General features: G+C 36.7%; 3 protein-coding genes across 5 annotated transcripts; 1 reads left to right on the forward strand and 2 right to left on the reverse strand.

Annotated features, from left to right (window-relative positions):
• Positions 1-2818: 2818 nt before the first annotated feature.
• LOC117335935 (alpha-(1,3)-fucosyltransferase 10-like) lies at positions 2819-19928 on the reverse strand. Its single transcript, XM_033896222.1, has 8 exons — positions 19727-19928; positions 8926-8976; positions 8601-8692; positions 7468-7733; positions 6965-7129; positions 6171-6418; positions 5561-5732; positions 2819-5178 (listed from the first exon to the last, which is right to left on the reverse strand). The coding sequence occupies exons 2-8, from the start codon at positions 8946-8948 to the stop codon at positions 4648-4650; spliced, it is 1497 nt and encodes a 498-aa protein (XP_033752113.1). The 5' UTR covers positions 8949-8976; positions 19727-19928; the 3' UTR covers positions 2819-4647.
• Positions 19929-22446: 2518 nt separating this feature from the next.
• LOC117335961 (alpha-(1,3)-fucosyltransferase 10-like) lies at positions 22447-37526 on the forward strand. The gene is made up of 6 exons (XM_033896258.1): positions 22447-22593; positions 23854-23896; positions 24762-24943; positions 31977-32383; positions 33029-33203; positions 33384-37526. The coding sequence occupies exons 1-6, from the start codon at positions 22501-22503 to the stop codon at positions 33903-33905; spliced, it is 1422 nt and encodes a 473-aa protein (XP_033752149.1). The 5' UTR covers positions 22447-22500; the 3' UTR covers positions 33906-37526.
• A 638-nt stretch (positions 37527-38164) lies between these two features.
• On the reverse strand, positions 38165-96731 carry LOC117335944 (NACHT domain- and WD repeat-containing protein 1-like). Of its 3 annotated transcripts, XM_033896240.1 has the most exons (25): positions 96337-96731; positions 82223-82301; positions 76722-76879; positions 75748-75950; positions 64323-64422; positions 63356-63446; positions 62194-62354; positions 60762-60836; positions 58569-59903; positions 57779-58084; positions 56984-57217; positions 56212-56469; positions 55839-55962; positions 53598-53782; positions 53109-53237; positions 47865-47944; positions 44408-44590; positions 43359-43476; positions 42783-42973; positions 41733-41923; positions 41244-41406; positions 40701-40887; positions 39624-39839; positions 39200-39330; positions 38165-39098 (listed from the first exon to the last, which is right to left on the reverse strand). In XM_033896240.1, the coding sequence occupies exons 3-25, from the start codon at positions 76846-76848 to the stop codon at positions 38970-38972; spliced, it is 4917 nt and encodes a 1638-aa protein (XP_033752131.1). In that variant the 5' UTR covers positions 76849-76879; positions 82223-82301; positions 96337-96731; the 3' UTR covers positions 38165-38969. The 3 variants fall into 3 exon arrangements, with proteins under 3 accessions (XP_033752131.1, XP_033752140.1, XP_033752123.1); XM_033896249.1 differs by lacking the exon at positions 96337-96731 and having other exon boundaries at positions 62194-62351; positions 82223-82805; XM_033896232.1 differs by lacking the exon at positions 96337-96731 and having other exon boundaries at positions 82223-82805.
• Positions 96732-135509: the final 38778 nt, after the last annotated feature.

A 135509-nucleotide genomic window follows, 5' to 3' on the forward strand; every position in this document is an offset into this window, starting at 1 on the left:
GGGAGCGTACGGTTAGTCTTTGTATGATTAAGTTAATACATGGACCAGCACTTTTTCGGGGTAAAAAGTGTCAATATTACATTTTCCTATATCTGTATTCACCATCCATATCATATTTATGGCATTGACGATACATTTAGAAATAATATTTGAAATATATACTTTGAAAGTAGGTGTAATATTATAGAATTTAGCATTATGTGTGGTTGTGTATTAGTGTGTTTATGTTTCCACAGCAATAATGTGGACTGGATAGTTGTGAAGCCGGATGGTCAGAACCACCCGAGTCGTGTTACAGGACCAGATGCTGCCATACTGGACTTCAGTAAAAGTTAACACATGTTGAAGAGAAGGCCAGTTTGCCGAGTTTGTGGGGACCCAGATGGAGGGTTTTCTGACGACGGGAAACATACGTCATTGATTGAAGATATATCCTTCATACGATGAAGTCAGCCGTCCGTGCAAGGGGCTGTGCAGACATACAAGGGTTATTTTGTCTGTGATTTCCTGGTATGGTTTTGTCATGCGTTACACTGAGTGTACATCAGACAGACAGACTGTTTCTGTGGCCTGTGATCAGAATATGCAGCTGATCGCCACCTTGTGTGTTTTTCTGGAGCATAGGAGACGTGTACAGAGACTTTCTTCATTGTGTGCAAGATTTGAGAGTCTGATATGAACATTTGTAGTTATCTTGCTTTATTTTATATTGTGTTGTATTTATATTATATATTTATATTCATGTTCACATTTTGCCTTGGTTTTATCGATTTTGAGATAGAATCAGGGTTAAGTTGTGATGTAGGTGTTCTCATGAAGTTGTTTAATTACTCGTACATAAACAAATAAAACATTGTACCCCATTCCAGTAACTGTTCGTTTATTATAGAAAAATAAAATGTGTCTTCTTACTCATCTCTTGGAATGTCACATGCAATTAAAGCGATGCAATAAACTTATATATATTAAAGCTACTTATTAACATAATCATTTTCAAAATTTGCTAGGGTGAATTCATGAATACAGGCCAACTATATGGTCTACCTTGAAAATATCAAAATGATCCATATTTGTATTATTAAAAGGAATCCCCTTATAATCGAAGAAACCATTTTGCTCATTAGCACAAGGAAAGAAATTGATCAATAACCAAAACAGGCCTGCCCATTTTACTCTCGGTCACAGTTATCGCTATATAAAACGAAGGGAAGTAACTCTGATAGATAAGAATGTCCATAAGGTTAAGACCATGAAAAAATGTCACAAAGACAGGCGACTCAAATTAAGTAGGCCTTTCATTTGTTCTTTTTTCTCTCTCTCTCAGATAGCTTCGTGTTTGCAACGCTTTTCAATTTCAAGCGTCTATACACACATCTATTCAATAAAATCCGTCTCATTATTAAACAACTTGTTAAATATTTTTAATTTGGAGTGTAAAACAAAAAAGCTCATGAAAACAAAAGTAATACATTCACGCTCCGATACTCGCTCTATTTCAGGACGCAACCTTCGTATAATATATATATATATCTCTTATGGTACGAACATAATAAACCAGTAACTGCGTTATCCATTCTCTCACACGCATTCTCACACATTCTTAAATCTCTTCACAAATTCTCACACATATTCTCACGCACATTCTCTAGCTCTCACATACCCATTATCACATTTTTTTCTCTCACACACTATCACACATTTTCTCACGCACATTATCACGCACAAATTATATTCTCACACATTATCAAACACATTCTCAAAAACATTTTCAAACACATTCTCAAACATATCATCACACGTATTTTCACACATATTCTCATATATTCTCACTTAAATAAATTAACTGAAGTTTCATATCATAAATAAGCATATCTATAAAAACAAACTCGAAGCATGACAAAATGAACAATATTGCACTTGCAGTGGCGTAGGAAGTCGTCAAAAAGTGGGGGGGCAAAAAATTTTTTTTAAACTTAAATTTAAATTTTACGAACTAAACAAATCGTATGTCATCTAACACCCCCCCCCCCCCCCCCCCCCCCCCCCCCCCCCGGAAAAGAATATAGCACATTTCCAATAATTCGGGATCAGGCGCGGGTCCAGGAGTTTTCGAAAGGGGGGTCCAGTAATTAAGTGATAATGCGAGCGCCATAGGCGCGAGCCGATTTTTTTTCCCCTATTTGCGAGAGGTCTGGGGGCCGCCCAGGGTGGCAAAGCCCCCCTGCGGAAAATGAATATAGCAAATTTGCAATCTGCAATCGAAAGGGGGGGCAGTAATTTAGTGATAATGCGAGCGCCGTAGGCGCGAGACGAAATTTTTTTTTGCTGTTTCCTCGTACCTGTCGGTAATTAGTATCACTCTATTCACGTTAAAACTGCGCATCTTATTGATGTTGCGTTTCTGTCTTGTTCTCATTATGAACTCAATTAACTTCACAAATTATCATCAACTTATCGAATCTATGTGATGAAGATAAGCAAAATTTCGTATTAAGATATAAATATAAACTTACCAGACTATTGCAGACGACCGACACACAGGTCTGAGGATTGATATACTAGTATAAAAGTCGGAATGTTCCGGATGTACATGTACAGGATAAAGTCTTTATCGCTGCTTTCAAGAAAACATTATCGGTTCGAAAATTTACAGATATTTATCGAAATGAATATATAAATTCGTGTTTTTTCCCCTTTTTTTTAGATTTTGGATGTCAAAAAGTGGGGGGGGCAAAAAGATATGTTTGCCCCCCCACTGTAAAAAGTGGGGGGGCAATTGCCCCCCCTGCCCCCCCCGCTTCCTACGCCACTGACTTGTACGCAAAAAAAAACGAGCACAATTAATAATCGGTAAGGTAGGGAGAAATATCCAATGGATAAATATTTCACCAGTGAAAGGAACATGGAAGCTATGTAAAATTCTTTCGTTTGTTTACGTTTGTTGTCATTGTCGATAACAGACATAAAATATCGTCATATGAATATGAAATATTAACCAAACGATATGACGGACATCTTACTGTAGCACACTATAAACTATATACTAACTGGCACATTGTTTCAAGTAGTATGATGATTTATGGAGCGAAACTAACCAATATCAATTAAGGCCGGAGTGACAGGACTTTTTATCACATTTAGGTATCAAAACCAGAGCACAGAATGCTAAATGTATGATCACATGCCATTTAAACAGCATCTTATTCTATAATATTCACCACAATGTCAAAAATACCCTGTCTTTGATGAAAAATCGTATTGCACTCTCACACATCTGGACGGAATGTGTCTGACAAATCTAATATTGATGAGAGGCCGCGTTGGCCGAGTGGCTACAATGTAAGGGGTACCGACACTTTATCACTAGCCCTCCACCTCTTGATTGCGAGTTCGAAATCCGCGTGGGGCAGTTGCCTGTTACTGGACCGTATGCCGGTGGTTTTTCTCCGGGTACTCCGACAAGGGTATGACAAAATAAGATGGCCGCCGTTAGTGTCTGACGTGTCATCACATAGGAGGAGAAAATACACTATAACAGCAGAATTATGATCATTTAACCTGGTGCGTGAAGACGTTTGTTTTCAATGTAAGTTTCGCCAACCGTATAATTGAACTTTACTAATGGAACTGTTTAGTTTGAGTGCTATCTCACTTCAAAGATATTATACATGTATAATGTAAATACTTTACGCAACGTATACAGTGTCTATAAATAGCTACAGCGCACTCCAGTTTTTACCTGCACAGGTGTGTGCATAGAAACCACTGACACGTTGCGTTGTATACACTGACTGTCTTGTATAGTAGCCCAATCCAAATATGGCAATGAACACCAGTTACCCTTCCTCTTTACACTAACCAAAGTTATATTGGCAGGTTAACATATTTTAAGTTAATTATCTAAGTAATCAACTCCACAAATTACACATATGCTTGCATCAGCAAAATACCTTTCTGTTTTTTTTACCCACATCGTCTATTTTATCCATATTTTTTTTCATGACAATCGGTAGTTAACCTGATGTGATCGTCGGATACCCACGGTTTATTGCACTACGCTTGGCTGTGTTCAGTGTAATGTGGAATATAGTGCAATCAATCGTGGGTATCCGACGATGACCTGATGTCAGATACAAGACAAACACGTTTCCTTCACACAGTCCCCGCATCCCAAAATTTTGAGATATTTGAAAACATTTCAATTTAAAAAAGAGGACATTTACATTATTGGTCGAGAAGTTTCAGAAGATTGTCTGAAATGTCCCCGAGACGTTTTGATTGCCTATTTTGGATATCCAAAATAGCCAATCAAAGCATCTTTCGGAATTTCCGGAAATCTTCGAATATCATCTCAATTTCTCCGAGATGTACGTTTGTCAAAATAACCGACAATAGTTATTCTCCTTTGTCGCATTAGAAAACACCAGCGAACATGCTTATCTTACATGGTCAAAGTTCATTTGACATGATTATATACGTCAGCATGATAGAGCATAATGTTCTATGGCCATATTATTATATTTTCATCTAATATTACTTAGTTACACGATGTATCAAATAGAAATTGAGGAGTGCTTCAGTTATCCAGTTTTAAGATGACCGACATTTTTGTTGTGGGCATACTTGAAGCTGAGCAGAAGACTGAAATCATGGACGTCTCCTCTGATCTTTTTTCTGATACAGGCGAGCCAGCTCTACGACATCTTTGTTTGTGTACGTGATATTACTCGTGTCATAGAAATGTCTAAATGCCATCGCCATATGACGCGAGTATGTATAGACACTATCGTAGTTCTCATTGTCTGCCACATATTTCCCTTGTTCGTTGAAACTTTTTGGTCTGGGACAGCCATAATGGTCCTTTCTTGCTACGGAGATCACAGGTGATTTCATTTTACTTTCACGGAGCATGTTTTCATGGATTTTTCTACATATAAAACACTCAAATCCAGAAAAGTGGTTATAGAATTTCTTCGAACGATCCATTCCACTAACAGACCATTCTCGATCATTTAAAACCTGCAGGAGATTTTTATTGGAAATTCCATCCGTTTTGAAGCTTACAAATTCGTCATACATAAAATCGTTTTCATCCAAAAGTTTGATTTCCTGTGCAAGATTCTGCACACTTGGGTAATCTTCAATGACCAAAGCGGATTTATCACTTGGAAGGAATTCCTTAAAAACGAAGAGAGAGAAAGATATGAACTTAACAAACGTTCTAGTATCAATTGTATCTGCAATGTGTAAGTATCATCTAAAAGAATCAAATAAAGAAACCAGAAAACTGATTTAAGGAAATGAGGTATTCTCTGATGAGAGCATATTCCCAGAACACAAAAGGGGGGAAATGCTACTTTTTCTAATCACAGTGATATATAGATATAGATATACCCAGTTTTTTGCATATACAAATGTAATTTACTTCCATTTCGCCAATTTTAATATTTTCTATATGACAATTTATCCTCAGAATCTATAGGCATGTTTCAATTTCAAGCTCATTTTACAGCCAAAAACGCATCACGTTTATGCTTCTAACACAGACATTCGACCTTACCTTGACCTTTGGTGAGCCGAATACAATAGGGATAACCCCTAAATGAAATGGTCGCCATAGCTTTTCGGTCATGTAGTCATCACAGACGGCGTTCTCAAAGGCGAAGGCAAACTTGTACTGGGCGATGAAACTGAAGAAAGCCTTGTCCTGATATTTCTCCATGCCCTTTAAACTGAAGCACAATACGACCATCATTTTGGATTGTTTCTATTATTAGGGGCTTTATCGTGATTATCAGTCGTACTATATGATTGGAAAATGCCTGACATCATCATCCACACGTGTAATCTGATTAACATTATTGTATGGGGTTACACCAGTGGGTGTTGCAAAGCACTGAACCAGACAAGTGATGGTCATTACAACACAAGGGGATGACACGAGACTGGTCTTTGTTATACAAATGTACATGTTACTGGGAATATTAGTACTGCTGGTTAAAATATAGTTACTGGTACGTTAGATAAGTCACCGTGTTATTTCTTCTGACAAGAAGTTATGGCAGTGGTGTTCACTTAATGGACCACTTCTGATTGTCAGGAGGTCTGATGTGGTTTATTACTTACTTTGCATCCTTGAAGTATTGTCAAACATGTAGTGCGGTACTTACTGTGCGGGTAATTCTTTGTTTGCGTCACAACTGCCGTACACGTCGACCTTGACGTACTTCTGAAGTAGTTTCAAGTATTTATCACGTCCGGATGGTACATTGCAGTCACTGTGAACAAATATCACGGGAGCCAAGCCTTTTGTGTTCTGTAGGCTGTTTTTCTGTTCAGACGACAGTAAGTACTCCTTACTCAAAAGCCAGTCTAAACTGGGCAGTGCCATTGTCGACACGGGGTATGATGACTCCCTCTACAATCAAAGAAAAGTCAAAATAAGCACTCCCTTGACCCGTTATACTTTCGGCGTTTGCCTCATTCATTCACAATAAGCAGTTCTTGGACCAAAACTGATTCATCGGTGTCCGACCTCATGAAGAAACCCGGCTCGGAGTTAATTTCAGTTGGCCAGAATCAGGAGTTTGTCTCTGAAGATGGCGGCATAAAAGCCACCCTCTATTGGCGACTAAATAAGAATCTTCAGCAAAATACTGGTTTGTGATTTAATTCGTAGCAAACTAACAGAAAAACAAGTTTTATCGCTCTAGAAAGATGCTGAACAGGATAAATAAATTTGGGTTCTTGAAACTGCAAGATAACAAGACGAAACTTGGCAATTACACCTCTGGTCCGGTTTTATAAATTCCTTAACTCATTTTTTTCCTCATTGGAAGGCAATATTTGATTGACGAGAATACTTAGTTGGGTAGATATGTTACGTTTGTTATGTTTTCCACTTAAGTTGGGGTAGGTTGGAACTTGGGCCTGGAAGATTAACCACAGTATATATATCACTTGCCTTAAATGTTGAAGTGAAGTTAAAGAGGGTCATGACTTCCTCGTGGGAGAAAATGAACTCGTTATTTTTTGGCGATTCGTCGTGTTCGAGTGCCCATAAGTGATGCGGAAGTCGTGGTAAAGGCAGAGGACTAAATTCAAATTGTGTTCCGTAAAACAGGAACGCCTGAAATAAATCAATTATTATCAGCATGTGTCTAGAGATTATTTTGAAATATTTTAAGCGCTCTTTACTTTAATGTGAAATTAATATTTTCCGTGAGCAATGACAACTCCAAATTAAATGAAAAATGTACGTAATGTTGTTTATGTAAAGATTTTTGCATGTTCACGGGATCAAGCCTCTGATTACAAGAATACTGGGCATACTTTGTACTTCAGATCGACCATATGGACAACTGAATATCTGATTATTTAACGTTTAGCCCTTTACAATCATACCTGTACATGACAATACAACGTAAATACTTATTTAGAGGTCAAGTTGACATTAAAGGTACTAACTCGTACGCTCGGATCGTTTTTCAACCCTCTCTTAACCGACACATCACACTTGACGTCGCCACAGGTAATTCCATGATTCGTCATACCGGAAACAGGGGCCCACCATACTAGTACGGGATGTTGTGGCGCGCTTTTATCAATTTTATCGCCTCTTAGTTTTGTTTTCTTCCAATTCGATATCGGAGCCTTGGCTGAGAAATTATGAATCTTGAGTATATATTGATTAAGTACATATATGTCTCGTGAACTTGTTCTCTTGGATGAAACTGGAATTAAAAAAACAGTGGTAGTGAATTAGTAACATATATATATATATATAAATAACAAAAACCAGGAGAGGTTGAAATTTATATATGCACCTCACTCTTAACAACACAAAAGATTTCGAGTTACCAGCGGTACGCCATTGAAATCAATTTAAAATAGCCAGTTATATTGATCATAACATATTGCTGATATGGCATGTATTTTACTAGAGTAACATGCATATGCGTATGAATCTTCCTCTAATTATACATTATGCAATGATTATTAGCTGTACGAGTACTTTGAAACGAAGGAAATCCCAACCCAACTTGGCTAAAATGCAACAGAAAAGAGCAGTAAAATACATTTGTATACTATAACTGGATCGAACCTCTCATTCTCCTAGCGGACGTCACTTTCTCTAAACTAAAGGGATTTTCCCACAAGGCGGAGTCAGTAAGTAAACTATGTACTCTCCAATTTTACTTACTGTCCTGGTCACGGCACCAAATCAGTAATATGAAGGAATTATGAAAAATATCCAACCCACGCTCGGTCGCGGACTAGGGACCTTTCACTCTTCAATTGGTCCCCCCTTCATTGAGCTGAATGGAAGTTTCCGGCTAGTGGCACCAAATCAGTAATTTAAATGAGAAAGGAGTTGAAGTTGCAGGATATTCCCACTAACCGGAGGGCAAATTCTACGGTCTATATTATGATCCCGTTCTGGGTGTCTAGATTCATAACGTCTCGAGGACCTCCGCTAATGTGAAGCACACCCAAAGAGTTCCGATTGTGAATTGATAAACTCGTTTTAATAACATCACCAGGCTTCAGTACATCGAATGACGTAATTCTGACCCCTCTCTACCATGGAGAATACGAACCATCGGCTTGGCCTGTCTGCTGAATGGCTATCCACAGAACAAACGACACGACTGCCGAGAAGGCCACGAATATGTAAAGAAGGCCTCGGTTCCTGAAAACGGATAAAACCATATTGTGATGAATAGAATTACTCTGTTTGATAAGGCGTTTATTTTGCACCATTCAAATATTAATTGGAATAATAGCATTTGAAATGGAAAATAAAAACCACTAACAAACGCAAGCGACGTGTTATCACCTTCAGAAAGGCACTAGACAAAATTATACTTTCCATAGAGGATGTACATATAAAATATATTTCACACATATTTATAATAAAAATACCTTCTGCAAAGCCTTGGTATCATCTTCAATTTCTCATAGAAGTACTTCCGTCTGAAACATTTCATGAAATATAGATGATAAGAATTTTTTAACATACAGTGATGCACGATGCTACTCTCAGTTACATATTTAAGTACAGTTTGATATGTAAATAATAGTGAATAAAAACTTTTAAAAACATACAAAAAATGATGAAATAAAATGAAAGTATATATGTATAAGATAAAAAATGCCGTTTTTAGAAAGACGTAACCGAATCATCTGGAGCAGTATGTGCAATGAAAGTGTACAAAAGATTGCTGTTTAGCCGAAAAGACCTGTCGAATTGATATCGTGTATTCTGTGGAAGATGAGAGTGTGGTCGCTGATGATTAATTAATCGTCACATAAAATTACCAATGATAGCATTCTCGCCCGACTCTCTTTTCAGTATGTTAATTTTAAGCATCCTAAGATATTCAATACAATAACAAAAAAATAAAACAAAAAAAAACTCCACTTGATAGTATGGAAGCAACCTGTACATACATTATAGATAATTTGTAAAAAAAAAAATCAAATTTCACAAAATCACTAATTCTCAAAATTCACATAATTTTTTTTTACCCCAAACACCATCTTTCTAAAACGTGAGATGAAGATACATCTGATAAGATAACAATATAGATTTCTCAAAACCCAAAACAGCAAAACATCAAATCCATATAATCAGTGGGGTGTGTTGAGATGTCCATACTACGATGCAACTATATTCAAGGTTTGATTGGAACAACATTGACACTTTTTGCGAGACTGAGAAAAAAAAAGCAAAAAAAAAAGCAAACAAACAAAAACCAAGAGAAAAAAGCCAAGATTCCTAGCATCCCCAATTCACAGCCACCGGACCATGAATCCTTAATGATCTTCTCTTCAGTAAATGAGGCTGTATTGAGGTGTCCACTATGTGATCTAGCTGTATACCAAGTTTGGTTAATGTTAGACTTTCACTTATTAAGCAAAGGATCTAAATGCAAACTAAATGGAAAATGTTGATGACACCGCTGTCACTAATGCCACCGGAAAGTTTCCTCGCTTGCGATAGGCGATACATGAGTGAGTGAATTCATAATTAAATGGAATAAGTTGACATAAGTGTGCTATGTAGTGATAATTAATGAAATAAGTTGAAATAAGTGTGCTACGTATTGATAATTAATGACAAACTAAAGTAATGTTCGCTAAATTCAATTTCATGATTGCAGTGCGTAAAACCCTGGTAACCATCCGTAAAATTACTACACACATGTGTACATAATTGATTACAGTTCCGGGTTCGAGACTCGATGAGTTTACCATGCCTGGTCGCCCACCATTTATATGTTATACCGAATTGTACCGTGAATGTCTGGGCATCATGACCATGGCTTAGAACACAGGTGCACGAATTCCCAATTCATGGTTCAAATATGTATTGTATGCTACATAATAAAGGACTGTGGTCCTATTTTCCTTAGTTTGAATACGGTTAATATATTAAAACTATTGAAATAGCAAAAATATTGCGGAATGAAATATAAAATTCTATTGTCTGTTATAAAACACATAACATGGAAGAAACGTATAAAACAACAAGAAACCAAGCGACATCTTCTATAAGGGCATCCATTTGGAGAAAAATCTTGCCAATCAGATAAAAGAAAACCCGAAGCAGTTCTGGAAATACGTAGTGTCTAAAAACCTAAACGAAACAAACTGTAGGTGACTGTGTGGTGATTTAAAAACTATCCTGTGTAGTTGGAAAACTTACAAAAACGTTTTCAGTACCTGGGAAAAGAACTTATTTCGTGTTTTGATTCGTTTGGACAATGGAGTCGAGTGACGAACACGTACACGTACAGGTGCACGCTCCACCTACGCCTCAACAGGTAAGCGAGCCACTTATTATAACACAAGAACAAGCTCGACAATTTTCTACACCTGTGTCTTCGGGTTTAAAGAGACAAACTTTTGATTCTTCTCCGGATGATACAATCGAATCCGCACCAAAAAAAACTGCTAATGAATCCCTACAGCCGGTCAGTACTTGTAAATTTTCACCCACCACATTAACAATGAACACATCAGATGATGATTTTTTCAACAATCTGATTCAAGCATTGGTAGAACCTGTAAGCCGGCTTGTAGCCTCAATTATTACTCAGACTTTTACTGCTGAGATCCAACCTAAATTGGACCAAGTTTTATCCGATATGGTCAACAATGAGAAAACAGAAAATCTTATTCAAAGTTGTGTGGATACTAAAATAGGCTCTATGATTGACAACAAAGTATCTTCCATGGAAAAGCAGATTATTCTCCAAGACAATCAGATAAAGGCTCTACACAGTAGAATTGATCAGTTGGAAAAAAGTCATAGAGAACACGAAGATATCCTCGACGAACATGAACAGTATTCACGTCGGACTTGTCTAAAGTTTCTTAATGTACCCGTTCCGAGAGGTGAAGACGTCCATACTTTCGACCCCCAGAAGGCGGTATTAGATATATGCGAAAAATATCTAAAATTGAAAGTCCAGCCGCGGTCCATTTCTCGCTGTCATATCCTTGGATCTATCTCTGAAGGTAAAACCAACATCATTATACGCTTCCTGAGGTACATTGACCGTGAACAAATTTTTTCCGCGAAACAAAAACTTAAGGGCAATGAACATAAAACGTTGATTGTTGAATCCCTCACAAAAAAAAGACAAACTGTTGTGAACGAATTGAATAAGCTGAGACATGCAGGTAAAATCAATTCATTTTGGACTCGAGACGGCCGAATATTTGCAAAAAAATCACAAGAAGACAGGAAATTCATGATTGTGTCATTGAAAGACATAGGTGAACTTCTACCCGGCTATGAATACGTCCCACACCGTCCAAATTAGTGGATGATGTCTTGTCACCAACTAACAATTGCTACTTTATTCAATTGAAATATGCATGGTGTTTATAAAACTAAATAATTATGCTATTTTAGCTGTTACACGTACAATGTATAACTATATTCCCATGTTTGAAGTGTGAGCGAATGTACACGTGAACACTTTTGAAGTCATGTTATTTTACAAAACCATACCTGAGTGACCCCTCGATGACCCTGTAATTTCGCATGATAGAAATGTCGAGGGGTGTCTTGCTCTCTCTCACTCTCTCTCGTGGACCTACACACTATTCATATATGGAGCCGTCTAATAGTTTGCTCCCCTACGTATAACTTGTAGTAGACTCTCCTATTCTATTTGCATGAGTTGAACGATTCGACACACGCTCGCTGATCACCAGTCTCTTCAACACTAATAATTCTAAATGATAAGTTACAATCATATTCTTTGATTCAATAGTACACTATATGATGCTATATCGACTACGTTCATGAAAAGAACATTATCATTTGTAATTTCAAAAAAAACATTCCTCATAAACAATGTTTGACGTTCTTATACAGATGTACTTTTATAAACTTTATTGTGCTAAATCTATCACTGCTCAAGTCACTGGAATTTCACGAGGAAGGAGAGATACATTGTACAGTTTATCTAAGTGTACAATTATTATATGTTTTTTTTTGTTTTGTTTTTTTGTTGTTTTTTTTTTGTTTTTATTTAATTTTACGAACAAAGAATATTCCTCGTAATTTTAAGTCCTTCAATAATCAACTGTAATGAATTCAATCTACAACACGGACAGTGTAAGTGTACATTACCTACATTAGCTAGATGCTAGGTGTGTAGATACCTTTTATAAATTTATAAATTATGTTGTAATAAATTTATCCCTGTTCAAGTCACTCGAACTTCACGAGGAAGGAGAGATACACTGTACAGTTTATTCAAGTGTACAATTATTATATGCATTTTTGTTTGATATTTTTTCTACATCTTGCCTTATATGTTATCTTCTGGATATACATGTACGTGTTTCTGCATATCTCTTATGCAAATATTTACTGCGAGGTATGTTGGTATTATTATAATTATAAGCAGTGAGTCGTGTTAGCTTTGAATATATGTGTATAATATGTGTGTGTGGCAAAGACTGTTTTCTTTTCTATAGTAAGCATGAAAAATTTGTAGAGCGCGTGCATGTGAAATTTGTAGGGCGCGTGCGCAATGACGGAGCTGATTTAGTGGTGTGTGCGCAGTGAGGTGTGTTTGCAACTTGCCTGTGTGTATGTGTGTGGCAAATACGATGTATTCATATAGTATGCATGTGGGTTCCAGCGTACTTGTGTACTAAGTGTGTAGATATGTACTGATGAGTGTATGTACCATTTAACATTATTCTTGTTCTCTTTATCTCTTGAAAATATCAGTGTTCATTTATTTTTATTATCGTAAGCATCTCCGATCTTCACTTTCTCTCGATCAATTAGTTATGTCATTACATACTTCTGTTCCATTTTCTATATTTCTTCTCGCTTTATCCTTACTTGTATCATCTTTCTTTCTCTTTTATCTATCTGTCTACTGTTTACTAAACTTTGACCTTGACCGAAACCAATATGTATATTCAAGAGCCGTTTTCTTTCTCGGAATAGTTTATAATGCTATTATTGTGAATGTTTCCGATGGGATCACTGTGCGGTTGACTAATTTTGATAATGGTTAGAAGGTGATATATCCGCAATTTGGCACAGAGTTTCTATCGGAAGTTTTTACAATGTAGCTTATGGGGGACTAATTTTTAAGAAGATTCATTTTAAAGGTCACATCAGTGCTAAATTTTTTTTAGATATTTTATCTAGTTTGATAGCAAGTTTGATATCCTTCGTCTTTATGTGCATACAGTCACAATTGGACAACATATTTTATTACAATATTTTATTATTACTGTTGATATTGGACATGGATATAGAATCAAACCCTGGTCCCGCGGAAAATGAATTGTCTATATTTCATTTAAATACTAGGAGTATAAGAAACAAATTGGAATATATTGAAAATATAGCAGATGAATTTGATATCTTGTGCTTTACCGAAACCCATTTAGATCACCATGTACCATTTTCTGAATTAACTATACCGGGTTTTATGGAGCCGTTTCGAAAAGATAGAAATTTCTCAGGTGGAGGTTTATTAGTATATTATTCTGATTCGTTGAAATGTATTCTAAGATACGATCTTGAATTTGTACATGGAGAAAATATTTGGATACAAATCGAAATGGACAGGCAAATTTCATTACTGTGTACTTTATATCGACCGGAAGGTTCATGTCATCCTTTTTGGGAAAATTTTAAATATTCTATTGAGAAGGCCTTAGAAATTACAACGAATGTGGTAATTGTTGGAGATATAAATGTTGATTTTTTAACCATATCGCATAACCATATTTTAAATCAAATTATGTTGGAAATGGACTTAACCAATGTTATTAATGAACCCACTAGACACGGATTGACGAGACATAGTTTATTGGACCCTATTTTATTGAGTGATAATTCTAGATGTACAGATTCTCATGTTATTAAGATAAATCGTAATATAAGTGATCATGACGGATGTGTAGTATTTCTGTCTATACCCATTAGTCTATCCCGTAACTATACCCGTCAAGTTTGGTCATATAAAAATGCAGATTTTAATAAGTTAAATAATTTGATTAATACTTTTGATTGGGAAACATTTTTCCAAAATTTTGATTCTGTTGATATCGCCAGTGTTAGATTCACTGAACAGTTTTTATCATATGCTTCGGAATGTATACCAAAAAAATCAGTTGTTATTAGACCACAAGATAAACTATGGATGAATTCAGAACTCAGGAAAGCTATGCGGCTACGAGATAGACTCCGGAAAGTATTCAAGCGTGTTAAGTCCATTTCCAATCTAACAAAATATAAACAACAAAGAAATAAGGTCAATAATATGAAAAAGCATGCAAGGGAGTTGTTTTATGATAAAGTTGGGGACATTATTGATAAGCTTGACACTAGTAACCCTAAATCTTATTGGAGACTTGTTCGTAAATTATATAAACAATCTGAGTCGCTGGAAGTTATTCCACCACTTACGAACCCAGATAGTGGAAATATTGAACTTGGTGATATCGAAAAAGCCAATATTTTGAATAACTATTTTTGTTCTATTTCAACAATTAATGATAGGGAGGTTCCATTACCAAATTTTAATCTTAGAACTAATTCTTTCCTTGACTCCGTTGTAGTCAGATCCGACGAAGTTTGCGATATTCTGAAAATTCTTAAACTAGGGAAAGCATCTGGTCATGATACCATAAGTCACCATATGTTAAAATTTACTGCAAATTCCATATGTAAACCTTTGTCAATTTTGTTTAATATGTCTTTTAATCAAAAAAGTTTTCCTGAAATCTGGAAGAAAGGCGTTGTACTTCCCCTTTTCAAAAAGGGTGATAGACATTTAGTGTCCAATTATCGACCAATTACTCTTCTGTCTTGTATCGGTAAAGTTTTTGAAAGAGTTGTTTTTAAACACATTTACAATTATTTTCATGAAAACTCCCTTTTCTATGAAAAACAGTCTGGTTTCATGTCATGTCACTCTACAGTGCACCAACTTATCGAAATTTACCACAATATTTGTTGTTCACTAGAGGAAAAAAAACACGCATGTCTTATCTTTTGCGACATCTCGAAAGCGTTTGACCGTGTATGGCACAAGGGTTTGTTAATTAAATTAGAAGCATATGGTATTAGGGGTGATCTTCTAGAGTGGTTAAAAAATTATATTTCTGATCGTCAGCAACAAGTTATAGTTAAAAATGTGTACTCCAATACAGGTTACACGACTGCTGGCGTACCACAGGGAAGCGTTTTGGGACCCCTTTTGTTTTTAATATATATAAATGATATTGTTGATAATATGAATAGTATATCTCGTTTATTTGCTGATGACACTTCGTTAATGTATTCTTCATCATCTCTTTTAGACATTCAAAGATCTCTTAATAATGACTTGCAAAAACTCAATAAATGGTCTCAAGACTGGCTCACTAAATTTAACCCACAAAAAACTGATGTATTGCTAATAACAAATTCAAAAAATATTCCACCCTTGAACCTTACTTTTGGAGAAGAAACTTTGAAACTAGTTAGTAACCATAGACATTTAGGTGTGACTTTCAGTTCGGATGCAAAGTGGTCCCTGCACATAGCAGAAATAATAAAAACATGTATGAAAAAAGTATCGGTGTTAAGGAAATTCAAATTTTTGTTGAGTAGAAAAACTTTATTACGAATTTATAGAGTATTTGTGTTGCCTGTATTGGAATATGCTTGTGAGGTATGGGATGGTTGTTCTCTGGCAGATGTAAATAAACTAGAACAAGTTCAACTTGAGGCAGCAAGAATCATTACCGGCATGCCATCTTTCTCTAGCAAACAATCTCTATATAAAGAATCCCAGCTCCAACCTTTATCTGAAAGAAGAAAGTTCCGTAAACTTTCAATGATGTATAAACTCCACAATGATTTAACTCCTTCCTATTTCAGCAATCTTCTTCCTCCAAGAGTAGGTGAACGTAATTCGTATAATGTTAGAAATAAAGAAAACTATACCGTTCCAAATTTTCGATTGTCTACTTCTTATGAATCCTTTATCCCATCTTCTGTTAGGTTATGGAATAATTTACCTATTGATATCAGAGAACAGCCATCCATTAGTAGATTTAAATCCAAAATAGAAAACAATCGTGATATATTACCTATTTATTATCTAACTGGAAATAGAAAATTAAATGTTTTACACACAAGGTTAAGACATGTTTGTAGTAGCTTAAACTATGATTTGTATAGAGTAAATATAATTAATGATACAACCTGTGCATGTGGTAATGAGTGTGAAAACGTGTATCATTATTTTTTTGATTGTATATTATACAGAAGAGAGCGTGAAACTTTATTTGATAATCTCTCCCGCTATTGTAATGTGACTCTTAATGTTATTCTCTGGGGTTCTCCTAAACTATCTGATGAACAAAATGGCTATATTTTTCAATATGTTCAAAATTTTATTAAATCCAGTAATCGATTTTAGGTCATCTCTCTCTCTCTCTCTCTCTCTCTCTCTCTCTCTCTTTAAATTAACTGGCATTAACATATTTACTTTTCATGCTGTCCCTCATCTCTGTCTTTTCTTACATCATATACAAATTTTATATACTGTATTATATTGTAAATTCATATTATGTACATAATGATTATTGGAAGAAGGCGTTTTAAGTTGCGATAACTTGTGTCCTATTCCTGTTGTTATATTTAACAATAAAACTATGTTTAAATCAAATCAGGTGACTGTGAGGGCTCTCAAGGTAAAATATACACCAACAACACAGAGAAGGCAGAAACACATTTTCATTGAGGTCTTGTCAAAACGGATTCATGCAAGGGAAACCATGTGTTACACAACTTATTACGCAGATAGTATCGCAAAGGGATGGACGAGAAAAACAACATAGACGTCATTCATCTTGATTTTAGCACAGCCTTTGACAGAGTGCCACACAAGGTTTTCTACACAAAATAGAAAAACACGGAATCAAAGTCTTGGTCTGAATTAAAAGCTTTCTTCCCGATATGAACCAACAAGTTTCCATCAACGGAAAGGTGTCTGGCCCCGTGACAGTGAAGAATTCCAAAGCGATGTCGAAAACTTATGTAAACAGAGAAAGATGAAATGAAATGGGGGAAAATGGCAATACATGCGCATAGGAAATTCGTCAGGAAACTACTATGCTGATTATGAGATACATACTCATGGGCAAAAAGGATCAATCACAAGATGTTATTCAGAAAAGGACCTGAGAATGACATATTTATCAAATTCAACTAACATGTGTTTCAAAAGCAGACAGTCGGCCTTATATTCAAAACGTTCAACTTTATTGACAAAAATATGTTTGAAAAGTTTATACAAAACCTTGATCAGACTTAACTTGGAATATGCTTCGAGTATTTGGAGATCAGTGCTGAATAAAGATCAAGTTATAAATGAACCGTCTATTTGAGAAACACATAGAGAGTGTACGGTTTAACCGACCTGTCATATGAACAACTGCTCAGGTTACGTGGCTTACCAAGTCTACAAAATCATGATTAGTATCGATTTTGGGAAGAAGGAGAAACCTCCACTAGAGGACACTCGAAAAAATAATGAAACCAAAGTTTAGGCTAAGTACCACAAAGAATGTATCTTACAGCAGAGTTGATACTTGGAACAGTCTGCCGAATATCTTCAAAAACCCTCTCACCTACATCACCCTTTTCACTTACATGTTACAGCCACCCTATCACACAGCTAAACTTTACAAGGATACGCCCCCAGAAGTCTTAAATGCTTATATTGGTATTTAAATGACATAATGAACAAAATTAATAGAATTTGCATTGTGCCTGTGAAGTGTTTCCGCGCAAAGAAACATGTTTGGTATTAAAATTCCCATGACAGAATATCGACACGGTTAAGTGAAATTCATGCACTGAAAAGTTCCTCGACTGTAACACGCCAAAATACCTCACATTAAAACACTTTTAAGCTCTAATAAATTTGAATTTAAACGTATATTTCTAATTTACAAAACTTCAAGACACTGGCGGTTGAGAGATTAGATACTTGATTTTAATTTAGTTCTGATTTTGCTTTGTCGCCACGTAGGGCTACTATAGTGCGTCCATACGCGTAGCAGAACGTTGCCAAGTCTCTCTCCTTAAGTATTCCTGGAATGGTTGAATCGAACCGCGATTGTCTCAAAACACATATAGCTATGTAACAGTCGACTCATGGGAAATAAATCATCACCCGTACAAGTGTCTGAATTCATACTGTTACGGGTACATATAACGAGACTTTTCAGGAAAAGGAGCAGGATGCCAACTAAATACCTTAAATACCCAATCAGACGTACTCTTCCCCACAGGCGCTTGCATAGAAAATGTTATTTTCATTTTTTTTTGACAGTGGTATGTGTAATCTGTTATACAGATTACACATACCACTGTCATATCAAAAAAAAAATGAAAGTCATATTTTCTATGCAAGCGCCTGTGCTCTTCCCCCCCCCCCCAAATAAACTGTCTGGTAAAAACTTCAATTAGTGTCGACAGACTGTAAAGCATTACACACATCAAGCTTGTGTTTACATTTATAGAGAGTTGCATATGTTGTTTTTTTATTAGATATGGTTCGATTTTCCTCAATTCTCTTTAACTATAACATGGTTGAGTTAATATTTTGAGATATTAACCAATGTATATATTTTAGAAGCACTGAGTTAATATTGCGTTTACGGATGACGTCATAATCATCGTGACGTAGAAATGCCCCAACATCTTGTTATCACGATAAATATAATGTAATTTAACTATTTTACAAACAGGTTCCATATGTAATATACAAATTAAGGACCTCTGATTCGGTTAAAACAGTGTTATATCAACCTGGTAGAATATAAAATATTGACCTCATGACATTAACCTCACCAAAGATAATGGTTAGATATCAAATATTATTAATTTCAACATTTAAATTTTCATAATACACATCTACTGCGTTATTATAATGTTTCCCTATATTGCTATGGTAACCCGGAACTGTACAGCAGAAATAAGAAAATATATAAATATATGCCAGTGTTTACGTTTGATGTTGTTAATCGGGTGGCGAACTTGTCAAATCTAATATAAGCACATGATGTGGAATATTTTGTCCAGGGACACATATGTATACACACCGTTAAAGTGTAATCCTTATCAAGATATCCTTCTTAGTATGACATTTGTGAAATCTTAAACGACACTTACCTTACTTTGCAATGGCTGCATGGGCTGTTTCTTCAGTAAAACGATTGTTGGGTTGTTACAGACACAAATATATTCAGGAGTAGCGCAGTTGTATGTTATAGACACGTGGAGTTTATGTCGCTGGCCAGTGACTTTTAGAAGCTTCCGATCAAGTTGGTAGACGACTGAGGAACTTGTTTTACCTGAGCTCACATATACAATACCGATATATACACGCGTGTCAATGTAAAAGTATGCGTGCTTACCGAACATTAAAACGCATTGAACCCGAAAACGTTTATATGTTTTATTTAGGGAACCTCGCCGTTAAGGTATCGGTGCATATTGGACAATGTTTCCCGGTTTTCGGCTTCAGCTGTAACTGGTCGATAGCGACATCAAATCTAAATTAATTATTGATATCCATTCAGTCTGCGGAACTTGTATAATATATATATGTACCCGGTTACTTAGCCGCTATAAAATATGTGCTTTATATTAAAAGGGTGAAAACGATCTTAGTGAAATGTTGGTGGGTTTCCCCTACTCGACTATCCCTCTAACAAATAAATGATAGTATTTTCTCAAAGTAGATGTATATCGATCATTGTATATTGATTACGTAATAAGAATTCAGGGGGCTCGGATTATAACACACTGAGAGGAAAGATCAATGAAATACACTGACGATTATAATCACCCATGGTATCAACTAGAATAATACATTACAACCAAGCTCTACTGCTGATATACACATTCATTAATTATACATGAAGCAAATATTTAACAAAAGATCCAAACATCGATAAAGAATTAAAGATAACCAAGAGCATAGCAACAGGTGCTAAATATATTGTAACATGAAAGTATAAATAGTATAGTGTGGTGATGGGAAATAGTATAGTGTGGTGACGGGAAATAGTGTGGTGACGGGAAATAGTATAGTGTGGTGACGGGAAATAGTATAGTGTGGTGATGGGAAATAGTGTGGTGAGGGGAAATAGTATAGTGTGGTGAGGGGAAATAGTATAGTGTGGTGACAGATAATAGTATAGTGTGGTGACGGGAAATAGTATAGTGTGGTGACGGGAAATAGTATAGTGTGGTGACGGGAAATAGTGTGGTGACGGGAAATATTATAGTGTGGTGACGGGAAATAGTATAGTGTGGTGACGGGAAATAGTATAGTGTGGTGACGGGAAATAGTATAGTGTGGTGACGGGAAATATTATAGTGTGGTGACGGGAAATAGTATAGTGTGGTGACGGGAAATATTAAAGTGTGGTGACGGGAAATAGTATAGTGTGGTGACGGGAAATATTATAGTGTGGTGACGGGAAATAGTATAGTGTGGTGACGGGATATATTATAGTGTGGTGACGGGAAATAGTATAGTGTGGTGACGGGAAATATTATAGTGTGGTGACGGGAAATAGTATAGTGTGGTGATGGGGAAATAGTATAGTGTGGTGAGGGGAAACAGTATAGTGTGGTGACGGAAAATAATATAGTGTGGTGACGGGAAATAGTATAGTATGGTGACGGAAAATAGTATAGTGTGGTGACGGGAAATAGTATAGTGTGGTGACGGATAATAGTATAATGTGGTGACGGGAAATATTATAGTGTGGTGACGGGAAATAGTATAGTGTGGTGATGGGGAAATAGTATAGTGTGGTGACGGGAACTAGTGTGGTGACGGGAAATAGTATAGTGTGGTGACGGGAAATAGTATAGTGTGGTGACGGGAAATATTATAGTGTGGTGACGGGAAATATTATAGTGTGGTGACGGGAAATAGTATAGTGTGGTGACGGGAAATAGTATAGTGTGGTGACGGGAAATAGTATAGTGTGATGACGGGAACTAGTGTGGTGACGGGAAATAGTATAGTGTTGTGACGGGAAATAGTATAGTGTTACAACTTGTGGTGACGGGAAATAGTAGAAAATGGTAGCAATAGTATGTGATGGAAGGAGAAATAGCGTCGTGTTCCAAAAGTAAAGTGTTTGGTCACACAAATATATCATAATATGAAATAGGAGATTTGCAAATATATGACAAAATCACAAAAAGAAACAAAAACATATTTTTTCATTTTTTAATGGAAATGGCTAATGAACAAGCTGTAGAAATGATAGTTGAATTTGGATATAAATTTTGTAACCAAATTTTGCTTGGTTATTACTTATAGATGTTCATTTAACTTTAATCTGAGGAGGCTTTTCGCTTTTTTCCATTGATTTATAACCAATATCTGTTAGATCCAAGTTCTATCTCCAGATTTCGAAACTCGTTAACCCAATTTATGTGATAACACAAATTTTTACAAACATCACGTCGTCATCCAATTTACCATTAGTTTATTAATTGATCGAGATAGACAGGCCTGCATCCAGTTTGATTTAGTATTATGTATACATTAGGTTTTTTATTTCAATGTTGTTCATCAAATTACACTTGTAATTTTAATACAGCTAATAAAGTTTGAATTATCTATTTTTAATGTTACCTTCCCGTTAAGTATTATAATGCATTATTTTACGCTTTGGCATGCCATTACCTCTCAGTGCCTGCAGGTTCTTCTGATAAGGCATGTTACGGTTGAATATCTTTCACTATTACACTAAGGACACTGTGTAGATGACATCTGGATTTTACTGATAATGTCTGTTTCTTGTCAGTCGTTCCGCTCGAGTTTCCGCTTCGTTATTTGTACCAACTCGCAGCCGGAAGCGGCGAGGTATACACGTGTGTATGTTGACACTGGAGTCGGAGCAGACGGCTTAGATAAAATGCCGTCACAACGACTCCTGTTTAGGACATTCCTGTATATCGTCTGCTTTTTTGTTCTAGTGCCTTTCATCGTCTTCGTGTATGTGGAATACGTAAGTATTGATTAAACAGTTTTAAACATGTCAGAAAAGAAGGAAGCAACTGATCTTGGGTTAGGTGTACGTACGTGTGCGAACTCACACAAGCGAGTCAGAGTGTCTATAGATAAGCCAGATCGCTCTTCGTTTGTGCCAAGTTCGAATTCGTTTTGCTTTATCTAATCTGTCTAATTTGTAAGTCACGATTTTATTTATAATCATACATGTACGATGCCTAGGACTTCCGGTGAGGGCCAGAGGAAGCTCGGACTAGACTTATGTGGATTTCATATATGCACTGTTACAGCCCGTCAGACGATGAAACCATTATATATTATATGTTTTGTTACAGCCCCGTCAGACGATGAAACCATTAAATATTATATGTATTGTTACAGCCCGTCAGACGATGAAACCATTACATATTATATGTATTGTTACAGCTACATCAGTCTGTGAAACCAGAACATACACACACCAATATAATATTACACCTGCTACATGTTAAATACACAAGTAGAGCTAGCCCTGTCAAATACTTTAACAAATACTCTGGAGCTGGTGTGAACAAAGGGTTTCAGGTGAAACGGTCACATGATCAAATATACTGTATGCTAACAGTTCAACTTAGTAAGTTTAAGTAAATTTACATCTCTGGTCAAGTTCGTTTCTGTAAATATGCCATGCCTGTCAAAGCAGGCGATCAATGTAAATAGTAATTTATGTCCGAATGCCAGGATGTGATATAATTATATGATATATAGTTACGTGACTGATCATAAACTGTCGGAGAAATAAATTTTCAAAAAAATACTGAAAACCTCTCAATAAAGTGAAATAAAAGTCTTTAAGTAAAAATGTCACTAGCTAAGTATTTAATGTTATCGGTTGATGTAGTATTTTCCCAATTTGTTACTCTATAGCTGATCCTTCTCCGTTGCTGTTACCATCACGAATATTATTTGACAAAATGTACATCACAATACTCGTTTGACAACAGGGCTTAGCCAGAATGCGAACTGTCTTGAGCATCAGTTGCAAAGACTCGAGTTTGGCTAATTTGTATATGTACCTTAAAGAAGCTTTTAGCATTTATATATCTTTATTTACGAAAATTAATGGAAAGTAACATTTTAAGGGGCTTTTTTTGTGTTTTATTTATTTATTTATTTTTTTTTTTGCGTTTTTTATTTTTTTTTTACTGTTATAGATTTTACTAGAAATATTAGCAAACATTAATTTCTGTTTCAAATGTTTTTATTTTTTTGTATCTAGATTGACGGGTATTCCAGTAGTAAAGATGACTTTCAAATGCCAGGTATTTATTAATTCAATTCTTTTATTACCTAATTTACCTTTGGCCTAACGGTCAATCAGTTAAACAACATTGCTGACAGGCAGCCATCTTGGATTTTGACTATTGAAGTTTATTATCGCTCTTAAAAATTGAAGGGATCTTTCTCAAATTTGATATATAGGTTCCTCTTGGTCCCTAGTTATGCATATTGCATTTTGGGACCAGTCTGATAAAAACATTGCCGAAAGACAGCCATCTTGGATTTTGACAATTGAAGTTTGTTATCGCTTTTTCTCAGAAAGAACCGAAGGGATCTTTCTGAAATTGCACATGTAGGTTGCCCTTGGTCCCTAGTTATACATATATCATCTTGGGACCGATAGGAAAACAACATGACCGACAGGCAGCCATCTTGGATTTTGACAGTTGAATTTTCTTAGCTCTATTTCTCAGAAAGAACTGAAGGAATCTTTCTCAAATTTCATATGTAGGCTCCTCTTGGTCCCTAGTTATGCATATTGCATTTTGGGACCAATCGGGAAACAACATGGCCGACAGGCAGCCATCTTGGATTTTGACAATTGAAATTTGTTATCGCTATTTCTCAGAAAGAACTATTAAAATTTGCGTATTAGTTCAGATTGATCAGGAAAACAAAGTGAGTTATGTAAATGTAGCAGAAAATCAATTGGGAATATTACATAAGAAGAGAAAAGTTCAAACTACCTACAGCAATAACTGGTGGCAGACCTTAAAATAGCGGCGCAGAATCCCTTTGGGATATCTTGTTCTTCATTTTAGCTTTAATAATGACAAGTGCATGTACATATAAAACCATCATGTAACGGTTATCTAGTCTATTAATGGAATCTGTTCAATCTTACAGAGGACACCAAAGATCGCCATGACCCGGCTGGCGAGATGAAGGCACTTAAGGAGGTGATCACAACCCCAATTATTCTATGGTGGACTCCATTTACTGGGGACCCTGGAACCTATAAACGATGTGGCAACCACAGGTGTTTTTTCACGGTTGACCGGCACTACAGGCGACATAACCAGACTAAGGTATGTCCAGGTAACAACTGCCGTACCATTCCTGGTCATATTAGTAAATTACCACTAAATCTCGGTCAATTAGTGGTGGCCGTACAATTCCTGTTCATATTAGTAAATTACCACTAAATCTGGGTCAATTAGTGGTGGCCGTACAATTCCTGTTCATATTAGTAAATTACCACTAAATCTGGGTCAACTAGTGGTGGCCGTACCATTCCTGTTCGTATTAGTAAATTACCACTAAATCTGGGTCAATTAGTGGTGGCCGTACCATTCCTGTTCGTATTAGTAAATTACCACTAAATCTCGGTCAATTAGTGGTGGCCGTACCATTCCTGGTCATATTAGTAAATTACCACTAAATCTGGGTCAATTAGTGATGGTCGTACCATTCCTGTTCATATTAGTAAATTACCACTAAATCTGGGTCAATTAGTGGTGGTCGTACCATTCCTGGTCATATTAGTAAATTACCACTAAATCTGGGTCAATTAGTGGTGGCTGTACAATTCCTGTTCATATTAGTAAATTACCACTAAATCTGGGTCAATTAGTGGTGGCCGTACCATTCCTGTTCATATTAGTAAATTACCGCTAAATCTGGGTCAATTAGTAGTGGCCGTACCATTCCTGTTCGTATTAGTAAATTACCACTAAATCTGGGTCAATTAGTGGTGGCCGTACCATTCCTGGTCATATTAGTAAATTACCCCTAAATCTCGGTCAATTAGTGGTGGCCGTACCATTCCTGTTCATATTAGTAAATTACCACTAAATCTCGGTCAATTAGTGGTGGCCGTACAATTCCTGTTCATATTAGTAAATTACCACTAAATCTGGGTCAATTAGTGGTGGCCGTACAATTCCTGTTCATATTAGTAAATTACCACTAAATCTGGGTCAACTAGTGGTGGCCGTACCATTCCTGTTCATATTAGTAAATTACCACTAAATCTGGGTCAATATTAGTGGTGGCCGTACCATTCCTGTTCGTATTAGTAAATTACCACTAAATCTGGGTCAATTAGTGGTGGCCGTACAATTCCTGTTCATATTGGTAAATTACCACTAAATCTTGGTCAATTAGTAGTGGCCGTACCATTCCTGTTCGTATTAGTAAATTACCACTAAATCTGGGTCAATTAGTGATGGTCGTACCATTCCTGTTCATATTAGTAAATTACCACTAAATCTGGGTCAATTAGTGGTGGTCGTACCATTCCTGTTCATATTAGTAAATTACCACTAAATCTGGGTCAATTAGTGGTGGCCGTACCATTCCTCTTCGTATTAGTAAATTACCACTAAATCTGGGTCAATTAGTAGTGGCCGTACAATTCCTGTTCATATTGGTAAATTACCACTAAATCTGTGTCATTTAGTGGTGGCCGTACAATTCCTGTTCATATTGGTAAATTACCACTCAATCTGGGTCAATTAGTGGTGGCCGTACCATTCCTGTTCGTATTAGTAAATTACCCCTAAATCTGGGTCAATTAGTAGTGGCCGTACCATTCCTGTTCGTATTAGTAGATTACCACTAAATCTGGGTCAATTAGTGGTGGTCGTACCATTCCTGTTCATATTAGTAAATTACCACTAAATCTGGGTCAATTAGTGGTGGTCGTACCATTCCTGTTCATATTAGTAAATTACCACTAAATCTGGGTCAATTAGTGGTGGTCGTACCATTCCTGTTAATGTTAGTAAATTACCGATGGGGCCGCGGTGGTGTCCCGACACTTTATCACTAGCCCTCCACCTCTGGGTTGCGAGTTCCCCTACGTGGGGCAGTTGTCTCCGGCTTTCCCCCACCTCCAAAACCTGGCACGTCCTTAAATGACCCGGGCTGTTAATGGGACGACAAAAACAAACCAAACCAAGTAAATTACCGCTAAATCTGGGCTAATTAATGGTTGGCCGTACCATTCCTGTTCATATTAGTAAATTACCACTATATCTGGGGTAATTAGTGGTTGGCTGTACATTACTGTTTATATTAGTAAATTACCACTTAATCTGGGCCAGTTAGTGGTGACCGGACTATTCCTGTTCATATTAGTAAATTACCACTAAATCTTGGGAAATAAGTACTTGGCCATACCATTCCTGTTGATATTAGTAAATAAATGATAAACCAGGGCCAATAAGAAGGATAGCTACCTCATCATACAGCCAGACTAGTATGTTAAGGTTAATACTACCAATAACAAATGTATTGGTGTGAATATGATTTTACTCAATCTTCATGAAAATATATCGTCACAAAAACATCGTCTGTTTTAATTGATATAACTATCTACACTTGTATATGTGTACTGGGAAAAAACACATTGAAGATTCTTATACCTTGAACAAAGGTCAATATATCTCTAATTACGATTTTAATGATTGTATTCAAGCTCCATATTAACCCCCGTGTCTACTGTTGGCTATCAACAAATCATGCGCTGTTCACTTCGTGAAATCAACCGAAAATACCGACATGTAAATGATACCGTATTTCTAAATCAATAAAATGAGAGGAAACACCAAAAAATATTAAAGGTTTGCATGTAAATCCTTGAAAATTTACAAGAAATATAATACCAGATGTCCCTGAAAGGTAAACGTCTTCTCCTTCACTCGATACCCGTCCGGAAAGGTAAACGTCTTCTCCTTACCCGATACCCGCCTCGCCAATCTAGGTGAAATCCGGGTTGATTTACACATATCGACAATGTCAGAAACCCTCTGTAAACCGCGGACTTCATTTGTAAGGAATGGTGTTTGTGTTACGATCACTGCTTACGTTATATGCAGTGCGTTTTATATTATTCATGATTCCATTGAAAGTCCATGTCAGTTACCCATCGATTTGCAATAGACATAGATCCAGAGGTCTTTGTGAGGTGGGAATAATTATGTGGACAGTTGTTACGATTTCGATCGAGCCTCATGTATTTTTTTTTATCCCAACCATGTTTTTTTTTACGTCTATGTACGTCTGTGCCCGTCATAGGAAAACTCGATTGGTTCATGTATACTGTATGTTATGAATAAATACAATAAAACTAATTGGTTCCTGCGACCGGGTTTATCATGCTGATGGCATAGCATACTATGAGCCCATCAGTTATCTTTTGTTAATCATATTGATTGTCTGTTAAACACATGATGGCTCGCCCTTAAAAACCAGAATGTGTCGATAGGAAATTTAATAAAACCAACCAACAAACATTGTTTGAGTGGATGTTGTTAAGCAACCCCAATGAAGCAAAAACAGCCATGTGAACTTGACTGTCCAGTCACTGTCCTTACTGTAGTTAGGAATCGACAGTGTCCTGTCACTGTCCGTACAGTAGTTATGAAGTGACAGTGTCCAGTCACTGTCCTTACTGTAGTTAGGAAGTGACAGTGTCCAGTCACTGTCCTTACTGTAGTTGTGAAGTGACAGTGTCCGGTCACTGTCCTTACTGTAGTTAGGAAGTGACAGTGTCCAGTCACTGTCCTTGCTGTAGTTAGGAAGTGACAGTGTCCAGTCACTGTCCTTACTGTAGTTAGGAAGTGACAGTGTCCAGTCACTGTCCGTACAGTAGTTAGGAAGTGACAGTGTCCAGTCACTGTCCTTACTGTAGTTAGGAAGTGACAGTGTCCAGTCACTGTCCTTACTGTAGTTAGGAAGTGACAGTGTCCAGTCACTGTCCGTACAGTAGTAACGAAGTGACAATGTCCTGTCACTGTTCGTACAGTAGTTAGGAAGTAACAGTGTCCGGTCACTGTCCGTACAGTAGTAATGAAGTGACAGTGTCCGGTCACTGTCCGTACAGTAGTTAGGAAGTAACAGTGTCCTGTCACTGTCCGTACAGTAGTTAGGAAGTGACAGTGTCCGGTCACTGTCCGTACAGTAGTAATGAAGTGACAGTGTCCTGTCACTGTCCATACAGTAGTAATGAAGTGACAGTGTCCGGTCACTGTCCGTACAGTAGTTAGGAAGTTGCAGTGTCCTGTCACTGTCCGTACAGTAGTTAGGAAGTGACAGTGTCCTGTCACTGTCCGTACAGTAGTTAGGAAGTTGCAGTGTCCTGTCACTGTCCGTACAGTAGTTAGGAAGTTGCAGTGTCCTGTCACTGTCCGTACAGTAGTTAGGAAGTTGCAGTGTCCTGTCACTGTCCGTACAGTAGTTAGGAAGTTGCAGTGTCCTGTCACTGTCCGTACAGTAGTTAGGAAGTGACAGTGTCCTGTCACTGTCCGTACAGTAGTTAGGAAGTGACAGTGTCCGGTCACTGTCCGTACAGTAGTAATGAAGTGACAGTGTCCTGTCACTGTCCATACAGTAGTTAGAAAGTGGCAGTGTCCTGCCTCTGTCCGTACAGTAGTTAGGAAGTGACAGTGTCCGGTCACTGTCCGTACATTAGTTAGGAAGTGACAGTGTCCGGTCACTGTCCGTACAGTAGTTAGGAAGTTGCAGTGTCCTGTCACTGTCCGTACAGTAGTTAGGAAGTTGCAGTGTCCTGTCACTGTCCGTACAGTACTTAGGAAGTGACAGTGTCCTGTCACTGTCCGTACAGTAGTTAGGAAGTGACAGTGTCCGGTCACTGTCCGTACAGTAGTAATGAAGTGACAGTGTCCTGTCACTGTCCATACAGTAGTTAGAAAGTGGCAGTGTCCTGCCTCTGTCCGTACAGTAGTTAGGAAGTGACAGTGTCCGGTCACTGTCCGTACATTAGTTAGGAAGTGACAGTGTCCGGTCACTGTCCGTACAGTAGTTAGGAAGTTGCAGTGTACTGTCACTGTTCGTACAGTAGTTAGGAAGTTGCAGTGTCCTGTCACTGTTCGTACAGTAGTTAGGAAGTGACAGTGTCCGGTCACTGTCCGTACAGTAGTTAGGAAGTGACAATGTCCTGTCACTGTCCGTACAGTAGTTAGGAAATGACAGTGTCCGGTCACTGTCCGTACAGTAGTTAGGAAGTGACAATGTCCTGTCACTGTCCGTACAGTAGTTAGGAAGTTGCAGTGTCCTGCCTCTGTCCGTACAGTAGTTAGGAAGTGACAGTGTACTGTCACTGTCCGTACAGTAGTTAGGAAGTGACAGTGTACTGTCACTGTCCGTACAGTAGTTAGGAAGTGACAGTGTCCTGTCACTGTCCGTACAGTAGTTATGAAGTGACAGTGTCCTGTCACTGTCCGTACAGTAGTAATGAAGTGACAGTGTACTGTCACTGTCCGTACAGTAGTTAGGAAGTGACAGTGTCCGGTCACTGTCCGTACAGTAGTTAGGAAGTGTGAGTGTCCTGTCACTGTCCGTACAGTAGTTAGGAAGTGACAGTGTCCGGTCACTGTCCGTACAGTAGTTAGGAAATGACAGTGTCCGGTCACTGTCCGTACAGTAGTTAGAAAGTGGCAGTGTCCTGCCTCTGTCCGTACAGTAGTTAGGAAGTTGCAGTGTGCTGTCACTGTCCGTACAGTAGTTAGGAAGTGACAGTGTCCGGTCACTGTCCGTACAGTAGTTAGGGAGTGACAGTGTCCAGTCACTGTCCTTACTGTAGTTAGGAAGTGGCAGTGTCCTGTTGCTGTCCGTACAGTAGTTAGGAAAGGACAGTGTCCTGTCACTGTCCGTACAGTAGTTAGGAAGTGACAGTGTCCAGTCACTGTCCTTACTGTAGTTAGGAAGTGGCAGTGTCCTGTTGCTGTCCTTACTGTAGTTAGGAAGTGAGAGTGTCCTGTCACTGTCCGTACAGTAGTTAGGAAGTGGCAGTGTCCTGTTGCTGTCCGTACAGTAGTTAGGAAGTGGCAATGTCCTGTCACTGTCCGTACAGTAGTTAGGAAGTGGCAGTGTCCTGTTGCTGTCCGTACAGTAGTTAGGAAGTGGCAGTGTCCTGTCACTGTCCGTACAGTAGTTAGGAAGTGGCAGTGTCCTGTCACTGTCCGTACAGTAGTTAGGAAGTGGCAGTGTCCTGTTGCTGTCCGTACAGTAGTTAGGAAGTGACAGTGTCCTGTTGCTGTCCGTACAGTAGTTAGGAAGTGACAGTGCAAACGTCAAGAAATACTAGCAGTTTTGTTGAAAAGTCCCAAGGATTCCATCTGGCATTGAAAGAAGATACTGCAAACCCCCAATGTCATTTGTTTATAGAAAATCATTTAAAGTTCCCAATCTACAATCTTGATGCCTAAGATGTGTGGTCTTTGCGCAGAAATTCGACTTTGCCGGATGCTGCAAGGACATGTTGAGCGACTCTGAAAATGAGCTATCCTCTTTTGTACTTATACATTTATCCGCCATTTATAACCTTCTGTGTTGTGACTGTTAATCAGAATACTGAATCTCTGTATAAAAACACGAAATTTATACGAGAGAGCTTTCGAAATGATTGTTATGTGTGTGCTATATAACGCTGTCGATTCACAGTATTATCTTAATTCTTGTAGGAGACAAAATATTCCCTTATAATCCGAAATAAATTTACATGGGTTTCCAGTCGGCATTGTGAATACATAAATAAGTATTAATACTTTATACGCTAGTATTTGTAATGAAATGTCAAATGTAAAAAAAAAATATCATCTACACATAAATAAAAGAATGAAATACTCTAATTTTGAGTGGTGGCGTTACATGTAAACAGTGACTATTTGAATTGTTTCTACCTGATATAGTACATATGTTTGTTTGGTATCATCAGATAAAATTATCGGAGGGTAGTCCAAAGTAACAGTCAGTTTTGGGTACGGTACATTAGCATGGCCTTCGTATTGCTGCGGTTTTAGAATATTTTATGAGAGGTCATCCAGAAAATGTGTCCCTCCGCTATTTATCACTGATTAATTGAGCGTACACCCATTTCCTGCGATTTAGTATTTATATTTTTAATAAATATTTAACATATTGTGATTGCAATGGTTCCTTTTCTAGGAGCTATGCCCATTTTATTATATATTTATTATATTATATTAAAAAAAAGAAAGATTTTTTTGTATTCATTGCCCTTGCATTGCCCTTGAAACTGTTTCTTGACATACTTTTTATGTGGGAGCGAATGAATCTGTATTACTTTCTTTATAGGTATTCATGTTCTATGGCACTGATCTGGATCATGTAGACTTGCCTTTACCCAGAAATCCACACCAGCATTGGGCACTTTTGCACGAAGAATCCCCCAAGAACAACTACATTTACTCCCACAAGCCTGTTGTGACTTTATTTAACCACACCTGTACCTTTAAAAGAGAATCTGACTATCCCATCTCGACACAGTACTTACCTAGTTTGAAGTGGCTTTCTAACACCGAGTATATGGTCCCAACAGCGGAAAAGAACCGGTTACAGAAAACGGAGTTATCTCCCCTTATATACGTTCATAGCGACTGTGGCACTCCAAGCGATCGTGATACGTACGTTGAGCTGCTGATGAAACACATCAAGATAGACTCGTATGGCAAATGTCTCCACAACAGGGATCTACCTCAACAGTAAGTCACCTTCGTGATTCCAGGTTGTTTACTCATATTTACTTATATGTATATTTTTATCTTATTAATATCGATTTTGTGTGCTGCATTAGAACAGGATTGATTTGTTTAGATATTTTGTTACGAAAGTTAAACAAAGACGTCCGAGAATGACGGGTAAAGTACCTCAAAATGAAATGTCATATGCTTGGCTCGATAGCTCTTTAACGCTGATTGGTTATTTGAAATTAACGAGCCAATCAGCGTTGAGGTTACAAATGCGTTACACAGGTTTAAACATGGCAGAGTTTCACACAGAATGCATCCAAATATGAATATACACGTATTGCTCAAATTATTAAAATTTTACCGCGCTACTTCACTCACAACATCTCTCATATAAGCAAATTTTCTTGACATGGCATGTATCAGATGCAAGTCACAAACCTTTTATACACCGTATTGCTATATGTCTGAAGCAAAATGAAGAAAGGCTTAAAAGGCCATCTATTTTATTTCCATGTGACGTTCATATATGTATGAGTATGAAGAGAAGAAGAAAGAAAATATATGAAATACATTAAAAAAGAGAGAGAAAAGAAAGAAAAGTAAAAGAAGCACAGGGATTAAAAATAAGATGATGGGCCGAAGTTTATGCTTTTTCAGTTTACAACATCCAATACAAGGCATGGATCATTCGGACTTTTTCAAGTTAGTATCCAAGTACAAGTTCTCGCTGGCCTTTGAGAATGCCATGTGTGACGACTACATGACAGAGAAGTTGTGGCGTCCTCTGATGCTAGGTTCTGTCCCCATTGTCATGGGATCTCCAAAGGTCAAGGTAGGCTGCCCGAATTCAATTAAATATACTTTAAAACATGTAATACAACAATACAATTCTTACTTCTAGTCCCCATGTTTATCAATGTTGATGTGTCAGAACCTCACCTCATGGGGTAGCCTAACTGCTATTTTATTTGTAATACGTGTACTTAAATTCTTCAGTTTTGGTCTTTTTTAGGATTTCCTGCCGTCCAACCACTCAGCTATAATCGTAGACGACTTTAAATCCATAGAAGAGCTAGTGGAATATATCAAATTTCTTGATAAAAATGACGATGAATATGAAAAATATCTAGCCTGGAAAAAGACAGGAATAGAAAATAAGTATCTAATAGAATTAATGAAAAATCGCGAATGGGGAGTGGATGGATCTCGAGGTACAAAGTACCATAACTTTATTGATGGGTTTGAGTGTTTTGTCTGTCAAAGGATTCACGAAAATGAAATAGCTTTGAAACGTGGTGCAACTCCACGAAAATATCTTTCTGCCCATAATCATTATGGCTGTCCGGGACCGACTGCTTACAACAGTGAAGGTATTAGGCATGGACCTGGAGGGGGCAACAGTTGGGACTATGAGTTCGACAGTAGTCGGTATACTGCCGCGGCTCTTGGGTACCTTATAGGCAAAGGCGTTCCATACACTAATGAACAACTACAGAAAACGGTGAGCAGGATGAAAGATGGAGACCTCAAGTAGTTTTTGCACTTTCTTCCTGTTTGTACGTCAGATCGGCCAGCTGCAATCACTATAGATAGGCCCTGTTTACTAGATGAGACAAAGGAAAGAGTAAGTGAGGAAGAAGTGCGTTCGTATGGGAGCGTGGAGACTCTTAGTAATGAAGAGGTGCGTTCGTCTTGGAGCGTGAAAACCAGTTGTGTATTTTATATAAGTATATAAGCAGTATTTTGTCTTAGAGTGACATAGATAGCTAAATACACGCTATCATATATTTTCATATTAGCTAGATTGTGGTTTACGAGAGCGAAAGAGAAAACGCTTTAATGTGGTTAGTTGTAAGAGAGAACTAACTATATGCTTCGTATTGTCGCCCTTTGCCCGTCGTCTTGCGTCTGTAAGCGATTTATATTTTCGATTTCTTATCAAAAACCCCTGAACCAGTTTTCAATGAAATATTACAGAACCTTTCTATGGCCATAGATGCACTTAAAGTGTGAAATCCATTATCGAGCAGAACGCTCGCCCCAGGGGTGGAAGAAGATTACTTTATTTAGCGAGAAGTGATATTTTGGGTATATTATGATATTTTGGTTTATTTTGTTCATTTCAAATTGGAAATAATTGTCAAATAATAATAGGTGAGAGTTTTATACTATGAATAATTTGTGGGGAGAGACTGAGGGGGTCAAAATTTACTTTATAATAGTTTCTTTATGAAAGTTATTATTAGGGAATATTTTGATCAATTTCAGTTGGAAATTCAACGCTAGTTTTTTTTAACTACTTGGTATATACAGGACGAATTTTCTATGAAAGTTTGACCATAACTAATCTTCAGGGGCTGAGGCCCTTGTCGCAAAGGAGTCAGATTTGCCAAAATTTCTATTTTTTATGCTAGAATCAAATACTCTCTTGTCTTAAATCTATATTGCATACATTGCATGTGACAGCTTTATCATGTAATATTAACAAATTGGATCATAATTAGTATTTTTGACAGAAAAATATCCTTTAATCATAAGAAATTAGGTGACCGCTAATGCCAATGGGCCTCTTGTTAGATAGATATATTGTGGTTTAAGAATGAGAAGTGAGTCTTTATATACTTATTATAAAAGATATATTGTGATATAAGAGTAAGAGACAGTTACATGTATATGTATTTTATGTAGCTGTATTGTGGTTTACAAATTCAGATATGCATCTTTACAAGGAAATCCATGACGAAGAGTGCTTCCCTGTTTTATATTTACGTTATTTCATATGACATGGCAATGTAGTATATCGGTATATAGTTCATAGGTCAAATAATTGACATTATCTTAAACACATTTAAGGCCTTCATTATCTTATTTGTTGTTTAGAGTTCTCCTCGATTAATTTTCATGTACTTAGAAGGTGATTATACCATATCATTAACAAAGTTTTCAAAGCTTAATCGTATGCACATGCACTATATGCATATTTTATATTACACATTTGACACACAGACTGTATATCAGTTGATGCTCCAGTTTTCCAAATTTAAAAATCTGCCAAACTACTTTAGACAGTTCCATATCAGAGATAGATGTTGTGTTCATTCCTTTAAACGCAGTAAATGCAGCTGCGGTCATGTTTTATATGCAATTAATTATGACTGTATAATCAGTTTTTTTTTATTTAAAAACCTTACTGATTTAGTCACGTATACACGTATCAATTCAACAACACAGTACATGTATATAGCAGTAGTGAATGTATTTATAGCAGTACAGGCTTTCCTTCAATAATTATGCGATCAAATCCTACTGCTATTTATTATGATGGTAACAAACAGAAGTGGCATATCATTTATAATTTCAGCACACCTTTTGGTTTTAGTTGGTACTAACGAGGATAAACTGGTTGCATTCCGTACCTTAGGAGTTCGTACCCATTTATTGTTTTATGAAATCCAACTCCGTATTTTATTTATTATTTCAAATATAGGATTTCCGTCCCCTTCGAAAGGTCATATTTCGGAATGTAAATATCGTACAAAATGATAAACACTGTATTGTGTATGTATTAATGTTAGATAGTGCATTGAATAAAAAGCCGATTAAATGAACCTGTAATCTGATAAGGAATCGGTAAAACGGGGTGAAATTTTAACTAAGATCAACAAAGCTACACTTAAATAAAATGGACATTTTCCAAAGAGATCATGATGATGACTTTTTAACTTTATCATATTCTTCACCAACTATTATGTCTCAAAACCATGTGTTTAGTTATTCCGCAAGCAATCAGCAATAAATGCAGCCTCTTATAAAAACAAAAGAAAGTCGACATAGTGTTGCTGCACTTTGGTTCCATAGTTATGCCAATAGTCTGGTGGAAGATCAAGTCAACCCGGATTTCCAATTATTTTTGCGATTTTATTCTCAGTATACATGGCAATTTTTATTTTTTAACAGGTTTTATTCATTGTTGGGGATATGTTATATTTAAGTTGATTACTTCGTGTTTAATTGTGCTATTCACTTTTGTGACTTATGTATATACGCTAAAGTATACCTCACAGCCATCAACCTGTATATTCATTCTACTTTCTTGACAAAGAAATCTATCATATCAAGATAACTCATTTCCTAAAGACTCCAGCAGTATACGGTAGTGTGCAAAGTGGAATTCATATTTGTAATAGATATATCTTGAACAGATGCTCATTCGTGTCCTCATTGACATTGTTTCAAACCTGTAGTTGCTGGGCATAGCGATGATTAAAAAGTAGAACTGTAATACTGGTAGAATGGAAGTAAGAAATTTTGATAAAAGTCTAGGTTGAGCTCCTAGCCAATCCAACATAAGCAGTTGTTTATGAGAATATTCAAAATTTTCAATAATCCAATAAAACGAAGTAGGCCTCATTATTTAAAGCAGCTATAATTGTAAAAATCACTGTTGGACTATATTATCAGATGTAACATTTGAATATATATTGTTAAACTAGCACTTTCTTTTAATTCATACAATTTAAAGTATGTGCTACCATATTTTCTAAATACCTATATCGGTGCAAATCGTTAAGATTACAATTCAGGAAGTCCTGCAAGAATCCATGTTTCCGCTCGTAAGCAGAACGCTGCTCGTGACGGGACTCCATCCTGTTTTCTCCGTGTAGCATATCTACAAACATCAACCGAGGCAAGCAGTGTTTTAAAATTCGTTAACGTATATCATAAAAAAACGTTTTACGGTGTAGGCTCGTGTTTCACTATATCTTAAACATTTCACTATTTATAAGACATCGCCGTTTAATGAGTATGAAATCTACAGGTATAGTCGCTTTATGCATGATTAGCAAGTATTTGTAAAGAATAAAAGGACAATGATGTTAAGTTAGGATTTCATTGATAATCCTGTAAATATCGGAAATATAGCAGTGTTTGCTGCTGGCAAGTTCCAAGTAATAATATGACTGGTTTGCTGGGTATCTACGGTGCATATGTGTTGTCTTGATATCGGGATCAGGATATGAAGAGTTTGAATTTGTACAATAATTAGCAGAATATGTATTTATGTTTTCAAATTGTGAATAAAGATGTATATTATATCAAAAGGGTCACCAAGCGACTCGAAAACGACATAATGAAATTAGTACTTAATTTTAAATTTTCTTGATAGTTTTGCTTTATCAACTCAGCATATGAATATATGATTTCATATATCATATCTGTTATATCGTATGAAATTTGAGATTACAGCATGCTAAATGAATAATTCAGTGATACACAGTTTAAATTTACTCAATATGTCATAAAACCGTAGTTCAATCATGTACTCGGTGGATACACCAATGCGCTAAATATGGAATGGAGAAATGTTACTTAAATCAAAGATAATATCATACGTCATCAGCCATACTAATCACAAGGCTCCTACTTCCAATGGACATAAGACAGCACGTCACCACAGATAATGGAACATTTATGTTAAGGATGTCTACTGCAAGACAGTCAAACGAATTGCTATCGACAAATCTGACGGTGTCTGCGGAAATGGCTATGAGTTGGAATACCTACCAGATAGAAAAGTAGCAACGGAATAGAAAGCCATTATTACTCAAATGAAAGCCAAGCTGGCAATTATCTTCGAGACAATGATAAGATCAAAAGATAATTGGAGGTGGGTAAAGATACTGATACAGGAATTTCGTTCGACTGTTTTCTCAAGGATCTCTTATTGTCCAGCTGACCGACACGGAGATGGAAATAATGGAAATAAAAATCACTAATTCACTGACACAAAAATCATTTCACTATCACATGTTTTATTTATTACATTTAACAATGATATAGTGGGTACAAATAACTTATTGTTTTGTCAAAAATAAAATACATATATATATATGTGGGTATCGTTATACTAAATATCTACAAAACAGCTGTATTTATAAGCATTATATCCATTTTTAACGCACAACCATTTTCCTTAAAGAGCTTTAACATTTCTTAGCAATAAATCTACCGGCACATAAAAAGTACAAATAAGTAATAATTAATACATTGTAACATAATTGCGAAGATAATATTGATTATCGTCACAGCAAGCGATATTGGTATTATCTCCGTTAATACCATAATACATGCTCCTATCCTTCATATCACATGACTTTGTTTTGATGCGCACAAATGTTTATACAGACAGCTAAATTTACCATACCCTCTAGTCTGGAATTGTACCGCTTAAATTATACCGTAATACGGACATAAAACGTTGAAAAAAACACATAGTTTTTGATTCAGTGTTGGTCAATGAAACATCCGTTTCTTCTGCAGTGTTCGCTACAGCAAGTTGGGTGTAAATGTTAGCTGAAGTTTCCGACTTCAAAATGTGTTCACAGAGCGGATGGTGAAATGCGAGTATTAATTATAGTTCAACCGAGTGTCGGAAATGTGGATTGACCTACCAGTAACCCACAGTATTGACCAAGTGAGCGATTATTTACATGTTTCAACACAGCATTCAGAATATGATGATTGTGTCAGCTTTAGTCGCATCAATGTAGTCCTTACAAGGTAAATGAAAAGAAATATTTAACACTTTTGACATCAGTCACACAATAACACACATTTTCGACATTTTTGAGTCCGCATTTTGCTCTCGTCTGTGGATTTTTGGAATTCTAAACCTTGTTCTGTATGATTTTGGTGTTGACTTCGGTGGTCCTTTGATAGGAGACAGCTGCAAAAGAACGAAAAATGATAATACAATTTTGACATACATGGAGACAAATCAAATCAAATCAAATCAAGGATGACAAAACAGTACAAAAACAAAATTACTTTGATCATTTGCGGTAAGCTTGATACCGAGCTTCGCTTCCTCTTCACTGGCAATTTTGGCACAGGAAACATCCCAGAATTTCGATGTGGAAATGTATGTCTCGGAACTAGAGGCAAAACTACAAGGGCATCTAAAGTAAAAGATAAAAAAAAAATCAATAAATTCACTTTTAAAAATACAATCAAACCATGTTTTGTAGCTGGTATTATGGTGATATTAAGATATACATATATTTATGTATATACTATATATATATATATATAAATACCTATTTCGAGTTTTCTGGTAATAGTCGCCTCCGATGATGAACACTTTATGCCCTTCACATCACTGATGAGTCTTAAAGAAACAGCTGTATGCTGCAGTTCGATTTGTATACAACTCTCATTTTTTTTGAAAGTCCTAGAGGAGATCTGTGCCTACCTGCGATGGATGGTGCCCACTCGCTATTTGACTCCGGGTCGACCGGACTGTTATGGAGACACAATAGAGGAACGTGGTGATCATTTTCAAGATGTACTATAATCCTTTTAGCATCAGCCGTCGTCATGAAGTTCAGCACCGGAATGTGCATCGACAATAACGTCACCTGAATTCCGTGTCGAATACTCCATAGCCTGATCGTGTGATCACGAGATGCTGAAAAAACATACATGTACAGAAGCATTAAGAAAGCACAAGGGAAAATCCCTGGCAAGAAGTTATACTTTGGTTTGGTTTGTTTTTGTTTAACGTCCTATTAACAGCCAGGGTCATTTAAGGACGTGCCAGGTTTTGGAGGTGGAGGAAAGCCGGAGTACCCGGAGAAAAACCACCGACCTACAGTCAATACCTGGCAACTGCCCCACGTAGGTTTCGAACTCGCAACCCAGAGGTGGAGGGCTAGTGATAAAGTGTCGGGACACCTTAACCACTCGGCCACCGCAGCCCCATAAGAATAAGAAGTTAACGACTATAAAATAAATACATATCAACGTCAGGTCGTAAGACAAAGAGTAGTTTAGGTGTAGTGACATGATTGGATCAAGCGGATTGTGATGGAGACAAGATACCGTGACGTTATAAAAACCGCGAGGACATCAACCTGGTAATGGCCTATACTACTTGAGGTTATAAGGTTAGATGTTTGGAATTGCTTTCCTAGCGTCAAGCTATGAACTTGTCGAGATGAATCACATATATAACATCATATGCTACGATAAGGTGAAAACTTTCAGCTACGTAAGAAAGCAATCTAGTCAAGGTGAATGCCTTTTCTATCACCAGAAATTATCAGCAAAAGTGGAGCAAAGTACATTGCATTGTGGGAGGTTTTCGCATTTGATATAATGAACAAAGTGTAATAACGCGAGTCTGTAAGGAAGGTGTGTTTAAGGCCATTTACTAACGTTTAGCTGTTCGATAGATGGCGCTACGTTGCGCAGGACGTAAACTAGGTGAGGCGAAAGTCCATCACTACCCAGAGGCAGTTATAGCGGATAATGGATGTTAGTGATGTACCTGAGATAGCAAATAGCCCGTCGCTGGTGATACGAATTGTTGTGATACAGTCAGTGTGACCTGTAAGACGGTGACGAGGCTCTCCTATAGAAAGATCCCACACCAGTACCGTACCACGCTCAGATCCCGACACCACTTCTGTATGTAGGGCAACCGCCGTGACGGGGCAATCTTCTTCCACCAGCACCTACAAATACATATGTATTGTAGACACGTTGGTATTACACACGAATGGATATGGAAAGTCTCAAATACATAAGACGATCAGAAGTCCTACAACTTTTACCGAGTGTCAAAAAAATCATCCATGTTTATATACATATGGAAAGAAAACGAGAAAATCAAATCATTGGCAAACCCGCTCAAAATATTGCCTGAAGAGAGAGACCGAAAACAAACATATATTGATAGCAAGTTCAAGAGGTGTCATATGGAAAATGTAAAGTTGATTTATTGAGATACACACTTCTACTAAATAACCTTTCAAACACGTGTACATGTCACGTGGTTTGATCTTAAAGCTACATGGGTGAACGAGCATACCTGTGTAAGTTTTGCAGTTGCAAGTTCCCAAACTTTAAGAGAACCGTCAACTGAAGCAGTCACCAGATATTGGTCATCCACAGAGCGAGCGACGCACGTGATCCTCTCTGTGTGGCTGACACAACCAATCATAGTGCCATCATTTGTCCTCCAAATCTTTCCGCTGCGACAACAAAACATGATGTCATGGATTTGGCGCAATAAAGTAACGGTACAAAAAGTTAACTTTAAAAGATATGTAAAACAATGACAAACTCCTAATGTTATCGAAGTACAGATCCAACAAGGGCAGGATGAGGGTCATCGTCGGAAACCCAAGTGACTCTGCACTGTTGACGTGGGTTTCCGACGATGGGTGAGGGCGAGAAAGCGAGACGTTTTGTTCGTATGAAATACCTTTGGATACGATTGGGTATATATACACTGACAAAACAATGACCACCATCTTCGAGAAAAACTACCCCCAATCGACCGACCAGAAAAAATTACCTTTGGTCGCCTCGGGACGTGACAAGGTACTGGCCGTCACTGGACAAGACAAAGGTGGCAGCAGGGATATTGTATGTCGTCAGAGTGACCCCTGTCTCCGCTTGCCATATATGGAAGTTGCCTTGGACATCGTAGGACAAGATTCGTTCGTCGTCAACGTATTCGACATTCTGAATCATGAGCTCATGGTGCTGTAAATGCAACATCCCGATAGCTGTTTAAATGCCGTTTAAGATAATAAATGATTGACAACAATTAACAAAAGATTTCAATAAAGATAAATTCCCTATGTAACCATAAGAATGATCACTATATTAAGTTTCAGGACGTCATCTCGAATAGATTTTTAGATGTGCTCCGGAAAGAAAGAATACGTAATATTGGGCAGACCTTATTGGTTCCGCAGTACCAGGAAATACAGAAGCTATATTAAAGAGTATGTCTTGTCTTGCCTACTAATCATATTAATGCATTTTGTGCATGACGTTAAATTAAAATGAGTTAGTGAATATGGTCGTAAATTATGAGATAAGTGATTTTGGCAATTCGTTCCCATAACAACGGGAAATAAAGGTAAGCTCAGCCAAAGCAAAAGCAATAAAAAATAATTCAAGCTTCACGCACATATGCAGCTATCTAGGATGATATTAGATATGCGAGGTACCGAACATCTTATTATTATGGTTCATTGCTTAAGTACGATTCAGTCTCATATCAACGAACACATCGAACACATTTTCCCCGATATATTCCGGAAAAGCTGGCATATCTTGATGTCAAATTGTATGCATATGACGCCGCAAGTAGGTCTTCGAGGGTTAAACGTTCAAGTGTAGTTACTTTACGAAAGAGTGCAAATTAGTCTGCCACCATCTTAAATGCTTCGGTTTATGTTTTTTACCTCATAATATTCACATAATTGTAGGCAAGGATTAATAAATAACTATATGTAAAGTTAATGAAATTGTGAAAATAACAATTTCATCAATTGAAGCATATACCATTGTAGACAGGTAATGGTAAACACAATCATATCGCTAACTGTAATACCTTGTATGACAGAGCCCAGGTGAGAAGCTCGAGGCTCCAGAGAAGGAGGGTCCTGTCCCTAGAGCCGGTCACACAGCAGGAACCATCTGGGGATACAGCGATGCATGTGATACCAGCAGAATGTCCAAGCAGATTCTCCTTGAATTCGTTTAATTCCAAATTCCACATTTTTAAGACACCATCCTCTCCTCCTGTAAACATTAAATTAATATAATTGCAATAAGTGATTTCTACCTCTTACATTAACTACCTATTGTATAGCTATATATCCATATCTACAATACACGTTCCATGCCTAGTTTGACGTTCTAAAAGTATCTAAAATTTTAAAATTTCAAAATTTGTTTACTGTGCGAATGTATCTGTTTTAACATGTCTTTACTCTCAGTTTTATTATCATGCTTTCCCTTTCTTGAATTTCACTTTTGGCATGTCACTGACGAATTAAGGACGAGACGACTGCATGATGATGTTTTATATTCATGTATCATAACGTTGCTATTTAAGTGTAATTCACTTGTTTGTGCTTTGTCCACTCGTTCCTCTAAACCTAACCGCCTATAGACTGCCAAATACCTGACAGCGCGAACCGACTCTGGTCGTCCATGTAGACACACGTTACACTACCGCTATGGTCGTTCTCAGTCGCTTTATTCATGGTCTTTTTGTAGAAGTTCCACACGTTGATCTTTGTCTGTAATCAGCAGAAATGAACATGTTGTCACATTTATTGGGGTATTAGAACCAAGAAGAGAAGAAAAAGATGGATAGCTTCATGATGCCTCTTATCCGGAGGGAAACACAATATTCCACTTTAGCTATTGAACATGTCCTTGATCATTTTTGTTATTTCCGAGTCACGATTACCCTGATAACTCCTGATAGCAATAAGCTATCCCTGTTGTTCATATAAGTGTGATCCAGGTAACAGGTTGATAGGGAATTGTAAAGCTACTTGACTGTAAGTTCATGATGGTTTATACGATCAGCCTGGTCAATAATTGTCTCTTGTTAATATAGATAAGATATTGCAAATGTTTACATGAAACGGGAGGACTTGACAAGGCATTGATGTGTTCAAAGTAATCAGTAAAATAGATAGATAGAAATCATCTTAGATATAAAACAATATCTTTCTTATTGTCTCGGCAACAACAATGCACTGGAAGATTTTGTTACCAAAATTAACGAAAAATATCCACATGTCAACTCATTTCTTTTACCATTTCATTCGCTGAATAGTCTTGCCTATAGCATTTTCTTTCATAAAATATATGTTGCAGATAGTTAGTAACTATACATTTGAAACGCCAACCCACGCACTGGTAGGACAGAAGTACATGTTGAAGGGAAACGACGTTCCTATAGCAACGGAATAATTTATTTGAAGTAAAGCCTGCTCAATAATGACAGACTTGTCAAACAGACATCACAAATGTATAAATGAACTGCAGAATGTAAGAATGACTTAATCAATTGTGCCAAGTCCAGCCCTAAAATTAAAATCAACCGCATTCGTAAATGACGGTAAATACCCCTTCAAAGAGCATGCCATATTAATGGTTGTTGGCGAGTAATCTCTCTGAATACTGTACTGTAAGTAAGAAAGTTTTAATTATAATTACCTCTGTTGCACTGAAGATGAAGAAGTCGTCCCTGGAAATACAAACGTCCCGGACAGGGTCACAGGAACTGCCTTTTAGTGTCTGTAGTAGGTCAGTTGTGCGTAAGTTATATAGGTATACGTTTCCGTCCAAACACCCTACCACCACATGGAAACAGTCGTTAGACACGTCAATACACGTCACCTGTAGCAGGTAAGTGACGAGGTAGAAAGCAGGTATACGGACAAGGTACACAAATCAGTTTATAGACACAGAAATGGTACACAAATGGTAAAAGGCTATTTCCGGGACCATTCGGTCATACTGGAGGGTATTGCACTAACTTAGTGACCTACATAAGATGATATATATGAAAAAAATAAAACCAACTCTGAGTCCGAGTTTTCATAAAAACTTAATTATTCATATTTAAATGACTTTTGTCGAACGCGCACACAGCCTTTTTTACAGTTGCTAATATTTGACATGAACAATATAGTTGGAACAGAGATAGGTTCAGTGAGAGCAAATAAACTTTCCAATAGTTAGATGGCACTATTTGCTACTGTTTCGTGAAAATTGAAATATGTGTAAATAAGGTATGTCCTCCTAATTAATGATTCGTGCCACCGTATGATAACTACCATATATTCAAAGCCTACAATACACGGTCATCCCCAGCATAAATGGTTAAACCTGTCGACTTACGTACATTCAACTCTCAGCAGCAATCAAACTAATGTGACTGTAAATCGATGTCTGATAAACGTTACCCGTTCAATGTGGTATATATCAGCTTTGTATGAAACCTAGCAACCAAATCACAATATGTCTACAATACACACCAGCATATAACTTATTATTAATATTTTGCACATCTCTGTTCCAAATAAAGCAACCTTATTAATTTCTAAACACCATATGTTTAATGACGAATATCAACATCTCCAAATATGCATCACGGTTATTTTTTATGGGTGATCTCGATCCTTACTTTGTAATTATTTAGCCATTCTTATTTTCGTTAAATCAATATTTTACTTGCCGATGTATATGTAAACACATACAAATATTAACTTGTGCATTGCTGTTTTCCCACGCCCCATAAAATGTGTTAGTTTTATCTTTCTTGTTTCTTGCCACATACTGATGTCTCATCTATAGATGCTCATTACGACATGTGTTTTTATGTCTAGTTCTGTGTTATCATTTTATATTTTACCGTTTTGATGTCTAGTTCTGTGTTATCATTTTATATTTTACCGTTTTGATGTCTAGTTCTTTGTTTTTTAATTTTACATTTTCCCGTTTTGACGTAGCTGTCGATTTCTTTCGGCACTTCCCCCACGTAGAGAGCAGAGCACCAAACATCTTATGACACCAAGTGTTCCGATATCCCTATGTAGGTTAGATCCCGTGTTTAGCTACGACCCTTCTCCAGTCTCCCTTCATCGTCCTAACTTCCATTTGACACCTTCCATTAGTGTTGTCTTGTGTCCTTGACCATCTGATTCTACCTTCACAATACTTATATCCCATAGTCGCGTTTCCGCCACATTAAATGTGTTCTCGTCCAACCAATTCCTGCCGTTGTGACTGCTATCTGTGTGGATATTTTTATCTCCGTGGTACTTTTATTGCCTTAAGTCACCCCGACCTCTTCAGTCTGTAAACACACATCTAGTTATAACTTCCTCCTTTGATATACTCATGTGCAGCTGAAGAGCTGTATTCAATCGTCTCCATTTTCTCCACGTGTTTATTAGGATGTCATACACCAATATCGGCTTATTGGCAGTGGACGTAGATACAATGTACAATCGATCAATCGTTGTGAGAAAAAGATCAGACCTCATCCAATATACCTATATCTTCTTTCTTTTAGACGTTTGGTATACTTGACATATATACCAGGAAGTTATCACATCGAATAGCTAACTCGCTAAAGTACTTAACAGCCTTTTATGGGACTGTTATAATAACCCCCCTCTCTTAAAAGAACTGTTTTTCAGACACCTTGATTGAGTTCGTTTCACTGAATAGTGGTCCTTGGCTCATCTAGCATATCCTTCTCCACTTTCTCGAAACCGTTTGTAAAAACCCGATCCTCCCTATATCACGCCTCCATGTCATAAGTACCCTTATTTGTGTTCTTACCCTACCCGTCCATAATTAAGAATTATGCGCGTGTTCATTAAAAACACAAGAGTGTGATAACTGTTTCCAAAGTAGTCCTGTTGTTTGATTACATCAGATATACGACACGTGTTTGGTGTGATAGGTGTTTCCCACGTGGTCCTGTTGTTTGATTACATTAGATGTACGACACGTGTTTAGTGTTATAGATGTTTCCCACGTGGTCCTGTTGTTTGATTACGTCATGTGTATGGCCCGTGTTTGCCAAATTGATTTTCATTTCATCCTTACCTATATCTCAGTGACCTTTCATGTTCTGTCACGTACACATTGGCATACTACCTATATTTTTATAACTTACTGAAGTGAACCTGTACTATAATACATAATTGTATCACTTTTGAACCGCTCCGTGTCCTTTGATTTATGATTTAAAATGTATAAGAATATTGACCCTTGTTATTCAATCGAAATGCCTAACGACCCCATCCGTGACCCCGGACATATGATTATAAGGCTAATGAACCCTTCGTGACCCCTCATATATACATACATGACAAAGACACCTCTATGGACACTGATATATATATTAACATGACTAACGACCCCTCCGTGACCCGTGATATATAATCATATGACTAATGAACCCTTCGTGTCCCCCGATATATGATGACATGACTAACGCCCCCTCCGTGGTCCTTGCTATATAGTAACATGACTTACTACCCCCATCAATGACTCCTATAAGGGCGTATATAACCATACGACTAACGGCCCCTCCATGTACCCTGTAGTATACTCACTGCAGGTAAGGTGTTAGAATTGACCTGCTGCCCCCATTGCCTGATCATAAGAGGCGAATTTATCGTTTTTTCTAAATGACTGTCTTTTCCGTAATGTCTCGATTAACATTGCTCCCATTTTTGGCCTTAAGTTCGTCCCTGTTAAGAAGTTTTTGGTTTTGTTTCCTAGCCGAAACATGTACCAGATATCTCTAAAAATGGTAACTACTACTTTATAATCAGTATATAACGAGTGAGACGTCTGGCTCGTCCAATGACAATATAATGTGATCGGGTGAGGTGAACTGCTGGGTGTCTTCAGCAGTATACTTCAGATAGATAGAACTTTAAGGTCGGCATCGGTTCTGCGATATCACAAGGAGTCAAACAAGAACCCAATGTAGCTTCTCTTTGCAGTTCGCACACAGTGGAGGCCGGCTTAAATGAACATAGCTATTAATAGGACAAATATCAAACTAAATCAACCAATCCATCACCCCTTTGACATGATCGTAATGACTAACGACACCTCCGTGACCTCTGATAGATATACTACTTACGCCCACTTCGTGTCCTCTGAGCTGATGTATCCATGAACCGGTGATGAATGAAAGCACATGCAGGGAATTGTCTTCACAGCCTGGAAAACATAAAACATATACATTTGTATCGCTTGATCCAGTTTCTATACAGAAGACTTTTTATGTGTGTCAAAGGTGCTCCATGCCATTAATATAATAAGAAGATGGAGCAATATAATTTCATTAAACTAAGGTCTACACTGCCTGGTTAATTTTCAAAGATACCAGGTGCCAAAATTAAGTCTTAATGAAAAACACGGATGATATCGATTAAAAAACCAATCTAATTAATTAGCTTTTGTTACACACAGGAACTGTTGTGCACATTTGTCACCGGCAACATATCAGCTTTATGAGTATAACACATGTAACCATATATTTATCAGCAACATTTGTAACCATAAACGTATTTATAATATTTGTGGTCAAATAGGTAACTAGAAAATTTTAACCATACAAATATATTTGAGATATTTAACTGTACAAGTATGCATACTATTTATAGCCATCTACGTATATCTAACATTTGTAACCATACATGTATAAAATTTGTTTTTGTTCTGTGATAGGGGTTCAAAATCCTCGCAACAGTCAGGGTAATATGAGGACTGGTGTCAAGGAGAGACCTACAGTAAGGGTAATATGAGGACGGGTGTCAAGGAGACACCTACAGTAATGGTAATATGAGGACGGGTGTCAATGAGATACCAACAGTCAGGGTAATATGAGGACGGGTGTCAATGAGACACCTATAGTAAGGAAACAGCGCAAAGAAAGACAGAACAGTGAGAAAGAAAAGGAAATTATAACATTTGTAACTATACACGTATATGTAGCATTTGTATACAAACAAGTATGTATAACATAAGTAACCATACAAATATTTATAAAATTTGTAACCATACAAATATATATACCATCTGTAGCAATGAATGAACATTCAAGATTTGTAACCACAGAAATAATCAAAAAGATTTTTAACCAAACATGTATATAACATTTGTAATCATAAAGATATATGTAACATTTGTAGCAATACACGTATGTATATATAACAGTTGTAACTATACACATATATTTATAAGTACAAAAGTATCTTTAATACTAATATACAATAATAATAATATGCAAAATTCATATAGCACACTATCTAATTTGTAAAATTACTCTTATGAGCTTCACATTACAACATATAATAATACATTTCAAGTGTTGCACACTGTACAGACCATATATAACCCATGTCGACTCTAGCAGTTAGATGATAATGTGTACAGGAAGTCCGCTAAAGACTTAAGACACACACAAAAAGTGAGTTTTAATCTCCTTCTTGAAATTAGGCAAGGGTTTTTGACGTTTTGGTAACAGAAAGCACCGGTTACCATAGGCACAGTACGAGAAAATGGAACGCATAACAAGGATTCTGTCTCCGATCGTAGTGATCGTAAGGGCTAGTAGAGAAAAACAAGTTTTGTAAATAATCCGGATCCTTTCCATTAATTGCCTTGCATGTTTACATGACAAATTTTTACTGTGACCTGCAACGCAGTGGTAGCAAATGCAATAAATAAAGCACTGGTGCGATGTGCTCCCTCTTTCGATAGCGTTTACCTGTTTCTCCATATTCAGAGATCTATCAAAGTGTACACCAAAGTTCCCCACAGCTAGGACGGCCTTATTAGTGTGGCACCCATCTTAAGCTGGAGACCTTTCATGTGGTGACACTTATGAGGGGGATGCTATTAGTTCTGTCTTTCCCGATTCAACGTAGTGCATCATCAGTCACTCCATATAAGTACTCTCGAAGTTTGAAAATTAAGTCATGGTTATTGACGTCAAATGCAGCTGACAGATCAAGCATGATGAGAACTGCAATACATTTCTTATCCAGGGCGGCAGCTGTATCACTGTAGACACGAAGTATATTGTAAGTGGTCACGAAAGGAAGATTTCACACTGAAAGGTATTTCTTTGATTCTTCCATGCTTGTCCACTTTAGGTTTCTTCAACAATGGTCTAACATGAGCTTTCTTGAAATACGATGGAATCCTTGACTCAACTAACGATTTATTCATGCTTAAGTTTATCAAAGGGAGTAGTGCTTCAAGACATTGCTTCAGTAATACTATGAAATGCGGATCCGGTTCAAAGGATTTCGATTGGGAGTTTGTAATGACCATGCACAACTCAGCAACTTTTCGATTGTTGGCGTCACATGTTCGCCATCGAATTGGATGTCAGCAGCTATGACTGAGATATTGAAGTCAGAATCTTTTGTCAAATTTTGTTTATTATATTCTATTATGAAGAATCCCTGAACTAGTTGGACAAGGCTTTCTCAGAAGAACAGCTTGATCGAACTATTTCACCATCAGCCCATTAGTTTCTGGTGTGATTAAAAAACTGGTTTTTATCCGAACCACATTCTGCGATTTTACCAGGATAATAACCTTCCTTACAATGAATGAGAATTGTTGACTAGCCGACATTCGCTTCTCATTCATTGTAAGACGGGTTATTATTCTTGTAAAATGTATATAATATATATAATGTTTGTACCGTATATTCATATACATGTATATATAACAAGTATAACATACCCACACAGACCATTTGTAACGGTATTAGTATCGATAACATTTGTTACCATGGATATACATGTAACATTTCTAAACATACAAATTTGTATAACATTTGTAGCCACAAAAATATTTATAAATACACATTTGTAGCCAAAAAAATATTTATAAATACACATATCAACAACAGTTTAAACAATAAAAAGCATTCATAACAAGAGAAAGAAGTACCATACAAGCCGTCACTAATACAACATACAATAATCAAATGGTTCATCTGAAGGACAGCATGTCTATATTTGAAGTCGATAGGAAACAACTTATTTTCCACTTAGTACTTATAGACAATTTCTTCCTTTTAATCTATTGATACCTTTGGCCCTTACTCGGTGCTACGAATCGTATTCACAGAAACCTACAAGTAATAATTTTGTTCGCTAATGGCGTATCTCCCGATATATCCTCTTGGTGAATATCCGGAAACCATTGTCCGCGTCAGTGGTCACCTTCTACGTATCTGATATATATATAAAGGCCACTACATTAAGCATTGATTTTTCTACCCTAGTATAGCGGAGAAGCGTGGTGTTTGTACGCTGGTGAGCATGTGGAAAATTACTTCTTTGTATCATTAGAGCTGACGTGACTAATGTATTGGCTTATACAAGGTATTAGCCTGTGTCTTAAAGCAAAGAGACAGCTGTAACAATTGGGTGAATTGATGGATTTTATCGCTATATTTCCTATGTAATCCTGAATAGTCCTTTGGCCTTTCTCAATGATAATTCCACTGTTGTTGGTAATTGATTAATTCCTATTTTATCTATAGACACAGAGAACCAAATTAACAGAAAACCTTGCCGGTAAAAGATTCCTCCATATTGCTTCTTTTCGCGGCATTGTCCATTCTTTTTATTTGCAAAATCTAGAAGATTATATATTCAAACATCTAACACTAACTGTAACAGATCATTACCATGTCGGTTTTCAAGCCAAACGAAGTGTTGCACTTAATGAAAAACAATCAATTGCAATGATACCACAACATACAATCAGCAAAACAGTAAAGACCGCCTTCGGTTATGGACTAAAATCCAATATCTAGCGTCAGCTAGAACCAATAAAACAACTTAAAATCATCAAATCAAATCAGATGACCATATTCACGACAGAAACACATCCGCATGCATGTGATCACACAAATGAACATATCGTGCTCACATACATATATAGATACATAGGTATGGTTAAGTTTGATGAAGACATTATGAACATAGATGATATACGACACTCCGTCCCATAACCAGGAAACGTCAATAGCTGCTGAACCATTTCACCGCTTAACACATTCAAATGTCATTGTGATGAACAGCCTTCTATTTCGAAATACAAGGCGTGAGCTCTCTATTAGTTATCTTGCCTCCATTAATCCACGGGATTTCGAAGATGAACTGCCCAATAATCTAGACATTATCATGGAGACATAACTTTTGAATTATGATATTTATTGAATCATTGGTCTTTTTCACCTCCACATCGGTATTTTGAAAATTTCTTTAGACCTTTTCTTCGGTTTTGTGGTTACCTCCTAGGTATTATGACTTTTTGAACGGTACTAATATACTATTTGCCTTTTGTACAAATTAATTAGAATGAACGACAATTATGTAAGTAATATCCTTTTATTATTGGTGGATAAGTAACAAGGAGGCACTAATGGCGAAGAAATATTTTTTTTAACAAATGCATAACGATATATTGAAAACTCCATTAACTTTGCATGCGTGTTCGATCCTTGTTAACATTCCTAGTGGTTCCAATGTCACCACGACCATCCTACTTCTAATTTTGAGAATGTGACCTAACCCGGATTTAACCCCTTTTTAATGGATACAAACATTTTATTCCCCCAACAGTAGTAGTATTAATATATCCAATATATGTATATATCTATGTTTGATAGAGGTTGTCAGGGCTTGGAGCTCTAAGTCCAACCACCTGAAAAATATTGTGCCCTCACGCAGGAGCGCTTGCTAACTGCACACAATAATCTCAGTATAAACAATGTATTCTCACGCAATGAACAGTATTATCATTATTATAAATTTAAATCATAGTTTAGAGAAACTACAAGGCTTAAATGTTAATCATGAAGAATACAAAGTTCTATAAATTCTAACATAAGATGCAAGGGAAAATAACTGTTAACAAACTGTTCAAGGAAAATGACAATTGCATAGTTATGAATATCAAGGTTAAATTGAGCAGATATATTTTGTAATGTTTTAAGTGCATAAAAAAGAAAAATATTAAAAGACAGAAACATAACTAAAAAAAAAACATACACATTATACATTCACACCAAGGACTCGCACTTAATAAACAATACACCACATCGCACCTATACCCCCACATACAGGTACACATCACCAAAAGATTGGCATACGAAATCATGTATATGGGTATTACTGTCGTTATACGTAATGGCTGGTGTCGTCGATGAGGGTAAAAGAATCTTCCGGAACATCTGATAAAATCTTCCTTGTACTTTATCAAGTGTCACCGTGCAGACCTAGATTTTTTTTGAGTTAGAATTACGATATTGTTATTATGTCTGTATTATCTGTTGTTACTGTATACTAACCTACAACGAGAAAGGTGTTATCACATGTGAGCTCCATGCAGGTTATGGGTGATGTTATACCATCTGTGATGCTTCCGAGCTTTACTAGATCCTCTAGGCTCCACAAGACAATGGATTTATCTCTGGATGCTGTTAAAATATTATAATCAAAACGACAGATGATAATTTCATAATGTATCAGTGAAAATTTTGTAAAGCCTTCTATAATGTTTACACATATATATCACATCAAAGATCAACTATATACAGTGCAATGGAAACTAATAGCAAGCTATCATATTCCTTTACAACATTATGCGTTCATATATGAAATATCTATTAAGCATGACATACTGGCGTAGTGGATACACTGTATATTAATTTGTATTCGTCGGTATAAACCTTAGAAAAAGCGATCATAATGTGAGCAAATGATCTTTGTTTTATAAAATCATATTATAAACAAAACAGCCAGTAACTTGGGGGAAATGTTTGCAAGTCGTTTCCTACCTGAAGCGAGAATGCTGTTCGAGCTATTGAGACGAACACTTGTCACGCCTTTAATATGTGACTTTAAGACACAAATCTTCTTTCCCGCATAACTACAGATGAGGACGGTGGTATCGTCTGATCCACTGATCACATAATCGTAATTGGCAGCGACTATAACTGTGTTCACGTCACCGGTATGCTCTCTGATAGAAAGAAAAATATATGTGCGGATTTACCTGCGTAATTACAAATGATTAATTGTTGAATTCATTCTCTTGTTAGTTGGCTAATATAGTATGACAAGAAGTGTTGTAGCATACAATGCCTTGGCGATTGCCCGAGTTCTGATACACTCGTAATTCATTTTTGTTATTGTCAACTAAAATGGAAGTAATTAAGATATAACAAAGTTCGAACGTGGCAACTCTTAATTTACCAACAAAATGGTGATTATACTTTAAATTAACCAACACATATATTAGGCTTAAAATTCAAGCAAAACAAAAACCACAAAAAATATCGACATAATAGCGAAACAATAATTCAATCACAAAACTGAATAAACGAAGGCAAAATATAAACAAAAACATAAATTTGCTCCTAAACAAAGTTCAAGAAGAATAAGACCAACTGCACTGGAAGAGTAAGCGTCTTCTGGTTCTTTGTCAAATCCGGGTCAAGCAAAAATCTCCAATGAGTTACGGTGGCAACAACAAAACCACTATGCATATTAACAAAAAAAATGTGAATTCATATCGCATAAGGAAATCGAATATTTAAGGATTGTACCTGATTTTGACTGCGTATACGGTAGTATGCCCGCAGTTGGCAACAAACATATCCTATGGTTAGCGCGTTAGGTACAATCCTTATATTTACATCAAACGAATCGTTTAAATACAGTACGAAGAAAATACAATTCAGTGTGTGTTGCGACGTTGGTAGCTACGGCAGCTGTGGTTGCTAAGATGATATAAGTCCAGTGAATCTACGTAAAGACATCAGTATTGTTAACATAATTAAAAGAAACAACTCAATATTTTGTCTAATATATTTTATGTTTTTTATCAGTTGATATATTCACATTCCACAATTTCCGTCTCAGATTGACAATGGTTGTCAAGCACAGCGTGTATTGACACATATTTAGTAGTGACGTGGTCAAATGTTCTCTAAGAGCTCTACGCTTCAGTTATTTGTTGTTAGCTTACCTCGTGGAGAAGTTAAATTATCACTCATTTCCGCAATATTCAGTTAAGTTTTTGACAAAATACTCACTTGATGTGAGCTTTTTGTAGATATCATCGGGTAACAGGAGAAAACGCTAAAATAGCGTTGACCAGTTCTTTCAAAATGGCACCGTCTAATTGACGTTCCGGTAACGTCACAAAAAGACGAAATCAAAATTATGTTACCTATTCCCGCGCTTATCAATCCGCTGAGCCTTTTTTTCATCAACCTGCCTATCTCGAAAACTTGTTGCAAATTTCTCCGTAAGTAGTCAAATGCCTGTATTATCAGAGCACTGGCAGACTTGTAACGGTACATAGGGAAATACTGATTCTTGTGTATATCGCATTACCACTTCATCCTATTCTCGGTATTCTTAATCATTCGTTAGGTAATGTTCCTTCAAACCTGTATTGTCATCGGTTCATACTAACTGTTTGTGGATTGGCGATATGAAAGGATGAACAATAGGCTAAAGCAATCAGTCATTTGATACATGAGATCTCGTCTCATGTAACCTTAAGAAAGATGATGCCCATAAAACTGACATGTCTGTGATTATAATGTTAATCAGTTTTAATTATAGAGCGCGTACCGTTATATATATACATGTACAATTCAAACAAATATAATCAAAGATATCAAATCGATACAACATAACAAAAACCGGTGAAATATACGGTTGTCTCTATCACTACCAAATAGACACTTCTAAATACGGTATAATGATTGAAGCATTTGTCTTTCCCAACCTAAAACTCTAATTAAGACATATGATTTGTTTCATCAGGATATACAAGATCCATGGCTGTTGTTAAAGTCCGACAGCTGATGAACGAGCACGAATGATTGATGGATACAGCTTCATATATGTCTCATCTTACCAAAGTCCTTGCCACTCTGGAGGCATTTTAATGACGTTGACTTTATCTAATGACCATCTATCATGATCCGCTATATATCACAATACGGATTGCAATCCTAGAAGACGGCCAAATAGCCTCATCTGCTAATAACTAGTGTGCTTACCTGATGACGGCCGTACACTGACCAGCGTTGGTATCCCAAACCCTAACAACGCCTTCATCATCACCGCTCACAAAGTCCCGTCCCCCACGACACACATGAATGCACTTCACACTGCCTTTGTGACCTAAAACGAAGTAACATTAAAATATTGTAAACTTACATTATTTTAATAGAATTTTTATTTTAACAATTTTTGCACTTGAAATATTCCGCTAAATTAAGGTTGCATTAATTATAGTTTCTGGACATGTTTTTATTATTGCAGGCATTGTGGTAGCGCCAATTCACCATGGCATTAATCTGAATATACAGCAAACGTAAGCAACATTTCCAATTATGGCGGGCAAATCTTCAAATATGGTGTGTAGCTCACCGGTAAAGGCCTTTACAATCTTTCCTGTTGATACGTGGTATAGCGCAATATCCTTCTGCCGGACTGTGCATATCACGTGCTGGCTGCTAAAGACTGTGGTGAGGACCCTGCAACCCCAAACGTCCGGTATTGTGGTTGCTAGCGGTACGAAGGGACTGGGTAGCCATGTAGTCAAGGGGATTAGAAGAGGCTGACTGTAAGCGTCGCACCACTGCATACATTGGGTAACCAACGGTTCGAGGTAATCTGGATATTGCTCTAAAATACAGAGCGAAACAAGGACGAAGCGGATTAACACGATAGACAATGACTGAATCAATACTAAGAAACGCACGGACTAAGGTAATCGGAATGCAGTTATTAGAATACGTAGCAGAAAGTGTAAGGAGATCTGATCACATACAGTTAAAGCAATTCCAATAGTCATTACCACGTATACGTTTATACACGGATTAAGATGTATACATGAATATGGTTTCGTTGTGACTCCCTTGGTTTTTCATTTGGGGACATGACAGTTCAAGGATATGACCTTAATGTTTATGCTGTGTGTGACTAATAAAGATGTGTCTTATATTTCGTGTACATTTTTTTTCACTGTCCCGTGTTAATTTATATTTTGTTTTATAGTTACCCGATTTGATTTTGAAGTACGATTGTTTTTTTATTTTCCTGATTATTTACGTAGACTGGTAATTGCTTAATTACTACAAGGACTTTACAAAAACACCATTCCGATATTGTATCCAATATATATGTGTGAAGAGTATACCTGTGATGTGTCGGACGCGTCCGATCAGCTCATTAGCTAACTGGAGATAGTCTTCTGACAATATCACTCGAGACATATTCAGCGTGTTCGAAACCATGAGGATATCTGCATCCAGTAGGTTAGATGTGGTCAATCGAAGGTTGTCAAGTAACGTGTCTGCAGACTTAGAGTGCGCCATAGCTAACATGTACTCGAAGTTACAAAATGTTTTTTCCTTCAGCATTGGGATACTACCTGCGCAAATAGAAGTTACTCACCATAAAGGCAAAGCAGATAAAGAAATTGTATTAATTAAAAATATATTGTTCAAAAAAGTAAATTCAATATATCTCAGAATAAGTATACTTTAATATTGTATTATTGATAACAACTCAGATAACATTTATTCATGTATAAGAAAATTACTTAAATGTACATGATCTGTTAATTGTTATTAAAAACATTGAATGCATTCTGTATTGCAAACTGCCTACGCCCATTACCACTTGAGACAAGCATTTTCAGTATTGCCAATGAAATACATGTCCCCTACCGGTCTGGCTAAAAAGTAACAATGGCCTTGACATTGACCCAACCTGAAACTCGAACTAGTCCGAGATATGAAGGTTCTTTGTCAGTACATGAAGTTTGATCAAGATCAAGGAATGAAATCGATAGAGCGCTGACAAACTTAAACGTTACGTACATGTACACACTACAAGACGAACGGAGAGGAAACATATAGCCCTCCGGTTCACTGTTTACAAATATGAAAAATATACATGTAAATGCGTTTGACATATTTAAAGTTCTTACCTGACTGCAATAATTGTATCCAAAGCATGTCTATCCTGCGCTGGTTGTATTGGTGTTCATTGTAAAGGAGAGGCTGTGGACACACGTAGCGGGACGCTCCGTCAATCATCTGCACTCCTCGCTCCTTGTCCACGAGGGGTTTCCCTCGCACCCACGTGTCCATAAAGATATCGGCTAGTTCAACCTGGGCCTTACATATGTTATCTACCTGACACAGGTACTTCTTTCTCATGATTTCCTGTATATTCGGGTGTGCCCAGCGGAGTAAATACTTCCCATGTATCAGGCGTGTGCAAAGCAGACTCCCTTGAACAAAAAACCATCGAGTTTCTTTACCTTATTTGAATGGATATTATACTCATCTTCAAACTTTGACTTTTGCTTAACAATCTGAACCTTTTATCCGAAAACGATAGAAATGTTCATTTACTCATAGATATAACTTAAGTCAGAAGTTTACATCGTTAAAACATGTAAACAATTCATGATGTCATTATTTGGAAATATGTTTGTTTGGAATACAACCAGCGAGCTTTTCAAAAAAGCCTGTCTTTCACTTGTCAAGACAAGAGTTCAAACATATTTGATTTTACACTCTTGCCTTGACAAAGGTAACAGGCGTTCTCGAAAGATCGTAGACACTGTTTTCAATCGACTCTCCAGATAATATTTATACAATACTAAAAATTAAGTATTATGAATCTCATGCCGAACAATTCATGATGTCCTTTTCTGCTCTTACATTCAAAATCGATATTTGAAAACAGATGTATTATCGGATTAAACATACCTAATTCTTCTTTGACATGTAGCCACTTGTAAAATGGAAATCGCAGATTCTTTGGAAGATCTGTAGGGATTGTAGCGAGCAGCACATCATTGTTACATGACAGAACATCCAAGATCTCCATCTCGCTCAGTCCATCCTTGGCGAGTGTTATGTACCTACATACAGCGCGGATAAGCTTGACGCCAAGGGTTTGTTCCAGTCTCGTTAGCCGCTTCAGTACCAAATCATCTATCGATATGGAAGAGGTCAAACCCCCGGGCATGTAATGGGAAGGCATTCTCACTGCTGTTTCGAGTAACAGGTTAGTCACCATTGGGGTGCGGTTTAAAGGCAGCAAGTCACGGAAAAAGTGTTCTTGCTCCTTTGACAAACTCCTCATTTTTGACTTCAGATTGAATTGGATTGTTGATTTGATTTCGTCCTCCGTACAGTCCGAAAATACGATGACGTGGTCGCTTGCAGGTGCTTTGTCCTCGAGACGCTGCGTAGCTGGACTTAGCGGACAGGAATCGTAACTAACAAAAAAGTGAACTTTTGCAGGAAGCTTACTTACAATCCAGTCAAGCATGACTAAAGGATCCGTCTCTGACTTCGGCACCTTCATCTTGTCTATACTGTCCACTGCTAATACTATATGGCGTTTTCCCTTAGAAATTCTATTCAGTAGACCATGGAAATAGTTTCTGAGCTTGCTCATGTTGTAGGATTTCAACGATAAATTCTGCTGTAAAATTTGATTCAAATGACTACAAATTGCTCTTAAAATATTTTCACAGCAAGTTGAAGCAGTTGTTAGTCCAACAAACCTAGTAATTAAAACTGTGTCCTTCCCAAACATTTCTCTTGCTTTATGACATAACTTTGATATAAACATAGACTTGCCTGAGTTCACAGGTCCTTTGATCATGATGGCGTAATGTTCATTCTTCGCCCCAAATGTCAGCAGTTTTTGTACGTTTACAAGTTGGTGCTCCACAGCTGCATCGCAAAGCGACAAGTTCAAAGCCTTGCAGTGGTGCAAATGCAGCAATGTTTCGTTGTAAAACATTTGGTCACTGGTTTTTAGACATTGGGTGTTTTTGTTTATATAGCTTTCAGCTAGTTCCTTAATTCTTGTTGCTACAGCACCAGCAAAGTTGTCCATGTACTCGGCATGGTCCTGGCAGTTTTGGGGAGTAATGCCTTCCTCTCTAAACTTGATGAGAAATTCGAACCTGTTAGCAGACGGTACAGCTGCATTGATCTGGTTCTGTAATTCCTCGTACCGCTGACGTCTTTCATTGGATTCCTTAGCACCAAAGATAGGATGGGCCTTATTCTCTGCTTCGGAAGAATCTGCAACAGTACACAATTCAACATACATGTGTTGTGTATAGTTGGTAGTTGGTTCGCAGAGAATTTATTAGTTTGCTATATTCACGTTAATTAAATATAGTGCGAAAATAAATGCTCAACGGATATTGTATACTATTATGCAAACAAATGTTTTGAAATGTTTACTGCGAAATTTAATACACGCAAACTAGGTCCGAAAGCGACAACCATGGCATATAAGCCAACTGAAATTTTAACAACTGTGCAGTAATTCCATAGGAAAAGTACATATCTAAATTGAGCAATGTTGGTTCTTTTTCTACTGGTGTCAGATTAATAGAATTTAACATGAGTCTGTTCCGTGGACAAGGATATCTCAGCCTTCGCGTAAGAGTTTGGCCAGTCAGCACGAGGCTTGCCGTCATATTCCGCGGGCCAGCTGTTTTATCCCACTGTGTGAGATCGATCTAGCTTTTCCCTAGCAACCTTGGAATAACCCTGTTAAGTATCTGAGAACATTTAATCTTTTGCTTTCCCAGGTCATTACATTATTTTCTAACAGTAAACGTACATATTTTAGCGGTAATTATATCTTGGCGCTTTTTGCGCCGGAAGCATTTATATACATTGGTTTATATGGCAATTAATATTGGTGCGTTTACTCATCATTCCGCTAATTTGTTTTAGTTTTGTTTGCGCTAAAATCTGGGTGCGTAAAATGAAGTACATTAACAGTAATCTCCTTACGTATCATTATGTTTATCTTGCTGGCCAAATACCAATATCAAATACCCCAATACATAAACTTATGACTGCTAGAATAACCATCTTTGAATTTTCTTTTAAATGATGGGTAGTTGGAAAGTTATAAAGTCTTACTTTCTATCGTCCTCTCGATGAATATACAGTCCTCTGGCGATAGGTGTATGGCCTTCTGTATCTGTTGTTCTATTCCTGAAATTAAGATTCTATGTCAGATAAGTCTGTATTTATATGGGAGTAAGCACGGAGAAAAATTATCTTTCCCAAATGAATACATTGTCGACCTATCAATCAGCTACTGAATGTCGCCTTTGCCACGAGAAACATAAAACGAAAATAATGTTTCTATGGTTATACCACAAATATTGTACATGAATATGTAGATTAAAACATCGGTATTGAGAAATACGTATATGAATAATTCAACAGTACATAACGAAGTTTGGAACATAAGGTTAGGGTCAAGTGGGTGAAACGTTGACTAAATATGGCAATGGGAGGTATGATGGGTGTGAAAACTACGGCGTGATCAAAAGGAGTTACAGTCGAACCTCGTTATCGCTAAGTCAGTGGGGGACATAAAAAAAAAACTTCCTAGATATCCCGTATTTGAGGTTACCGATTTTAATGCATTTTTGCCAATGAAATATAGAAATTTATCAAAATAATCAAAAATTATATTTTTATTGCAACGATGAGCAGTGAAAATATAAGATTTTGCAGTGAAAATATATATTGTTTTGTTTTCGACCAATCAAAGCGACCCTTTGTATTTACCTTAATGAAACTTGCCGATTTTCCAAATCTAAGCGAAGATAGATAAATTGATTTTTTGAAATATTCAGACTAGTTTTTGACAAAATACTCACTTGACGTTAGCTATTCATAAACTGATTCTCCGATAACAGCAGAAAACGCTTAAATTGCGGTGATCAGTCCTTTCAAAATGGCGCCGTCAAGTTGACGTGGAGTGACGTCATAAAGAGATGGCGCCATGAATTGTTTCTGATTCCCGCACTTTTTGACACTATTAATTTTTCGATGTTTTTAATTTTGTTTTTAAGTATATCAAGTGCAATAGAAAGAAAACTAAATGGTTTCCCGTTTAATATAACATATATTTGACTCGTATGACAGAATAATTCGATATTTATCACTCGTGCTTCGCACTCGTGAGAATATCGATATTCTGTAATATTCTGTCATACTCGTAAGATAAATGTTATATTAAACGTGAAAACCATTCAATATCCCCTTTTTATCAATTTTTTACTTTCAATAATGAATGAATTTTAACTTCGAATAAGCAGGGTCTTCGATTTATTTGAGTTTAGAATAACAAAATTTGACTTAATTAGGGTGAGCAAATGCTAAGGGAGTTGTATACGCATTCTAGCAGTGCGTTTAATACATTTATTAGAAAGAAACACCTATGAACTAATAAAATGTTGAGAAGCATGGAGATTCATTGTATACGTCTAAGTTTGGTAATGTCCACCATGTAAACAAAATCAGGTGAGTGAGTGTGCAAAAACTTGTGGTACAACACCTGATATTAGATGTCTCTGCAGGGTTTTAGCTATATCCTGTTGTTTAGAGGATTTCGACAAGCCATACTTGACAGCCGTGGTGAAGATATCCAGCAGGATCCTGTAGATGTCGTCTTTCTCCGTCTCTGCCCCGACAATATCACTCCGCTTGGCAAGCCTGCTGTCAGAGTATTGGTAGTTTAAAACACTCTGATAACGTCCTCTTATCGGCGATAACTGAGATACACACGCACACATACGCACACACGTACATGGCACACATACAGTATAAGCACGCTACGCATACAATGTCTACCCTATGGTACATTATAGAATATTAGAAAAAAACGAAAACCCACAGTCACACATGACTATATCTATAACCATTTTATATAATCCATTATATATATACACTGTAAGCATTGATATAACACATAATTAAAAACGCTGTGTTATTCATTTAAATAGTGACACGGTTCAGAAAATGCATGTATCCATCGTTCTTTCGAAATCCAACATTAAAACTTAATAAGATTCATAAAAAATATTGAGATATGGGTCTTTTGCACATCTCCATCCAGATTTTGACATTTCTTTCTGCCATTCCTTCATTTTGTTGCCACCTATGATTAACACGTTAGGTTCTTAGCATCACTTGCGAGTCCTAGAAGGACGAAACAGCTGTATTGTACAATTTAACTAATTTTGACTTTTTAACATACACTATATATTAGGAAACAAGTTTTTATAATTGACACTACTTACAAAAGAATATAAAACAAATACACAAAAACATCTCTTTTCACTTAAGTATATATACATATATATATATGGGGCAAAAAAGTAATTCAAACAGTGTAAACAATAAGGCTTGTTAAATTTTCGAGGCAATCCGCCCCTTTATCAAAACACAAAAAATTACAAATACAAACACATAATATAAATAAGAAGTACTGGAAATACAATAAAATACAATAAGAATAATGTTTTAGTAACTGGAGAAACCACAATGAACCGTTCGGCAAACGTGGGCCGAAGGCGGATACTAGCGTGACTGCATCATGTTCAACACTAGAACCTAGTGTGTGTATATATATGACTCACTAACTGTCTTTCCTAAGGCTTTGGTGACATTCCGTATTAACATATCTGGAAACGTTTTGCGCTCAGTATATGGCCTACCTTTGAAATGGATCAGTAAAAGACTGAAGGTAGTATTGAGGTGGCACAGCATTTTCATCCAGAATGTACCATTTGTCAAGCACGCTGACATCTGTAATTAATAAGTGGATTTACGTTCGGGGTGGTTTTTTTTTTATCTTAAATTGTGTTATTGTACTTACACATTTAGCTAAAAGATTCGACATACGAAATAGAGATTTGTAAACAATCATTATTAATGCTGAAATTATGATTGTCATTATTTTCCCACATAGACAGAAAATATCCGAAATTGCTATCCGCAGCAGCTACCAGTTTCAATGAATAATGCATGTTTTCAAACCAACAAACATGTCCTCTCAACTAGTAAAGTTTTACAGATACAGTGTCTTGTGTCTGGCAAAGAGTCGGCTTCTATAACATGATCAACACAAACCGAGTACACATCAAATTACAGGCCAATAACCGTAAAATATCATATCACATGGCTAAAATGATATCACATATCAAACTATCAAAACAGGTAGTGGTAATGTGTCAAATGATCTAATATCATGTCACAGACAGAACCTAAAACGTTGTATAATCGTTGTTGCAAATCGCAAACAACTAACTGTGAGAATGACAAATATCACCTGCTTCTCAGTGACAAACACATTCAAACTGTTATGTTAACAGTTTTGTCTATTTTTAAATTATGCTGACGCAAAGACAGAGTTTATCTACAGTTTCAACTAACTGTGAGAATAAAATATATCACCTGCTTCTTAGTGACAAATACATTCACATTATTATGTTAACTGTGTTACAGTGTTGTGTCTATTTTTAAAATATACTGACGCAAAGACAAATTTTATCTACAGTTACAACTGGTCTAAAGTATTATGTATATATTTGGTGGTAACAATTAACAAAAAGTGTATACATCACATATATTCTAAGAATTTTGAAGGATTCTTATTAGGAGATCAAATAAATAAATATTCACCTTTTCCTTCGTCCACGGCATATTTTCTCAAATACTGGAATTCTTTGGGTGTCAGAGCGAGCGGCAAAGGAGCATCTCCATATGTGTTTCCGAATAGACACTAAAATAACAATAATATTATTCAATACAACAAAACTATTATTCAATAAAACAATACTATATTTTTCAATAAAACAAAACTATTATTCATTCTAACACGATTCGTTTGCAACGCGTGTTTTGATTGGTTACGGACCATGTTCTAATCTGCGATAGAACCATGATCTATCGTGTTAAGCCACGCCCCGTTTCTAATCAAAACAATATGGCGTCAAGTTCGACTCGTAGCTAAATTCAACACTCTGCACCATTTATGATTGATGACCCATGAGATTGGAATCGAAAGGGAAGAAATCGAAAAGAATGAATTAACTGAATAAATTTAACAAAAATCGTTAACATCATTAAACTTTCATTTCGTCCGTGTGTAGGCATCTAGCCAAGTAAAATCCGAAATGAAATGAAACAAGTGCACACAATTTTCACATAACGGTTGAGCCTGTAGAAACACATCAACTCTGACTTTGTCAAAACGTCTATGTCGTTATGCATACTGCGTAAATCCAAATATGTCGTTAAATCTTCGGTAACAGGACTTTCACAACAATCCAAATACACCGCTTCGTCAACATACAGATCGAACTCTCGCCAGTATGGGCGTGGCCAATTGACCGACTTTGAAAGTTTCATTCTGATTAGTCAATCCAACACAGTATGACATGTCGCTAGCGGAGGTCACAGAGTACTTAACAGGTACTTGTAAAACAATGTTTCTAAATATATGCGATAGTAAACGTGTTAGAATGGGGATAGTACGTTGTTTTTCGTAGCTATACTGGCGATCAGAACATGAACGTCGAGAGTTTAAACCGAAATTTCATGTTCTAATCGCCAGTATAGCCACGAAAAACAACGTACTACCCCCTAAATAAAACAGAGAGTATGAGTGGATTTACGCTTAGGGTGTTTTTATCTTTAATGGTGTTATTGTACTTACACAATTATATACTTTTCTTTATAATATATAAGATATCCCATAAAAGATGTAAGATATCTCATAAAAGATATAAGATATCCCATAAAGAAAATTAAATAAGATATCTTAAATATTGAGAAATACGTATATGAATAATTCAACAGTACATAACGAAGTTTGGAACATAAGGTTGGGGTCAAGTGGGTGAAACGTTGACTAAATATGGCAATGGGAGGTATGATGGGTGTGAAAACTACGGCGTGATCAAAAGGAGTTACAGTCGAACCTCGTTATCGCTAAGTCAGTGGGGGACATAAAAAAAACTTCCTAGATATCCCGTATTTGAGGTTACCGATTTTAATGCATTTTTGCCAATGAAATATAGAAATTTATCAAAATAATCAAAAATTATATTTTTATTGCAACGATGAGCAGTGAAAATATAAGATTTTGCAGTGAAAATATATATTGTTTTGTTTTCGACCAATCAAAGCGACCCTTTGTATTTACCTTAATGAAACTTGCCGATTTTCCAAATCTAAGCGAAGATAGATAAATTGATTTTTTGAAATATTCAGACTAGTTTTTGACAAAATACTCACTTGACGTTAGCTATTCATAAACTGATTCTCCGATAACAGCAGAAAACGCTTAAATTGCGGTGATCAGTCCTTTCAAAATGGCGCCGTCAAGTTGACGTGGAGTGACGTCATAAAGAGACGGCGCCATGAATTGTTTCTGATTCCCGCACTTTTTGACACTATTAATTTTTCGATGTTTTTAATTTTGTTTTTAAGTATATCAAGTGCAATAGAAAGAAAACTAAATGGTTTCCCGTTTAATATAACATATATTTGACTCGTGATGACCCATGAGATTGGAATCGAAAGGGAAGAAATCGAAAAGAATGAATTAACTGAATAAATTTAACAAAAATCGTTAACATCATTAAACTTTCATTTCGTCCGTGTGTAGGCATCTAGCCAAGTAAAATCCGAAATGAAATGAAACAAGTGCACACAACTTTCACATAACGGTTGAGCCTGTAGAAACACATCAACTCTGACTTTGTCAAAACGTCTATGTCGTTATGCATACTGCGTAAATCCAAATATGTCGTTAAATCTTCGGTAACAGGACTTTCACAACAATCCAAATACACCGCTTCGTCAACATACAGATCGAACTCTCGCCAGTATGGGCGTGGCCAATTGACCGACTTTGAAAGTTTCATTCTGATTAGTCAATCCAACACAGTATGACATGTCGCTAGCGGAGGTCACAGAGTACTTAACAGGTACTTGTAAAACAATGTTTCTAAATATATGCGATAGTAAACGTGTTAGAATGGGGATAGTACGTTGTTTTTCGTAGCTATACTGGCGATCAGAACATGAACGTCGAGAGTTTAAACCAAATTTCATGTTCTAATCGCCAGTATAGCCACGAAAAACAACGTACTACCCCCTAAATAAAACAGAGAGTATGAGTGGATTTACGCTTAGGGTGTTTTTATCTTTAATGGTGTTATTGTACTTACACAATTATATACTTTTCTTTATAATATATAAGATATCCCATAAAAGATGTAAGATATCTCATAAAAGATATAAGATATCCCATAAAGAAAATTAAATAAGATATCTTAAATATTTTATGAGATATCTTATAAAGGAAATTATATAAGATATCCTATATAATTAGATTATAAGATATCTTATAAAGAACGATATTAGAATTTGACATAATGAACTCTCCTCCACTCGATGGAGGAGCCGAGATGAAGCTGAAACTACATATACAATGTATAATGGTTTAAAACAGATTTATAATTGCCATATATTCATGTTTACTCTAACACGACATCTGCTCCGTGACTAGCCGATCGTGGTCGCGACAGAGGGTTGATTGTGTATGTTTCGCGTGCCTTCCAACAAAACGGAAGTTACCTTACAGAGGGAGCAGTCATTCTCGAACTTTTAGGTTTTGCCGGTCTCACGAGAGTCTCATTCTGTATAAGATATCTTATATACTTTTCGTTATAAGATATCTTATTATTATATAAGATATATTATATCTTTTATGAGATATCTTATATACTTTATCAGATATTTCAAAGAAAAAATTATAAGATATCTTATAAAAGATATAAGATATCTTATAAAAGATATAAGGTTTCTGATTTATTATATAAGATATCTTATAAACTTTAAATAACATATCATATAAACATAAAAATACAAGATATCTTATATGATATATAAGATATCTTATATACTTATATCTTATATGATATATAAGATATCTTATATACTTATATCTTATATAATATATAAGATATCTTATTTAATTTCGTAAAATACTGGATTAACATTGCCCCGCGAATAAATGACAATTTGGCTTGCCATATTCGACATACAAAATAGGGATTTTTTTTAATGATAAAATGGTCATTAGTTTCTCACATAGCCGGAAAAATATCGGAAATTAGTGTTCCACAGCTGCTACCAGTTTTATAGCAATAATGCATGTTTTCTAATCAACAAACAAGTTCTCTCAACGAGTACTGTTTTACAGATACAGGGTCTTGTGTCAGGTAAAGCGTCGCCTTAATTAGGAACGGATACATAAGAAAAAATATCTACCTATACAGAACAAAGAAACACCTTCATACATGCTCCCAAATAGACACGTAAATAGCAATAAAAAATTCAAATATACTGGACAGGGTGACATCTTCGTATGGGTTTTCAAACTTAGTTCCTAGATTTTATTGCTTGCTTCCATGACTGCATTTTCTTATTTCCGTTCAATGTAATTGCCCAATTAGATGTGAAAACATTTACTTATAAAAAAAGTTGCGTTAAACTATATGCTGCAATGATCCATACATATTTTAGTGTCCGCTCAAATTATACCCCAGTGGCAAATGAAAAGAGAAGCACAGCTGATGGGTTGATACTAGACAATCTTACATGTCAGAACATTTTACAGAGAACATTTTCATCTCACAACGTCGATAATGGTTGAACACATAACAATACAATCCCTTGTTAATTAGGTCTGCTGGAGTGTATTGCAAAGAAGACATGATATGAAATTTTATGGAGTGTTGGGCGGTGTTCTGTTGATTATCGACAAATGAATTCTAATTAATTTCAGTCATGTCAAGTCCAGTTTTTACAGATACCGTGTCCAGTACACATTTTACAGATGTGGTATTTAGTGCAGATTTTACAGATGACAAAATCAGTCCAGATTCTACTGATAAAAAGTTTAGTGAATTTAGTCAAGTTTTTACAGATGACATGCTTAGTCAAGATTTTAAAAAGAAAAGTGTAGTCCATATTATATAGAGGAAGTGTTTAGTCTGGGTTTTACAAGATGCTAGTTTTGATGTCGACCCCGAAATCAACATTTCGTTTATGACGTCAGAGAAGTTTAATGTACGCGTCTGCGCACGTTACAAGCAGGTAGCCAATTATTGAGCAAAATCATCATTGGCAAAGTTATTTATGGCTACCTTGATTAGAAAACCAATATCACATGTATAAATTTCCATTCTACATCCATTCATCATCCTCTGTCATCATTTCATCACTGCTAGGAAAGGACTGTTTATCTTTGCGACAACAACTACATAGCACTAATGGTTTCTTTATATCCGTGCATAATATATAACCAATTCCTTACGTTAATACACCATCATATTAATAAATAAACACAATTAATAATAATGAACAAACTCTTTATAGACTGATATGTATTGTATTTATGCTTCGATAAGAACACAAATGAATTGTGAAAGAAACTTTATGGTTTCTGATTAACCCAGTTAAATGTAAAGACATTAACAATTGTTTTATCTGGGGCAGCCATTTCTATCAAAATTTCCTAACTTAAGAATATTCTTTCCCTTTTATCCATACGAAAGCATTACAGAATTTTAAGAAAGTTCCTTAACTTTTATTGTTTTCTTTAATTCTGTAAAGCTTTCATATGGAACTTTTTAAGTGAAGGAATGCTGATGAAACCTGGGCATGATTGGTTAACAACTATCGGAAAATCTGAAAAATAATGGTTTCTGATAAATGCATATCAGCTTTTGAAATAAGAGTTTAACCTATATATCCAATCACACGCTAGAAGTTAATATCTAAATATACCACACCTGCCATTCAGCCACCCGACACCACAGTATCGTTAAACCAACTCTCGTCTCTTGTGTCTATATCTACTTCCATCGATCGATATAGCAATAAGTTCTAACATTTAATCATTATGCAGATTATAAGGAATTATATTGTTTTTTTGGTGGTAGACAAAGAATACAATCGTCACTGATGATGCAACATGGTGTTATACTTGTGTGTACGGCTCCTTATTAGACTGATTAAATAGTGTCTGCTTGAAGGCAACTTCATCAATCAGACTCCGTTGCCATGACAATGGTATGTGTACTTATACAATCGTTATTTGTATACCTACTGGGATATGACCGTTAATTAAGGAAGGTGTCTTAAAGCCATCGCATGGGGTAATATATACTGCGTTGATGATTCTACTCATCTTGTTTACCGTAGTTCCAGGCCATTTCAAGTATTTTTAAGAAACTCATCATACCGATTAAAGAACAATTTATATATTTGGTAATACTTGGTGTTTTACACTTTACATGAGTGATCGAAGAGCTGAGACATCCGTTTCCCTGACATCTATCACTTTTAGACAAAAATTCGTCCTTGAATTGTCAAACAGTTTCGATGTGACCGACGTAAGCCAAAAGGCGTTGTTCCACTTACGATTGAAAGAAACTTTCCATACATTCTTGTTTTTATCTTTTTAAGGAATTCTCAAATCCACAGACCAGTATTAAAGGATTTCCAATGTCAAAATCCATTAAATTATTTTCAAGAACACTAAGCAAATATTAAGGAAGAATAACGCAGCTGACAAAAGGTATTGTCGGAGATCCGGGTTCGATTCCTGTTGTACGCAGGAATGTGATTTCTTCCCCTGTTCTTTCGGAATATAAACATGTGAACTGTGTAGGAATTATGTTTGGCATATTAGATTTAGTATAATGAACGTGTACATATAAAGATGCCTCTGCTTTGTTGATAAAGCCGATATGGAAGTATGTGGCTTAGAATTTTCTACTGGTACAATACCCTAATAGGCTTGAAAATGGCAAACTCTAACCGGTTTCCATTAAATGCTTGTTTCCCAATATTCCTCGCCTTCTCAATCTGCCCTATCATGTTAATGTATGGTGATTAGTTCTTGAAAAATATAGATGACGAACTGATTTTGATCGTCCACTCAAGTAATGGATGAAATGCGAATATGAGGTGAAAATATTAAATATCCAGGAATTTGAGCTCATCTACAGATACTAACTATCGTGTTAAGCCATACCCTGTGTAATTGTAATGCTAGCTATCGGAAGCGGCCATTAACAATCGACCGCATCGCCACAAGGAGACAAACGAGAATCCACGCCAAGGCAACAATAGGAAGCCCTCAAAAATTAAGTAAAGACAAAATACAATAGATCAGATAGAAAGGAAAGAAATCATGAAGGAAAAGACAAAATATAGGAAAAACAAAACTTGGTGATTACACAGCATTATAGGAAAGACAAGATACGAAGATGACACAAAATATAGCAAATGAATTGAATTGAATAGTTTGATGTATGATTGATATTTTCTCTGCTTTTCCCTTCTTTTCTCTTTTCCTTCATATGAACTCAAAAATATATGAGAAATTTTCTGAGAAATAGCGGCTACTCAACTGACAAAATCCAATATGGCCACCTGTCGGTCAGTTTGTTTTTCCCATCAATACCAAGGGGAACCAGCATATAAGGTGTGAGAAATATCCTTCAACTACATAAATCCTAGATAGCTGTCTACTAGTGACACGGATTGTTTACGGACGGACGATTGACGGACCATACAAAAAATAGCCCAAAATACCAAACATTAAGGAGAAGACAAGCACAAAATTACAGGAAAAACATAACACGACCACAAGGGGATGACAGGAAAAAACGGGAGACAATATGAAAGAACGGGGGATAACGGGGAAAGGGGCGACAACAGGAAAGAAGGAGAAACAGAAATAAAGGGGAGGTAATAGGAAATAAAAAAGAGACAACTGGAAAGAAGGTAAGATAACAGGAAAGTAGGGGAAACAACAGGATAGATATCAGCATTAAAGAATACCATTGCACTGACATTGTAGTATATGGTGCCAAAAGTCTATATCATGTAGAGTTAATACTAAGGAAGTCTCTCGACCACGTTGCTCCCTTACTGACGCGTGACGTCACCAACCTTTACGCTAGAATCAGATTAATCAAATACTTCTGGACCGCCCCGAGATGCTTATCACATTTTCGACAGGAGATGACAGAAATGCAATTACATGTGTCTATAATAAGACTACTGGAACATGAGAACCTAAAAACGGTTATGGAAATGAAACCAGATACAAGAAGGTCTTCAGTATGTCAAGCGTAAAATACATTGGCCATGTGATATGTGCGAACCAAATTTCCATGAATTCACGAAGAATTGAATACAATTGGGAAGTTAATTGCTCCGAGGAATGTGACCCATTTCATAAACGCAATGGATGTATCAACTGCTGGAGGTAAACGGAACAATGGAACCGATGACAGATTTGCTAAATTGCGACAGTGAAGGTCTATATGAATTAAGGTTATACTGCACTTCCCTATCCAGAATCTGACATTTCTTTTGACCATTTACGATTTGTTTCCGTCGCCTCTTAGGTCTCATTGGGCCTTAGGAAACAACTATATGATGCAGTTTAATTCTTGTTAGTTCTACTGTATCTAACTCCCAACGCCGATTAAAAGGTTTTCGTTTCTATTTAGAGTTTCTTTTGTACAATTCTTCATTTGACATGCTCTTCTGTAGTTACAACAACAACAAGTTTCATGGCCTTTTTCCGCTTTGCTTAGCCATACAAAGTCGAAAATTGAACCCAAAAGACGGTATACGTTTTTTCCAGCATGTAATAACCGTTCTGGTTGGTTGGTTGGTTGCTAGTTTAGCGTCTCCTTTCATGACATGTGGCCTCCTCTGGTAATACAGATGTCATATTCTTCCGGGACCTTCACAGGGTCAGACAACTCCCTGGAATATGGATGATATGCCTAGTCGTCAAATACAATTGTTGATGAAATTCTAACGAAAACAGCATGCTAAGGTAAATCGTGGTTAATGTCCTGTGCATGGATCCTCCACGCCATTCAGACGTTACGTCATGGATACAAATCTAATGGCCAAACAGTCATGGGTTTAATTATAGCATATCCATGGAAACAGTAATTTGCATTTGTGTCACCATAATGAGTACCGAATTGTCGCCTGAAGATGAAGCGACAGCGCCAACCGTCCCGAGAGAATGGCTATGCTGCCGGCAAGATTAATATCTTGTAGTCACAACGAACAATCACATTTATCCCCAGTTGATGCAGGGGCATGTGTGGTTCAACGGCAGAATAATCTCTCGTGTAAGCTGAAGAGCTTAAGGAACGTGAATAATTTACCACATTTAGCAGTTAATGATAGTTTTGTTTTGCATTTTGATCATTTTTCTGACAATAGCTGATACAAAGTAAATGACTAATCAGGTTGTATAAGATTAATTTTAGTTAATTATTGCAAATATGACGGCAATCGGACGTTGATATTATACAAAGTTTACTTTCAAATACTTTCTGATAAATAATGAAATGATTATCAAACGACAGAATGTTAAAAGAGATGATGCTGATTTTCTTAATTTATTTAAAGATTATGCTTTGACAATGTTATTATTAAATCGATTATAACCTTTTAATATATAACAATAAAATAGAATCAATAAAAAAAACCTCTTTAACAAACATGTTTTAATAAGATTAATCGCGACTTCATAATAATAGTATGTACAAGGACATACAGGGATTTGTAGCCTTCTCATTGGCTACACACGTGGGCATTATGAGGCGATATTGCCCTCCCCTCAACAACAGGGTTGTCTCGAGATGGAACAGTATCCTCGCCTCCGGGTCGGGTACTATGCCATACCTCGACAACACTATCACACCATAGTGCCCTCAAAAGAAGGTAAAACTATTTTAATATATAAAGCAATAAAGATTTCTACACCTAACGGATACTTACGGAAACACCACATAAGATAGGTAACCTGCAACAAGCTTGTCACGTTTAAATCGGTATCCACACCAAAAGCCCTTAGCATCACTGACAAGTCCTATAGGAGCGAAACTGTTGTATGGTGCAATTGAATTCAATTTGGCTCTACTGCATCTAACTCCCAATTCGTTTTGAAATGTGCTAATATCTTGTGTCTTTTGCACTATCAATCACATTTTCTTACGAAAACGGGCCAATATTGTGCTATGAATGCCATTACACCACCCAACTTACGAAGATAATCAACATTTTCCCAGTGTGCTTGCTATTAATATATCAAGGCACCACTGCCTAACAAGAAAGAAAACAGTGGTTTTCGTTAGGTAAGATGTGGTTCTGGAATACCAGCTTTTTAAATTATGTTTTATTTTCAAAGAAGTAGATAAATATTTAATATGGCATTTATCAATAAACCATGTCGATGTAGTGGAGATGAAGAAAAATAATCAATGGGGAACAGTGGTTCAACTGTCAGATACGGAAAAATAATGTTCAGTATCATATTTCAGGATATGAATAAACAATTGTAGACATGGTAACCAACGTCATACACAAAGGTAAACAACAATATTTACAATAAACCAGGATTGTAAATCACGGTTAATAAGGGTAATTATATAGTGTATATACGTAGTACAAAAAAACATCGATATATACATTGTTTATATAATGATAAGCGTAATGTTACTAGTTCACATTAAAAACCCGCATTATTAAGAAAACAATGGGTTCCGTATTTATATTCCGAGATTCTAATTATATGTACCATTTGTTTAACACGCATCGTTTTATAACGATATACTCTACGGCACATATAGTGTATGTTACTTAGCTAGGAAAAATGAAAAGTAGAGAGCGAATTTCAGCGAAATATGCAAGGGAAATCATATTTTTTGTGCAATTGTGCAATTCCAAAAACTACACGTCATTTCAATTTTGTTAATGGCAACAACGGACGACATTTTTGAATGTCGTGATAATTACTCGAGCTTCGTGCGCTAGAAATGCTGTCGGGTTCTTATAATATAATTACATTCATTATATGTTTTTCTCATTTCAGAATATTTTATTACTCAGATCAACATGAAGGGAATTAAGCAACAGGCGTAGCCTATATCAGCCCTCTAAATACAGGCATAGCCTATATCAGCCCTCTTAATACAGGCAGGACTACAACAGCACTTCCCCTACAGGCGAAGCCTACAACAGCCCTTCCCCTACAGGCGAAGCCTACAACAGCCCTTCCCCTACAGGCGAAGCCTACAACAGCCCTTCCCCTACAGGCGAAGCCTACAACAGCCCTTCCCCTACAGGCCGAAGCCTACAACAGCCCTTCCACTACAGGCGAAGCCTACAACAGCCCTTCCCCTACAGGCGAAGCCTACAACAGCCCTTCCACTACAGTCCGAAGCCTACAACAGCCCTTCCACTACAGGCGAAGCCTACAACAGCCCTTCCCCTACAGGCGAAGCCTACAACAGCCCTTCCCCTACAGGCCGAAGCCTACAACAGCCCTCCCCCTACAGGCCGAAGCCTACAACAGCTCTTCCCTTACAGGCTGAAGCCTACAACAGCCCTTCCCCTACAGGCCGAAGCCTACAACAGCCCTTCCCCTACAGGCCGAAGCCTACAACAGCCCTCCCCCTACAGGTGAAGCCTACAACAGCCCTTCCCCTACAGGTGAAGCCTACAACAGCCCTTCCCCTACAGGTGAAGCCTACAACAGCCCTTCCCCTACAGGCGAAGCCTACAACAGCCCTTCCCCTACAGGCCGAAGCCTATACCAGCTCTCTTCCTACAGACGTAGCCTTTACCAACCCTCTCTCTCTAGGCGTAGACTATACCAGCTCTCCTCCTACAGACGGAGACTATACCAGACATCTCTCTACAATCGCATACTATAGCAGTCCTCTCTCTTAGATATGGATACAATATGGCGTATATACACCATAATTTTTCCTCACTTAGAGCATAGAGTGTCACTTTTGCGGTTTCCTTTGTGTTTTTATTGATTTATATCAATTGTTCTTTTCTTTATTGCAGCGAAAACGTTTACTTTTAACACTTCAATGAAAAAAAACCCAAAATATTAGTACAAAATAAATGGAAATTATAAATAGATTACGATGAAATCAAACTACAAACAATACCATTTTAAAAAAAGGTGGATTACCAGAAAAAACGGCCCAATAGATGCTTTATAGGTGGACTCTATTTCTGACAGGTGTCTGAAGAAGCCATACGAGTCCATCACGTGATCTGTCCTTCTCCCGTGTTGAACATCAGCCCAAATAAGATCGAGGCCATGCCGAACACAAAATTTCTGGAGGTAGGGGACAGCGTCATTCCACAACCGCGACCGTTCAAGCTCGAATTCTGTTCGAAATGAAATATAAAAAAATTCGTTACAACTTGAATGGGCGCCAGAATATTGTGGAATCGTGTTTCTCAGATAATGGCAAATTACTAACCAATTTTAACACTAATGACAATCGAGAGTTCAACTAGTCATAACGTTGATACTAAATCAAATTATACAGGATTCCTGCGACTACAGTCTTACAACACCTTGTGTCATGAATAGTATCTTTCCTGTATACTTCTCACCTCAAATATCACATTTCCATCTATATTTTTGTATATAATGTATAAATGGTTTGCGTAAAAATCTGATCGTTTTATACTTTTATCAGTACAGTGGTTCCATATAGTAAGTCACTTTCTCTTTTGAGTATTTGAGCCTCCTATGTTCACGTTAGGCCCTTAACATCACCGTCTAGCCCAAGAAGGATAATACAACTGTATGGTTCGGTTCAATTCATTTTGGCTCTACTGTATTTAACTCTCAGTTTGTTTTGAAAGGCATCAACATATGTATGTACCACGTTCTAACAGCCAAGATGGCGATGTATCTCAACGTGTCTTTAGATATCTAAACAACAGTATCTTTTTGATTGATAAATAACTTCGAAAAAAGCTGCATCATCTTTGAATGTCGTTTTTATCTGAAATAATAGCGTTCTTCATGTACCTTCTTCACTGAAGTAAAATGAATCCTAGAATCGATCCAGATTGTGTTACAGCTCGCATGTCGTTCGTTATGGAGTGTGTCGGCATCGTGTTATACAGTTTGATCAACTAACTTACCCGATTTGTTGCAGCAAATGTACACCTTAAGAGTTTTAGCTGGAAGTGGAGGCAGAAGATCCAATTTGCCACACATCACACAAGAGGTAGTATCTTTCTCGACAGATATACTCTTTTTTCGGTCCATCTTCTGAAGACAGCGGTAAGACCAGAAATGACTGAAAAGGAACAGATTTGAAAGTGAACTCGCCCAATGATGTCATGCCTAGAGAGATTTGAAATGCTCCTCATCTGAAAGGTTGATTGATCGAAGAGGCCGTAATGGACAGAATTGCGAACTAATTGGTACAAGATTTTGTCTGGGGACACGTCGGAAAGGATCGGGGACACGTACAGTACACAAATTTGTCAGCAGTGTCTTCTTCCTGTAACACAAACGTCGTTTCTTACTAAAAATGGGGCACTTGATTATTCCATTTACGGTAACCAAATTCAGTTTAATCTAAACATGGTATTTAATTTTGTTTTCTGATAACAAAGCCACCGGGGAATAAATCCGTTGTCGAGTGTAAATTGTAATGATAAGCATATCGATCGATACCAATCCTACAGAAGCATTACGACACGATTATACCTCATTATATATTAAATTGTTCTACATAGATTTACAAATCAGGATGCGTTGAAGACGAGATCAAGAATTTGCTTACGTCAAAATCGTGCTGAAAAATTAAGTAGATTATTTTTGTGCTAATTTATCGTCATTTAGCCGCAAGTGATGTACTATGTATTCAAACGTTTGACGTAATACTAAGTTTCAGTTTCCATTGATGGTCACCAACGCATTGTGTCGCTTTTTTGTGTTATTCCCCTTCGGTAGGGTAGTTTTTCATCTGCCCAGGTTCTTTCCGGCATTTATCCTTTAAAGAATATGTGTTATTATTATATTAACAAGTCTTCAGATAAATACCGTGTTTTGTGGGAGGAAGAAAAACTGCTATTTCAACTGTGTGATATCGTAGGAGTGCGCCCTTCTCCTGGATCTTGCAGAATCGTAAATGTTCTTCAAAATGCCTTCTGATTTGGTATATTTGCATAAACCAATGGTTTGTTTGGTTTAACGTCCTATTAACAGCCAGGGTCATTTAAGGACGTGCCAGGTTTTGGAGGTGGAGGAAAGCCGGAGTACCCAGAGAAAAACCACCGGCCTACGGTCAGTACCTGGCAACTGCCCCACGTAGGTTTTGAACTCGCAACCCAGTGGTGGAGGGCTAGTGATAATGTGTCGAGACACCTTAACCACTCGGCCACCGCGGCCCCTTGCAGAAACCAAAACTGATACAGCAACGCATTGGGAATCTCCTCCCTATTTCAATTATATCTCTGGGTCATCCATCTACAAGGAAATGTTTCCCTATTGACCCAAATAATTTAATTCATTGTGTAGTTATTTTTCTTTAGTAAATACTAGTATTAAGTTTTCAGTTTGTTAGACTTTAAATCATCATGTTGTTATAGGGTATTCCATTCATAACTTTGATACTACATGTAGTATTAAGTTTTTCATTTGTTAGAATTTAATTCATTTCGTTGTTATATGGTATTCGATTAATTAATTTGATACAATTATTGAGTTTTTCACTCGACAGAATTTAATTCATTACGTTGTTATTGATAATTCCAATCATTAGTTTAATACGAGTATTGAGTTTCATGTGTTAGAATTTGATACATTACGTTGTTGTTGGGTATTCCATTCATTAGTTTAATACTAGTATTGGGTTTTCATTCGTTAGAATTTAATACTGCGTTGTTATTGAGAATTTCATTCATTAGTTTAATACTAGTTTTGAGTTTTTTGGAATTTAATTAATTACAATGTTATTGGGTGTTTCATTCATTTGTCTAACAATGAGTTTTTCATTCATGAGAATTTAATTCATTACGTTCTAATTTCCATTGCATTCATTAGTTTAAAAGTGTGTTTTCCATACATAAATGTTGAATTCATTACGTTGGTTTGGATATTTTAACTCAATATAATTTGAAGTTCCATTCATTACATTTTGTTATATAATTCTCTTCTGTCATACTTGATCCTCGTCAATATGCCTGGAAGTTTCACTTTCCAGGTTCTATAAAATGCGACATTACTTTAATTTGTCCTAGATTCCTGTATATTCATCGAAATAAAAGACGCTTACTCTTCCTGTACCCTTGGTATTATTCTCCTTTCGAATAGTCTCCGTGTGAGTCTTTCTTTTGTTCAGTGGTGCCTCTTTTTATCACAATTTAGTATTCAATGACCACATTGAACAAATGAAAAGTGTTAATCATTTCCGAATACTGACAAAGTATCTCTACAGTCGCGCATTGTCATAATTCACACAAAAAAGGTCTTAATATCTTCAGTATTCTGTACAGATAAACCTACCCTATAATTTTCCACAGAATTAATGTACTATTCCTTATCGGCTGTGTTAACTTTAAATTTGTGTGTGATTTCCTTTAATTCCATGATGGAAAACTCATCTGGTCTATGTTATACCCATAGACTTTCACCTCCTCATTGAGACTAAAGCGGTAATGACAGGACAGATTCCCTGGGATATTCTTCTACGGACTTTGGTATCAAAGATTGTTTCTCTCAAAAACATGCCAAAGTTTAACATTAAGGTTTCTTAGCTGTTTTCATTTTGAATCACATTAATTTAATTCTTTCCTTGCTTGTAAAATACTAGCAAATTTTGTCCATTATTATTATTGTTGTTTTCTTTTGTGCAAGGTAATCAATTGTGTTTCATAATATGGCAAGTCGAAATTACTTTCAACACAAATCGATAAGTTGTGTCATCAGCCACCACGTAACATATCATTTCCCAGCTGTTTGAAATTCTCTTTTCTTTTTTCAATTTCTTGGTTTTAAAGTAATGATAATGACTTTAGTTAATGATTTTAAAGCAGAATCTAATCTTTCATCGTGCTCTCAAAGAATCATTTATATTTCTTTGCATTTTCATTTCTTATTTGCCTTCTAGTAATTTTGTAACTGGAATTGAGAAATAAGTTATTGAATTTAATAAATTATAATTCAATATAAAAGGTATGATAATAGTTTATATCGATCACATACGGATTGAACAAAACTGACATACGTATACAACATTTTAAGATATTAATTTTCAAACGGTGTTTGGGTCAAAATGTATTGACATTCAGAAGGGAAATTTAGAAAATGAAAGTTGACCTCAACAAATGTTCCTTTTAGAAATGTTTGGTCTTTGATAGAAGGAAATGTCAGAGACCTGATTGCATTGGAAACCGAAACTACTTTTCTAATTTTTGACTTGGCCATACAGAGATACGACAAATAGTTATGCGGGACTTCGGCAAAGCTTACCACCCAACAATCGAAAGGGTTTTCCAAAAGAAACACCTTTAAATAACACATACACTGTATATCAATAAATTAAAGACCGTGGATTTGGCGAAGTGGTATAAGCTGCGGGTATTTCTAGCTAGGGATAAGGGACTCGAGGCACGTTCAGAACACAAGTCATAAAATTGTCTGCATTCGTCATTTATGCTATATGTCTAGGTTATATATCTATAATCATATGTACTGTGGCGTTGTTGATCCAAAGATTAAAGATTTGAATTCCCCGTCGTTACTGCATTGTGTTATATATAAATATGAATTTACTGATAGAAAACACTTTTATCGTGGCTTCGCCCTTCCAGGACTGTAGGACTATAATTACAGTATCATATTATTGGCTAAAACAGAGGAGGGTTTAAAAGGAAGTTAAAAATCAGAGAAAAAACTTATAAACGTTATCAACGAGACTATTTTAGCATAGGACTTTAAGAGAGTGAAAACAGGATGGATAGCATGACTTATACAACTGGTCAAAGAGTTGATATACATGTATTTGAAGTTGTGGCCCCTTAATTCCAAAACGTTTTGTCATTAATTGGTGCAATTATGTTTTGTAACATTATTAGAAAAATAGCTTGTTCGAATATTAAATTCAGGCGTTTGAACTTCTCATAAAAATAGAAGGAACTTATGATATTTATTATTACATTGCTAACCGCATTACTCGATTCGTTTAAAGCGGTGACATTTTTCGGGTCAATTCACATGCAATTCTAAGTATTAGTCCTTCACTGTCTCAGTTTGACCTTTACAAACTAATGGGAAGTGTTCTATACTTTCGACGAAATGCAAAACATATACCCATACTTTATATGTAAAATAAATGCACCCGGATTCCAATGGTAGTTTTTTTTTTAGAAAAACGAAATCCTTAAGTCGGCTGGCGACCCGCTGGTGTAAATATGTGTAGTACGAGACTGAACAATATAGCAATTCTTACAAGCGTTAGAAGAATTGTACCTCGACTATGTAGTGAAAGTAAGAGATAAATTAGCAATAAACCCAGATTTTACATAGAATTATATAGTGTCATCGATGAAGCAGAAGACGCTTATCCTTCTGAAACACTTTGTCTTACTGTTATCCCTTTTTTAAGGTTCACCATTATAATTTTGTTTTTATTTGCCCTCGTTTAATTGGTTTTCAAACTGAGAACTACAGTTACATTTTAATGTAGGTGTTTTCCAACACCACAGGTAATAGGTAAACACAACATAAATGCAGACCATAACTGTAAGTAATTTAGCAAATTAGGTAGAAAGTATGTTCCCACTAGGCAACTCAAAGTATATACCCAGATTAATCAGCGACAAAGTGGATTTTGCTGTGGAAGACAGACAGCTGGCCTGTTCACACGTTAAGCATAGTGATATTCGCCGACTCACCTTTCACCGTCAATTATTGACCTTAATACGACCTGGTCAATGTCTGAATGTTACTCTACAGTCTGATATTGTAGGACTTCTGATCAGAATTAGATATTTTGTTAATTTTTAACATGCTCAAATAACCGAGATAGCATATCATATGTAAATACATACAAATGCAACAAGATCTATTTAAATAAAAATACAGATCTAGACATTTAGCCTGGTGACAAATATACATGTAATACCATTTCATTCTAGATCTTAAAGCACAATGACAAGGAAAGTGAGCTGAGAGAAGACGTTAAAATGAAGACGAAAAAAGAAGATAACAGAAGAATAAAATGACTGATTCCATATTCATGATTTGCTGGACTTAATGGAACAGCAAAACGTTCGTTATGTAAAAACATATAAAACGCTTTAGCTGAAATATTCCGTATATCGACATTATATGATGGACATGCTATGTAGATTTTTATCATGTCAATACATCATCATTATGAATCGACTTTATACACTGTAGTTGAGATATAAACAATTTGTGCCTGCGTCCATTACATAACTTACTGATATTAAATCACTATATACAGATTTCATTCTATGTATCATCTATATCCATAGATATGACATAAGATTAGGTAAAGTATAGAAACATGAATTCATCAATATATATATATATATATCTTCCATTCCGTAATTACAATGCATAATATACACATGCTACAGAGTATATTAGTAAGATCTATACTCACCGCTGTCTAAACGGAACTATACACTGATGTCACGTATCTGCCGGGCTGGTTATATACTCCATCATCACACACATCATGTCTGTAACACAAAAAAAGAGCATCATTTTCTGTCTATCCAGTGCCGATACAGTGTCCAAAACAGCCATCCCTTCAGCAGAATGTTTGAATTGTACATATTATTTGGTCGTAAGCATCCCAGACAAGAATCGATAAATCCTCAAGTGAATCTCGTTATCACTATTTTGTGTATAAATATTGTCGTGTTTGTGCCTATGACTGGTGAAACGAGCCACTACTGTTATATATAAGTACATTATTATCTACCATAATGTATTATACGTTCGTGTTCATAAAGAGACAAGTCTGCTCTAAACGCAAGCTTCAGCCAGCTGGCTAACGGATGTGACCATTACAGTCCGTAAATAATCCGCTTGGATTCCCTGTCTATAGACACTGTCTTCATCAACATGACCATTCAGCGGTCATCACATATAAGGTCTTTCCATGAATCATTAATCTTAATGCTTGTAACTGTAGTGCTTTATGATAGGGTTACTGTCATGCGACCGAGATTTCCGACACGATGTCAACACTGCGCTACAGAGCAGTACACAAGGCTATATGTAATAAACTTTATGTGCATTATCAATGAGTCCCTGTACGTCATTATCGACGTCACGGTAAAACCTTACACGACTTAATACCTGCTTTGACATGTATAAATACTCAGGTGGAGTTATCTTAAGATGTACTACAAGGTTTCATCAGGAATATAGGTTTATATTGCTATTTTTGTCATGCTAAATCGAGCTACTCATTGGAATTTAAAAATGGCTAGAGTAATAAAAAATATATAGTTGGTGCAATGATGATTAAGGATTTCAACTTCAAAAGAAATTGTGTTTTTAATCATTATGATGATACATCTTTTTTGCTGAATCTCAAGTACCTGGTATACATTTATGGTATTATTCCGACTGAGCTATAGAGAAAACTTACTCTTGCCTCGGCAAGTTCTTTACAATAAAAAGACACTGCTCCAGGAAAGAGCTCGTTGTTAGGGTTTATCTAGATGGACAGCAATGTTTCCATTATTTCCCGGATCTCTTCATCACATTAAGTTTAACATCAGTCATAATTAATGCCTTCGCTATGGATAGAATGGATTTACCAGTCTAATTCTCTGCGGCATACGGCCAAGAGAAATTCGGCTTGAAGCCGCTATTGGATTCTGATATACCACTAACACCTTGACCAGCCAGAGTGACATTCCGTAACTGTCAGCTTGAAGCGGCTATTGGATTCTGATATACCACTAACACCTTGACCAGCCAGAGTGACATTTAGTCTATATTGTACACGTATGATTTAATGAGATATCCCTTTATCCGGATAGTTTGCACGCCCAGAGCGTCATAATGTGTAGGTGTGTTATATCAAATCGTCGTTTCATCACGCAAAACTCGGATCAGGAAATTTTTGTTTAATATCGGAAACTAATCCTTTATTCCATTGGAAAAATCATGATATTTGAATTTCCTGTCGTAGTTGTACTTTATTGAATGCATGTAATGTGTACAATTTGCATACATGTTTGTATATACCTTGCGATCAGAGAATTCGTATAATCTAACAGAGAATTTGTAACTATGTCCACGTCAGGGTTATCGGACCGGCCATCACTATTACACTGAAACCTTCTTTTATAATAAAGTGGATTTGGCGCAGTGGTAAATGCTGCGGGTATTTCTAGCTAGGCGATTAGGTGCCGTAGGTTGTAAGTTCAAGGCCCGGACAGTACATGATTTGGGAATCTCTAAATTTAACGTTAAGCATTAATCATTTGAAGCAGCAGTAACATTTCAGTTGAAATAATTCGGTATTTATAAGTCTGACCAGTGATCTGACACATTGGACAGTCATTAAACTACACCTCGGGCATTCCTTTTTCAATCACCGCATCGGTTTAGTGACCCCAGAGAGGCATGGTCTGTGCGCCAATCTTGTGTGATTATTTTTCCAGTTCGATAGACACATACATTCTACGCAGATAGATTTAGTCAGCTACACGTTATCAGAAGCATTATATATGATAGATAAATCGATGTGACAATTCTAATGATGCTAACTGTTACAGCAGTCCTGTTGCAATGGACGTGACGGGCCCTAGTAGCCACCACTATTCTTGAATTTATATATTATATATCTTCATTTAAAAACATTTGACCAGATACACTGCGAAGAAAGTGCTATCATTTGTGATGTTGTTATTTTATACAAGATACTGTGATCTAGTAATATCAATAAAACTGATAAATGGCGACATTTTGTAGTAAGATGTTCAGCATATTTTTCTGCCATGTATTAATATCATAAAAGGTAAGACTCTGTGAAGTAGTGATAGTTTAGATATAGAGGTTTTACTATGTAACTGTTAAGCGGCGACCATTTTACTATTTGACGTTCGTTTGAAATCCAATATTGAAATCAATTGAATCGTTTGGTTATTGCAGCTCCAATCCATATTTTGACATTTTAAATTTCCTCCCCAGCCTCTCAGGTAACATCACTTTAGGCTTTTAGCATAGTTGATGAGTTCTAGAAGGACGAAACAACTGTGTGATATCCATAGCATCACTGATGGGCTCTAGAAGGACGAAACAACTGTGTGATATCCATAGCATCACTGATGGGTTCTAGAAGGACGAACCAGCTGGGTGATGTCCCTATCATCACTGATGCGTTCTAGGACGAAACAACTGTGTGATATCCCTAGCATCACTGATGAGTTCTAGAAGTACGAAACAGATGTATGATTTTCATAGCATCACTGACGAGTTCTAGATGGACGAAACAGCTGTATGATGTCCCGATCATCACTGACAAGTTCTAGAAGGAAGAAAACGACTGTATGATGTCCCTGATATCAATGACGAGTCAATGTAGGACGGAGACGACTGTTTGATGTCCATAGCAACACTGGCAAGTCCTAGTAGGACGAAACAGATGTATGATGTCCATAGCATCACAGATCAGTTTCAAAAGGAAGAAAACGACTGTATGATGTCCCTAATATCAATGACGTGTCCATGTATTACGGAAACGACTGTATGATGTCCCTAGTATCACTGACGGGTTTTAGAAGGGCGAAAGCAATTGTATGATGCAACTGAACTCATTGTTGCCTCTACTATATATTACAATTCGCATCGAAGGCAGCTACACTTATATGTTTTGTACCCATTTATTGAATACTCGTTATTGAGTAATACGTTTGGAAGTTTGGTAGCAATACGCTTCCGTAGGGATGTGCTTACTGGCCCCAATTTCATCAACTTTCCTTTAATTAATGAAGTTCCTTGCTTTGAAGATTCCATAGGAAAAGCATTACAAAATTTAAGGTAATTCCCTGACCTAAGATTTTTCCTCAATTTCATTAATGTTTCCATGAGAAAAATTTAAGGTAAATGATTCATTCCTTTGAGTAAGGGAACGTTGATTAAAACCAGGACCAAATTGTGTACGTCAAATTATAAAGTGGTACACTGGGTAATTTTGATACGGCGCACCTAGCTAGGTTATTGCACTATTACGATATCTTGTATAATCTAAATAAGTGGTATATAAGTTTAATAGCATACATTCATATCTCGGTATATTGTTGAACTCGTATTGTTTTATTACCCCCAAATCTTGTACCTAACTGATAAGCAGCGGCTACAATATTGTGAAATATTTATCAATTATGGACCTTTGTTGAGGTCAGTATGATGTTATATCAGCGTGATAGAAATTATTAACCGAGGGCGAATATCACTTAATATTAACGAAAATCAAATTTAATTTTAATGCTATATTGGTGCAGTTTTACCCGTTTTTCATTGTTTCCTTTGGCTATTAAACTTATTAGGAAATGTATCAATATTCTGACAAATATATCACAATACACAAAGGAGTTTATTTTTCAACAAAGAATAACAAAATTAAAAACAAACCAATAAAATACGTGACTGAATGTATGCGCATTGAAACTGTATGGCGTAACCCAAGTCATGTTATACCAAAATTAATTGTTGTGGAACTGTTCAAAAGGTCTGAATTTATATGAATATATCCACACTCGCATGGCTCAAGAAGACATACAACGTATTCATTCGAATACTTGCTGTGATGACTATGCAAAACGATTTCTTTGTATAAAATATTATGACATCCTTACCGAAACTGAAACTAGTATTGACATTGGCTGTAAGGAGATGAATGATGTAAGTTTACATTGCGTAATCCACATACAATGTATCTCTTACTGTTTTATTACCTTTAAATGCTATGTAGCATTTGTGTGTCTTTGACCAATCCTGTGATTCAAGCGTTGCCACTTCGATGGGCCTTCTGATGAATCATATTTGGCTATCGCCGATACCTTTTTTTATCATATGTTCATCAACAGGTGCACGTTTTAGTATTTGGTACATATGTAATTCGTGTGGTCCTCTGTACGGAAAACTAGATTTTTAAGAGTACAATCATCCTTAATACGGAAAGTTACTCATTCTGACCATAATGGAATAAGTTGTGCTATTCTAAAAGCTGCTAGAATTACTTTGGGTTTTTTTTCTGGAATGGATTCTAATCAAAGGGAAGGGTACAGTAATTGTTATCACAAAGTGTCATTAGCCCTCCAATCACGAGCCAATATCATTGTTCCCAAGAGTAGGTATGTTTTAACGGGTTATCTAATCAACTCATTCAATTATTTCCTTAAAATCCTCAACCACTTACGTTCATACTAAAGGTTATGCAACTGTTGATTTACAATTAAAAATTGATCATGAAATCCGTTGCTTAGCCCTCCAGAAGAGAATACATGCTTGCTTAGTATTTTAATTCAGCAAGGATCTTTAATTATGTTTAGAGAAATTGTTAATTTAATCTAAACGTTAATATACAGCTTAACCGTTGATGATGTGTGAAAAATATGCTTCAAGCAGAAAGTACTGTAAACGTATATATTTTGGCGGATTTAAATTTTAGCGCATTACCAACTTTATTATATTAGCGCAATGATGAATTGGCGCACCCATATTCTTTGCTGTAGAAAAGTAAATATGTATAATTTAGCACAATCAGAAATAGCGCAATGCTTCCAGCGCGGATATTGCTGAAATAGAATCATCGCTAAAATACATTGTAAGTAAGATTACAGTATAAATAAACTATTTCAAATCCATTTACTGACACTGTACAGTAATATTAAATCAGGGATTTTACAGTTCTTCTATTGACGGGCGTTTCACTGCGTTACATGTATACACGTACTACCATCCTTGATGATGTCCTACGTTCCCGTCTTGTGAATTACACACGTACTTTACTAAACGTATACCAACAAGGATTAATTACTGCAGAGTAATGCATTTCAAAACATTTATCTCTGAATAATACCATTTTTTTTGACAATATTGCTATGGTCTTGTGAATTATTGGATGAGTGTAGTATGTTTGAATTAACGTGAAGCATTTCGTATCATTTATTCTTTTGTGCAAATTTTAACTTCCTTGATTATGAAATTTCTGGTAGACTAACCGTAAAATAAATTTGCTTTAAAACATAAATAACATCGACCTGCCATCCTCAATAGTCTGTTTCACTTCAAAATGTTGAATAGCATATGCTGCCAGTGATCAATAGAAATTATTCTTAACTACATATTTTTAACATAAAATGATATCTTGTGATATTTTGATTTATTTATTACTTTTTTTTTCTTCATTTTTTGATTAATTTATTAGTTTAGTTAATTTAAACATATTTCATTTGAAAATATTCAAAAGGAATTGGACATAAGTTGTGCAACTTATAAACGTCCTTTTCCATAAACATGTATACAATGGTATCTTCAAACTGCAGCATATGTGATATAATATAAATACATGTATAAAAAACAAAAATAAAACAAAAACCATTAATATATAAGACGACAATACGCAATTTCATTTGCCATACCAGTACCAACATCAAATTTATTAAAATCTATTGATCAATGAACATGACTTAGTTAATAAAGTGAATATCATATTCAACAACATAGGCATATACTGTAAGAAGTCAAATATTGGTATATTAGTAAAGTTAGCAGTATATAATAATCGCATATTATATTAATGGTTCAGTTTCCTGGTGGCCTGATCAATCGTGTCAAGGGCTCAGCTTCTGTGTTGGTCATATCAACTCTTGCCACTTCCACTGAGTCATCAGCACGATTGACCACGCTCCACACTGATTAAACCAATTACTAAGCATATATCGCATCATAATATATACATGTATATTATATATAGTCGTGAACTAAAAAGCATATGTTTTCAATATATTTCTAAGTATATCAGAACCATGAAGTGTGTTTAGGTGACAGTACATAACATCCGCAATTTAAATTTAACATCAAATACTAATATAACATCCATCCATGTAAATAAGTTTGATGAATATGGATGAGTTATTACATCATATTATTTGTGTGTTACTTTATTTTCTAAGATTAGAATTTATCCAAAATCAATGCAATAAAAAATCATTGATATAAATTATCACAACAATTCTAAGACAATACAGCTTTTAATTAAGATAATAATTCACTTTGTACTCAAATGGTAGGAAGAATCCTAAAACAACGCATTCCTCAGAATATTGAAATTAATAAAAAAAAATAATAAAAAAAAAGATTGAAGGTAAACACAGAGATACACGCTTGTGTTATATAGTCCAATGTACAAACGACCAAATGCTTTATCATAGTTACATAAAATAACTGTGAACGTTTCCTAATATATCTTATCGGTTGGTCATTTGGCGTGATTTTGTTTTTCGTTAGAGGTATCAGCTTATATGGAAACATCTGAGACTCTGTCAAGTTTAATAAATACGTGAACCAATAATTCTAAACAAATTCTTTAAGCATCCATACTCAGAATCAGTCTTGGTGTCGTAGAAAGCTTGGTTTGAGCTTTGTTTAAGGTTAAAATAATTTTATTGCTCAAAGAAATAGAGAAGAAAACACAATGAGCTGCCCTCACGCAGGAGGGGATCCATTCGACAAACCGAGCACTCATATCCTAGAGATGCATGAAATAGTCTATATAATACTGTATCGTTTAGAATGGACATACAGTTTACCTCTCAAATGCAGTATATATTCCCGACAATGTATTAGCTGACGAGGATACCTCACCTTACCTTATTGCTTTCCTCTTCCTGAAGTGAGAGGTAATTCTATTATCGGTAATATTTAATTCTTCTAATTTTCCGATAATAAACAGATGAACCTATTAAATAGAACACAGAAAACATGCACATACCATTATACATAACATAACTATCTATAGTATAGTATGTGCTCTAGTACATACACGTGAAGGAGAAATAGGGGGTTCAGGGAAAGGGTGAGGAGGGGGTGGGTAGCACCAGTAAAATTTACATAAATTATACATAATGTAAGGCTACATGTAACTTGTGGCTGTTTCCAGTTGACTATCAAGGGGAATTCGTAGATTAGGATATTATGGTAGTGTAATTATAAGTTAAGTCAAATGGCTAGTCAAGTAAACCAATGTATTTGTATCATTCTCTGTCAAATTTTTAAGATTCAGTCAGACCTTTTCTTCTTAATAGATATTTCTGTGTTTGATAATTATCCCTGATTGTATGAACTAGAGCTCCTAAATGAAGAGAATTATGAAGACATCTGCTTCTATATATATATATATTGTTGAACAGTTCATTATTAACTCTGGCATTTGCACAAGTTGGATTTAATATTCAAAATATGTAAGAAGTTATATTCAAAGACAATGGAATAGTTAGTATATTTAATAGTATTTAAAAGCTTTTCAGTAGTTTTTGAACTTCTTGACATTCCCATATACTGTGAATAAGTGTTTCTCTTTCTTTAAAACATAGTATACATCAAGGTGTTGGGAAAAGATGTGCTTTAAAATGCACGCTGTTTGTTGTTAATATAAAATGATTCACACGAAACTGGAACCATATTAATTTTGTGTTTTTAGTTACCTGGAACGGTAATGAAAATATATTTCCCGTGTTTTGCTATCAAATTCTGCTACATCAGGTCCCCACTTTATTATTCCTGTTGGGACCAGTTTATTTTTAATAAAAATATTATACATGTACATATCCTTTACCCCTTTTGAATTAAAAAAAATCAATATTTGTGGGTTTTTACGGTAATAATACTTTGTAATTTGGAGCAGTGCTTTTCTCAATGAATTTTCTAACAGGTGTCAACAAGCCATGATATTGAAGAAAGTTAGCATTAACATGATACTTCTGAACAATTTTTTGAAAAGTTAAAACAGTTTTTTTTAGCGTCATTCAAAAGATTGCCTAAAATTACTACTCCTTTCTTATTCCAGTCTCTATAGAAGATATATCGATTTCCTACTTTAAATTCATGATTATACCAGAGGTGATTTTACTAACTGCAGTACGTGTTCCCCTTTTGTTGAATTTAGCCTTCTCCATAAAGCAAATACATCTTTCCAAAACTGGTTCTTGAAATTGTTCACACATTTGCATAAGTAATCATCTCCACAATTAAATCAATGTCAACATATGTTTTAAGGGCATCTGCCATTTACAGAAGGTGTTTATTAATCGTCTGAACCAAAATAACTTCAAGGAATCAATGAAATCTCTAATGTTTACCATTTTAAACCCCTTTTTTTCATCGATTTTTATAACAACGTCTCTTTTGATTTTATCAGATTTACTGTTATTACTCTTCCATAGGAAATTATAAAGTTGTGTGTTTAACTTGTTCATAAAATTCAAATGTGTTAATGATTCCTTTGAGCTTTACTAAATTCTTGTCATAATTAAGTTTGGGAATTTTATGTAGATCAACATCAAATTATATTCCAAGAAGTGTAAATTGTGTTGAGCCCCACTTTAGATGTAAATTTGGTAAGTAAGTATCTTGACTATATTTTTGACATCCGATCCAAATTACTTTTATTTACGCTTTTTAAGATTGGTTTAAGCTTATTATTGACACTTTTTTGTCATTTCTTTAAGGCGTAATAGTTATATCTCCATGCATGGTGACATACCAGCTGCGCATTGAATAATAAGTTTTTCTAATAATTATTTTAAACCTTAGCTGCGATGGCGAAAGACTTTTTGATGAAGCAGAAGACGTTAACACTGTCTGAACATCTGGTCTATCATGGATCTTCATGCAAATCTATATTTTGTTCATATTTTGAACCGATTTAGAGTTAGACTTACGATTTCTTTTAAGATGACTGTTTTTGAGTTAATGGTGGCAAAATGATACCATATAAAGATGCTGTAAGTTGTTAACACGTGTGCTCGGCCCAACGCCTTTTCCATTTCCCGTCAATACGGTTCCACTAATGGAAAGGCTATCATAAAGATAACGGATAAAAATATGTGTAAGGGGAGACTGTGCTTTTTGCTGCAATGTATGCCCAGGGCCATCTGCAGACATGGATGGTATTGATTTGCATTCAAGGTCGACGTCTGACAATCATAAACATGTATCGGGTGTTATTAGCTCCACACAAAACACATGAACAGATTCACGGGTTGTTTTGTGAGAGTTAAAGCCGTACACGACTGTCAAAAAGAATTTCAAGAAGTAAGTCGGATTCATGAATGGGATGCACAAACATGTTTTCTGTTCTTCTTGGAGGTTGGTTTTATATTGTCAAACGACCTATCAACAGCTGGGGTCATTTAAAGACTTCTCCCCTGTGTGTGAGAAGCATGCGCGTGGTGAATTTACGTGTGGCTTAAGAGGCTGCGGTATGTTCGTGTTTGTCTCCTTGTGATAGCGCAGAACTGATGCTGACTTTATGTTGCTACCTCATTGAAGCAAATTGGCGAAGACACCCAGCAGTACAACCCATCCGGTCACAATATACTGACAACGGGTGAACTTTTCGTCCCAATCCCAGAAATGCTGAGCACTAAGCAGGAAAGCAACTTCAATTTGAATAGATTTTTTTGAAGTAAAATCATTTAATAAAAGAGAATTATAGCTAAAGCTACGGAAGTGCAGAAAATAATTCAAATACTTTTTAATTAACATTTATTCCCCCTTGATATTTCTTTAAATTGTACCTTAGAGAACATTGTTGATCTACATGACATACTTTAACAATTGCGCGTAAAACTATTAAATAAATCTACCTTGTTTCTTACAGATAATTAAACATTATATAAGTTACACGAATATACGCCAACTCATTAAAGTAATATAATGAGCACACATTCAATGTTAGAAAGCAATATTATTTTTAGCCATCAACGTCCAACTTGAACCATTTAGCCAAACATAGCATAACGTGGTTCCTGGACGCTATCGGAATAGAAAGGGTTCAACAATGCTTCCCTTCATTGTACTCGGGATTTTTTTTTAAAATCTGGGCACGCTACCTACCCGTGTTGGTTTGTGTTTCTCGGGAAGCTGAGGAACGGGCCGGTCTGTGCTAGGGTGGTTGTGTCTTTGGGCAAGACACGTTACCCTGATTGCTCTAAATGACATGCGACAGGCCTCCCGCATGTTGTGTAGTGATGTAGTTATAGGGAGACGCCGCCTCAAAATGACACTGGAGGTTCACTGGGAGATCAACCAAGCACACAAACAAACAAGCGCCTCATTCCCTAACTCGAACGATTTAGGAAAGACTCCAAGCGAATGACATCTTTAAACACGATTTACTGCCCTGCAGGTAGGGCGTAAGAATTGTACCTGCTGCCCCCATTGCATGATCGTAAGAGGCGACTAAATTTGGGATCTTATCTTTTCTCTTCTTTCTTAACAACTTTCTTCTTCCTAATGTCTCCATTGACAATGCCTCACTTTTGGCCATTAGCTGAACGTTCGCCCCACGCACGGGAGGCCGTCCTTAAATGACCTTAGCTGTTAATAGGACGTTAAACAAAATAAACCAAACCAAACCAAATTAAACACGATTTTAGTAATAGATACAGTATATGAAAAATAACGATTTACACTGCACCATACAGCTGTTTCGTCCGTCTAGGTGTCGATAGTGATCCAAAAGGAAAGTCGTGAAAAATTGAAATAGGTTTTAGCAAGCACAACCCAGAATACCGAAATTAAAATGAAAACGTCACTCTAACTCAAAATCGAGGGTAAAATATGAACAAATCATCAATATATCTTCATGAAGATCATTGAAAAGATATAACGATTATAAGACCAGGTGATATGGAAGGTAAGCGTCTTCGGCTTGAATGACCACATCCGCCATAAAAATCTAGATTAAATCCGCGTCACATTCGTAATGAGAACAAGGTTGGTGACAGTGGCACCAATAGCTTTATCATTAAGAACACGACTGACTTAGTATCGCATCAGGAAATAGTATATATCCAAATGAGAGCATGATGTCGGTAATACAGGAAAGATAAATAAATTGTTTGGGATTTAACCCGGGGGTAGATCCACTCGGTTAAACAGAATTTTTTACGCGTGATGTTAAGGTGACATGTACGATATTCCTCACACAAATGACTATTAAAACATATTTAGATTAAGTCTAAACTGTATGATGAATCAACTCGGCCTTACTTCAATTACTATACACAAGACCCAATGAAATACTGTATCTAGGTATATTTACAATCAAGTCGACAAGTCAACTATGCTTTACTTAAAGTATATTAGTTCTTTATTTAGTATTGAGATTTCCAGCTGATCAGAAAAGAAATCACAAAAAACTATATGTTTGCCATGGCATTTCATATTTTTAATAGTTTACACACAGAAAAATAGTACAAGAAACCGTAATATCTTCGGTATTAATACATATACATGTATATATATTCTAACAGGCTAACTATACATAAGATGATCTAATGAACATTGAGGTGTTAGAAATGTGCTATCTGACAAATGATGAATCGATTAGTCAAAATGTTTTATCGTATCTGGCAATAGATGTATTTCGATAGTTCATGGGCCCCCTCATCTTGACTCAGAATTCGTCCACTGCAACGTATCCAGGTGGCTACCTTGAACAGGCCACTCTGTATCATTGAAGTCATTAAACCAATAAGGATATTGATATTGTGAACGTTTTTTTACATACATGTACATGTAAAGTAGTTGTTATTTCCATGTATCGTACCGGAGACGGAGGACAAATACTCGTGAGCTAACGTGAATTCTTCTCCTGATAGACGGTATTAAATCGATTTTATAGCCACTTCAACACTTGTAGAGCACGAATATGACAATGACCGCCAATCCTGTAACGTCAATTAGTTATCAATATATATATATATAGAATAAAGTTATTTTATCACATACTGAACGAGGAAGGTCAGATGTCCTACAAAGTTTGAGGTAACCCACTGCTTATTTGGTAAAGAACATGCGCGATAACGCCTGGCCAGAGGTTTGGAAAAGGCCGCTCTTAGAAAATATCTATTAGATTTTAGAGGGAAATACACCTGAAGAGCTTGCTCTCAAAGCATGTTGAAAGCGCTAGTGTGAATTTCTGGTTTGTGTTTTTTATTATTATTACTATATATATATATATCATATACATGTATATGGATGCGTGTTTAATTATATATCAAACGTTACACTGTAGGATTGAAGTGGGAAGTTCAAAGCCTATGAACTTACCATCGCCATAAAAGAAAGCTATTCAAGATTCTCGTGTCATAGATAAAGACACATTGTATTGACGCTGTTCAGACCATCTGACTTGATAGAATCAATAAGCTAGTCCGGAATGTATTAATCATATCACGTGGATGAATTACTGTATCAATTATTCAAGATAATGAATTACGTTGTATTCAGACATTCCTGAAATCAGTGTTATGCCAATGGACAACAGTATGTGGTCAGTCTACAACGTCAATTACCCACAAAGGGATCTTGTCGTCTGCGTGCCTTACATCCAAAATAGGATTAGTCGACAAGGCTGAGCTCTTCAGCCTCTCTGATTCGTTATCTATAAAATGTATTTCTCGGACCAGGAGTAATCTGCAATGTTATCAGGAAGAAAAGGAACGGATAAGAGTGTTTCCCATCTTATTCGCTTTAAAAATCATTTAACCTTTTGTACGTCACAACGATTCTCGGACACAGTTCTGGAATACATATTTACACTAATTAAACATGTCCGTGCGTCATACGTATATATTCATATCAGCTGGTATTTTAAAGCTCATCCATGATTGTAATAATTGGAATTATTATTTTGAAACCCTTTACAACACACTTTGTTAGATGGAAAATATCCACCTTAAAACAAACTCAAATTCAGATCTAACTAAAACGACAGCAAAATAAAAAAAAATATGGCCTGTAGTATGTGTTCTGGAAGTATGTTTGTCTTCTAATGTATCGACGACATTGCCCATATTAATACATGTAGTCGTATGGGAATATTAAAAAAAAATGTAACGTTCTCAAGCAGAGAAACTTGGTATTGACAATGAAACTATGAGACTGTAAAGGAACAAATATTCAATAGGGCATATAGACCCTGTATCAAACCTGCCTGCCCTCTAAGTATAATATCTTATTTACTGGGCAAAGCAACAATACCACAATGTATGCTCATACTTTACTTGCCGGAAACTTTGTTTTGACCACGTGACGTCATCGACACTAAGGTAGTATTCTAACACGTCTGGAGACATTTAATTCTGATAACAGATAACACACTAGTAAAGTAATCAATCACTTTTGATGGATTGTTATTATGTGGTTTAAAGAGTTCCGGAAATGAATGTTTTGAAATAGGACGTTCGAGTAGTGGAAAACACCGTTTCTAATTTTAGATCGGCGACATGGTGCCCAAGTGAAAGAAATTAAATTTATTGTATTAAATGATTTGTGATCAGCATACTATTATGTTGTTTGTTCGGTAATTATACATAGTAATTATACCGACAAGTTTTGATATGTGTAACGTATATTTGAAGTTACCCTCTAAATGAAACTAAATTGATTTACTCGACATCAGTGGAGAATGTCTGATCATTAGTTGCATTGATACCTGATTACGACTTGTTCACCTACCTTTACGTAGATCATTTCCTCGTTATTACGAGTTCCCGTCGTCAGACACATCCCACTGTATCGATGGCAATGTTGTAGATTCTGACTGACAGATCGGCTGGCCGCCATGGCAACGGATCAGGTTGTCGCGAGAGACTTCGTATAATAGTCCAGGACTTTAGCCGGATTTAGTCCAATCATTGGGAAAGGAAGTAGCGACGATTACTAGTGACCACTGTGAGTTTGAAAACAGACATTACTGAACGGAATGACATTATCGTCTCTTGGTCATTTCTTCGATAATCCACTGACATTAATCAAATTGTGTTTTGTTTCAGCTGCATACATCCGACAAACCATACCCAAACGAGATCGATACGGGTTCGGTATAGACGATATTGGACTTGTAACGGGCACGTAAAGCCCGGCAACATCTCACTGAGGGTTAACATGTAACACCTTCTGTTGTAACGGGTTCCAGTATTTCAGATTGTCTGAAAGAGATTGTTTTAATAGAGAGATTCCAACAAATGCTTTTAGCTAAATCAAGCGTTGTGGCATTCTGTCATGTTTTATTGTCAGAAACAGTTCCGGCGTGTGACTTATGTGTTCCATGCTTCCTCCCAGCTCTAGAAGGGGTTAGCTAATGCACAACCCGTAGACAGTATCAAATACCGAATCGTACAGGTTGCTGGTTCCGCCATTGGCTTGATGTCTCCGGCTTGTGCCTTTCACATTCCTGTACACGCTTTATGCACGATTTGTGGACCGCTGTGTGAAAGGTGAAGGGCCGCTACGAGGAGACACGATATGCCGTGTGGTGTCGTTTATGCCGTGTGGCGTTATGCATTGTTTCCATATATAACATATACTTATTGCGAATATATTGTTTTATACGTATATAAAACGTATGCCAAAACATGCAGTGACAGTCGTCGTTGGGGTGAAACCTAGCAATAGTTAGAGTCACGAAGGCGAAAAGATCGTAACCAGGCCTGCATTTGCCCTGCGTTGGGCATATTTTTGACTTCAATATAAAAGAGTCCTTTGTTGTCTTGACCGCCTCCGTCCAACTACACTGTAGTAGCTAGTATAGACATGCATTGCATACAGTACAGTATGTGTGTGTTTCAAAATGAAAATAATAAGGGTGCCAATTTGTGCAATTCTGTGGCCCCTCAGTCATAAGCATGTTTTTAGCATGAAGATACTTTATTTAGGTCAGCCGCATAGTGTATGCTGTTCAAATTATCAGATTTTTTATATTGTGGGCTCATAGGCATTCCGGGGTCAAAGGTCAGATAATGAACATACAATTCAATTTTGGGGTAGAAATAATATTTTTTGCAATTTCTGCTAAAGAATCAGTTGAAAAAATTAACTTGAAAAAGTAGGCCACAGTGACCAAGTTTAGCATCTATTTTGATATCAAATACTTTAAACAAAAATACTGAAAACTTTCATTTATCAGCCCTATTAAATAACTTGGCTACAATGCTGCTAATCAGTGTATGTGGAGCATGGTCTGAATTTGTTTACAATACCATGTTCAAGTTACACTGTTTGCGTTCATCTAGATCTTGCTTGGTAAGTTAAACTTCTTCTTCTCTCTGAAATATGAACCAGACCAGGTGATAATTTAGTTTGGCAGCTATACTTAGTCAAACTAATTCTTCATTTATGTTGAAAAGTCATGAGTACACCTCTTAACAAAAAATAGACAAGAAAATTCTTCTTTTTCTTTGTTGTTGTTGCTGTTAGTGTATTTGTTATTGAATATAAAATAATAATCAAATAATTCAATTAATTTCCTTTTTTTTATGATTTCATTAAGGGTTTTCAGAATTATTTTTCCAGCTCCAAGAAAGCATTTGGTATTTTGCGGGTTATTCTTTTATTAAAGTTCACATATCATTTGATAGTAAAATTATCATTAAATACATTCAAGCATTAACTTTCACATGGAAAACAGCTGAGATTAAATTAATTATCGGCATATCTGAAATAATTAGAAAGGAAGTCATTAATTTCAGCCGACCATTAAACTGTAATACAGAGGGATCTTACGTCATCTTAACAGCAGCTGAAGTCTTCAAAGAGAAATGAATCGGTAACTGATAAAATGTTTCCTGTTCCGACTATTCCCTGGGCCGTCAGTAGGAATTTTAGTGACCAGCTTTGGATTCAAATACCAAAATGGTTTAGATTATGTCTTTTCTTGTTATTCATATTTAAATTTAGCGTTTAAGATAACTTACTCGAAATATAAAGGTTAAATCATACGACAAGCCGATTAAATACAAAATGTACAGTTTAAAATCCCAAATATTAACCTTCGACCAATTTAATATTTTTGAATCAATATCATTTGTCATATTCGCCCTTGACCAATCAAAAATCTTAAATGCATATCACATGTCATGTTAGTCCTCGTCCAATCAAAAATCTTAAATATCATATTACATATCATATTAGCCCTCATCCAATCAAAAATCTTTAATATCTATCACATGTCATATTAGTCCTCGTCCAATCAAAAATCTTAAATATCATATTACATATCATATTAGCCCTCATCCAATCAAAAATCTTTAATATCTATCACATGTCATATTAGTCCTCGTCCAATCAAAAATCTTAAATATCATATTACATATCATATTAGCCCTCATCCAATCAAAAATCTTTAATATCTATCACATGTCATATTAGTCCTCATCCAATCAAAAATCTTAAATACTGTACCTTTCACATGTCATAGTCCTCGACCAGCCACATATTTTAAAATCCTTGTCACATGTCACATTAGCCCTTCGACCAATCAAATATTAGCCTTCGACAAATGTTATGTTTTTAAATCCCTATCACATGTGACATCTGAGTAAGTTTCTGGTCGACCTATTAATAACCAATGTTCTGTCGGCGTTAGACGTTTGAATTGCCCTCAGACATCTAAGAATCCATATCACTGACCTTATTCAAAGCGTTATCCCGTATTGACAATCGTTAATTGTTAAATGGTGCTGATGTGTATACCGAAATCTGACACCACACTACGTCAATGGTTGAATATTCAGAAAAAAATGATCTTTTTTCTTCAAAAACCCTATTCCAAAAAAGATTCTTATAGTTATTCATTTATGTTAATGCTTATGTTACAATTTTCTGTCGTCGCAGGGCCTCGGAAGTGGGAGTTACTTCCCTTGCATCAATAATTGTACCAATTTGTTGATGTGATCATGGAAAGCCAGTAAACCATAATGACACCCATTGACTTTTATACTGGAATATTCAGACCATATGGAGTCTCGGGTTGAATTGTCCTTGTGTCGCGACAGATGTGATTTTCTTCTGATAAAATGTTTATTCTTTCGTCAAATATTTACCCTGGAAAGCAGTTTGCAGACTGACAGGCCACTCCACATTCATTATCTTGTTACTTGACTGATTTAGATACCTTGGCGACCAGGCTATAGTATTTCAATACAAGGCTCCAGTTAACACTGGATTTCAAGTCTGGCTGGAATATGACACTACTGAGAGAAGGCCTTGAAAGATAAAAACACGACGAGGCAACATGACATGAATCACACAAACAATAAAAGAACTTTTTTTTTTCTGCTGACAATTGTTATATCGACACGTGAACACACCTCTGCAATTAGCCCCGAATTTCGTCCGGCCCTGACAACATGTCTGGTGCAGGCCCTACATCCTACACCAGACATGGTGTCAGGGCCAGAGGAAACTCGGGCTACTATGCCATATTATTAAAATTCGAGATGTTTTAGTTTTCGTCGTATGGTGAATATGTTTACCAGTAGGATTATCCCTTGTTTACCGTTGCATAATTTCCAGTCAACATAAATGCAATATTATGGATTGGAAAATGTTTATTTTTGCATCTACCGGGAAGACTAGAATTCCTTTTGTAGGCAATGTTGTTTAAAATGGTTTAATATAGCATGGACGCATCACGCTTCATCTTCAATTCAACATCTTTTTCGATTTCTTTCGCCATCTTCATCTTCATTTCAGTTTCATTAGATAAATCTACAAAAGGATCTGATGACAGTCATCAAAAGATTCCATTGTTCTTTTGGTATTGTTATCATGAAATAAGATAGCTTACTCTTTGGTTACGGGCCGTGTGAAAAAAAATTGCCATTTTGGTACTTTAAATGACCCACGTTCCAACGTACTAATTCCCTGATGTAGAGTTTGTTTGTTTGCTTGTTTTATTAACCAATGAACATACCCTGGGTCTCCTTGTAGTAGTTGGTGACTAACTCACTAAACAACATACGAGAGGTCCGTCGCATGCCATCCAGAGCAATTAGAGTAAAGAGTTTTACCCAAGGACACAACTACACATTACACACCGGCCGGTTCCTCAGCTTCCCATTGATTTGATGGCGTTAGGTACTGCTTCGATGACACGGTGTTATCACTTTCTAAAGATCATTTGATATCGACAGGGTAGCTGCGGCGTTTGGATACTAGAAAGAGTGTAAAATTATTTTAACAGGTAAATACACGTAAGTCTTGCGTTATTTTTTGTACTTCTGTTCATGCTGTCACAATGGGTTTTTATCTTCCATTTTGTTTTGAAAATGTAGCATATAAACAATTCATAAGGTCTCATACCCATTGTCAGCTGAATCCTAGCCGGAGTTTCCTCTAGCCCTGACACCATCCTACACCAGACATGGTGTCAGAGTCAGAGGAAACTCGGGCTAGCTGAATCCTTTTCGTGAAGTAACCGTTCAAGTTCCGACTTCGGCACTACGTAAAAATCTGGTGTATCTTGAGTACACTTGTGATGAATTTTTCATCGGCAAATTGGCAAACAATGGCCGCCTTTCCACCTAAAATATACTATACGATAACTGAGTAATGACGCAGATAGGTACCATGTCCATTAAGATAATATCGCAAAAACAAATTTTAATGCGTATACCTGTTTGGGATAAAATGGACGGAAATAAGAGATTAAAATTAGATATCGCGTGAAAAAAAGATTAAGACGAGGATTAATCATTATGGGAAAGAAAACGGTGATATAGAGGACGGTGAGACACAATAAGTTGTCAGAAGTTGTGAGCAGAAAATACGATGAGATACGATAAGCTGTAAAGGACGATGTGAGTTAGGACATTGAGACACGGGAATTCTATAGGGAAGATTAATAGTATGTACGTGAGATATAGCTGTTGAAAAGAGTAAGATTTTAAGACTGTGTAACACGAGAAAAGATTTTGATGAGACAATCAACTGAGAACAATGGAATATGACAATTAAAGTGGACGATTGGGCAAAATGATTCTCTAATCTGCAACCTTATTAGACCACAAAATAATTGTGTAATTTGTCCACTCTTCACCGTACGGCTGTTTGATTATATGTGACGACTGGATATGATATGTTCTCTTGCACTTTTCATTAAAATTTAGACTGGCCAGCAGACCCTAAGTTGTTTGTTAAGAATTGCCAAGCTAAATTTTAATACTAGATTATCTGCCCCTAGTTTGAAACTTAGGGTCTGGTCAAATCTGGAAAAGCACTCCCCGGAATAATGGTGAGTACAGAGAGATCAAGCCCATATAGAATCAGACATATTCTATAGAGACCAAAATCATAAAGCTCAATTTTATTTATAATTTTAATATTCTAGAGACAGGGGGCCAGTCTAATTAAAATTTGGTTTGTGCTGTAGCCATATTGACACACCAACACATCCTGCCTTGGCAGGATTCTCCGGGTATCTGTTTCCATCAGCTCCTTGGTATGGGTCAGGCGTCCTGTAGAATTTCAACGAGACAGCATTTTCAAAAGACTGTTGAGTTGTTACTTCAATGAATGACGTAACATCACAAATAAACGAATCTTGAAATCATGACAGACCTCTATATACACTATAATGTTACTTGTAGATGACATCTCTTAACTCACATTTGATCAGAAACAACATTTAGTCTATCGCTTAAAACATTTTTTTTTCATAATGTAGATATGTTTTTCTCTCCAGAAACGTTTCTTTTCCCGATGAATTTGCTTTTTACCGCCAACAGGGTAAAAAGATAACCCAGAATCATCTTTAACTCAAAGATATTTCTCAAAAGATTATCAGCGTACTAAGTGCCCAAAGGTTGCCTTCCGAACCGTTTCCACCGTGAAAACATTCAGCGTGGTGTTGCGGAGAGTGGCAACATGATGCTGTTCAAGGTTGGGGCTAGAGTAACGTCTAGTCTGGGAGATTTCTAACTTCTTGGGGTTCATGCTTATTGAAGACACGCGCTGAAACATAGCAAGATAACGGGCAGCCATGCTAACGCCACAAATAAACAAACTATCAACATGTTGTATAAATGTTCATGCAATTTTTCTATCAACAAGCGAAATAGTTCAGAAGGCACCTTGTGGTTTCACAGAATATTAGGTTGAGAGATGCTTGCGGGAAAATATCATTTTACAATCAAAACGCGTCTGAAAATTCTACCTAGACTGTTACGGTTTATTGGTTTATTTTGTTTAACGTCCTATTTACAGCTTGGGTCATTTAAGGATGTGCCAGGTTTTGGAGGTGGAGGAAAACCGGAGTACCCGGAGAAAACACTACCGGCCTATGGTCAGTACCAGACAACTACCCCACGTAGGTTTCGAACTCGCAACCCAGAGGTAGAGGGCTAGTGTTAAAGTGTCGGGACACCTTAACCACTCGGCCACCGCGGCCCCCAGGCTGTTACGGTTCCCCAAACAGACATTCGATGATAAAGTTGTGGGGGAGGGGGTATTTGTAGGAATTGGCGGTATCGGCCCGTATTTCTGTTTTGGCCGTTTGTTTCTGTTTCTTAATCAATCTGACAGATTAGTGAAATTATGTCCTCTGAGTTTTGTAAGGAAACACCTATTGTTGAAAGGACAATCTCTTTTACCAAAGGTTACTATGTCGACACCTAGAAGGCCAAACAATCAGATATACATGGCGGGACTAGGATAGAAAACCAGGCAAACAACAGTAGATCAAATGGAACCCTACAAGGTAGGACAAATTAGCTCTCAAGGAGACAATAACTTTGGACCAGACAATTGATGTTATTAAACACTATTAAACCAGATCCTATAAAAGAGGGCATCATACTACTTCATGTAAATAATGCCGAAAAACCTACTCCAGTTATAAACTGTCTGACTAAGGCACCACCTAACTACTCCAGACAAATACTGGCTAACTTAGGCACCACCTAACTACTCCAGACAAATACTGACTAAGTCACCACCTAATACCCCAGACACATACTGACTGACTAAGTCACCACCTAATACCCCAGACACATACTGACTGACTAAGCACCACCTAACTACTCCAGACAAATACTGACTGACTAAGCACCACCTAACTTCTCCAGACAAATACTGACTAAGGCACCACCTAACTACTCCAGACAAATACTGACTGACTAAGGCACCATCTTACTACTCCAGACAAATACTGACTAAGGCACCACCTAATACCCCAGACACATACTAACTGACTAAGCACCACCTAACTACTCCAGACAAATACTGACTGACTAAGGCACCATCTTACTACTCCAGACAAATACTGACTAAGGCACCACCTAATACCCCAGACAAATACTGACTGACTAAGCACCACCTAACTACTCCAGACAAATACTGACTAAGGCACCACCTAATACCCCAGACACATACTGACTGACTAAGCACCATCTTACTACTCCAGACAAATACTGACTGACTAAGGCACCACCTTACTACTCCAGACAAATACTGACTAAGGCACCACCTAATACTCCAGACAAATGCTGACTGATTAAGGCACCATCTTACTACTCCAGACAAATACTGACTGACAAAGTCACCACCTTACTACTCCAGACAATACTGACTGACTAAGTCACCACCTAACTACTCCAGACAAATACTGACTAAGTCACCACCTAATTACTCCAGACAAATACTGACTGACTAAGTCACCAACTAATACTCCCGACAATACTGACTAAGTCACCATTTAACTACTCCAGACAAATACTGACTGACTAAGGCACCACCTTACTACTCCAGACAATACTGACTAAGTCACCATTTAACTACTCCAGACAAATACTGACTGACTAAGTCACCACCTAACTACTCCAGACAAATACTGACTAAGGCACCACCTAAATACTCCAGACAAATACAGACTGACTAAGGCACCACCTAACTACTACTCCAGACAAATACTGACTAAGGCACCACCTAATACTCCAGACAAATACTGACTGACTAAGGCACCACCTTACTACTCCAGACAACTACTGACTGACTAAGGCACCACCTAATACCCCAGACACATACTGACTGACTAAGGCACCACCTAACTACTCCAGACAATACTGACTGACTAAGGCACCACCTTACTACCCCAGACAATACTGACTGACTAAGGCACCACCTAACTACTCCAGACACATACTGACTAAGGCACTACCTAACTACTCCAGACAAATACTGACTAAGGCACCACCTAATACCCCAGACACATACTGACTGACTAAGGCACCACCTTACTACTCCAGACAATACTGACTGACTAAGGCACCACCTAACTACTCCAGACACATACTGACTGACTAAGTCACCACCTTACTACTCCAGACAATACTGACTGACTAAGTCACCACCTTACTACTCAAGACAATACTGACTGACTAAGTCACCACCTAACTACTCCAGACAAATACTGACTAAGGCGTCAACTAACTACTCCAGACAAATACAGACTGACTAAGTCACCACCTAATACTCCAGACAAATACTGACTAAGGCATCAACTAACTACTCCAGACAAATACAGACTGACTAAGTCACCACCTAATACTCCAGACAAATACTGACTGACTAAGGCACCACCTAACTACTCCAGACAAATACTGACTAAGGCACCACCTAACTACTCCAGAAAAATACTGACTAAGGCATCAACTAACTACTCCAGACAAATACTGACTAAGTCACCACCTAACTACTCCAGACAAATACTGACTGACTAAGTCACCACCTAATACTCCCGACAAATACTGACTGACAAAGGCACCACCTTACTACTCCAGACAATACTGACTAAGCCACCACTTAACTACTCCAGACAAATACTGACTGACTAAGTCACCACCTTACTACTCCAGACAAATACTGACTGACGAAGCCGTACCTAAAAATCCAGACAAATACTGACTAAACACCACCTAACTACTCCAGACAAATACTGACTGACTAAGTCACCACCTTACCACTCCAGACAAATACTGACTAAGGCACCATCTTACTACTCCAGACAAATACTGACTAAGGCACCACCTAATACCCCAGACAAATACTGACTGACTAAGTCACCACCTAACTACTCCAGACAAATACTGACTAAGGCACCATCTTACTACTCCAGACAAATACTGACTAAGGCACCACCTAATACCCCAGACAAATACTGACTGACTAAACACCACCTAACTACTCCAGCTCCAGGCAAATACTGACTAAACACCACCTAACTATTCCAGACAAATACTGACTGACTAAGTCACCACCTAACTACTCCAGACAAATATTGACTAAGTCACCACCTAACTAATCCAGACAAATATTGACTAAGGCACCATCTTACTACTCCAGACAAATACTGACTAAGGCACCACCTAATACCCCAGACAAATACTGACTGACTAAACACCACCTAACTACTCCAGCTCCAGACAAATACTGACTAAGACACCACCTAACTACTCCAGACAAATACATTGTAATGACTGACTAAACAATAGACACAAACCCGTGTTTCAAGATATTTTCTATCGTGGAATTATCGTTGTATTCTGTCATGTATAGGACGTACTATACAAAACTCTGTTTTGTTTTAACGTTTCATATTGTTAAAACCTAACACAAAATGCAATGCCATAACACACAGAACGGCGATTTCACAACAAAAATGTTAGCGAGAACTCGGCTGACATGACGCAAAACGGAACAGTTAGCTATAAAGCATTGAATGGTTAGCAAAAATACGGCACAGTTAGACAAAACACGGAAAGATAAAACAAAACACGGAAAGGTACGACAAAACATTGAAGGATAGCTAAGTCACGAAGGGGTGAGCCAAAACACGGAAAGGTTAGCCAAAACACGGAAAGGTTAGACAAAACATAGTAATGTTAACAAAAACATAGAAAGTTTAGCAAAATTATGGAAAGGTTAGCAAAAATGCGGCACGGTTAGACAAAAAACGAAAAGGTAAGTCAAAACATTGAAAGATTAGTTCAAACATGAATACATGACACAAAATGGAACGGTTAGCAAATCAAGGAAAGGTTAGCCAAAACACGGAAAGGTTAGACAAAACGCGGAAAGATTAGACAAAACACGGAAAGATTAGACAAAGCACGGAAAGATTAGACAAAACACGGAAAGATTAGACAAAGCACGGAAAGATTAGACAAAACACGGAAAGGTTAGACAAAACACGGAAAGGTTAGCCAAAACACGGAAAGGTTAGACAAAACGCGGAAAGGTTAGACAAAGCACGGAAAGATTAGACAAAACACGGAAAGATTAGACAAAACACGGAAAGATTAGACAAAACACGGAAAGGTTAGCCAAAACATAGACCAGTTAGTAAAAGCATGGAAAAGTTAGCAAAAAATACGGAAAGGTTAGACAAAATTTGGAAATGTAATCAAAAACATGGAAAGATTATTGACATGACACAAGACGGAACGGTTGACCAAAACACAGAACTATTAGCAAAATACAGATCGGTTAGCCAAAACAGGGAAAGGTTAGACAAAACAGGGAAAGGTTAGACAAAACACGGAAAGGTGAGCCAAAACACGGAAAGGTTAGACAAAACACGGAAAGGTTAGCCAAAACACGGAACGGTTAGACAAAACACGGAAAGGTTAGCCAAAACATGGAACGGTTTGCCAAAACATAGAGCGATAAGCCAAAACAAAGAATAATTTACCAAACACCCAAAACAGGGAAATAATAGCCAAACACAGAATGATTAGCTTAGAAACAATACGTTGACCAAACCACACAACGGTAGCTTAAAACCAGAAATGTTAGCCAAAACACGGAACGGTTAGCCTAAAGCCAAGTCATAGATAGGTTAGCCTAAACACGGATAGGGTGCCCAAAACATGGATAAGATAGCATAACACGAAACGGCTCTCGCCAATATAGGGATGGCATGACACGTCACGAAAAGGCTAGCTAAACACAGATTGGATGTCACGTCATGTTTTAGTGCGTAGTATTATACACAGCTTCCAGCGTCAGTAGTGCACGACCTTGGTTTTTCCACGAACACTTGGAACAAACCGTCACAGTTATCTGCCCTCTCTATTTACTGTACTCGTCCGGCGTCCTATTAATGTGTTTATGAAGTATAGACCACATGTACATCACTACGATTGCACATTACGCTGCACATGAGCGATATATATCGTTGCTGGGATAACCAGAAGTTTGTTAGTTTAAACAAGTAGGGTCACGAGTCATCTTAAAAACGCTCAAGAGTTAGCGCGACCCGGATGCAATGAAGACGCAATCAAGAGCACTGTACTAACATTGCAGGTTGGAAACAATTAAATACGTACGTAAGAGATGTGGATACGATACATCCGTAACCTGGTAAACAACCGGTTATCCCAATGACAAATGTCTAGATATAGGTAAACAATCTCACTGACTGACCTCTGAAGCAAGATTCAAATTGTATACCGTTAAGTATTTGATTTTCGCGGCGATTAATTTCCGCGATTCTAGTTCGCCACGACATATTTTCATGAAGGGTCGTCAGTTTTCATTTGAATACGTATATGGTTAAAATATTCGCGGTGACTAAGATTTGCGCTATCTTTACGTGTACATTTAAACCTTGCACTTGTGCAAATGTCCCCTGTCCCAATGGGGGCACATGCACAAAATCAACCTGTATTCATGAATAGGTAATGAAACAAAACCAATTGTTTCGTGATAGCCGACAGAAAATCTGACCAATCAGAAACGTTGTTTTGTATGTCCTTTGGTTTGTGTGATAAGAAGAATACGATACATGGGCGCAGCCATCTTGGTATACCGTTTCTATTTTCCAGATGAAGAAGAGCTTTATTAATAAGATGCATTTTGATTGCTGGATGAAAATGTCAATATTTATGTGAAACCGGAGGTTTTTTTATGCTAGTGTTCCAACGGGTCAAACGAGTGAAACGTAGAGAAAATGCCTTTGGGCCGCAATGACTCAGGTTATAAGTGTCTTTGTCCAAACCAGGTTTTGTTCTTAGTGCTTTATTATCATTTCTTATTTGCATGTGAACGAAATTGAGACATAAACCATACCTGTGGAATATATCATTACTGGTATACTATCGAATCACAAGCATACCGCATTAGGAACCTAAATTCCCTAACTGAAAACTGACATGCAAGAACGATCACGTGACATATGTATATATGGCAACCGTTTTAGAAATTGTCTCTTTTCTTCTTGACAAAATTGTGCATTTGGTTTTTACTTCTATGTAAGATCCTCTTATTTACGAACATTAATAGTAAGTAGCATACAACTACGCACCTCTTAACCCAGTCTAAACGAATATCGACAGTGCTATTTTGCGGACATGATCAATGGCCATTTTGATTGGACAAAATTGAATACAATACGTAAGACGCCACTTTATGCAATGGTAGAGCCCTATAACTACATGCTAATCGTTTGTAGGTTTTCGTTGTTATTCAGATTTATTTGATATTAAAGTTCCCCCATCCTATAAGTGCAGATAGGGGGAAAGAGCCTATTGTTATTTCCGTTGAAACCGGTCACCTCAAAACGCAATACAGAGATTCAGTAAACGTTCAGATTGAGTATAAAGGGTTACCAGCCCACAAAAACATATGTTATTAACAGTTAAACATGGCAGATACCCAAAAACGTCAGGCGCCTGGACTAACAGACAACATACCATTCGACGGATATAATTTCCACTATTGTTAATCAGTTAACTTTTCTTCAAAACAGTACGACAGATTGCAGGATGTCAAATGATGACATCATTATCTAGTTTTTTACGTCATATTTGGAAAGGCTATTTCCATTAGATAAAACCAATATCAAATTTACTTCTTTTTTTTTTGTAAAATCAGTGAGCTATAGTTGGTGAAAATATTCCAGAATGTGAAAAGCCATTTTGTGTATACATCACTCTAACAAGCAGATACTTGCTAACCTCAACCGTTAGTGCCACTTAATGGTCAACAAAACATACACGGTACCAGCATCTTTATCATCGTCTACCTCAGATTTCAATCATGGTTATTTCCGAAAAAAAATATTAAAACTCTATCACGTTTGATATTTATCAAAGCTCGGTGGTATAGTTTGTTTAAAATGTCGGCCACGAAGCTTGTATAGCCACGGTCCGATCCCTGGTTCACAGCCGACTCAATACTGGCATAACACCAATATATACAACTTAATGAGTAGGAAAAGGGCCGTTTTAACAGACAAAACACCGATACGCAGTTTAACTTGGTTTGTGTACGTGACCTCCAGGTGAGCATTAACGCAATGTTTAACCTTCTCAACAGTTCAGGACCGGTTATAAGAAAATAAAAGGAATTAATCTTGAAGGATTTTGGAATAATGTCATGATCGTGAAGTCTCATGCAATGCCTACAATGATTGGTGGATGTCGCACCTACACAACTTCTAAATACTGACCCTGATTCTGAAGCGCTCGTATTACTATCAACAAATACTGTCGGGTTTTTAGTTTACGTAGAAAGCACCGAACACCCTCTGTTATAATGTGTTTCCAACTAATTGTTAACACAGGAGAAACCGTTTGTTTATGTGCAGAATGACGTCACGGAGACTGTAGATGTAAACTTGGGGGGTTGTCTGGCCATAGATCCGTCATGGAGCGCCATTGTAACAACAGCGCCATCTGTCCTGGAGGTCATTAACTAGTCGTGACCTGTAGTACAACGTGCTTCCAATGACCTAAACGACATACATATACTCAATGTCCTTGACCCTGTGCCGTAAACAGCATTTAAAGGTAACCTCTACCGACAGGTACACGCCTTACTACAATGTGCGTTCCGCTAATCCAACATATATTCCGATAAATACATAATATGTGCGTTCCGCTTTCCTACAATTCCATAAAATTATGTAACCGGAAGTTATTTGTTAGAATTTATCTTATTGCATTGCCAAATAATTACGATTTTTTTTTCAAGTTCCATCCAATATTATCAAGCAGCACCTCCCTCGACCGCAGCAGAATAAACTACATCTTCGTATGTTGTTATCTAGATCAATCCTCACGTGATCAGGCGAAATAAAAGGCCCAATAGGTCTCTATCGCTCACTTCGCAGCAAATACGTCAACATTCAATCTCGCACAAGGTAATTGTACAGTGTACTTTAAATTTTGAAGAAAGCAATTCCTGGGAGATTTTTTTTTTTTCGTTTGATTTTAAAGGCGCTCCAGATTTATTTATGAGGGTTCTAAGCTGAATACACCTTAATTCAAGTACGTTTCGTATCGACTATCATGATTTGCACATTTGCCTTTTCAGACTTTATACTTTAACGAATTTCCCCGCTGTGACATAGAAATGTTGTCGAGGTCATTCGTTTGAACAAATTTGGTAGCACGCCACTGGCTAAACACAATGACCCTAGGAATATGCATCATATGGTTGTGCACAGGAAGTTGTTTAAACATTTGATCCCTGTGGTCTTCATCGCATATCAAGGTCATTCAGTTAAGCGAAAATGATAACCATTAATACCAGAATATTATTGACCTAGATAGAATTGCAATGCTTCTCTGAAGTACAGAAAAGCCGTTGAAAGATTTCAACTAGATTATCTTATGTTACCTTTAAAGTGAGTCAACGTCATTCATTTTCACAAATTTGGTATTTCTGCATCTTAGCATGCAAAAAGTCGTTTAAACTACTAACATATTGAACCTCTGTGAAATTGAAGGTAGGTCATGCATTTGAACACATTGTTTAGTCCCTCATTTGAGCATAACACTGACTTTCAACCAACAGCTTGTGTCTCTTGGTAACTGAGAAGCAACCATTTCTATGAAGAAAACTTTGACGCCAGACGGCCGGACGAGAGATGCCGCACAACGGTGTAGGCTTACTTGCCTATTGTCATTCTCACACGAGAGCTAAAATCGGAAGGTCATCTGTAGATTTACATGGGAATTTCTCCGGGAACCTCGGCTTGCTTCCACTTTAAGATCCGCTTCCTTCCGGAAAAATACTGATTCATACTGTTGCAAACTTGTAAGATAAAGGTATCATAAATTACGTTAAATGATTTTCTTTGCCTCATGTGTAAAGCTGATTTCAATTCCTGATGCAACATAGTTTTCGATGTGCAGGTAATATTTCTGACTGGCATGTAAATATGTTATATTACGTTTAACAAAGGTAACGTTAAGTTGACAATGACGTAACTGTGGCTCGTATTGCAACTAAGATGGACGTCCGTTAAGTTATCAATGCTGTGAATGTCCTTGACCGGTATATCGGAACCAATAGATAGACTTCCGAGCCCAGAGAACCTTCCTGGCAAAGATCGCTATCATGTAGATATGTTTCTCAGTGGTGTTAATTCATATCATAATTGAATCCTAAATCTCTCGTTCAAGAGGGCGCAAATTTTGTCTTTGAATCGACTTTAAACACAACAAGTCATTTGTTTCTACTAAGTACTTTTAAATGTAGAAAATCCCTCAAGAGGTCATCGACGTCATCAAATATAAAGCCATTGATACATAGGCAAAATATCAGAAATGCTGACAGAACATGCTAAATCTGGAAACAAAGACTAATATCGGGAACGCTGACAGAATATACTGAATCTCGATACAAAGACTAATTAATATCAGGACCGCTGACAGATATATACTGAATCTCGAAACAGAGACTAATATCAGAAAAAGCTGACAGAATATACTGAATCTCGAAACAGAGACTAATATCAGGAACGCTGACAGAATATACTGAATCTCGAAACAAAGACTAATATCAGGAACGCTGACAGAATATACTGAATCTCGAAACAAAGACTAATATCAGGAACGCTGACAGAATATACTGAATCTCGATACAAAGACTAATATCAGGAACGCTGACAGAATATACTGAATCCCGATACGAAGACTAATATCAGGAACGCTGACAGAACATACTGAATCTCGATACGAAGACTAATATCAGGAACGCTGACAGAACATACTGAATCTCGATAAATGATCTAAAATATTAGGGACGCTGACGGAACCTGCTTCTTCTCCTAGATTTTATTTACGCAATTTTTGATATGGGGTTGCGGGTAGCATTATGCTATGCTATGATAGCGTTTACATGATATGTTGAAATTTTTACGCGCAAGGTCCTTCAAAATACCCAATACGTGCACTGATATGAAGTTGGATAGTTCAGTTTGCGTGGTGACGGTGTCTGCTAAATTAGTGTTTTTCATTAATCAACCACGTGCTTGGTTTGTTAAGCTTCTTCTTCAGTCAATCTGGGCAGGCTAAACGCTTGGCCATGATAGTGTAATTAACCTATTAATACCCACAGCGATGCAATCATTTACGTGACGTGGTTGTTGAAGCAGACATGGGAGGCCATTGATTACTGGTACTGAACACAGACAATGGCGTTGGTCCATTAGTCCATGACTCAACGAAGAAGTAATATCACAGGGGTAACATAGGTCTGCTTAGCTTAACATAGAAATAACAACAACAGGGATTCTCATGTCTGTCGGGCTCTTAAACTACAAACACACATCACAGTTTCAGGGTACCACACGGCTGCCAAGTTCACCTTAAAAACAGCAGCATGAGGACATATAGTGTTGGATCATGGGGACACCAAACCTAACATGTACATGTCTGGTTCAACGTACCAATAAAGTATCGGGCACTACGCACAACACTAAATATATATATCTAATACACATGCACCAATCTTAGTTCTACATGAACTAAATGTACCAGACATCACGTACAGTTCTACATACACTTAATGTACCATACATCACATACCTACCTAGTTCTACATACACTAAATGTACCATACATCACATACCTACAGTGTTACATACACTAAATGTACCACACATCACACACCTACCTAGTTCTACATCACTAAATGTACCATACATCACATACCTACCTAGTTCTACATACACTAAATGTACCATACATCACATACATACAGTTCTACATACACTAAATGTACCACACATCACATACCTACCTAGTTCTACATACACTAAATGTACCATACATCACATACATACAGTTCTACATACACTAAATGTACCACACATCACATACCTACCTAGTTCTACATACACTAAATGTACCAGACATCACATACCTACCTAGTTCAACATACACTAAATGTACCATACATCACATACCTACCTAGTTCTACATACACTAAATGTACCATACATCACATACCTACCTAGTTCAACATACACTAAATGTACCAGACATCACATACCTACAGTTCTATATACAATAAATGTACCACACATCACATACCTACCTAGTTCTACATACACTAAATGTACCATACATCACATACCTACCTAGTTATACCTACACTAAATGTACCATACATCACCTACCTAGTTCTACATACACTAAATGTACCATACATCACATACCTAGTTCTACATACACTAAATGTACCATACATCACATACCTACCTAGTTCTACATACACTAAATGTACCAGACATCACATACCTACCTAGTTCTACATACACTAAATGTACCATACATCACATACCTACCTAGTTCTACATACACTAAATGTACCATACATCACATACCTAGTTCTACATACACTAAATGTACCACACATCACGTACCTACCTAGTTCTACATACACTAAATGTACCACACATCACGTACCTACCTAGTTCTACATACACTAAATGTACCATACATCACATACCTACCTAGTTATACCTACACTAAATGTACAATACATCACATACCTACATATCTACATACACTAAATGTATCACACATCACATACCTACAGTTCTACATACACTAAATGTACCATACATCACATACCTACCTAGTTCTACATACACTAAATGTACCATACATCACAAACCTACCTAGTTCTACATACACTAAATGTACCATACATCACATACATACAGTTCTACATACACTAAATGTACCATACATCACATACCTACCTAGTTATACCTACACTAAATGTACCATACATCACATACCTACTTAGTTCTACATACACTAAATGTACCATACATCACATACCTACCTAGTTCTACATACACTTAATGTACCATACATCACATACATACAGTTCTACATACACTAAATGTACCATACATCACATACCTACAGTTCTACATACACTAGATGTACCACACATCACATACCTACCTAGTTATACCTACACTAAATGTACCATACATCACATACCTACCTAGTTATACCTACACTTAATGTACCATACATCACATACCTCCCTAGTTCTACATACACTAGATGTACCACACATCACATACCTACCTAGTTATACCTACACTAAATGTACCATACATCACATACCTACCTAGTTCTACCTACACTAAATGTACCATACATCACATACCTACCTAGTTCTACATACACTAAATGTACCATACATCACATACCTACCTTGTTCTACGTACACTAAATGTACCACACATCACATACCTACCTAGTTATACCTACACTAAATGTACCTTACATCACATACCTATAGCTCTACATACACTAAATGTATCAGATATCACATACCTAAAGTTCTACATACACTAAATGTACCATACATCACATACCTACCTAGTTCTACATACACTAAATGTACCATACATCACATACCTACCTAGTTATACATACACTAAATGTACCATACATCACATACCTACCTAGTTCTACTTACACTTAATGTACCATACATCACCTACCTAGTTCTACATACACTAAATGTACCATACATCACCTACCTAGTTCTACATACACTAAATGTACCATACATCACATACCTACCTAGTTATACATACACTAAATGTACCTTACATCACATACCTACCTAGTTCTACATACACTTAATGTACCATACATCACCTACCTAGTTCTACATACACTTAATGTACCATACATCACCTACCTAGTTCTACATACACTAAATGTACCATACATCACATACCTACCTAGTTATGCATACACTAAATGTACCATACATCACATACCTACCTAGTTCTAAGTACACTAAATGTACCATACATCACATACCTAACCTAGTTCTACATACACTAAATGTACCATACATCACATACCTACCTAGTTCTACATACACTAAATGTACCAGACATCACCTACCTACAGTTCTACATACACTAAATGTACCATACATCACATACCTACCTAGTTATACATACACTAAATGTACCATACATCGCATACCTACCTAGTTCTATATACACTAAATGTACCACACATCACATATCTACAGTTATACATACACTAAATGTACCATACATCACATACCTACAGTTCTACATACACTAAATGTACCATACATCACATACCTACCTAGTTCTATATACACTAAATGTACCACACATCACATACCTACCTAGTTCTACATACACTAAATGTACCATACATCACATACCTACCTAGTTATACATACACTAAATGTACCATACATCACATACCTACCTAGTTCTACATACACTAAATGTATCATACATCACGTACAGTTCTACATACACTAAATGTACCATACATCACATACCTACCTAGTTCTACATACACTAAATGTACCATACATCACATACCTACCTAGTTCTACATACACTAAATGTACCATACATCACGTACAGTTCTACATACACTAAATGTACCATACATCACATACCTACCTAGTTCTACATACACTAAATGTACCATACATCACATACCTAGTTATACAGACACTAAATGTACCATACATCACGTACAGTTCTACATACACTAAATGTACCATACATCACATACCTACCTAGTTCTACATACACTAAATGTACCATACATCACGTACAGTTCTACATACACTAAATGTACCATACATCACATACCTACCTAGTTCTACATACACTAAATGTACCATACATCACATACCTAGTTATACATACACTAAATGTACCATACATCACATACCTACCTAGTTCTACATACACTAAATGTACCATACATCACGTACAGTTCTACATACACTAAATGTACCATACATCACATACCTACCTAGTTCTACATACACTAAATGTACCATACATCACACACCTACATAGTTCTACATACACTAAATGTACCATACATCACGTACAGTTCTACATACACTAAATGTACCATACATCACATACTTACCTAGTTCTACATACACTAAATGTACCAGACATCACATACCTACAGTTCTATATACAATAAATGTACCACACATCACATACCTACCTAGTTCTACATACACTAAATGTATCATACATCAAATACCTAGTTCTACATACACTAAATGTACCATACATCACATACCTACCTAGTTCTACATACACTAAATGTACCAGAAATCACCTACCTACAGTTCTACATACACTAAATGTACCATACATCACATACCTACCTAGTTATACATACACTAAATGTACCATACATCGCATACCTACCTAGTTCTATATACACTAAATGTACCACACATCACATATCTACAGTTCTACATACACTAAATGTACCATACATCACATACCTACAGTTCTACATACACTAAATGTACCATACATCACATACCTACCTAGTTCTATATACACTAAATGTACCACACATCACATACCTACCTAGTTCTACATACACTAAATGTACCATACATCACATACCTACCTAGTTATACATACACTAAATGTACCATACATCACATACCTACCTAGTTCTACATACACTAAATGTACCATACATCACATACCTACCTAGTTCTACATACACTAAATGTACCATACATCACGTACAGTTCTACATACACTAAATGTACCATACATCACATACCTACCTAGTTCTACATACACTAAATGTACCATACATCACATACCTAGTTATACAGACACTAAATGTACCATACATCACATACCTACCTAGTTCTACATACACTAAATGTACCATACATCACGTACAGTTCTACATACACTAAATGTACCATACATCACATACCTACCTAGTTCTACATACACTAAATGTACCATACATCACGTACAGTTCTACATACACTAAATGTACCATACATCACATACCTACCTAGTTCTACATACACTAAATGTACCATACATCACATACCTAGTTATACATACACTAAATGTACCATACATCACATACCTACCTAGTTCTACATACACTAAATGTACCATACATCACGTACAGTTCTACATACACTAAATGTACCATACATCACATACCTACCTAGTTCTACATACACTAAATGTACCATACATCACACACCTACATAGTTCTACATACACTAAATGTACCATACATCACGTACAGTTCTACATACACTAAATGTACCATACATCACATACTTACCTAGTTCTACATACACTAAATGTACCAGACATCACATACCTACAGTTCTATATACAATAAATGTACCACACATCACATACCTACCTAGTTCTACATACACTAAATGTATCATACATCACATACCTAGTTCTACATACACTTAATGTACCATACATCACATACCTAACCTAGTTTTACATACACTAAATGTACCAGACATCACATACCTACCTAGTTCTACATACACTAAATGTACCACACATCACGTACCTACCTAGTTCTACATACACTAAATGTACAATACATCACATACCTACAGATCTACATACACTAAATGTATCACACATCACATACCTACAGTTCTACATACACTAAATGTACCATACATCACATACCTACCTAGTTCTACATACACTAAATGTACCATACATCACAAACCTACCTAGTTCTACATACACTAAATGTACCATACATCACATACATACAGTTCTACATACACTAAATGTACCATACATCACATACCTACCTAGTTATACCTACACTAAATGTACCATACATCACATACCTACTTAGTTCTACATACACTAAATGTACCATACATCACATACCTACCTAGTTCTACATACACTAAATGTACCACACATCACATACACAGTTCTACATACACTAAATGTACCATACATCACATACCTACAGTTCTACATACACTAGATGTACCACACATCACATACCTACCTAGTTATACCTACACTAAATGTACCATACATCACATACCTACCTAGTTATACCTACACTTAATGTACCATACATCACATACCTACCTAGTTCTACATACACTAAATGTACCATACATCACATACCTACAGTTCTACATACACTAAATGTACCATACATCACATACCTACCTAGTTCTACATACACTAAATGTACCTTACATCACATACCTACCTTGTTCTACATACATTAAATGTACCATACATCACGTACAGTTCTACATACACTAAATGTACCATACATCACATACCTACCTTGTTCTACATACATTAAATGTACCAGACATCACATACCTACCTAGTTCTACATACACTAAATGTACCATACATCACATACCTACCTAGTTCTACGTACACTAAATGTACCACACATCACATACCTACCTAGTTATACCTACACTAAATGTACCTTACATCACATACCTATAGCTCTACATACACTAAATGTATCAGACATCACATACCTACAGTTCTACATACACTAAATGTACCATACATCACATATCTACAGTTCTACATCCACTAAATGTACCATACATCACATACCTAACCTAGTTCTACATACACTAAATGTACCATACATCACATACCTACCTAGTTATACATACACTAAATGTACCACACATCACATACCTACCTAGTTCTACATACACTAAATGTACCATACATCACATACCTACCTAGTTCTACATACACTAGATGTACCATACATCACATACCTACCTAGTTCTATATACACTAAATGTACCTTACATCACATACCTACCTAGTTCTACATACACTTAATGTACCATACATCACCTACCTAGTTCTACATACACTAAATGTACCATACATCACCTACCTAGTTCTACATACACTAAATGTACCATACATCACATACCTACCTAGTTATACATACACTAAATGTACCTTACATCACATACCTACCTAGTTCTACATACACTTAATGTACCATACATCACCTACCTAGTTCTACATACACTAAATGTACCATACATCACCTACCTAGTTCTACATACACTAAATGTACCATACATCACATACCTACCTAGTTATACATACACTAAATGTACCATACATCACATACCTACCTAGTTCTACATACACTAAATGTACCATACATCACATACCTACCTTGTTCTACGTACACTAAATGTACCATACATCACATACCTACCTTGTTCTACGTACACTAAATGTACCACATATCACATACCTACAGTTCTACATACACTAAATGTACCTTACATCACATACCTAGTTCTACATACACTAAATGTACCACACATCACATACCTACCTAGTTCTACGTACACTAAATGTACCATACATCACATACCTAACCTAGTTCTACATACACTAAATGTACCATACATCACATACCTACCTAGTTATACATATACTAAATGTACCATACATCACATACCTACCTAGTTCTACATACACTAAATGTACCAGACATCACCTACCTACAGTTCTACATACACTAAATGTACCATACATCACATACCTACCTAGTTATACCTACACTAAATGTACCACACATCACATACCTACCTAGTTCTACATACACTAAATGTACCATACATCACATACCTACCTAGTTCTACATACACTAAATGTACCATACATCACATACCTACCTAGTTATACATACACTAAATGTACCATACATCACATACCTACCTAGTTCTACATACACTAAATGTATCATACATCACGTACAGTTCTACATACACTAAATGTACCATACATCACATACCTACCTAGTTCTACATACACTAAATGTACCATACATCACATACCTACCTAGTTCTACATACACTAAATGTACCATACATCACGTACAGTTCTACATACACTAAATGTACCATACATCACATACCTACCTAGTTCTACATACACTAAATGTACCATACATCACATACCTAGTTATACATACACTAAATGTACCATACATCACATACCTACCTAGTTCTACATACACTAAATGTACCATACATCACGTACAGTTCTACATACACTAAATGTACCATACATCACATACCTACCTAGTTCTACATACACTAAATGTACCAGACATCACCTACCTACCTAGTTCTACATACACTAAATGTACCACACATCACATACATACAGTTCTACATACACTAAATGTACCACACATCACATACATACCTAGTTCTACATACACTAAATGTACCACACATCACATACCTACAGTTCTACATACACTAAATGTACCATACATCACATACCTACAGTTATACATTCACTAAATGTACCATACATCACATACATACCTACAGTTCTACATACACTAAATGTACCATACATCACATACCTACCTAGTTCTACATACACTAAATGTACCACACATCACATACATACAGTTCTACATACACTAAATGTACCACACATCACATACATACCTAGTTCTACATACACTAAATGTACCTTACATCACATACCTAGTTCTACATACACTAAATGTACCATACATCACATACCTACCTAGTTCTACATACACTAAATGTACCATACATCACATACCTACCTAGTTCTACATACACTAAATGTACCATACATCCCATACCTACAGTTCTACATACACTAAATGTACCATACATCACATACCTACAGTTCTACATACACTAAATGTACCACACATCACATACCTACCTAGTTCTACATACACTAAATGTACCTTACATCACATACCTATAGCTCTACATACACTAAATGTACCAGACATCACATACCTACCAAGTTCTATACATACACTAAATGTACCATACATCACATACCTGCCTAGTTCTACATACACTAAATGTACCATACATCACATACCTACCTAGTTCTACATACACTAAATGTACCAGACATCACATACCTGCCTAGTTCTACATACACTAAATGTACCATACATCACATACCTACCTAGTTCTACATACACTAAATGTACCACACATCACATACCTACAGTTCTACATACACTAAATGTACCATACATCACATACCTACCTAGTTCTACATACACTAAATGTACCATACATCACATACCTACTTAGTTCTACATACACTAAATGTACCATACATCACATACCTACCTAGTTCTACATACACTAAATGTACCACACATTGCATGCCTACCTAGTTCCACATACACTAAATGTACCCAAATTAAAAACCTATAAGCTCAACATTCGTGTACCAGTTCATTCTGTTCTCTATCAAGAGCAAATATACATCTCAAGTTTTGAATAACTCGATGAATGAACTAAAAGTGGAGATATTTAGTTTAGTAAACGGTTGTAAAGTTCCCTCAGTTTCTCGGCAACTACCAGGCATGTCTTGTGCACGCACGAAATTGCAAAAGTAATTTTATATGCAAAACAGCCTGCAGCGTTAGATGAGCACATGCTTGCATGGTGCTGGTTATTTTGGAAGTACGTAAAGTAAATACGGACATTTATCAATTTTTCAGTAATGAAGGCTACTGTGGGTTGGTTGTGGAGAGCACTAAGCTGGTATCCCCTGGGTAAGATGTCTGACGGTAGCTTCACAGCTGTAGTCGTACCAGTGACGACCAAATACATGCTGTGCTATTAAGCATTACTGTAATTTGATCATCATTATTTGGTTGTTATTTAATTAAATATGGACGATATATAATCCCCTGACCCAATGACCGTAATACGCAACTAAATAATGCCGTTAAGACAAGCGGGAGCAGCGAGAAGCCCAGATCTTCGAGAGACGGCGAGAAACCGACAATTGCAATCATGGGCCAATATTCGATAACAGGCGATGCATATGACGTACCATTTAAAGCTTAAACATCCTACACGGTCGAGGTAATATCTCGAGTATAAATCAAACACTGAATATCTTACAGTTATTGATGTGTTTATAAAGGGAATAATACTATCGATGTTTTATAGCACGTAATTGTCTTGTTTTCGAACTGGTGATCAAACATAACTACTGATGAAGTGGGAAGACTCCGATACCCGGGCTCACAAGCAGCAACACCATACATCAAACATACAGCGCTTTGGAATCCCATTGTAATTAAAAAAAGAACATAACTTTGCCATTTGGGTAAACACGTTGGGATTCATAGCTTGGCGTGTATATATATGTAAGGTACATTGAGGTTGTCATGCATATAGAATGTATTGTCAACTTAATGTGTTGGCGTTCGTGACACTGGCCACAGGTCAGTATATAGGCAAAGAGCTAACACATCTTGTCAGTTCTGATGTATCCAGTGTGCTAAAAAAGGCTAAGTCGTCTCAAGATATGATCATCGCAGAAGATAGGTCAGTGAGCCAAAAACGAAGACATTTATAGGTCAGTGAACTCAAAAACTGCCATTCCTAATGAAGGTCAGTAAGCTTAAAAACTATGTCATTCCTAATGTAGGTCAGTGAGCTTAAAAACTTTGTCATTTCCCATGTAGGTACGTGTAAGTGACCTAACAGAAGTCATTTCTAATGTAGGTCAGTGAACTTAAAACGAAATAATTTCTAATGTAAGTCAGTGAGCTTAAAATCTATATCATTCCTCATGCAGGTCAGTGAGCTTAAAACTGTGATTCCTAAAATATAGGCCAGTAAGCTCAAAAACTCTGAATTATAATGTCAGGTAAGTGAGTTTAAAACGAAGTCATTTCTAATGTAGGTCAGAGAGTTCGAAATCTGCCAATGCTAATGTAGGTTAATTAGTGAGCTCAAAATCTGCCAATTCCAATGTTGGTCAATTTGCTCCAAAACTACGTCATTCCTTGTGTAGGTCAGTGAGCTCAAAATCTGTCAATCCTAATATAGTGCAGTGTTCTTAAAACTAAGTCATTTCTAATGAAGGTTATTGTTATTGTAAGTCAGTGACCTTGAAAACTACCAATCCTAATGTAGGTCAGTGAACTTAAAAACTGTGTCATTCCTGATGTAGGTCAGTGAGCTCAAAAACTGTCAATCCTAATGTAGGTCAGTGAACTTTAAAACTGTGTCATTCCTGATGTAGGTCAGTAAGCTCAAAAACTGTCAATCCCAATGTAGGTCAGTGATTTTAAAACGAAATCATTTCTAATGTTGGTCAGCGAGCTTTAAACTATGTCATTCCTTATGTAGGTCAGTGAGCTCAAACACTGTAAATCCTAATGTAGTTCAGTGATCTTAAAACGAAGTCATTTCTAATGAAGGTTAGTAAGCTAAAAAACTATTTATTTCCTCATGTATATCAGTGAGCTTAAAAACTAAATTATTCCTCATGTAGGTCAGTGAACTCAAAACCTGTCAATCCTAATATAGGACAGTGATCTTAAAACGAAGTCATTTCTAAAGAAGGTTAGTAAGCTAAAAAACTATTTATTTCCTCATGTATATCAGTGAGCTTAAAAACTATATTATTCCTCATGTAGGTCAGTAAGCTCAAAAACTGTCAATCCTAATGTAGGTCATTAAGGCCAAAACTGTTAATTCTTATGTAGGTCATTAAGCTTAAAAACAAAGTCATTTCTAATGTAAGTCAGTGACCTTGAAAACTGCCAATCCTAATGTAGGTCAGTGAACTTAAAACTGTGTCATTCCTGATGTAGGTCAGTGAGCTCAAAAACTGTCAATCCTAATGTAGGTCAGTAAGCTTAAAACGAAGTCATTTCTGATGTAGGTCAGTGAGCTTCAAAACTGCCTACCCTTATGTAGGTCAGTGACCTTAAAGATGTCATTCCTTTTGTAGGTCAACGAGTTCAAAAACTGCCAATCTTATTGTAGGTCAGTGAGATTAAAACTGTCATTCCTTTTGTCGATCGTTGAGCTCAAAAACTATACCATTCCTTATTTAGTTCATTGAGCTCAAAAACTGTCAAAAATAATGTCGGTCAGTGAGCTTTAAAACTTGTATTCCTAATTAAGGTTAGAGTGTTTAAATAGTTGCCATTCCTAATGTAGGTCAGTGACCTTGAAAACTGCCAAACCTAATGTAGGTCAGTAAGCTTAAAAGCGAAGACATCCTCATGTAGGTCAGTGAGCTTAAAAACGAAATCATTTCTAATGTGGGCCAATAATCTAAACAAAAACATATAATTTTTCATGTAGGTCAGTGAGCTCAAAAACGATGTCACTCCTTATGTAGGTAAATGAACACAAAACTGATGTCACTTATAACGATATGCCAGCAAAACTTTACCGCATGTTTAACATATAGGTGGACCATGGGCCAGTGAACTCAAAGACTGTGTGCCTTGTGCGAGTTTCCATCTGGAGAACAAATAAAATAGTCTACATCCTCGAGGTGGTAACTAACATTTAAATCACAAATCATGCTATATAAAAAATAAAAACGCTCCATTGTAAACTATTTACCTCCCATAGGAACGTGTATATGACCATAGCGTGTTTTAGAAACGTTATTTCATTTCGCGTTATAAACCCAGCACATACTTTCAAATCCAGATAAAATGAAATCCGATTTTTGTCTGAGTTTACGATACGAGAGCCGCAGCTCGCACCTGTTGTTTAGACACGGTGTGCTATATAATTTGTATCCTTGGTAGACTTTTAACCAGCGATATCGATCGATTCCACTAGACATTTCCCCGAAATATCGGTTACTCGCGTTAAATTCCACTCCCGTTCGCGAAACGCATAGCAGCTTTCAAACTGTATTACATTTCACTATCGTGAAAAACATACACATATGGCATCTATATCATGGAGTCAACTCGATACCCCCAAAAACATTTATCATAGTTATTATCTAATGAACATCAATATATTAAGCACTTAACCATCAATATCATTAACAGATTACCATGCATACTATATTTGTTAAAAATGAAACCGTGCAGTGTTACTGAGCAAGCCGCCACGCAAACCAATTGAGCAAATATCATTTTGGTCAATAAATCATTGATAAAATGCCTAATGAAATTGATAATAAAAGGTTTTCATCACTGAATGAAAATATACTTTGGTTGAATAAGCGGTCCTGAATGGCAACCATGAAACTTGCAGAACAATTAAAATGTACAGGTCGAGTACAAAAGCAGTGATGATTCTTCTAATTCGGAGATGTACTTCCTATCTTTCGGCTTGATTTCCAGAAACAAAAGTGCTATGACATATGTAATACGGAATTTACCATTACTGATTGTACCTGAATCTGACTGCACGTGGAGAATTAATTCTACTTCTCTGTGGTGTCTCGCGCCACGCGGACGATTGAGTGCACGGCCTGGGCGCGTATCGGGTCACGTGCTGTGTCAGACGGGAAGAGTACAATGTTACAAGTACATGTAAACGCCTTTACATGCTATTCAGATCACAAAACTGAGATAAGAACTGGTTTAGACTTTTATATTTATTATTGTTTGTGATTTTTAGAAGAAAAAATATGCCTTAACCTCGCGGAAATCTAAAAATATAATCACTGACCCACAAACCTTGCTATGGTATTCATATAACATATAAATGATAGTCCTTTGCAGGTAAACTTTTGGTTTGTTTTTGTTTAACGTCCTATTAACAGCCAGGGTCATTTAAGGACGTTCCAGGGTTTTGGAGGTGGAGGAAAGCCGGAGTACCCGCAGAAAAACCACCGGCCTACGGTCAGTACCTGGCAACTGCCCCACGAAGGTTTCGAACTCGCAACCCAGAGGTGGAGGGGTTGTGTTAAAGTGTCGGGACACCTTAACCACTCGGCCACCGCGGCCCCTGCAAGTAAACTACTACAAATACAAAAGCAGTGTTACTTCTAAAGAATCCCAAAATATTTAAAAGACACTAATCGCCATAATGTTGTTGTAATTTATGCCCAATCCTATTGCTGTAATCTTTGGTAATAAATAGTTGAATTATTTCTAATCGTCTTAGTATGCAAATAAAAAAAAGTGGCTTGGCATGTAATTTGTTCGACTATAGGAATTATTTATTACCCAGATTACCCGACATTACTAAAGGCCCATCGTTTTTATCTTTTCCTTCAGCCTCGTTTTCGCCACCGGTAGGCTTTCCTCGTTGTACTAATTATCCATGTTGATTAAACTTCAGATTTATACGTCTAAGTAATTCACAGAAGACACTGTAAACCTGCCTTAATACCTCCATGAGAAATGGTCCGTAAAAATATACTGATGTCGCGAGCCGTGCGCTTCCATCAATCGCCATCGCGGCGACTTTGTTCGGACTTTGATGTTCGGACTTGTTGTTAAAGAATTATCTAAAACAATTTTATTAATAATTAGGTTATATTTATTGCAATATACGTTGAAAGGATCCAGGGAGTTCCCTAGATTGTTATATATTGCATATGTATAATCTATTACGCAACAACGTTAACGGAAGTTGTTTTTGAGAAATATTTTACCAGCAAATGACGTCACATACTTTGACGATCAGCTATAGATATCACAATGTTTGTATTTAATTTACATAGCAAATAGTTCAATATTCCATTGAACTCACGAACGCGTAGAAAAATATGTTGCTCCAAGCAGTTTACGAATTATTTATATTTATTTATAACCCTCGTACTTGTGCTTAGGGGTTGTTTGTTTCGATCTAATGTTAACGTGGACGTTGTAAATACACACTTTGCAAAGTTCAGAAGTCATGGAACCGTTTTACACTGATAAATCTTGACGTTTTGACGTGGTGTTATAATAATCAGGACACGCACACTGACAGTATATATTACTGGTTAATAGCCACAAAAGTTATTTGCTAATAATATCTATACGTTATCTAGAGAAGCTAAATTTAGAATTTGATATCTAAAGAGAATAGCTTTCGTTATTTTCGACCAGAAATTGCCATTATTTAATTAGAAATCATTGAGACTCTTGACTACTTCCGGTTGTCTGTCGTCAGCAGAGTCGGGGAAATGCTTGAGGGGTATTAGCCTATCCTAAAGTATCAGTGTGCTAAAATCACAAAGATCAACAGACCGCCCCCTAATATTTACTTACACCAGAGTTTGTATTTGAATAGAAGGGTTGTTTCTTTTCCTCTTCATGTTCCACAGACAATTACTGTTTCCCGATGCTTTGAATCAAATACCAGTTCGTGTTGTGACGATTCTACATGTATATTCACAGATCATGTAGATGTATATATGTATTGTCCGTGCATGATGGATATGGCCATTGGTTATCTACATACTTTTGGAGTCTTATTTTCCCTCTTTTTCTAACTACATTCTAATATTTCCCTTCCCTCACTTTTTAGTCTTTAGTTGAACGTTCGTTCCTGTGAGGAAGGCTTCGAGTTATGTCCCTTGGCCGATACATGTTTCTCCTTTTTTGTGTTCAGCACTTCGGGAGTGGGACGACTAGTTTGCATTGCCCGATGTCAGTATAATGAGAGCGGTCGGGGTGTCCTGCTGAGTGTCTTTGGCAGTATGCTTAAGGGAGGTATAACGCTATGAATCGAAATCGTCATCAGAATCGCGCCATCGCAAGGAGACAAACACGAACAAACAGCAGTCACAAAACACACTCGCCACATGTATGTATTTCGTACACAGGGGAAGCTGTCTTAATGTGAGCATAAAGCTTTTTATAGGATGTTAAACGATACAAAAGCAAACCGACATGAACATAAACTAAAGAAATCAATTCTCTACAAAACACAAGGACCGATAACTCTGGGTAGATATTTTACATGTGACCAAGAAGGAGGTTGACAATTGCATGATACTGTTCCAGTACCTTGACGGTATAAATATTATAGGTTTAAGAGATGGGTACTTTGATCTTCATTTAAACGAAAATAACATTGTTGTACTAAGCACATCAGATAAAATGTCTAGATTTGACACCATGGATTCGTACGTTGTTTTTGATGAACACGCCTAGTTATATAAACGATGGTCAGATGTTACCGCAATTTATATTCCTTTTTTGGTATGACGTGCAAACTATGCTTTTTAGCACACCAACTAACCAATGTACCAACATACCATACAGTATAAGCACAACACGATTTGAATACTTTATTATAATGCACAGACGTATTCCTACTGACTTTATCTCCGTCACGAGATATTTATCTTAGCCCTTGTGGCATGATATTAGACTTGTTTTAACCATAAACTTGTAAAACCATAGTTAACTCTTATAACCATAGTTAATTGTTATAACCATAGTTAACTCTTATAATCATAGTTAATTGTTATAACCATAGTTACCTCTTATAATCATAGTTAATTGTTATAATCATAGCTAACACTTATAATCATAGTTACTTGCTATAACCATAGTAAACTCATATAAGTATAGTTAATTGTTATAACTATAGTTAACTCTTATAACCATAGTTAATTGTTATAACTATAGTTAACTCTTATAATCATAGTTAACTCTTATAAGTATAGTTAACTCGTATAAGTATAGTTAACTCTTATAACCATACTTAACTTATGTAACCATACTGTTCTCGTATACCCATGGTTAAAGGGTTATTATCATAAAACGAATCTGTCAACAGAAAAGTGACTATTTCGACATACTTAATCTAAGTATTCCGAGTATATTATATACATGTTGTATATACCAAATACAAATGTACATAATTGTATCCGAATGGCATTTAAGCGTATTTTCTGCTAAATCAAAATAGAAATACTAAGAAAAATTAATTTCTGGTCCCAGACTAATCGATGATCATCTTGACTTCCGCCATCCCCAGCATTACATAATAATATTGTTTGGGTGTATTCTATACTTCCACATGTCATTAGGTACTTCACACTGCGTGGAAAATCAGTGTGGCCAGAGTTGACCTGTACTCTAGTATATATATGTATGTAGACATATATCTTTATTAGGCCAATGACAATATCGCCGAACATGTTTACTCGCCACTAAACCTACATTCTCGCCGCCTTCCCACTGACACGGAAGCAGATCGTATGTCATCCATGTTACCAATACGCTTATTTTCTTACAAATCATGGTTACGCAGTAATCCGTGTCATTAATATGAAACATCACTGCCTCACCTATTTAGTTGTGATGGGTTGAGTCTGTACACGACTGGAGTCTTCAGGTTCGGTTTACTCCAGGACGTCGGCGCCTATTTGCGACAAGGCGTCAAATATGTCTATATCTGTCGGCACTTCGCACCGAGTGTGTGTGTGATTGTGGTTTGCGGTGTGAACCTGTTGTATGTCAGCGGCGTGGTCAGGCGGAATCGGTATCGCCTTCTGTTTATAAATATAGACACACGCTCCACCCTCTACAAACATGACATAGACCAATATTCAAGAATTTGATATGATAATAATTAAAAGTATAAAATTCAAGGACAACAACGTCATCATAGATGATAATAACGATCAATTGAGGCATTTTTTGTAATGACCATTGCATATCAAACAGGTATTACAATGTATTTCAGACAAGAATTTAAAGCATTAATCAAGACAAATACAGTATATGTAAACTGCATAAAATAGCTAAGAGTCACCATAGAGAGGGGATTTTGACCTATGTGATGTCTCTGTCGCTAAAGAGACAAAATTGGATCTGTTTGGTGTCTCCGTCACTATAGAGACGGGATATTATCTGTGTGATATCTATCGCTATGGAGACAGAATTTGGTAGGTTTGATGTCTTCGTTGCTATAGAGACATGATTTGATCTGTGTTATGTCTCCGTCGCCATAGAGACGGGATATTATCTGTGTGATATCTGTCGCTCTGGAGACAGAATTTGATCTGTTTGATGTCTTCGTTGCCATAGAGACATGATTTGATCTGTGTTGTGTCTCCGTCGCCATAGAGACAGGATTTGACCTGTGTTATGTCTCTGTTGCTATAGAGACACGATATGACCTGTGTTATGTCTCTGTTGCTATAGAGACACGATTTGACCTGTGTTATGTCTCTGTTGCTATAGAGACATGATTTGATCTTTGTTATGGCTCCGTCGCCATAGAGACATGGTTTGATCTGTGTTATGTTTCTGTTGCTATAGAAGCAGGCTTTGCTCTGTGTTGTGTCCCTGTCGCTATAGAGACATGAATTGTCCTTTATGCTGTCTCTGTCGCTGTAGAGACAGAATTTTGCCCTGTGTGCTATCTCAGTCGCCATATTGATAGATATATCCCGTGTGGGGCTTGCCGCCATCATGCTCCATCCTTTCCAATATGTATCCCTATTTATAGACAGTATTTCCCCTGTTTTCTGTAAAACATTTCTGTACAACACATTTTATTGCTCAGGCAGATTTTACGGGACACGAAAGTTGAAGTAATAACACATTTATTTGTTCAGACCTTAGTTTAAGTAAGATTTCGGAAATAAGTGTATTGATTCTTCCTTAAATCAAATACTGCATCTCTCTTATTCAAAACATTTCGTAATACGCCTGGGACGTGGTTTTGATTAGAAAGTACCTGAATAAATCAATCAAAACTTTACAATTCACAATAAAATGTTCTTGGATTCAGATACAAATACCCACAGCTGACTTTTGGAAAGTCAGTGTCTCCTTTAAGGAGGATGTGATGTGCCCGGCTGGGCGAGTTCAAATCCTGGACAGAGGTACTAGTAAGAATTGTTTTAGATATTGTTTTGTAGTTTGAGTTAAATAAATACTTTCTTCAACGAATTACGGTGCCATAGTGAATCATTTAAGAAAATCATAAAAGTGTCATAAAAAGTTAATGAGCCTCCGCATACCAGAGGAAAAGAACTTATAAGGGTGTGAATTAAGAAAACGCTATGTAACAGAAGCATGAGGGAACGCTTGAATTGAAATTAAATTTGTACAAGTTGAAAATAATAGTCCCACCTTCAGATATGATAATGGTGTATTGATCACAGATATCTTGAACAGGAAATTAAACACTATAGTCATAGTGTGATAAGAAACAAGCAGAAACAACATACCAAGTGAAAACAACAAACATTTGACCATGAAAACACTATGAATACAGTATGAAAATATTGTTCCATGTGCTGATTTTCCACACATTACATCAGTTAAATATTAATACGCCTGAAAAAATACTCCCCGTTTCATTTCCGTAAATTGTATTTTCTTCGCCATCTATGTACATAAAATAATTATAATTTAACACGATTTATGGCATTTCGTGCTATTTGATGTCTTTTTGTTTTGAATAAAAACAAAACAAAAAACAAAAAGATCGACTGGAATTTGCGGAGCGGAAGGACACGGTAAAAGATAGTGCAAAGGCACCTGTGCAACTGGCTGTTCCATTAACTTTATAGCATCTTTTCATACATAGTTACCAAAAGATAAACCTTTTAAAATGACTCTGTTTTTAGTGGGTTTTTTTCCAATCACCCTAATGTAAATATATGAATTGAATGGGTTCTTTTTTCATTTTCATGGCGGCTATGACACAGTACAGTAGCTATCTACATATCTTCCAAGTTGCGCATGCGCACCACGGGATATGTAGATAGATACTGATATTCATAGCCGCTATGAAAATGGGGGGGGGGGATCCATTCAATCCCTAAACGAATATTGTTAGTGAGAAATAATTCGTGACAAGTTCTTGTGCATACGCAATAGGCAGATACGTTGTAATTTCAGGCCGAATCGTCAAAAAAGTACAGGAACACAGTGCAACATCTAGAGTACACGAGAAATGTTATATTTGTATGTTGTAAATCGTTAGATGATTATTATCGGGACGATAACAATGAATTGTCGGAAAACAAGCGTCATCTTTATCTACGATTATGAGAAAACACAAACAACGTAAGGTTGTCGGGGTTTTTACCTGAAAACTGGACATTTTTCACATACATATCGTAGACCATATGGCTTGAACTATGATAATGCATATCCTAAATCGTCTGAAAATGTTTTTTTGTTTGTTTATTTTTGTTTCTGTCCCCTTTATAGTGTCTAAAATTTAGGCGCCTTGTGTATTTTAACTTGTATTGATAAGACTTTAGTGGTGTTGTCCATTGGTGTGCGTGTCTTCCGGTTCATATTTGGAGTTTTTGTGGTTGATTGTGGCGACGGAAAATCAGCTGATAAGTTATCATTTCAGAAATCAGTGTTCACACTAGAATTTCAAACGTGTCATAAATACTACCATTCACAATAGCAGACACCACGTACTTGATCTAAATATTGTCATTTCATATTTTCAATCCCCTTTTAAAATCCATTTATATTATTTTGAAAGGGATGAATTCCTTTTAAAAGTTATTTAAATTGATACGGTCCACACATAACACAGATAAAAATCAACCGCAAACCAACAGGCACACGTTTACCGCCCACAACGTCCGTCGCTACACCTCTATGACACCACGCACGGACCGTCCTAGATATTGAACCCTCTTGTAGATAGACGTAATTTTGACTAAATGCACAATGCCCGCTTACGTAAGCATTGAGCATTTCGTGCATATGTAGAAGTGATGTATACAAGTGTTTATCCGGTCCTTTTGTCTAGTGTCCGTTCGGTCAGATAAGACTAAATTGTCGTGACTGACGGGTGACTGAATTATATCAGAGCGTAAAAGGCGTGCTGTAAAATATAGATTGGTCCTATCCTTGTAGTCCTGTCAGGTATTTTCGCGCCGTTACGTCTCCACATTGCATCTAACCTCAGATAATATTCAATATACAATGCAATTATATTCTATAGGCAGTGTTTATCAGGAGGTTCCCGTACGAACTTTTAGCATGAGGATTAAAACACCTATCCGACAGGACCGGACCAAAATAACGACACGTGACCCAATTAATGACACAGTCCAAACCAACAACAAACAACCAATCCGACAGGACCGGACCAAAATAACGACACGTGACCATATTAATTACAGTGCAAACCAACGGGAAAGAACCAATCAGACAGGACCTGACCAAACTAGCGACAAGTGACCAAATTAATGACACAGTCCAAACCAACAAGAAACAACCAATCAGGCAGGACCGGACCAAAATAGCGACACGTGACCAAATTAATGACACAGTCCAAACCAACAGGAAACATCCATTCCAATAGTTTCATACCGTATCTAAAGGTCAAACCTTGCGAGATCAGACCAATCTAACGACATCTTAACAATCCGACTGAAATAACGGGATATGGCCAACACAATAAGACTGAAAACTAAGAGACTAGAACGAATCAGTGAAACATGACCAACCAGTGCAGATTTACTGAGATCCAATATACCATTCTGAGCGGTTGAGTAAACCATTATCGGGAAAGACTGAGTATACTATTGTCAGGAAAGGCTGAGTATACCATTATCGGGAGAGGCTGAGTATACCATTATCGGGAAAGACTGAGTATACCATTATCGGGAAAGGCTGAGTATACCATTATCGGGAGAGGCTGAGTATACCATTATCGGGAGAGGCTGAGTAAACCATTATCGAGAGAGGCTGAGTATTCCATTATCGGGAAAGGCTGAGTATGCAATTCTCGGGAGAGGCTGAGTATACTATTATCGGGAGAGGCTGAGTATACTATTATCGGGAAAGATTGAGTATATCATTATGGGGAGAGGCTGAGTATACTATTATCGGGAGAGGCTGAGTATACTATTATCGGGAGAGGCTGAGTATACCATTATCGGGAGAGGCTGAGTATACCATTATCGGGAGAGGCTGAGTATACCATTATCGGGAGAGGCTGAGTATACCATTATCGGGAGAGGCTGAGTATACTATTATCGGGAGAGGCTGAGTATACCATTATCGGGAGAGGCTGAGTATACCATTATCGGGAGAGGCTGAGTATATCATTATCGGGAGAGGCTGAGTAAACCATTATCGAGAAAGGCCGAGTATACCATTATCGGGAAAGGCTGAGTATACCATTATCGAGAGAGGTTGAGTATACCATTATCGAGAGAGGTTGAGTATACCATTATCGGGAGAAGCTGAGTATACCATTATCGGGAAAGGCTGATTATACCATTTTCGGAAAAGGCTGAGAATACCATTATCGGGAAAAGCTGAGTAAACTATTTTTCGGGAGAGGCTGAGTATAACATGATCGGGAGAGGATGAGTATACCATTATCGGGAGAGGCTGAGTATACCATTTTCGGGAGAGGCTGAGTATACTATTGTCGGGAAAGACTGAGTATACCATTATTGGGAGAGGCTGAGTATATCATTATCGGGAGAGGCTGAGTAAACCATTATCGAGAAAGGCCGAGTATACCATTATCGGGAAAGGCTGAGTATACCATTATCGGGAAAGGCTGAGTATACCATTATCGGGAAAGGCTGAGTATACCATTATCGGGAAAGGCTGAGTATACCATTATCGGGAAAGGCTGAGTATACCATTATCGGGAAAGGCCGAGTATACCATTATCGGGAAAGGCTGAGTATACCATTATCGGGAAAGGCTGAGTATACCATTATCGAGAGAGGTTGAGTATACCATTATCGAGAGAGGGTGAGTATACCATTATCGGGAGAGGCTGAGTATACCATTATCGGGAAAGGCTGATTATACCATTTTCGGAAAAGGCTGAGAATACCATTATCGGGAAAAGCTGAGTAAACTATTTTTCGGGAGAGGCTGAGTATAACATGATCGGGAGAGGCTGAGTATACCATTATCGGGAGAGGCTGAGTATACCATTATCGGGAGAGGCTGAGTATACTATTGTCGGGAAAGACTGAGTATACCATTATTGGGAGAGGCTGAGTATACCATTATCGGGAAAGG

Source organism: Pecten maximus, chromosome 1 (assembly GCF_902652985.1).
Source record: "Pecten maximus chromosome 1, xPecMax1.1, whole genome shotgun sequence".
Classification (NCBI taxonomy): domain Eukaryota; kingdom Metazoa; phylum Mollusca; class Bivalvia; order Pectinida; family Pectinidae; genus Pecten; species Pecten maximus.

Coding starts and splice junctions, on each gene's coding strand:
- LOC117335935 (XM_033896222.1), bottom strand. CDS start 8,948: ATGATACCAAGGCTTTGCAGAAG. Junction 8,693..8,925: donor ATACCAAGGCTTTGCAGAAG/GTATTTTTATTA, acceptor ATCCGTTTTCAG/GAACCGAGGCCTTCTTTACA. Junction 7,130..7,467: donor AAAACGATCCGAGCGTACGA/GTTAGTACCTTT, acceptor GATTTATTTCAG/GCGTTCCTGTTTTACGGAAC.
- LOC117335961 (XM_033896258.1), top strand. CDS start 22,501: ATGCCGTCACAACGACTCCTGTTTAGGACATTCCTGTATATCGTCTGC. Junction 32,384..33,028: donor AACAGGGATCTACCTCAACA/GTAAGTCACCTT, acceptor ATGCTTTTTCAG/TTTACAACATCCAATACAAG. Junction 33,204..33,383: donor TGGGATCTCCAAAGGTCAAG/GTAGGCTGCCCG, acceptor GGTCTTTTTTAG/GATTTCCTGCCGTCCAACCA.
- LOC117335944 (XM_033896240.1), bottom strand. CDS start 76,848: ATGGACCGAAAAAAGAGTATATCTGTCGAGAAAGATACTACCTCTTGT. Junction 57,218..57,778: donor GATACAATTATTGCAGTCAG/GTAAGAACTTTA, acceptor CTATTTGCGCAG/GTAGTATCCCAATGCTGAAG. Junction 41,407..41,732: donor ACGTCCCGAGGCGACCAAAG/GTAATTTTTTCT, acceptor TTGTTGTCGCAG/CGGAAAGATTTGGAGGACAA.